The sequence below is a fragment of the Microtus pennsylvanicus genome, chromosome 7, assembly GCF_037038515.1.
Source record: "Microtus pennsylvanicus isolate mMicPen1 chromosome 7, mMicPen1.hap1, whole genome shotgun sequence".
Taxonomy (NCBI): Eukaryota; Metazoa; Chordata; class Mammalia; order Rodentia; family Cricetidae; genus Microtus; species Microtus pennsylvanicus.
In genome coordinates, this window is record NC_134585.1 from 115,536,666 (window position 1) to 115,659,844 (window position 123,179).

Below are 123,179 nucleotides of genomic sequence, written 5' to 3' on the forward strand. Positions count from 1 at the left end.
GGCTCCATCATCATTTGGTCAATAGACATCCTGCAGAGGGGTACAGAGAGAGGGCTGGTGGGCCCATCGCTCAGATGGATGGCTCGAAACAGCTCTCTGCAACTAACATCTAAAACTTCTTGGGGCAGCGGTGGGGGGGACTAGTTACATAAATGTAAAGAAGTCAATCGTTATGTAGGACAATAAACACAAAATCTCAGCTTTATTTATGTATTTCCTAATCATTTATCTACTGGGCGTTTATAAACAAGTATGTCAGGCTATCAGAATTGTGCAAGCCACTGACGTTTAAACACCAGGACAAAGTGCTTGAGTCTTGGTTAAAACCGGCATCTGTTCTCTCTGAGCTGAATAACTTTGAACAAATTTCTTACATTTCCTGAGCCTCAGTTTCCTAGCTATAATGCTTATAACACCTACCAAAAATGCTGTGGAGACCACATGGCACCAAGCGTGTTGCATCTGCCTGAGTTGCTAAACTCTGTCTACACAGGCTTTCTTCCAGCGCACCTTGTAAATTGAAATTATTGGTATGATCCGATGGTTTTCTTATTCCATTTATAACTTCATTTAAAGAAGAAAAAGGAAATAAGTGAGAAACAGTAAATCAGTAGCTAACAAAAATTCCATCTGATGCCCAGACGTCAGTACTGCACATGCTCTGCCTCTCTTCTGGTCATCACACTGGGTGCCTGTCTGCTGCCGGTCCCAGCAATCTCCAGTCTCAGGCCGCCCTCCTGGCCTGCAGGCTGGCCCTGCCTCCTCTTCCTTGTCTGGAGCGATGCCTGGCTCTCTTACTCTGGGCTTGTTTCTCTTGTTTACTTTGAAACCTGTGGACCTAATGGAGGGTGATCTCCTTGGTGACTCCCATCTCCTCTCTTTGCTTAATGCCCTTCATTCCCTCTCTGTTTCTTACATCTTGATTCTGCTCCCTTTTATCTCTGTGTTGTAGGAAGCTCCTATTCCGAATGGCAGACTCATCTTACTCTTTGTGGTAAATTCTCGCCCCAGTATTACCTGTCCAATAACAACAGCTTCCAGCTCCAGGTCCCATTTCAGTATCTTTCTGCATCATCATATTTAAGTATGTATGTATGTATGTATGTATGTATGTATGTGTGTGTGTATGTGTGTATGTATAAATTAAATATATATCACATATGGAGATATATATGCACACAAATGAGCTATGCATCACTTACAACCCTTAACACAATGGAGCATTTACAATGTTATTTAAGTAGGTCATAGGTAATATAGTTTACCATTGGGGCAATAATGAGAAAAGAGAGTTTTATGTATTCAGTAAAGAATGTAACTTAAATTATATATTATATGTATATTATATATAATGTTTATATATGTAATATATAGTGTTTTATCACATTTATTTTAAGATTTTATTGTTTGGCAGTTTCATACCTTTATAAAATGAGTTCCAATAATTTTATATACTTCATTTCTCTCGCGTGCACCAGTCCCTTCTCAGTAAATCTCCCTTCGCTTCGATGTCTTCTTTTGCCTGTAGCAATACTGACTTTCATGTTTCTCACCCAAGTGTGATGGGAGGTTCTTTACTGGAGCTGGGACACCTTAACAGGTGACGACACCACTGATTTTGATTGTCAGTCGTCTCCTGGGGAAGAGCGGGACCTCACTGGGCAGTCATCCAGCTTTGATGTAACATTGAGTGACTCCATCTTGGGCCAGTCTCATGCAGAGGACCACAACTGCAGTTGGTCCTTGAGCACCATGGCTCTGCTGTTTCTAGAAGACGAAAGAAAGCAATTAAAATTATTATTTTCAGTGCACCCTTGATGGATGTTGAGCCCTGCCATTCAGAAATCAGCTGTGTTGATACACTACAGCACAGACTAGATACTTTGCAAGCCCCGTGTTGATGCTGTTGTCTCATACCCTGTATGTGTCTGTTCAGCACGGAGGTCACTTGCCACATATGGTTTATAAAACATAAATGAAAGATATTCAACACAATTTGAAGCTCGGTTCCTCACCCACACTAGTCACATGATCAGGTCTCAGCAGCCACGTGCTGCCGTGGTCTACAGGAGCATCACAGACGGTTGCCTGGACAGCCCTACACCATAGCACCTGCTGATGTCTGCGTTTCTTTCCGTACTATTACCAGATCCCCAGAAACGCAGAGGGGACGTGTGTTTATTTGCAAAAGGTACTCTTTCTTTTTTCATTCTGCTGAGCAAAAGCAAAGACAGAGTTGACTCAGTTTTCTCTCTGGCTGTGTGTGGGGCAGAACTGGGGAACACTGCTTCCCAGGAGTCAGAAAGAATCACAGGATCACAGTTCCCTGTCCCCGGGGCTCAGCCCCTGGCTTCTGTGCAACGCTTCTGGGAGTCTGCGTGAATGGCAGCGATGACACGTTTAATGAAAGGTAAATATATACGGTCAGTCTCTAGCAGATGTGGGCTGTAGGGAGAAGGGGAGAGTCAGCACAGGCACGAGAGCCCACAGTGGTGCTCCAGGCTCACCTGTGAGGTTGCCCTGCATAAGGTTAACCTTGCTGTTCAGAAACAGAGAAGACGGTGATCCGGAGACCTAGAGTTTATCAGCAGCCCTTCAGTTCCATTAAGATGTCGGTGTGCTTGAAACAGGAGCAGTATTTTGAGTTGTCATTAAAAATTACCAGAGAACATGTAGAGCCATCTGAGCAATGTCCCAGGCGCTGCTGGCATCTAGTGTAGAGACAGGGAATCAACTGGCAGGCAGATGCTCAGGGACTCACAAAGGGAGGATCCCAACCAGAGTCGTGTAACCTTGCTGTGTGCACACCAGATGCCTCTTCTCTAACAACAGCGACTGCCAGTGGATGGAGAGTCGTAAGAATGAAAAGAAGTTTCTCCGTGCATCTGGGCAACGCTTAGAGCAGTGGCTGTCAATCTTACCAAACACATTTTCTGCAGGGAACTCATAGTAAGTTATGACCACCCTGTGCATCCTCAAAAATAATCTATAGGCATTTAAAACCTGTTGTGTACATTACTATAAAATCAAATAATATGCTAACTAACAAAAGGAAGAAATTTGAAATTACAAAGCAATAATGTATTTTAATATGTATTTACTAAAACGTTCAACACGTAATTGGGCCACAAGCTTTTTACTTACATAGAATGAATAAGCTTGAATTTAACCATTATTAGTAAGAAGTAAGAGTATACAAGAGAGGCAGAAACAAGGACTCACAGATAAGGAAGGACATGGGACTTTTGTCTCTCTGGGTCTGAATTACCTCACTCACTATGATCTTTTCTAGTTCCGCCCATTACCTGCATATTTCGTGGTGTCCTTTTTCTTTACAGTCTATCCTGTAGTGTGTATAGACCACATTTTCACTATCTAGTCATCATTTAAAGGACATTTAGGATGTTTCCACTCCCATAATCGGTTAGCCAATACCAAGTAGCCAGCCTTGTAACATTATACAGACCGGCATATTTAGAAACTCAAACATATTTCTATATTAATTATCTATGAATGTGTGAATGAAGAAGACAGTGTTTGGGGGGTTGAGGGATGACAGAGGAAGGGAGAAATGATATAAATATAAATGCTTTTTTAAAGGATGGTCTTCTTTGCTTTTATTGAAAATAGATTTTTTTCATACCATATGTTCTAATTTCAGTTTCTTTTCCCTTTACTCCCCCCAGTTCCTCCCTGTATCCCCTTCCACATGAACCTACCTACCCCCTTTCTGTCTCTCCTTAGGAAAAAAAACAGCCATCTAAAAGATAATAATAAAATTAAAAAATATAATAAGACAAAACAAAAGCAAACAAAGTGGAATGGGGCAAAACTAGAGGAAGGAGAAGAGACCCCAAAAGGCACTAGAAACAGCTATAGATACGGAGGCCCACTCGTTTATGTATTCAGGAATCCCGTAAGAACACAAGACCAAAAGCATAATATATATGTAAAACCTGGAGTAGTAAATTAATTAATTAATTAATAAAATGTAAAATTAAAAATAAAACCTCTGACATGACCTTATGAAACAAGGATCCTCCAAAGATGCCTTTGAGTGAGTTTTGTGTTGGCCATCCACTGCTGGACATGTGGCTTGTTTCCCTTGGAGAAAACTGATTTTTTTATTTGTAAATGGTTATCAATTGGAGATTTCATCTGAGTTATGGGTCAGGAATCTGTGTCCCCTTCTCCTTTCAGCTCTAGGCCCCTGTCTGGTGCAGACCTGGGTAGGCACCGTGCATGCTGCCTCAGTCTCTGTGGACTCATAGGTGCATTAGTACTGCCATGTTTAGAAGGTCTCATTTTCTTAGTATCTCTTCTATCCCATCTGGCCTCCCTCACCCTTTCTGCTTCCTCCTCTGTGGGGTTCCCTGAGCCCTGGGTTGGGACGAGAGAGGAGCTGGAAGAGACATCCCACTTAGGACTGAGTGTTCCAAGGTGTCTCTGTTTCTGGCAGTTGTCTGTCGATTTTGTTCCCATTGCTGCAGGAGGGAGCTTCCCAGACGATGGGTAAGTGAGGCACGGATCCAGGAGCAGAGCGGAGCATCTTTAGGAATCATTTTATTGCTACTTCATTTTCTCTTTCAGAACAGCAGTGTTTGATTTTTATCTTAGATCTCTGGGTTAACTAGGCCTAGGTTCTCGGTCACCCAAGCAGCATATGGGTTTCATCTCACATGATTTAAGTGGGTCTTAAATCAAATCAGATATTGTTTGGTTACTCCCACACGCTTGGGGCCACCATTGCACTAATGTATTATAGACTGTTTGCAGCTGGGTTGGTGTTTACATTTCTCCTCTGGTAGCATGCATAGTACCTTCTGGTATCAGGAGCCTTAGCCAGTGTGGCTGAAGGCTCTAGGCAGGCACCGGCTCAACTTCTCCATGTTCAATAAGTTCTGTACATGTTATTTTTAGAAATAGGGCCTTGCTTTTAGTTTATGGAGAGCAGCAACCTGTAGCCTTCCATGGTAGCTTGTTTAGGGGTTCCCTTGGGACCCTTTGGGCCAACAACTAGATTAGGTGTAACCCATTTCAGGTACTGAAGTTTCTTTTGGGGATAAGAGATGTCCAGTTGGGGTTCCCTCATTATTTTGCAAGTTCATTTAGATCACCTTCATATATGTATATAGTTTAAGAAGCTTCTACTGTATTAGGTTTTCATATGACCCCTCAAATGGTCCTTAAGCTTTTAGCAGCTCCTCCCCAAATCTCCTCCCTTGTTCCTCTCGTCCCTTCCCCTCTCCAATTGATCTGTCTCACCCCCCTTATCCATCCATAATTATCTGTTCTACTCCCCTTTCCTCGGGATGTCTGTGCTTCCCTCAACACTGCCATTTGTTTTATTGATCTTAGCCATTCTGGCTGGTGTAAGAGAAAATCTCACAGCAGTTTTGACCAGCATTTCCCTGGTGACCAAGGATACTGAGCATTTTTTTAAGTGTTTCTCAGCCATTTGGTGTTGCCTTTTATTTGGGTTCATATCCCATCTTGTTTTTTAACTGGGTTGTTTTCTTGATGTCCATTTTCTTCCAGTTCTTTGAGTGCTTTGGATATTATCCCTCTACCAGGTGTGCAGCTGGCAAAAGTCTTTCCCACTCTGTAGGATGCCACCGTGGGCTGTGGGTGGTGTTCTTTGCTGTACAGAAGCTTTGCAGTTTCAGGAGGTTCCATGTACTGGTTGTTGATCTTAGTGCCTCTGCTAATAATGTTCTCTTCAGAGAGCTTTTTTCTGCACGGATGAGTTCAAGGCTGTTTCCCACTTTCACTTCTGTGAGGTTCAGTGTATCTGGTTTTAGGTTGAGGTCTTCGACCCACTTAGACTGGAGTTTTGCGCAGGATGCTAATTTTGTATCTCTTTGCATTCTTCTACACATAGCCATCCAGTTTGACCATCACTATTTGCTGAAGATGTTGGTTTTTTTCCAGTGTGTATTCATGGAAATTTTTTATCAAAAATCAGGTGTTCATGGGTGTGTGGATTTATGTCTAAGGCTTCAGTTCAGTTTGGTTTATCTATGCGCTTGATCTCGATTTCTCCCTTTTCCTCTAGTCCTATGGTTCAATTATTTTGGTCCTTTCACGGTCACAAATTTCCTGGGTGTTTTGTACCTGGAGATTTTTAGATTTAATATTTTGTTTGACTAGAGTATCTATCTTGTCTTCAATGTCTGAGATTTTCTCTTCCAATTCTTGTATTCTGGGGGTGGGGCTTGACTCTGAACTTCCTGTCCAAGTTTCTAGATTTTTCAGTTCCAGATTTCCTTCAGTTTGGGTTTCCTTTATTGATTCAATGATCACCTTCAGGATCTGAACTGTTTCATTCACCTCCTTCCACTGTTTGACTGTGTTTTCTTGCATTTCTTTAAGGGATGCACTCATTTCCTCTCTAAGCATCTCTATAATCAAAGCTATTTTTAGGGTCCTTGTCTTGTGTGTAAGCTATATTGCAGTTCTCAGAGCCTGCTGTGATAGGGCTGCTGGCCTCCAGTGGAGACATATCACCTGGTTGTTACTCACTGAATTTTTACACTGGCATCTGGTCATCTAGTTTGGGAATTATTGTAATTCCAAGTGCTTATATCTGTAGTAGGAATAATAAAGACCCAGAGTCAGATATAGGGGCAAAGCTGAAAATCAGAGAAGCAGAGCAGTAAACCAGTAGAGAGACCTTTTCCCTCTACCAATGTTCCGACGGGAGGAGCGATCCTCAGACTGCCTAGACTACACTGTCTCCATTAAACCTCAGACTCCACATTCCAGAGGGTTCCTGTCTCTTCCCCTTTATATTCCTCTCAGCACCCAGCCATATCTGATGGAGGAAGGTCATTGGCTAATAAAGGAACTGCCTTGACCCATTTCATGGTTAGAAGATAGGTGGGAGGAGTAAACAGAACAAAATGCTGGGAGGAAGAGGAAGTGAGCTCAGACTCGACAGCTCTCCTCTCGGGAGCAGACGCCTCAGAGAGACACCATGCCCCGCTCTCGGGCAGACACACGCAATGAAGCTCTGACCTAGAATCTTCCCGGTAAGACGGGTGCTCACAGATTATTAGAGATGGGTTGATCGGTATATCAGAATTAGCCAGTAAGGGCTAAAGCTAAAGGGCCAAGCAGTGGCTAAATGAATACAGTTTGTGTGTTGTTATTTCGGGCATAAGCTAGCAGGCGGCTGGGGTGTTGGGGATGCAGCCCCGCCGCTCTTATTTCTACACATATCACTCCTGTCTCCACCTCCATAGTCTGGGATTAAAGGTGTATGATTCCCAAACACTCTGATTAAAGGTGTGAGCCATCACCACCTAGATATGTTTCTAGCCCAGGGTAGCCTTGAACTCACGGAGATCCATCTGCTGCTATCTCCTACATCCTGGGATTGAAGGTGTATACCATCACTCCCTGGCCTCTAGTGGTCTAGCTTTGCACTCTGATCTTCAGGCAAGCTTTATTATTATTATGATTAAAATACAAATAAAATATCACGACAGTTCTTGTCTTTGGTTGGTTGGTATTCTATCCTTTGATTTCTGTTGCTCCTTCAGGCTCCTTAGAGAGTGTGGAGTCATCAGAGAGATGCAAATCAAAACAACTCTGAGATTCCATCTTACACCTGCAAGAACGGCCAAAATCAAAAACACTGATGACAACTTATGCTGGAGAGGTTGTGGGGAAAAAGAAACATTTCTGCATTGCTGGTGGGAATGCAAGCTGGTACAACTCCTTTGGATGTCAGTGTGGTGATTTCTCAGAAAATTAGGAAACAATCTTCCTCAAGACCCAGTAATACACTTTTGGGCATATATCCAAAGGATGCTCAATTGTGCCACAAGGACATGTGCTCAACTATGTTCATAGCAGCTTTGTTTGTCATAGACAGAAAATGTGAACAACCTAAATGCCCCTCGACCAAAGAATGGATAAGGAAAATGTGGTACATTTACACAATGGAGTACTATACAGCAGGAAAAAAAAGAACGACAGCTTGAATTTTGCAGGAAAATGGATGGTGCTAGAAAACATTATTTTGAGTGAGGTAACCCAGACACAGAAAGACAATTATCACATGTACTCACTCATAGGTGGTTTTTAAACATAAAACAAAGAAAACCAGCCTACAAACCACAATCCCAGAGAAGTTAGACAACAATGAAGATACTAAGAGAGACTTACATAGATATAATCTACATGGGAAGTAGAAAGTAGAAAAAGACAAGATCTCCTGAGTAAATCGGGAACATGGGAACCTTGTGGGAGGATTGAAGTGAGGAGGGGAGAGGCAGGGAGGGGAGCAGAGAAAAATGTAGAGCTCAATAAATATCAATAAAAAAGAATAAAAAAATTAAAATCATGATATTTTGACACTTTAGAGTTTTTCTCAAAAGGCATCTTAATGCAGTTTCCTTGGAGACTTTACATGTTGAATAACCAGCAGAGAGGATAGGGTGGGGGGAGAGAAAGAGAGACAGAGAGAGGGGGGGTAAGAGAGAGAGAGAGAATAAGGAAGCATTAGCTCCATCTATACCCAGCGCATCTATTTCACTTCTTTTCTTATTTTTATATACTTATTTATTATGTATACAATATTCTGTCTGTGTGTATGTCTGAAGGCCAGAAGAGGGCACCAGACCTCATTACAGATGGTTGTGAGCCACCATGTGGTTGCCGGAAATTGAACTCAGGACCTTTGGAAGAGCAGGCAACGCTCTTAACCACTGAGCCATCTCTCCAGCCCCTCTATTTCACTTCTTAGAGATCACTAAGATTCCCACCCTGCTGAGCAGAGGCCTGAATTTCTCCTTCCAGGACCTATTTCCATTCCCAGCAATGTCCTGGACGAGAGACTAAATGACATTTAGAAAAAGGTCAGAAGATGGAAGAGAATGAGACAAACAGAGCTGAGAGCTGAAGACCAAACACTTGGGAAAACCCTCTTTCTACCTGAGCACGTGTTGGAATTTCCATCCTAGAAGCCCAGGAGGGTATTTCACAAACTTCTTATTCTTCTTTCAGTGCAAACCCTCTCCAGAGCTACAAGTACTAAGCCTAGATCATCCTCCTTTCCAACTAAAGCCTCCCTGAGACCTTAGCAATAGGTTTTGCTTTCACAGTCCCTCCCAGGGAAGTTGATCAGCAGATTCTGTCGGTTTGCATTGTCCTTTCTCTCTGATCTGTAGCCAGTCTAGCTCAGAGCATGTTCCTTGTCTGCAGTTTACACAAATGTTCCTAACTCCGCTGCCTCCTCCTGCCATCGGTAGTTGTTGGTATTTCTGAGGACCCAGGTTTGTTCCTTTTGGGCTAACAATGGCAGGAATGGCTCAGTGGTAAAAGCATTTGCTGTTCTACAAGAGGACCTGCGTTTTATTCCCAGCATCCACATCAGTGGTTCACAACCCCTTGTAACTCCAGCTCTAGGAGACCCGTTATCCGCCACTGATGTCTGCTGGGATGGAGGCAGGGATACTGATGTGAGTGATGGTGAGAGAGAGTGGGGGAGAAGTCTGCATCATCTGCTGGAGATGAGGGAGAGCAGGGGAGGCCACAGCAGGTGTTCTGCTACAGAGCTGGGGGTGAGTCGGAGGAGAGCTTTAATTTCAAACGTTAAAAAAGAACTATTATATAAAAAGAAAGGCAGGAAAGTAAAAGAGAAGTGATACAAACTAGCTTTGTGTGTGTATCTGTGTGTGTTGTGTGTGTATCTGTGTGTATACGAGTGTGTGTATGTCTATATGTGTGTTTGTGTGTGTATGTGTGTCTATGTGTGTCTCTGTCTGTGTGTCTCTCACTGTGTGTCTATGTTCTGTGTGTGTCTGCATGTGTCTGTGTGTCCCTATAGATAAGGGTATCTGAGGCTATGCCACAGGAGTTACAGACAGTGGGAGCACGGCAGTATGAGTGCTGGAAACTAAATTCTGGTCCTCTGCAGGAACACTCTCAACCCCTGAACCATTTTTTCCAGGCCTGGCTTGGTTATTTGTATATGACTGGAAATCGAAGGAAATAATTTTAATTAGATAGATAGATAGATAGATAGATAGATAGATAGATAGATAGAGCAAAATAAGTCTTACATATAGATGGATATAGAATGGAGAAAAGAAAATAGATACAGGAGGCAAGACACAAACAGAATATTTTTTATGTAGGAAATTGCCTAAAACAATGAATGTCCTCTGATAATCCATGGGAACAGGAACAAGAGTTGATGGCAACTTCCCACTCAATGTGAGTTGGGAGTTAGCACTGGTTTATTTTCTGTTTAATATAAAAAGTGCATGACCCCACATGACTAGGAGCAGGGGAATGGACAGCCCAGGAAGTGTTGCTGTTAGTGTGTGACCTTTATCAGTAGGAAAAGTCATGAAACTGCTTCACAAGGTTGATTATCAACCAGGCGAATCTGTCATCTAGTCAATGGTGTCCCTGTAAATCCTAGATAGTTGGCCTACTCAGTATCGGGGCTCTTGTTGGTCAGGCAGCTACTGTGACAAGGTGACACAGAACAACGCCAAATGTAACTGTAGCAGTTCTGTAAGACAGGCATTTTCTCTTCATTTCATAGGAAAATGGAAATGCAGATCTGGAAAGTTAAACTCATCTATCTCCTGATGGAATGTGGACAGAGCCCAGATCAGAGCACGGCTGTGGCCAGCACGCTTGAACCTCACATCTACCCTAGAAAGTGGATGGTTACAGTTAGGAACTCTGGGTACCCCTTTCGTTTTGAAAAGCCACAGTTCAATTTCAATGATGCGAAGCTGATGCTGGTCTGGTGTGCAACATCTTCCTTTTTAAGAATTTTTAATTGATCTGTAATAACCATACATATTCATGAAGTATGCTGTGGTGCTTTAATATATGCATACAATGTGTAGTAATCAAATTAGAGTAACTTGCATATCCATTACTTCAAACATTTATGTCCTATCTCTACGCACTTCAGGTCCCGGTCTGCTCAGCATTCACGTCATATCTTCATATCTTGTGATAGTTACATCATATTTTGTTCTAAGGACTCTCAGAAATCAGTTGTAGCATCCAGAAAATTAAATCAAACTATGCTGACAGGATATAAGCATTGCAATTTATCAACTGCTTCATAATAGAGACCAGAAATCTCACTATCGCGAAGGGTATTTTGTGAAGATCTGGCTCAGTATGGGAGCAATTAGCCAACAGAGTGTAAATAAATCCTCTGATTACTCTCAGGGATAGATGGTGACTCGTTACAAAGGCGCTCATGGAGAAGCTGGTGGCTGCATTTGATCCTGCACAGGGAGCCTGCTGTACTGCCTTCTACATGCGCTCTGCCCTGAACAGTATTTCAAACTTTGCACAGTGGGCTGTGGGTCTCAGGAACAGGAATCCATGTCATGTCAATGGTGTCCAAGGGAGGAAGATGTCCTAAGAGGACACCTTCAAAAGATCAGTTTGTAGGTTTACCATGGTGTGAGCTGTTCTTAATAACTAGAGACTGTGAGCTATTAAAATGAAGTCAGATGACCTCTGAGAGTGGAAATATACCCAACTTTGGTTAATTTTTTTCTTATAAAGTTAAAAATCCACCTACCCAACTGCCCAGCAATCTCACTCTTTCGTTCATTTATCCTTGAGAAACAAAAACATGTTTACCAAAAGTTGGGCAAAAGGTCCATAGAGACTTTATTCTGAATGGCCATCCAAACTGGAAAGCATTCAAATTCCCAAGACCAGCTGCAAGGATAAACAAATTTGAATCACAGTTTTATAATAGGACAATATTAAAAATGAAAGCGCACTCATGCTAACCACATGAAAGAATCTCAAATGCATTGTGTTGAATGAATGTATGTAAAAATAAACAAAGAAATATGTAATGAAATAAATATTTAAACAATTTGAAGTCATAGCATAGGTGTCTATTCTGGCAATAGAAATTCAAACAGCGATTCTCTGTGGAAATGAGAAAACAGCTGGGAAGAGGCCAGGAAGCTTTCCCAGGTGACGTAAATGTCAAAATTGTACACTGAAAATGTATAAATTATTCTCCAGTCAAACCTGTTTTATTCAGGTAACAGAAGACCAAACTCTGCCCTCCTCCTCCCCTTCTTCTTCTTGTTCTCAGGTTCAGACCACCAGTGATGGTGAATCATGCAGTCAGTCTTCACTGGGAGAACACCACTAGAATGGGGACCAGGGCCAATGGGTGACCTTTGATGTCTTATACAAACACACGGTCAATCCCTGATTCTGATGTGGCTCAACAATATATGAAGCACTACTAATTAAGGAAGTAATTCCCTACCCCAGGCCCTCGTATTAAATTGATACTGAATATAGGTTTGAAAGTTCATCCCTTAGAAATCCAAACCTAAGACACAAACACTACAGGAAGAATGCAAGGTTTGGCTGGGAGTGCTAACAACTCAGCAGGAGACAGACTGGTGTCTCACCCTTCCCCTTCAGATGTTTAGGGAGGAGGGGGAATTATGTAAGGACCAGAGAAAGAAATAGAAAGTGTGAAGTTTTTCTCGGCCTGATAAGCCTCTCTGCCAACACAATAACCCAAATCAGACCAAATTAAACCAAATTAGAAAAAGCCCAGGTTTAATGAATGTCAGCACTCCAGGGTGGCTCTTCAGCTCCCCCCCACACACACACACACATGGGAGGAAGATAAGAAAACCACGGAAAGGAGGAAAGAGAACCAGAGAGATCTGGGGGGGGGGGAGTTTAAATAGCCTGTGGGAGTGGTCTTGACCCTCTCTGGGGAGTGGTCAAAGGTTGGCAGGCTTTCTTGGAGGTGGAGTTTGGATCAGGGGAGGGGCTTGGGATGGAGCTTTCCACTCAAACATTCAGGGGCTGGGGTGACTCTTCCAACCAAACATTCCAGACTTGATGTGGGAGTGTCATATCAATCTGTTGATTTCATTGGCTAAGCAATAAAAAAACTGCTAGGCCCATTGGATAGGCCCACCCTTAGGTGGGTGGAGTAAACAGAACAGAATGCTGGGAGGAAGAGGAAGTGAGGTCAGACCCGACAGCTCTCCTCTCGGGAGCAGACGCCATGCTACCTGCTCCACGGAAGACGCACGCTATGAAGCTCCGACCCAGGATGGACTTAGGCTAGAATCTTCCCGGTAAGACCGGTGCTATACAGACGATAAGAAATGGGCTAGTCCAGGTGCGAGAGTTAGCCTAGAAGAGGCTAGATAGGAATGGGCCAAAGCAGTGTTTAAATGAATACAGTGTCTGTGTAATTATTTCGGGGCATAAGCTAGCCGAGCCGGAGCAGGCGGCTGGGGTATTGGGGACGCAGCCCCGCCGCCGCTCATATTACTACACAGACTCCTTGCATAAAGGGGTGTCAGAGAGCTGAGGTGACGTTTCCAACCAAACAGAAAGGAGTGTTGCCCAGGGCTTAAGAGAGATAATCTGTGGACAAATGGAGATGGTAAATGGCACACTCTGGTGACAACCCTTTATTGTGTGCATAGGACATTCTAGTTTCACATTGTATATGATTATTAGACAGAGTTCCTAAAATCAATCCAGAAAAACAAGCAAGATCATCTTGGCTGGCAAAGACATTTTCTAAGAAAGAAAATGAGAAAAATAGGAAATAGACTACAATGGAGTTACTGGCAGCAGCCTCTTACAGAGGAGCCAGGAAGTGTGTGTCTTATGAGTCCAGGGAACAGCCCTGTGGTGGTTTGAAAGAAAATGGCACCTAAAGGGAATGGCACTATTAGGAAGTGTGGTTTCGTTGGAGGAAGTATATCATTGTGGGGGCAAGCTTGGAGGTCTCTTTTGCTCAAGCTTCCCTCACTTTGACAGTCAGTTAACTTCCTGTTGTCTGCAAGCCAAAATGCATCTACCACATCTGCCTGCATGCCACCATGCTCCCCATCATGATGATAATGGACTAAACCTCTGAAACTGTAAGCAATCCACCCCAATTAAATGTTTTCTTGTCTCTTCTGAGCAACAGAAATCCTGGGACAGAAGTAAGTGCCAGGAGTGGGGTATTGTTGCGATAGGCCTGACCATGTGTTTGTTTAGAAGAATTTGGACTTTGGTACTTTGGGTTTGGAAAGCAGTGGAATGCTATAAGCACTGCTGTTGAAGGAGATCTGGGGCCCTTGTTTGTCCCGGCCACCCGGCTAGCTCACACCCAAAATAATCACACAGAAATTGTATTAATTAAATCACTGCCTGGCCCATTATCTCTAGCCTCTTATTGGCTAACTCTCACATCTTGATTTAACCCATTTCTAATAATCTGTGTATCACCACAAGGTCGTGGCTTACTGTAAAAGATTCAGCATGTCTGACCAGGCAACTCCATGGCAACTCTCTGGTTCTGCTTTCTTCTTCCCAGCCTTCTCCACCTATTTAAGTTCTGCCCTATCAGCAGGCCCAAAGCAGTTTCTTTATTAATCAATGAAAGCAACACAAATACAGAAGGACCTTCTACACCACACTGCTTAATGAGTCATACAAGTAGGAACATGGAAGACAGGGGTTATTTAAACTGTCAGGAGCTCACTCAAGAGGTTTCAGAGGAGAAAAATTCTACTATGTTGCTTAGAGATCATTCTTGTGACATTTTGGTGAAGAAAGTGACTGCCTTTGCCCTTGTCTGGCAAGTCTGCCTGAAGCTAAAGTGAAAAGTTTGGATTAATTCCATTGGCAGAAGAAATCTCAAAACATGTATAGACTCTGTCATGTGGGTATTAGTGGTTAATTCTAAAGCAGATTTATAATGGAAAGGAGCAAGCTGAGCAGGGTAATTTATAAAGAATAAATTTTGAGGAGAAAAAGAGCACCAGGAAGTAGAATAGAGCTAAATCCCTTTTAAGAAGAACTGGAATAAAGGGAGTGGTGACCTCAGGGCAAGATCACACCCAGTTAAATTTCCAAACTTGTGGAAAGAAACTAAAGAAAATCTTGGTAGAGCCCAACTTTAATGCCAGCCAATATGTATCTATAGCCACATCTGCCTGCATGCCACCATGTCCCACCATGATAATGGACTAACCTCTGATACTGTAAATGAGCCACCCCAATGAAATGTTTTCTTTATAAGAGTTGCCATGGTCATGGTGTCTATTCACAGCAATGAAAACCCTAACTAAGACAAGTCCTGAGCATATTCAGAGACATTTGGGAGAAAAACTAGATGCAGTGTCAAGGGATAGATATGCACTTGGAGGCAGGCCCTTTACAGAGCCAACACAGGCTTTGAACATCAAATGGACCAATAGGCTTATGTTTGAACACTTGGTTCCAGTGGATGGCACTGTTTGGGAAAGTGGGGATGGATCATCTGGAATAAGGCACACAAAGTTACTGGGAGGGGCAACAGCTCTTCCACAGCTGCTTTGGTAAAGAGGCACACCACTGAGTCTCAGAAACGGGTAGGAGGAGCAAGAAGAGCAAATAGAAGGCACAGAAACATGAAATCAATATGCTTTGGTGCAGATAGAGGCCAAAGTTACCCAGTCAATCACTAGCTCTTTTTTTTTCCAAGAGAGAAGAAACTTTATTTACATGTAGTGCATGCAGCATGGGACAGCTTCAGGGAACAGGAACTGAAGCATTGGACCTTCAACAGAGGAGCAGCTGATTGTGGAGAAATGACACAAGGGAAAGCAGCCCCAGTTTTTCAGAGGTGGACATCTAGCGAGGCAATGTGGGAGAGAGCCCCTGGTATCATTGCAGGGTTGCACCAAGGATCAATAAGATTGTACATCATCCTCTAGGGTGAAGGGAGAACTCAGACCTTTTATGAATGTAATATATTACTGTCCTACCTTAGGCCAGGCCTTCTTAAACTCCCCCCTCCCCAGTTAACCTCTCCCTCTAGAGAACCAGTGAACCAGAGAACAACCTTGGGTATATAGGTAAAAAAAAAAAAAAAACAGAAATACAAACCAAACACTTAATAAACCATAAAGTAATCTATTTTAGAACAATTCTTTGGGATACATATGGTTTTATTATTAACAATATGCTTGTTTAGCATATTACAAATTAAATTAAACCTTGAATATGTATTTTATAATGTGGGATATAGAACATCATCAGTATTTTTCATGTTTGATAGCTATTTTGATTTTGTTATCATCAATGCTAAGATTAACATGGCATAAATACCTACTGTAACTTATTAGAAGTATGTTTAGGGCCATTTCAGAAGTGGTTGGAAGTTCTCTCCTAATTTCTGGGCAGAATTTATTTTATGATTTTTATATTAAGCAATACTCAAACAGGTTTTTTTGTTTGTTTTTGAGACAAAGTCTCTCTTCATAGCCCCAGCTGTCCTGGAACTCACTATATAGACCAGGATGTCCTCTAACCCACTGAGATCTGTCTCCCTGCCTCTGTGTTTTGGGATTAAAAGTGTGTGACATCACTCTGCCAATCAATAGTTTTACAATCAAGCATTCTAATCAAATGTGCTACTGAGTTGCCTTGTCCAGCCTGAATATGTGTTGATAGAGATTTCTGTCCCACCTGGTCTTATAGCCGGTCAGTTCCAAAGAAACACACAGAGCCTTACATTAATTATAAACTGGTTGGCCTATTAGCTCAGGCTTCTTATTAATTCTTATAACTTACATTAGCCCATAATTCTTGTCTGTGTTAGCCACGTACGTGGCTTGGTACCTTTTATCAGTGAGTCATTCTCATCTTGCTTCCTCTGTGTCTGGGTAATGACTGCAGACTGACCCTTTCCTCTTCCCAGAATTCTTCTGTTCTGGTGGCCATGCCTATACTTCCTGCCTGGCTACTGGCCAATCAGCATTTTATTAAAGTAATACAAGTGACAAATCTTTACAAGGTATAAGACTACTGTCCCATAGCAAATATGAGGGTCTTTCTGTGCCTAGCCTTTTTGCATGTTGTTACGTGTTGATATCTTGGGAGACTTACTCTTTTCTAAAGGGAAACAGAGGAGTCATAGATCTGTGGAAGAGGGGAATTGAGGGAGTACTGGGAGGAGGGGAAGGAAGGGAGGTTATAGTCAGGATGTATTGTATGAGAGAAGAATAAAGAAAAAACAAGGTGTGATAGTCTTTATGATCACCAACAATAACATGTGAAAGCATTTCTTCCACTCCCTCAGCGATTATTCTACAGAGCAATTCACAGCAGGTTAAATACGTCATACTTGGTCAAACGAACTTTCCTAAGGTAAGTGACACAGAAAATTTAGATTTAATGCCCTAGAGAATCCAGGATAATTATTCTGAAAAACCACTGTACTGTGGGTGTCTATTAAAGACAGGATGTCTGCTTTCAATGCTTCCAAGATGAGTTTGAACTTCATCAGCAGCATCAATGTAAAATAAATACAGCAGGGTGTGTGTGTGTGGGTGTGTGTGTGTGGTGCAGAATAGAACAAAACACTCCTTGTGCAACTAGGACAGCATCTACAGAAATGCAGACAGGGAGTACAACTTGAACTGAAAATCCCACTTCTGATGAGCAGAATTAGCCCAAGATGTTTCATTCTAAGCTCTCCAAGGTGCTAATTTTCTAATTATACACACATGGGCTCCCTAATTATACGCACTGAGACAAGAATATCCTGATGGAAAGAGAACCAAACCCATCTTCCTTAACCCATAAAATTTTACAATTATCTTGTAAAAATTAAACAGACCTTTCCTCTGGGGTACCATCATTTCGATGCAGGACCACAGTGTGGAAACAGACACTACCCAATTCCCCAGACCTTTGTCCACAGCCAAGATGAAGATTTTTCTCAGTTGCCCAGCTTTCATAGCCACGTGTGCCTCCAACCAACCCCTCCTTTAAAGATGTTCTTCAATCTTCCAGAATTTTAACTGAAGGCATCTGGCATGCACCAAGATTTCTTTTAACCTCCCAGATCTCCGTGCTGTAGCTTCGGATTTATGCTGACCCCTCTGTGCATCTCCAGCATAGATCTGTCTCTATGACCCCAGATCCCTGCCCACAGAGAGAAGGGTCCGGTACGACTCATAATCCAGAGAAACTCTGGAACCAAATTTCAGAGCAGTCACTAATTCAACCCAAGTTATTAGGAGTGCAGTCAGGCATCATGAAATGACTTCTCCCATCTCTTGGTGGCCTGCTTCTGTCAACAGAGTAAAGTCAAGCCAGGATAAAATACCACTGCCCACTGATTCTCCTGTTGGCAGGCAAAGTAGCCACAAGCCATCTGGGTGGCCAATTTTGTCACTGAAACAGGTTTGCCTCTTAGTAAGTACAAAGTCCGTAAGTTCAGCGAGGGCCACAGCATCCATAGGTGACTGAACCTCAGCCTATCCGTCTAGTTGCCAGCTGTACTAGCTCTCATTTAAGGCGTGTTTTCTGCTACCACACACAGGGCAGGCCCTTTACATATCCTCTCATTGCTGAGCTGTGAGGCAGTCTGCTGTCTCTGCACAGAATTCCCAGTACAAGGTGGCAGGGGTTGGGGGGAAGTACGCTGCTGCTTCTTAACGAAAGAACGTTCTTTCCTGCTCTAGGCATTGGCTCCTGACACTTGATTTGCATTTAGTTGAGTTTGATCCTGGATCCTCACAAACCTCTTGATAAACCCAAACTCACTCCAAAATGCCCGTGGCTTTCACATCAATGGATTTGAGGAAGGCTCAATACGAGGTCCAGATGCTTCATTTCTTTCCAGACTGATCTGGCCTATGTAGTGAACTCAGCAGCAAGAGGACAATTTTGACTCTCTAAGATAAGGAGACATAGTGCAATCTATAACAAAAGTCATTGTCTGTACCCAAGATCTCCAGCAGTCCCTCTCTAGCCTTTCTTCCCATATGTCCTTGTAGCTCATGCCATGCCTCTGGCCCTACCAATAACATAGCCACAGTTGAAGGTTCATAGCCCCTAATGGGATCAGAAATATGCAAACTTCTCTTGATGTGACTTAGCGCTATCCATGACTGGTTGCCTTCAAAGGTCAAGTGTCACTCTAAGCCTCATGGTCTTAAGGCATGCACAACCAAGTCCAGGGTTCATCCTGACTTGCAAATCTATCTCAAGCGAGACACACCACAGAACAGAAGCAGAAAGATCATGAGGACCAGACGGTCCCTCATCCATATTTATTGAACTGCCCAGGACTCCAGCATTTCATGATGGACAACTGCTTCCTGCCTGAGTCACAACTGCTTAGGATGCATCTTCTTCTCATCACTCAAACTACACAGGCACGTTGTTCAACAGGTAGTAATGGTTGCCTGGAAAAGAAAAATACCACTTCCCTGTTGCATTCTAAGCACACTCAAATCCTATTGACTCTGTCTGTAGAACCCAGATGGATCCAATTCTGGCTTGTTTTGCCATAGACCAATTCTCTAGAACTTAAGAGGTGTTGTCAAGCTGCCACCCCAAATGGCTCTATCTGTGATCTTATAGTTAGCCACTAAGATTAATTCCCTTAGGTGAGGGCAGGGGATACTGATATAAAATGTTCCATCTTGGAAGAAGGATGGTCCTTGGCTCAGTTCAATGATCTTATTCCTAAAGGATATAGGATGGTAAATAGTTCAAATTTGGGAGTCTCCCATGAGAACTCCCTCTTCTCTATCTGCTACCAGTACTTACATACATTGCTCATTTGCTTCTTATGCCAGTTAGATTTTTGTCAACTTGACACAAGCTAGAGTCATCTGAGAAGAGAGACTCAGTTGAGGAAACATCTCCATCAGATTGGCCTCTAGGCAAGGCTGTGTAGCATTTTCTTGATGAATGACTGAAGTAGGAGGGCCCAATCCCCTGAGGACAGATGGTTCTGTGCTGTATTCAAAAATCAGGGCAATCAGGGTTCCCTGTCCTGATTGCTTTTCGGGCTGAGGAGGGGGGGGAACTTAATTGGGGGAGGGGGACAGAATTGGGAGGCAGTGGCGGGGAAGAGACAGAAATCTTTAATAAATAAATAAATTTAAAAAAAATAAAGATGACACCTGAGGAAAAAAAATCAGGGCAAGCAGGCCACGAGGAGCAAGCCAGTAAGCAGCACTTCTTTGTGGCTACTCCTTCAGGTCCTGTCTCCAGGTTCCTGCCTTAGCATCCCTCAGCTATGGATTAGAACCTGTGAAGCCAGAATGAACACTTTCCTCCCCTCAGTAGACAGAAAACAAACTAGGACCCTTCTCATCACAGTGCAAAAAATGTCATGAAGAAATGAGACACAAAGAATTCAAGTGACGTGAAAAGGTCACTAAACATGTGATATAAATTGAAACTTAACAGTCATCTTCCCGGGCTGGAGAGAATGCTCCGAGGTTGAAAGGGCTGGCTGCTCTTCCAGAGGTCCTGAGTTCAAGTCTCAGCAACCACATATATGGTGGCTCACAGTCACCTAGAATGAGATCTGGTGCCCTCTTCTGGCATGTAGGCATGCATGCAGGCAAAACACTACATAATAAATAAACCTTTTTATTTTTTTTTTAAAAAAAAATCATCTTTCCATAAGCTGCTTTATGGAACAGAAGATTGGGTCCAAGATGTAACAGGAGATGTCAATCAAAACACTGCCTACAGTCCAGGTAATATCAGAACCAACCACCGCTATACTCCAGAGCTCTTTACAAAAGGCTGAAATTGCTGCGGAAAAGAAATTCCCAGATTAACAGCAGGCTGCTTTGAAAGCATTTTTAAGATAGGATTGCCATCTAGTGGTCAGAAAGTTACCATTTCCCCCTCCAAGCAGATAAAGGGGAAAACAGGTAAAGTAGGGAAAGTTTGGGAAAGCCAGCAGGAAATGTTTCTTTTTCTCTCACACTGCAGAGGCAGAAGAGGGTCCGGTCTCACTGCCACGACCATCAGAAGATCTTGAAGTTTTGCTATGACTGCGTGTGGGAGCAAGGTAGGTTTGGTGCCCAATTTTGTTTACTAGTGTCCGTATCCATCACTTTTTTCCCCCATTGCTATGATAAAATATCTGACAGAAACAATGTAAGGAGGGGAGGCTTTGTTTGAGATCACTCCCTAAACAGGGTTACATTCCATTACAGTGGCAGCAGAAGGTGGTTGGTCATGCTGTATCCACAACCAGGAAACAAAATGGTGAATGCTGGTGTGTTTCCTCTCTCTCTCCCTCTCCCCTCCCCTCTCTCTCCATCTCCCTCTCCCTTTCCCTTTCCTTCTCCCCCCCCTCTCTCCCTCTCCCTTTCCCTCTCCTTCCTTCTCCCTCTCCCTCTCCCTCTCCCTCTCCCTCTCCCTCTCCCTCTCCCTCTCCCTCTCCCTCTCCCTCTCTCTCTCCCTTCCCCCCCTCTCTCATTTGGTTTGGTTCTGTTCTGTTCTGCTCTCTTCTTTTTGAACAGGGCTTTACACTGTTGCTATACAAACCTTGACCTCACTATGCCGTCCAGGCTGGCCCTGAACTTCTGACAACCTACCTGCCTCGGCCACTGGATTACCTACATTGCAAGCAGGAGCCACTACATCCAACTTGTTTTCCCTGTTTGACTGAGTCTGGGGTCACAGATCTCCAGCCTTCTGGCCAGATCCATTCACGTCACTTAAGCTTCTGGGGAAGCACCCATATACACACACACACCCAGAATGGCATCGCCCAGGTGACTCTAAATCCCATCCAGTTGAGGGTCAAGATTAATCTCAACACTGATAGATGATTATGAGCAGGTTAATTAACTTCCTCTATTGTTCTGAGAAATGGGGAAAACAACCACGTACCCGGTGAGGCAATCAAATAGAACATTTCATAGAATGTGTCTGGTATATTGTAACCACTTAAAATGGTACAAGCGCCCATGATACAAAAACAGCTCATACAACTGGGGTGGAAGAAGCAAAGGAGGACATGGGCAATCGATAAGTTAATAAATCTTGAGCCCCCCCCCAGGACTGTTCTGAGGGAATCAGCCTTTCTTTTCTGAATACAGTGTCATTTCCTCCTCCAATCTGTCACCCCGCTTCACTGAGTCATGTTGTCCGCACATGAGTCTGCCCTGTCTGCTGCATTAATTTGATCGTCTGGTTCAGTATGTAGAGCTCAACACTGTTCTTCCGTTGCTCCGTCCTGGATCCTCACTATCTTCTTGCCCATAGGAAGCTATTATCTGCTCTCCTATCTGCCTACTACCTCCCAGGCAGAGGCCTCCTTTCTCCAGTGCAGGTTTTTTTTTTAAAGCCTCTCCCTGTAATCACCCTCATCTTTCCACTAACCATCTCTGAACAAGTGCTTGAAAGCAAACAAGCAAACTTTATCTCAAAGTTTAATCTTACAACGCATTTCAGGATCCTTGTAACACTAGTAAACAACTAGTTTGGGGAGCAAACATTACAAAACCACTCGAGATCACGTCAAAGTCAACTTTGATCTGGACTAGTTATTTAGTACTTCCCTGATAACTGTTTCACCAAAAGGTTAATATTTATCCTTGAATATCCTTTACCCCTGCACTGGGCAGTGAGCCACCATACCAGGCTCTGCATGGCTACCTCTCCATACCGCTATTCCTGGTTATTGGAAGACCTTAGGATCAGGTTTGTCTTGGGTTATTGTCTATGTGCTTGGAATCTGGGGAGAAGACAGCATAGCAGGTGAGATTCTACCGAGAGTTGGCGTTTGTGGGAGGCATATTGAGAACTTGGCAATGAGCGGAACATGGAGATAGGTGGTGGGGTCCCTTCAGGCATTGCCAGAGGAAGCTGTAGCATCAAAGAGTCTATGGGCAGAAAAGGTTCAGTCTGGTTAATTTAAACTTGGAGATGGTAGAATGTGTATGTACCCTAGGGACAAATCAATCAAAATATGTTCACGTAAAAGGGTTCTGATAACCCATAAGGTCCTTGTCCTTAGATGTGCTTAGGACATGGAACATTGGCCACACAGTGACAAGAATAGCTTGTTTGGATTGCACTTATCTCCCAAATAAATCTACAGATCAATCTTGGAAGAACTGGAAAGAACAGGAACCAAGACAGGATGCTATTGGCATATAGATAGCCAATAGTTGAATGGAATTGATGACTCGGGGAACAAATCAAAAGGAAAGGGGGTTTTTGTGTTCTTCTGTATTTCCCAGAATACAATCTCCCAAAGCCTTTACTGGGGACCAGTGTGTAATTCTGTATTTTACTAAATTCTTTTGCTCTCACGAGCACCCTGAGGTAGATATTGATGTCCCGATTTTATACCTCAGTAACTACCGGAACTTGTACAAATGATAGTGGCCATCACCCGAGGTCCCATTTGAGAAGCAATGGAGATTTCCCCCACATGTCCAGTAGCTTCCCCTCGGAAAGAACTCATATTAATCTCTAAACTGAGATGAAATACTGACTCCCATCTTCAACCTTGACTGTAAATGTCTTGAGAGCTGAGATAGAAAAACTACAGTTTTTCAATTTAATTCCCAGTACTTAGGACAGCTCTTAGATATCTAGTTTAAAGCTTGCTGCTATTATAAAATATGTTCTGAAACATCAGTGAAGTAACACGAAAATGTGTATGTACAAATAATACATATTTGTTTGTTTAAAATTATCTAACATACAAGGTTGCCCCTTTCCAAATAGAGATTTGGAAACCCAAATCTCTGCCTTTATCTCAAAGCTGTGGCTTTGGAAGATGGGGCCTCTTCTTGGCTGTCTAGCAGCAGAAAAGAAGTGTACTGAATCTTACCAGAGACCTAGCACAAGTCATGCCCACACCAAGCCTGTTTGGCAGAGCTAGCCATACAATCCCAACTATTCTTAAACAACTGGGAAATGTTACTAATCTAGGGAGCAATAAATGATACAGATACGCTAGTGGAATATTAGTGGATGCATTATAGGACACCCTGGGGGTGAATGTCAGATCTAAAAATAAAGTTCACTTGTACCTCGTTCATAGTCTGAAGGTCATTTCGTACATTGTGGTTTGACCTGCATGTCACTGTATGACATCGGGAATGGAACGGCATCGTGTTGACTGTCAGTTTTAGGTTTTGGAGCATTTGGGATTTCTAACTCCTCCATCTATGATGAAGAGAAACCATTTGTGTAACTTCTGTCTGTTTGCATGCCCTATCCTGAGCAAATAGAGGCCAGACAGTGATCTCATGGGGTCACTGAGGATACCTCTCCCAGTGGCTTGAGTTTGTAAGAATTGACCAAGTTCACCACGTGCTAAACAGCAGGTGCCCTGTTTCCTCCATTTGCTGGTCCACGTGGCTTCAAGGACAAGAGGAGAAAGTCAGTTTTTGAGATCTACAATTAAACTCTTACATCATGCTGTATCGTGAGCATCAAATGCTGTGACATGCGGAAGAAGGTTTTGTAAGGTGTTGAGATGGATCTGGATGAGTGTTTTTGTTTAGTTGGTATCTTGGCAACTTGTTTGCTTATCTAGTAGCTTCTACTTCCTGGTAGAGTTGTGATGTTGCCAGCCGAAGTGAGATGCTGTGTTTGACTATGACATTTCAAATATCTAATCAGTGAGTTACATAAAGTGTACATAAAGCATATGTGTACAAATAAGGTATTCGCCGACACCTTCACTATAAACCACTTTGGCAACAGACATTTTCTTCTTTTCATAGTGATCAGCAGCCAGGAACTGAAGTAAGAACAAGCTGCTAGATGTGTGGTTCTGTATGAAGTCTTTTGCTTTTTCTCTCACTTGCAAAATGGAGGATAATAATATTTTCTTTTGAGAATAGCAAAAAGTATTGAAACACCAGTGAATATTAGCTACTCACACAGTGTGCTGAGTGTCATGGAGCGCTAAGCAAACCACTGCAATGTATTGTCAACATCATCATCGTTGTTGTTGTTGTTGTAAGGAAACCATCATGATGTTCCAAACACGCACAATAAAATTCTCTCATTGCTTAACTGAATCAGGAAATCCCCTCAACATCCTAAACACGCTATCTGTGTCTCTAATACCTATAGGAAGCAAACAGTTAACAACATACCTGGACATCAACGCTCTACTTGGGAGATATTCCTTTGGAGCTAAGAACATATTTTCCCATAGAGAAAATGATATTAAAATAGTGATTGGATTCTAAGTGACAGAAAACACCCACTTGATTAGCAAAGTTTCTGAAAATGGGCATAGTCGCAATACAAAATGCTACAAAGCAAGGTCGTTATGTTGGCAATCATTATTCAACATGGGAAACTATAAAAATTATTTTATACATAATTTATTTTATTTCTCATGAACACCACAGAGGGAAGGAGAAGTTAACAGAAAGGTAAGTAAGGACTGCCAAGATGCTCCTGAGAGAGTGTTCTAGGGCTCTGGGTTGAGCGTGTCCCAGAGCTGTGATATGCAAGCCCCTAGAGCTGCACACAAGCATGAATCAGTGAGTTCGTTGCACCAGTGCAGAGAGAATTCAGAAACACCCAGCTAGCACACTCTCCGAGGCAGCACATGGTCACAGGACAAGAAAGGAAGTGACGTGACAGAGAAGGTGTACAAAACAATGAGCGTGGTTGAGGGTCACTGGGGCGAAGGGGAGAAAGTACCGTCTTATAAAACAAATGAGCATCATGGCCTGAGAGGGTCCTGTGCCTTTAACATGAGGGCCCGGAGATTCGACCAGAACTGCTTCTATGCTCTCTGAAACCGCTGACTTAATGGATACCTCTGTATCCTCATTCTCAAACAAATGTGACATTCTGTTTCTCAAAGCCCCCCTATGCTGGAACACCCCTTCGCTGTTACTACTCTGAGGGCAGACCTGTTATTTATCCAGTCCTTCTCCTGTTAGTTACTCTCCTGTTTTCTTGTCCTGAGGCTTCCCCTGCCTAGTCCCAGGACTATTATCCCTTATGATCTTGTGACCCACGCTGTTTCCCCAAGGGATCAAGCCCTCAGTCATAGGGCCCTTGTACTGAAGGCTTGCAGAGCTCCATTCTGCTATCTTCTTCCTAAATAACTCAGCCATGAATTTATTGCTGCTCTTTTATAAGATATCTGCTGTGGATAAAGGCTTTGAAGCTCACCCTGCCTTTTGCAACATCTATCCTTGAGGTTGGGACAGAGTTTTAGCCAACCTTGGACCCTATAATCTTCCAAACTGCAGCCTTGATTTTATCTTTGACATTCTAAATCTTGGCCTAAATTCTAAATTCCAAGAGACCAGGCCAAAGGACCTTGAAGGACAGTTCCTGAATTACCAAAGAAGCCTTCAGTGAGGTAAACTGTTCCCCCCCACTCTCTCACCCCATGCCTCTCAGTACCCCCATGATTCTAATCTTGTTCCCCACAGAGAACCCCAGAGTTTTCTATCCAAATGCAAAATCTGACACTCCGCAGTCTCTCAAGTAATAGCAACTCATAAAATCTTTATAAAATCTTCAGAGGCGTTGTCTAGGATGATTGACTCAGTTCTCAGAGGCAAAAGACGCATGGTCTAGGGTATGGAATCAGCTTCCATTATCACCCTAACAAAACAAGGTCTTCCTCCTCAGGAGAGTCAGCTCAGTTGGCATCTTGGGTCAGGGATCAGAGTTTGAACATCAAACCAAGCAGCAGGTACCCTGACCATCCTTGCTCCTGGATTCCCATGTCGTCACTCATTTCTGAACTGTTTCTCTCCAATTTTCAACCCTGAAAGAGCTTGAAGAAGCTCCAGGAGATAAAGTCCCTGAAACAACTCATGTGCTGTAAGAGCTGGGCGCGAAGGCTTTCCTTGTGCCCAGCCTGCTTCTCAGGACAAGAGAGTGGAAAAGAACAAAAGCGAAGCTTGCTAATGAGGTACAGGAAATGCACATGGAGGAATCACTAGGTGACTAGAACCCTCCCTTCAGCTTCTGGTTTCAGCTCGGGTGGGAAGCAGATTGCAACATGCAGAAACATCACACAAAGTGCCTTCTCAAGTTCGGGAAACGCTTTGGATGGCACAGTATGCCAGATCCCCTTCAACTGTAACCCTCTCATTGTTCTTTTAATAAGAATAATGAACTCGGCACTCTACCAGTCTTGACATATGTCATAAAACGGAAAATGAATAATTGTATCTTTATACCTCCAACATTTTCTTAAATGTAATTTAACATGTAATTTATTTTAGACTCAATTCATATTTTAAACTACTAAAACGACAATGTTGCTCTTTACTGTTGAATTGGAAGCGAGCATCTCTCTTTGGGGGACTAGCAGGAGATACAGTTCCCAAGTCATTCCCTGCACTACTTTACTGTCTAATCATCCACAAGTTTCCTATTTTCTGAGCCTCAGTCTGTCTGAATCCAAAAGAAAGAGATTAATAGCCCCTTAGCTTTGATGCTTCTGTCTCCTCAACAGAGATGCTGACAGCTCGTAGTAGACAGAAAGATCAGAAGGGTATGTGAAACAGACAGCTTTGCTGACACTGAAGGATGCTGAGACTAATGTGTCATTGTCAAACAGTTTTCAAGTTCCATAGTGACTGTACTATAAACAGGTAACAGAACTGCTTCTCTTGGATTATACTCCAGGTCTGTGCAGTTTCTATGCTAGATATGTTTACAAGAACACGGCCATGGGCATTTAATGTGTAAGATGCCAACCGTCAAAATCTGCTGAAATTTTACACCCCCATCAAAGCAGAGACATGGCTCACAGAGGGATTCTAAATTGAGGTAATTTTCAGTCTACACAGTAATTCGGTGCCGTACTTTCCTAAAGCCAAGAGGTACAGTACGTAGATGAGTGGATTCGCCAGGAGAATTCACAGAACTCAGCATAGAGTTGAGGATTTGGGTTGTTTTAGTGAAAAGAAGCAAAGGGAAGTTAGTTCAGGGAAAGGTCTGGAAAAAAAATAAAACAAGTATAAAGATCCAAAAGGTGCATTGAATCCTCTAATGCCAGGATGAGATGCACTCGGGATCAGCCTACAGGTTCATGTTGGGGGCTGGTCATATGATCACCTTCCGTTCCAAAGTCCTAGGTTCCTAGTAGGAAAGCAGGTGTTTAGCATAAATCATTGTAAAAACAGTTCAGACACACTAAATCTCTCTTATCAGGCCTTGCTGATATAGAAGCTTCTAGCTAGCCATAAACCAAGACCTAACCTTGAAAGCAGGTCTTCTGAGCAATAACATTCTAGGGGGCTGCTGTCTTCACTTTTCTATGCACGCAGAATTACGAACAAGAAAATGCAAGATAGTTGGGTGTTAATGAGTAATTCATCGGCCTAGGGTTTCTGGACTGTTTTTGTATGTTCGTTTGATACATCAGTGAGTGAGGTAGGTAGGGCTGAGTTAACTGTGGCTACTGAATTTTGTCGGATTAACTCGTACTAAGTAGCTTCCCACCCATCCACTGACAAGGTCAGCTATGCAAAGCTCTCTGAAGGCCAGTGCCTCTTCCTAACCTCCATCTAACGCTTCCACTTCCCTGAGACCCTGGTCTTTGTCACAAAACTTCTCTTCAGCCCCTTAGGTAGGAATTAGGCAGTACTTTACCAGGCTTTTTCCTGACTCCAATTGCCCTCAGGCCAGTTCTGCCTCATTTCAACCCAAGCCAAGGTATTCAGCACCCCACATTTTCATCTGCCTTTTTGGTCCTTTGCCATTCTGGTTGAAGAGTGAGTTTCTGAGAAGTATACCTTTCCCCTCAGCCTATAACTTAAAAGTCCTTTGGTTTCTTCTTTTAGGCTTGGGGTAATTTTTACACTGTTGTGTCCCACACTAGGGTTGGCTAGAGCTTTAAAGTTTGCCTTTCCCCTCCTTTCCTTCTAGAATCTTCTCACATGAGAGCCCTGGACCAACCCCAGAGTCTCAGCATCTATGCAGCTATTGATCTCACTGTCCTTGCTCCTATTGGAGAAGTTACTGGAGCCCCTTAAACTCTGTACTCTCCGCCCCTCCTGTGTGTTTGTATCAGAAGTACCATGTACTGTTTGCAGGGTTCAGATCATGGATGGCAATAAATGGGAGCAAAATGTCTCCTTGGCAAAGAGGTAGAAGGTGGAGACACTTTGGCAACTTCCTAATCACCCAGGCAAGAAGTAACCGGAGTCAACTGCTTTCATTACGGTTGTCCACACCTTGGGTAATTCAGATATCCTGGGATTCCTGGAAGTTCTCACTTGATATCAGCTCAGACGGGAGTTTTCAAACAGTGTTGTGAATGCCAAACAAAAGCAAGGCCACTGAGATGTGAAGCTAATCAGGCTGTTAGGAGGCAGTTCCTGGTCAGGGCAAGTGAGGTGAAATCGGCACCTGGAGACACCAGGAATGCGAAGAAACTTCCATTTCAGGAAGACCCCAGCCACCTGGAAGGAGATGAGGAGGCATGAGACTCTTGGAGGAGGGTGGTAATCTCTTAAGACGTGGGACAATCTCAATACAATCTCTGTGTCAGCCATGGTAGACATTTAGAAAAAGGAATAACCCGGTGTTGGGAGTGGCCCTGAAAGCATGGAGGTCTTCCGGTTGGGGGGTCAACAGTAAAGACATGCAGTTAGAGAAGACCAAAATACAGATGTTACATCTAGACAGCTTCACACTCTGATCCCCCTTTAGCCTCCCTTTTATGACCAAAGTGTTCTCACTGGCTTTGTTCGGGTTCTGTCTTTTGAAGGTCCGGAAATGTCTTTTGTGTGCTTGGCAGACTTTAAGGCACACGCACGTGAGCAGCTAGCGAAGTCATCGTGGGACTTTATTGAAGGAGCAGCTGATGAGGGCATCACATGCAAGGACAACATCGCCGCATTTAGAAGGTCTTCCCTTTGCCCTTTCTGTTGTCACCCTAATGTGCTTTGCTGGAGAGCTCCTTAGATGGTGACCACTCTAGTGTCTGCCTTTAGCAACACAGCGTATTCAGGAACTCGGCTGGCTTCTGTGCTGGTTTATTGTAGCGTGGGGATGAGGCATAGGGAGCAGGGGGGAGATGTTTTTTGGAGACAATCTGTCTTACAGCTAGGGGAAGTGAGTTATCAGTTTTCTGCATGCCAGCAGCTTTGTGACATGTCAAAATGGAGCAAGACCTGCCAGCGTGCCCAGCAGGGAAACCTACATATAGTTCCAGCACTCTCGAGCTCCTAAAACCTCCCCGCCTTGGAGGATGAAAATGAGAAAGATGGAAAAGGTCTCAAGTTTGGAGAAAATAAGATGAAGGGGTGTCTAGGGATGATGAAAGATTGCTTCCGGTGAGAACTGGACTTGCAAACCAAGAGCAGGAACGTATGTCAATGGACAATAGCTAAAGCCAAGTTTCCATTTGCCCTAAAACAATGTTTTAGGTGTCATTTGTGAATTAGTCTACCTTCCCTAAAGCAGTATATAAGTCAAATGAATTAGTTGTGGGGCGGCAGGGTGGGGGGATGATAACATGATTGTTTTCTAGGATTTGGATGCTTTTAATTGCCTTGTGATGCCTAAAATTCCTCCCCTCCTTTTCTTTCCCTGTCTAGTCTTTGCTGATAAAGACTAAATTAAGTATCTAAGCACTGAGTGGCAACCCAGCCACAGAAACAGGACTCTTAACAGAGCAAGACAGGCTAAGGGGGACTCTGGTTCAATGGCAGCTCAGGAGTTACCGAGTCAATGTGGGGGAAATGGTTGCTTGGCAACTAGTCTCCTCCTGAGCCTATACTGGCTTATTCAAAACCAGCCCACTGATCCCACCAAGATCTAAGCTCCAAGTCTGCTTAGGCCTGCATTGGGAATCAGGGTCCCAGCTGCAGAAAGCATCACCATGCTAGAGAATAATCCACCACATTGTCTGGTGCAGAATCCGCCTCCGCCCCCGATACCTGAGAGATGTGTCAATGGTGGACACCAGGACCACAATCCAAGGGCAGGAGATCCAGGCTCCCATCTGCATCTCTCCCACAGCTTTTCACTCCATTGCCTGGCCAGATGGAGAGAGGAGCACAGCCAGAGGTAGGAATCATCCCATAGGAAGGCTTCCTTTCCAGGAGGCCACAGGAGGCCACAAGAGACTGGGGGATGGGAGGACTCACCCAGAAGAAGTGTCAGGGAGCATCAAAACTTCTTACAAAAAGGCCTTAGGGGCATCAATCTTGTTGGAATTAAGTGAGAAATGTCTTTGATCCCAGCTCTTGGGAGTAAGAAACAGGAGAATCTCTGTGAGTTCAAGGCCAGCCTAGTCTACAGAGTGAGCCAAAGCTACACAAAGAAACCCTGTCTTCAAAAAAAAGGGGGGTAGCAAAGGGATTGCTTAAGCCATTATATAACATTGCATATAGATTGTAAAAATACATGCATTGGCATTAATTTTTGATTAGACCAAATTCTCTAGCCAGTGATATAACTTCATAGTAAGATTACCCTACTGGAGAGACACCTGGAAATGAAGACAGTGGGAAGTGAGAAAGAATAATTCAGTAGCCATGATGTGTATTAATACCTTTCCATTTGACAAATAAAGCCACATAGAAGAGGAGGAGTGGGGCTGAGTCTTCTTCCTCTCAGATAGGCGTGTCTTCCACTACAAAGCATGGGATTTCACAATTGAGCATCTTCCAGGTCTAAATCGCCTCCCTTCCACAAAGGGATTCCTAGGAGGTTTGCTTTCCTGCTTGAAGGGTATAACACACCAAGGGCAGCTCTGGGGGATTCATTGACTTCTCCTGCTAGAAAATTCTCATTCTTATAAACAAGATTTACAGAGCAGCCTATGCAGAAGAGAACACAACACCAGGCCTCTCCATTGACCCAAACCCTGTGGGGAAGTAGAATGAACGGGGCAGTCTCTCCACTCACAGGGAAATCTGGCCAGAGGCTAGTTCAGACAACTCTGCTTTCCAAACTGGGTCCCACCCCCTGCTTTGCAGCTGCTCAGGAAGCCAACATCTGCTACGTGACCAGCACTTATGCCAGCTGTCCCCTGGAAGACATTGTTGCAGCTGCCCCTAGAGGCCTCCGATGGTTCCAACTCTACGTACAGTCAGATTGGGAGCTCAACAAACAGCTGATTCGGAGAGCAGAAGCCCTGGGTTTCAAAGCTTTGGTGATCACTGTAGATGTACCAGTAGGTGCCAAAAGGAGACAGGACATAAGAAACCAACTCAATTTAGTGGCAAACTTAATGCGGATGGACCTCCGATCACCTGAAGAGGTGAGAAAGCCATCAGACCCAGAGGGTATTACTTCTAAGCAGTGTTTACAATAAGAAGAACCCCTTATTGTCCCTCCCTTTTCTTCCTCCTCCTTCCCTTGCTCCTTCCTTCCCTCACCCATTTCTTCCTTTCTCCCTCCTGCTTTCTTTTCCATGAATATTTTCCCCTACCTGCCTTGTTGTGGGGAAGCAAGAGGGGAGCAGTTAGAGACTTGGTACTTGGTTTTAGCTGCCCACAGCTTCCAGGCAGAATTGAAGACCAAATGCGCATCTCTGAAGCTGTTCAGGCTGCGATCAGAGACTTCAACTAGGCCTGATGTTGGGAGATTGGTGTGTGTGTGGGGGGGGGGGGGAGTCTTAGAGAGTTGTGCAGGAACTGGAGAGCTCACTAAAGTAGTCATCTAAGATTTTCTATTTCGTGTCAGAAAGTGTTTGTTTGGCACGGAATAGACAGACAAACCGACTCTCGGGAGAGGACCCCCACGGCACAGGTTCACACCTAGCTTAGTCCAGACAGCTGGGACCCCAATCTGCTGCCTTGAAAACTTCCAACTCCTCCAGAAGCATTAGGGCACTGCAGCACGTGTTTTGGAAGCCTCTCAGTTAAGGACGACAAGGGACACTTCCTTCGTTACGTCCTAACTATCGAAAAGGATGTCATGCCCTTGAGAGTGAAAATCAGGGCCACAGCGATAAGGGCCTTTTCAGCCTGTGGGCAGCTCTGATTCCTCTGGGTGTCCTTGGATCAAGAGACACGTCAAAACTTAAGGAAATCTGCTGCACGCCGAGAACCAAGGCCAGATAAAAGGCAATGCCTAGTTTAAGGTTCTTATTGCTTTGGTTTTATTAGTTTTCTTAGCTCAACCATAAAATGTCAAAGTCTCTCGGCAGTGGTGGTGCACACCTTTAACCCCAGCACTCAGGAGGAGAGATGGGCAGATCTATGTAATTTTGAGGCCGGCCTGGTCTACAAAGCAAGTTCCAGGATAGCCAGAGTTGTTACGTGAGAAACCTGTCTCAAAAAAAAAAAAAAGAAAGAAAGAAAGAAAGAAAGAAAAGAAAGAAAGAAAATCTCAAAATGACCCATACTGTTTTTCTTTCTTATCCATCTCACATACTAAACTCCACACCCTTTTAAAGTATAGATTTGTCTTATCTGTCATTGTGTCTCCAAATCCTAGAATAATCATCAAGCAAAGACATTGATTAACGGTCAGTGAACACGTCATTGAAGCAGAATTTCTTCATACAACTTTTGTGAGAAGAAGGAGCTAGAACCAGAGCTGGGTAGCTTTGCTCAGGTCTCACAGCTTACAAATAATATTGCTCCAAGGGCACTCATCTTCTGAGTGGCTCTGGTGGTGTGATCATTTGGGACTAATATTCACCTTCCTGTTCCCTACAGAGAAGTTCCACGCTTCCTGCCCCCACGTCTTTGCCAAGTACATCTTTCTGCTGGAATGACCTCTCCTCCATTCAGAGTATAACTCGATTGCCCATTATCCTCAAGGGGATTTTAACGAAAGAGGATGCAGAGTTAGCAGTGAAACACAACGTCCAAGGCATCATTGTTTCCAACCACGGTGGCAGGCAGCTTGACGAGGTTCCTGCTTCAGTAAGTAGGGTGATTTCCGAGGGGTGTGTCTGAATGCTCTATGCATGCCTACACCAAAGCCCCCTACTAAATCTGCTGCACATTGTCCCCCTTATCAGGGCTAGTGCCTATACATTTGAAGGATGGTGAATAACTAATAACAGCCTAAGATACACATGACTATTTTTGTAAATTGTATGTGTCACATACCTAAATTCTGTGACACAGCTGCAAAATAGATATATCCTAATTTTACAGTTAGGATACAGGAATTTACAGACATCAGCTAACGTGTAAAGTTCACAGTAGCGAATGAGATGTTCCAAAGGCATTGAGGCCCCTGTCATCGGCCAGCAGTGATCCGATTAAAACGGATGTTTCTTCATGGATTTTTAGAAATCTCAAGACATCCTATCTGACACAGTGTAGGAAGGAGCAGCACCTCACGTGGACACAAAAGTGTTTTCCAACATGGATCTGAAATGTACTGATTCACTAGTGCATAGCACAGGGACGAATCCTTTATGCAAATCTCTAGCAGCTTACACTGGCCCGCAAATGTGCTCGAGAGAGAGAAAATGAGAAAAGGGAAATAGGGAAGGAGTCTTTAAATGGAGAGCAGCTGTTAATTTGTCTTGGAAGAGCTATTTACACTCTTTTCCCCAAAGGCACTTCTCATTCAACAGAAGGAAAACTTTTTCCTCCCCAATTCCTTTTATCTCTTATAAAACATCCATGAACAAAAAGAAATAATTTTTTTAAAAAAACACCCCTATCAAGATATCTTTCATTGCTCTCCCACTCCATCCCTCCCCCAACCAACCATCCCATTCCACATCTTCTTATCTCCTGTCCTTTCCCTTTGCCCCCACCCAGTCCCCAGTGTACCCAGGAGATCTCATCTCTTTCCCCCTCCCAGGACGATCAGTGTGTCCCTCTTAGGTTTACCTTCTCTGGAGCTGTGGATTGTGGTCTGGTTATCTTTTGATTTACATCTAGTATCCACTTATGAGTGGGTACATACCATATTTGTTTTACTGGGCCTAGGTTACCTCAATCACGGTGATTTTTTTTTCTAGTTCTATCCATTGCCTGAAAATTTCATATTGTCATTGTTTTTAGCAACTGAATAATACTCCTTTGTGTAAATGTATCACATTTTGTTTATCCATTCTCTGGCTGAGGGGCATCTAGGTTGTTTTCAGGTTCTGGTTATTAGGAATAATGCTGCTATGAACATAGTTGAGCAAGTGTCATTGTAGTATGATTGAGCATCCTTTGGCTATATGCCCAAGTAAGGAATTTCTGGGTCTTGAGGTAGATTGATTCCCAATTTTCTGAGAAACTGCCACACTGATTTCCAAAGTGGCTGTACAAGTTTGGACTCCCACCAGCAGAGGAGGAATGATACCCTGACCCCACATCCTCACCAGCATAAACTGTCATCGGTGTTTTTGATCTTAGCCATTCTGACAAGTGTAAGACAGTATCTCAGAGTCATTTTGATTTGCATTTCCCTGGTAAAAATGCTGAACAGTTTCTTAAATGTCTTTCAGCCATTTGAGATCCTTCTATGTTGGGAGCCACCTTTTTGGGGTAACTTCTGCCGTGATCCTAGCCGCAGCTGGTTGGTATGTTCCAGGGTAGGAGCTTGAGGATTAGAAATGTTATGTGAGAGGAAGGGAGATAAGAAAAAACACAAAGGCCAGCGTCAGGAGGGTCACTCGGTGAACACTGAACTCGGGGAATACTCGCCTCATTTACCCACATGCTTGTAATCCGTCACTCCAAAATGGGAGTGGGGGAGGCAACAGGCTTCGTGACCGTGAAGCAAGGAAAAGCCTTGAATTCGCCAACCTTTGGTCCAGGTGGAGCAGATCTACTTCAACACTCAAAGTACTAATTAGCGATTCACACCCTCGGCCAGAATCGCTCGTCTGTAACCACACCTGTTGTTAACAGCGTTGAGAGAGCAAAAATCAGCTCCAGCTCTTTCACTTTCAGACAAGGTGGAATCGGCTCACGGTTTGGGGTCTCCACACTTCTGCTGAGATTTCTCTGTTTCGATCTGTACTCTGCTTTTAAATAGGATTATTTAGTATTTTGATGTCTAGTTTCTTGAGTTCTTTATGTATTTTGGAGATCAACCCTCTGTCAGGTTGAGGAGTGGATGGGGGTGGGCTGGGGGAGGTGAGAAGTGGGGGAATTGTGGTTGGTATATAAAATTGATAAAAAAAATTAAGAAAAATAAATAGATGCATGACCATTGATGCAGTGTGAGGAAGGATAGACTGGAATTTGATTTCTTAAATTGTTGCCAGTCTGGTTTTCTCTCTGGAAAAGCAAAATTGAATCAAAATTAAAATGGCTCTAAATTTATATGCAGAAAATAAATAAAACTAAAGAAATGTTAGTTAAAACTGTTGTAAATCTACATGAGCGTAAGGAATAGAATTTCAAATTCTACTTCAAATGGAATTCATAGAAGTTTCTTCAAGTGACTTTCACTTTCTTCTCTTCATAGGCTTTGTTTCCAGTAAAACAAAAATATAAACACACAAAAAATAGAAATAATAAAATATCTAATAAAAATAGATCTTTTGCTTTAAAATATGTATACATATTAATATGTTTCATAATTTCCTTCTATTCAGTTGCCCGTTGTATTAGGCATGTCTCTCTTCTTTTTAATGTTGTGTCATGAGCGGACAATTTATATAATCAACCCCTTATAGTTGAACATCTGCATTGATTCCAGTATTTCCTACTTTGTTTCTTTTGGTTTGGTTTGTTTGTTCTTTGATTGAGATAAGGTTGCACCATGTAGCCCATATTAGCTTTGGATTCTCTGTCTTCCCACCTCTGTTTCCTGAGTGTGGGAATTACAGGCATGCACCACTATATCTGGCATCATTTTTAAAAATATTCTAAACAATACATCAAACACACTTAAAACCTGAAGTGTGTCCTTGATTAATTCTTTGGAAGATATATTCTAAGACTGGGGATCCCAAAGCTGCTCTAGCTGGACTCTGGGACTTGTGGAGCCGAGTGACTTTAGCTGCCCATCACTCCTTCCCTAGCAGGCTCTGCCTATTGAGAACAGTGGAATGCCAGGCCTGTGTGGAGAAAGGCTCACTCTGCTGGGCCTCTCAGTGAAGCTGATTGAGAGGTGTAGCTGTACCTTTCAAGTCAGGAGAAGATGAAGGGAGCAGGGGACTGGAAATGGGCCCTTCACTTCCAGGATCTGGCCTGCAAATCTGGCCCACTGGCTGAGTGAATAGAGCTTCATTGTTAATAATGGGTGGGTTTGGTGTCTGCTTTTTCCGATTTCTCCTCATATATTGACATTCAATGAGCAAAGTGTTTGACGCAAGTAAGCAAGCCAAAACCTCAGTGGAGATTGCCTTGAGATAACACTCCTCTCTCTGAGCAGTGACTCAAGCCAAGAGTGCTGAGCCAACAAGGAGATCAGGTTAAGGACCAGAATGTAGCTTTGGATTTTAACCTTATCAACACTTCTGTCTCATCAATAATCCTGAGCAAGGCCCCTCACAATTGCATCTTCAAAAGAAAATACTTCAAAGAGATGAGTAAGCCTGTTCTGTGAGTCTCCGTAGAACACACCGTCCTTGTCCCAAACATTTGAGACAAATCTCAAATGGCTGGAAGACACATAAGGAAATGTTCAACATCCTTAGCCATCAGAGAAGTGCAAATCAAAACAACTCTGAGGTTCCATCTTACGTCTGTCAGAATGGCCAAGATCAAAAGCATAGATGACAGCTTATGCTTGAGAAGATATGGGGTAAAGGGAACACTTCTGCATTGCTGGTGGGAGTGCAAACTGGTACGGCTGCTTTGGAAATCAGTATGGCAATTTCTCAGAAAATTAGGAAATAATCTACCTCAAATCCAGCAATACTACTGTTGGATATATACCCAAAAGATGTTCAATCATACCACAAGGACATGTGCTCAACTAAGTTCATAACAGCATTATTTGTAATACCCAGAACATGAAAACAACCTAGATGCCCCTCAACCAAAGAATGAATAAAGAAATTGTGGTACATTTACACAATGGAGTACTACATAGCAGTAAAAAATAATGGCATCTTGAGATTTTCAGGCAAATGGATGGATCTAGAAAAAACCATATTGAGTGTGGTAACCCAGACCCAGAAAGACAAATGTAATATGTATTCACTAATAAGTGACTTTTAGACATAAAGCAAAGAAAAACCAGCCTACAATTCACAACCCCAGAGAACCTAGACAACAAAGAGGACCCTAAGAGAGACATACATGGATCTAATCTACATGGGAAGTAGAAAAAGACAAGATCTCCTGAGTAAATTGGGAGCCTGGCAGTCACAGGAGAGAGTAGAAGGGGAGAGGAGAGGAAGGGAGGGGAGTGGAGGAAAATGTATAGCTCAATAAAAACAATAAAGAAAAATAAACCCTTTCCTCCCCCCCATCAAAAAAAATAGAAAAGAAAACACAGTCTTTGTGCTTCCTCTTGGAATCAAGACACAGCGTTTTCAGAGGAATTCAGTAAATGGCCTATTCTAACATTAAAAATGGACTATTCTAAACCCTAGGCTAAAACCAATTTCTACTGTTATTATTTCATGTATTTGCTTTTTAATTTAGTTTTTACATTTATTTATTTGTTTAGTGTGTATTTGCTCATCTGTGTATATGTGTGTGTATGTGTGTATGTTCACCTGTGTCTGTGTGTGCATGCTCACCTGTGTGTATGTGCGTTTATGTGTGTATGCTCACCTGTGTGTATATGTGTATGTGTGTGGGGGCTCACCTGTGTGTATATATGTATGTGTGTGCGTGCTCACCTGTGTGTATATATGTATGTGTGTGTGTGCTCACCTGTGTCTCTGTGTGTGCACTCATGCTCACCTGTGTCTGTGTGTGTGCACGCATGCTCATCTGTGTCTCTCTGTGTGTGTATGTGTGTGCATGCTCACCTGTGTGTATGTGTGGGTGTGTGCATGCTCACCTGTGTGTGTATGTGTCTGTGTGTGCATGCTCACCTGTGTCTATGTATATTATGTAGCCCAGGCTGACCCTAAATTCCTGGTTCTCTTCGCCTCTGCTTCCTGAGTTCTGGGCTTCCAGGCACTATCTCTCTTGGCTTGCGCTCTACTTCTCAATTACTATCAGCTGCTCTGCTGCGGAGGTCTAGAGGGGATTTTATAAATACACTTACTTCCTTTTCTACAGCATCATAAAAATATTCCAGATCATACTTGGACATGAGTTTTCTCAAGTTATTACATAGGTCTAACATACATCCTGTGTTCCCTCCATACCAACATCAAAGTACAAAATTCTTTCATTCATTTTTTTAATTATGTCTCTGCTCAGACTTGGGCAGTTTTTGATGGCTTCCTTTCATAGTGTCAGGGTCTGGTCATATTTATTCTTCTAAAAAAAAATAAAAAGACTTGGTATCAAAGCAGCAGAGGACATCTCTGACTTTGACATCTTAGAAACAAAGATGAGAGAAGGAATCTGAAGGACAACAGGTTCCCTAGGGCCAAGTGAATCCCATGACTGGGAAGATGACCCCCGAATATATAATCAGGAACCAAGCAAACTGTCCAACCTGGAGAGGATTGCCAGAAGTCAGAAGCTAGACTGGAGGGGAGATGAAAACGGCTGCAGGGACAGTGAGCGGAACTCTCGTCTGGTCCTCAGGAGGCTCCAGGCCTCAGGAGACTGCAAGGACAGTTGGAGAAAACAGTGAAGGACTTAGAGTTTGCTCGGATGGCCTGGTCCTCTTCTACTTTGGGAGGACATTCATCTCACGATGCCACGAGAAGCTAAGCAGAATCACCTGAACCCGTGTGTCTTTCTTTCTCAGATCGATGCCCTGACAGAAGTGGTGGCTGCTGTCAAAGGGAGAGTTGAAGTATACATGGATGGTGGGGTTCGAACCGGCAATGATGTGCTGAAGGCGTTGGCCCTTGGGGCTAAGTGCATTTTTCTCGGAAGACCAATCCTTTGGGGCCTTACCTACAAGGTAGGATTGCTAGCAAGAGATTCTGTACTTGGCATTCATTCCCACGGGTTTCTGCAACCCAACTTCCAGTGAAGACGCTTGCAAAAAAGTTTCCGGTGGCCTCCCCTTCAGGCCTCTGCAGTATTGCACAGACTTCACCATCCCTCACCCTTCCTTTCCTGCTTTGTTTTCTTTTAGTCTCTACATAATTCTGCATTCATTGATTCTATCCTCTCTGCAACAGTACTGACCATACACACAGTTTGCCACCAACAGGCGGTCAGAATGTTCTATCAAAGCTCTGTCTTTCCCCTCCTACTTTTTAGGGTGAACATGGTGTTCGGGAAGTCTTAAATATTTTAAAAGCAGAGTTCCACACTTCCATGGCCCTTTCAGGTATGTATTCTGTTCGTTGCCCCTTGCTCTCCATTCAGAGCTTTGGGTGGCTGGCTTACAGACGGAAGCTGAAATCCTTCACTCTGCTTAACCCTGCTTTGGTTCTGTAGTTGTCTTGAAGGAAGAACAGGGTAGAAATTGGTAAAAATTGGAGAGTGCTCTCTGGGAGTGGAAACACTGTGCTGGTCTGTAGGTCATGGTCAGTTGCTAAATTAGTTCCCTCTGTGGCTGTCTAAGGCTCTCACCCCTGGTGTGAAAGTCAACCGTTTCCTGACATCTTTTAGGAAAAGTATCTCTCGGTGGGTACATTTTTGTGGCACATATGGATGGAGGTGAAGGTGGCTACATCAAGTTCAGTACCACACAGCCTCTTCCTGAATTCTCTCAGGCTTGCCATCACCAAGGACTGCTTGATGCCCTTTCTCGCAGCTCCCCAAACCACCATGCTGGCCCTGCTGTCTAGATTTTTTCTCAATCCCCACGTGGAAGCCAGCTCTAGTCTTCATGGTACATACTAATTAAGGTCTTCCAATAAAGAACGCTCTTTCTTTGGCAGAAACTTCCCTAGGAGGCAATTGGTATATAGGGTACTCACCCGAACTGCTACAATACCCTTGAGTCTATTCTTCCTCCCAGAGGAGTACATACTGCCTAAGTATACCCACCTTCAGAACTGAGCTAAAGACCAAAGACGGCTAGTGCATGCTGTTAGGTTTTTGGTGCTAAAATAGAGATTGTGTGTGTGTGTGTGTGTGTGTGTGTGTGTGTGTGTGTGTGTGTAGTCGTCTTATGTTTTGATCTGGTTATGTGTAAACTGTGAGCAACTTGAGATCATTGATTCCCACTGCAACCATACAAAGAGAATTCCAGTATTTATTCAATATGAATAACACTTTAGCAAGGTAAGCACAGAGATTAAAGTCTTGTAGCTGCTGCATATCTCATTCCTATGGAGAAAGAGAAATGAGGTGTGACAGAGAGAGGAACACAGACACACATGCAGGCACACAGACACATGTGGGGGAGACAGAGACAGTGAGAGAGATCGGAGACACACACACACACACACACACACACACACAGGGGAGAGAGGATGTGCAGGAGCAGGTGTGAAGGCAGCTGCTTCTCTCCAGCTCCTCTGTGGAACGTACATCCAGGCCATCAGATCTGCATCCAGGGACCTCTCCCCGCTAAGCCCGCTCTGCTGCCTGGCAGCAGGCTCACTACGTGATTCTTTCAGGCTGCCGGTCAGTCGCCGAGATCAGTCCAGACCTGATTCGCTTTTCCAGATTATAAAGAACTACTGAGTTGCCTACAAGGGGAAGACAAGACCTTGACGTGATATGCAAGGCTTTTCTTCTTCGGCCCCATCCAATCTAGGAATTTGAGCCCCGTATCCTCAAAAATATAGAGGAATGGAGAAAAGAAAACTAACAGCTCTCACCATAGTGTATGTGGATGAAGGAATAACATTAAATGTTCTATAGGATGCCTACAGTTGACAACAATTAATTGACTGTGTAAAATAGCCATGTAACAGCAAGAAAGGAGATAGTTAAGTCTAATGTGGCATACCAGTTATCTTCATCTGATTATTATGTACATTATACATTATTAAAATGCTATGTTGTACCATAATTGTGTGCAATTACTACGTATCAATTAAAATAACAATATATGTTCAAAAAGATATGGGACAGGGTTATCATGATGTCATTTTATTCATTTCATCCTGCAAGATATATTGGGAATTTTTAAACTTTAATTCATATAGTCAAGTCTGAAACATAAAACAGCAGAGACCAAATGAATGTTTGAATTATTCAAGGTTCTGACACAGGATATTATGGAAATTTTATGAACTATTTCCTAATGTCCATTCTAGTTAGTAACTGGCCTCCAAAAAAAAATAGCAAAAGGAAGATTTTGAAACTCATTTTCAAGACTCTGTGACTAAATTAAAATGAACTATTCCAGTCTTTCACCAATATCTTTATTCTGGCCATATTAGTTTTGTCAAATGAATGTACACCTTTTCAATAAAGTTTATAGACATAAGATAATTGCAAACATTAAAGTCTGCTACCCAAACTCATGCATAAGAAACCAGCCTCACTTATTTCCTGGAGGATATGGTCAGTAGTTTTGATTATTTTAAGCATTAATTATTTTGATTCATGCATCTGGACCATGGTTATATGTTGCTAAGTCAAACATGACTGTTCTAGGGTAGAGGGCTAAGAAGATACACAATGAAGTCACGACAAGATGGTGTTACTTTTGTCACTTAAAAAAATACATATTATATCTCAGAAAGGGACGTTTTAAAATGTAGAAGTACTCTGCATCACAATATGACCTGATATAAAGTAGACAAAAGACATGATCAGATATTTCACTAAGGGAAGTATGGAGATAGAAAATAGACACATAGAAAGATGCTCAATGCCACGCGTATTTAAGGAACTACAGATTAAAGCAACAACAGGATACCACAGTATACCTACTGGAATATGGAAAAGTCAAACTGCTGCGGGACAATGGTTTCACCCTGTAAAGATTTGTTTCTTGTACTTGTTTAATAAAATGCTGATTGGCTAGTAGCCAGGCAGGAAGTATAGGCAGAGCAACCAGGCAGGAAGTATAGGCAGAGCAACCAGGCAGGAAGTAGAGGCAGAGCAACCAGGCAGGAAGTAGAGGCAGAGCGACCAGGCAGGAAGTAGAGGCAGAACAATGAGAACAGGAGAATTCTGGGAAGGGGAAAGACGCAGTCTGAAGCCATCACCCAGAAACAGAAGAGACAAGATGAGACTGCCTTGCCAAAAAAGGCACCAAGCCATGTGGCTAACAGAGACAACAATTATGGGCTAATATAAGTTATAAGAGTTAATAAGAAGGCTGAGCTAATAGGAAAACCAGTTTATGTAATGTAGACCTCTGTGTGTTTCTTTGGGACTGAACAGCTGTGGGATCAGGCAGGACAGAAAACCTCTGTCAACAGTCAAACCACCACAGACGCCAAATGTTAGCAAGGATGTGTACTGCTGGTGAATATATAAACCAGCACAGCCACTCTGTAAAACAGTTCACCCGTTTGCACAAAACTAAACATCTGAACGAACTGACAACTACAAGCTATGGTGTTTACCCAAAGACATTTAAATATACATCCATATTCATAGAAAACAATTGCATGAGTCTTCACAACAAGGAACTCCATTGGCAACTGCCTACACTTGGTAACTGCCATGATGTTCTTTAATAAATTCTCTGATAAATGTTGGTACCCCTGGACATTATTCAGTTCCCAGGAAGAAAAAAAGCTACCAAACCAGGAAATGACTGGGAGAACCTTAAAGGTATGTCAGTAAGTGAAAAAAGCTGGTTATAAAAAGCTCAATATTGTAAAATTCCAAATGTGTGACACCGTGGAAAAAGCAAAACCTTGGAGACAGAGGGCTAATGCAGACTCACTGATGTAACAAATGCATTCTTTGAGTTCAGGATATTGACACAAGGAGGCTGGACATTTATAGGCTGTGCAGCTACAGGAACCCCGGACCTCCTGCCCAATTTTTCTCTGAAACTCAAATTGTTACTTAAAATAATCTACGTAAATATTAATCCCCACTGGAGGAACATAGCTCAGTGGCAGAGCATTTGATTGTTGTGCCTGAGGTTCTGGGTTCAATCCCAGCTGACAGTGGATACATGGGTAACATACTTGATGCACAGTGACAATACATACTAGATGTATTACGGTTCTCATGTCAAGATTTTTATGGGCAAGATGACTCTTGATCTTCTTAGAAATATTTGATTTTGTGTGTGTGTATGTGTGTGTGTGTTGTCTCCAGATGACAGGAAGGGTGTTGGACCCCCTAGAACTGAAGTTCCAGACAGTTGTGAGCTACCATGTGGGTATTAGGGACTGAACACAAATCTTCTGCAAGAACAATAAATGGTCTCAAACACAGAGCTACCTCTTCAGTCCTTCTTGGCTTGATCTGAACAATCTACACCTTACATTTTTGAGTGGACTCCTTGGGTCAAGTAGGTGATTATTTGAATTATTTTTGTCAGACACAGACTTGCTTCAATTACAGTTCCCACAAATCGAAAACTTGTCTTCCCATAGCTTCACCAACCCCTAATGGCTACAACTGTTTATTTGCAAAACTAGCTATAGTTCTCGAGAACCTCGTTTGAACTAGGTTTAGTAGAGGCTTAATGTGCTTTATAACTCAAAAGAAATCCACAAGAAGGGAAGGGAAGTGACTGGGAGACATGACAGTTTACTGTCTTCTTTTCAAAAGAGTAGAATCAGAAGAATCAGAATATTGGCATATAGTGATCATATCTGTGTGTGTGTGTGTGTGTGTGTGTTTAAACTTCTCATAAAGTCAATTCAATATTATTTACAATTACTTAATAGTAAGAATATGAAAAAAATGAGCTAAACTTTCAACAATAAATAAAAAGTTTTTACTTGTAGTATATCAACGTGAGGGACTATCACAAGACCATGCTATCAAAGAATATCAATAATATGTGAAGGCACTTTTTTGCTTTTGTTTATCTTTTCTGAGAAAGGGTTGCTCTGTGTAGCCCTGGCTGTCCTAGAGCTCACTTTATAGACCAGGCTGGCCTGGGACTCCCAGAGCTCCACCTGCCTTTGTCTCTAGAGGGTTGGGATTAAAGGCGTTCACCACCACCACCCAGCAAGAAACCACTTTTAAGTATATCCAGGAGCCACAAGCAAGATATAACACTCTATCTGCCATTATCTCAGTGCAACACACCCACACAAATACAAATGCACGTGTACAAGTCCACAAACTCACCCAAGAGGTGAGAAAGAGGCACACCCATGTGCGAGCAATGCTATCTTGCAATAAGACTTTGCTTTTTTACTTTTCTTCTTTGTGTTTTTTTCTCATCTCTAAAGTATTCTCAAAAAAAAAAAAAAAGAAAAGAAAAACGTACTGAAATATGCTACAACCTGGGTAAATCTTAAAAATTACACTAAACAAAAGAAGTTGGCAAAATAAACAAATACTGTATAAATCCCTTTAATATGAAATGTCCAAACAGACAAAACCACGGAGACAACATTTGCCCGGTAGGGATGGAAATGGGGAGCAAGTAACAGCTACTAATGGGTGTTTGCCATTTCTATGGGTGAGAAGCATCCTAATTTATGGAGCGCTGATAGTTACAACCATAGATATTAAAAGAAATAGAATTTTGTATTTTTAATTATGAGCCATTTGGTTCATAAATTATGTCAATAAAGTTGCCTAAAGAAAAACACGATATAAGCTTTGTAAATAATATTCTGCTAAAAATATTCTTTCTTTCTTTATTTTTTTAATTTATTTATTTATTAAAGATTTCTGCCTCCTCCCCACCACCGCCTCCCATTTCCCTCCCCCTCCCCCGACCAAGTCCCCCTCCCTCATCAGCCCGAAGAGCAATCAGGGTTCCCTGCCCTGTGGGAAGTCCAATGGGACCTGCACTCATGTACATGGGCACACATAGATATGCACAATTAAAAATTTAATAATGAAACAAAATCTTTCAAGGCCAGAGGAGGAGTTGGAGTCTTTAGACCTGGAGTATTACTCATCTGGAGATTACTCATCTGGCTGTGAGTCTCCAGACATAGGGGCTGAGAAGCAAGCTGTAGTGTTTGCAAGAGCGGTAAACAGTACTCCCTTAACCCGCGAGCCATAGCTCCAGTCTCTGAAAATATTTTTAACTTTCTTTTGTATTTATTCTTTGTGCCTTTCACATCATGCATCTCCATCCCATTCATTTCTCCATCCCTTCGAATCTGCCCTCTGCCCTTGCAACCTCCCCTCAAAATAAAATGAAATAAAATTTAAGAGAAAAAAAAAAGGGAAAAAAAGAGAAGGAAAATCAATCTCTCCACGAAAGCTGCAGTGTGACACAGAGAGTCACACAGTTTACCCTTTCAGCCATAAATCTTTACTTGCAAATTCTCATTGCAAAGAGTCATTGGTCTGGTTCAAGACCTCTGATTTCTGTCACATTATCCATACCGGAACCTCATTGGAATTCCTCTTGGTTATTCTGTTGTGGCCCTGTGTTGTGGAAATCCTGCAGTTTTGGGTCTACAGGACCAGTCCCTTCATGTGCTGTAGCAGATCCCTGATGGTGTGAATGTTGGGGTGGGCCAACTCTCAATCCTGGTCAGCCCACGAGCCTGCCAGCTTTCCCCTATCCTCACCACCACGGTGAGCTCTCCTGCCTTCCCCTGGCTAGTTCACCCCTTGTAGTGATGAACAAGGGGCTGGGTCAGGTCTCTGGCTTTCAAGTCTTCAGGGTTGGTTCTCCCCAACCTACACCTTCAAGGCCAGCTCTACTGAGCTGCCCAGGCATAGTGTCGGGGCTACTTTCCCTAGTGCTGCAGTCAATGAGGGGTGGGAACAGCTTTTCAGCTGTTGACCTCAGGGCCAGCTCTCCACTTGCCTTAGGCTTTGACGGCGAGCATCTTCCCTGCCACATGTCCAATGAGTGATAGGGACAGCTCTCTCATGCTCACAACTTCAGGGCTGGCTCACCCACACCTCTGCCAACATGGCTCCCTATGTTGCCCAGGCGTGGTACAGGGCCTGCTCTCCCAGGTGTTGCAGCTGGTGGGGAACAGAGGCAGCTCTCCCACCCCACCCGCCTGAGGCATTGATGGATGGATGGTAGGGTGGAGGTGGGGGAAGGTATCTCTCCCCTGCCCATGCTGCCACTTGATGGATGATCAATGTGGAGGTGTGGCTGAGCCAACCCCAAACTCATCTGTCCTGTTGTAACAGGGACAGGAAAGAGATGCCCTCCCCCACCCCACCCCAACCCCACCCATCAGTACCTGAGGCAGGTAAAAGGACTGACCCCCAAGGCCATATGCGATGGAGTGCTGCCCCAGTCCCTTACCAGCTGCAAAAACTCTGGCAGGCAGGTCCTGCACCCCCCCTGGGCAGCACAATAGAGACAACCCCATTGGTAGAGGTGTGGCTGAGCCAGCCCCAAGGTTGTGAGCACGGGAGAGCTGTCCCTGTTACTCATCTGTCACATGTCAGGGGAGATTCTTCCCATCAATCTTATCTGTCATGTGATGGCTAGGGAGAAATCACCCTCATCAATACTTATCTGTCATGTGATGGCAAGGGAGAAATCACCCTCGTCAATGCCAGAGGCAGGTGGGAGAGCTGGCCCTGAGGTCGTCCGAGCAGGAGAGTTGTCCTTGTGCCTTTTCAACTGCCACACTCAGGCTCTGCACCTCCCACCCGGAAAGCACAGTGGAGTCAATCAATCCTGAAAACATGTTTTAAGAAAGGAGGAGTAAAACCAAAGATGGAAACAAGAGCCAGGGGGACAATGTGACTACACAGCTACTCCGTTCAAAATATTAGCCTAGCCTTGACCCAGGACCAGAGGAGGCAGCCCTGTTGTTTCTTTAGGGAGCAAAATTTAGACGTGTTCTCCGAGAGCCCCTCTACCCTGATATGTGGGCGGTTACCCATGAAAAGGAGCAGAAGTAACCAAGCCCTGAAGACACCTAAGACACCCTGTCTGCTTAAGCAATGCACACGTCCTCAGACTACCCTGTAGAACTGGAGCTAGGATAATCGTGGGCAGGACCACGTCCTGACCAGGACTGTTTGTTAATTATGCATTGGTATCATCCCCTATCCCAGTCCTTTCTCTACTTAAACACAAATTCCATGTCAGTATCCCAAAGATAAACAGAATCACTGGATCCCATTGTGAACTGAAGTTCCAGGAAAGGAGAAGAGGGGCAGGGGAGGTTGGAAAGGGAACAGGGAGAGAAGCTAACCTTGTGTTAAGGATTCTGAGATCAAATGGCTAAATCTCAAGAGTTACAGAGAGTTAAAACATTACAGACCAGAGTCAAAGTATCATTGGCTATTTTTGGTTCCTCTGAAAATCTGACATTTCTCAAATATGTATGAACTGACATCCTTGTGATTCTATACAAAGAAGAATTTTTGAAAAAGTCATGGGGAAACTTACCACTGTATGACGCTTGATCAACTATGTTCATAGCAGCCTTATTCATAATAGCCAGAACCTGGAAACAACCTAGATGTCCCTCAGCCAAAGAATGGATAAAGAAAACGTGATACATTTACACAATGGAGCCTTACTCTCTTGTTAAATGACATTATGAAATTTGTAGCAGATGGATGGAACTAGAAAATATCATCTTAAGTGAGGTAACCCAGACCCAGAAAGACAAACGTGGTGTGTACTCACTTATAAGTAGACATTAGCCATAAAGTAAAGGAAAGTCATGCTATCATTCACAGACCCAGAGAGGCTAAGTAACAAGGAAGGCTCAAGGGGGGACATATGAATCTCTCTGGAAAGGGGAAACAGAATAGATTTTGTGGGTAGACTTGGAAGGTGGAGATGGGAACAGGAGGGATCAGGTGGGGGTGTGAGCAGTGGGGTGAGTGAGTACTGGGAGAGATGACTGGAACTGGAGGGCATGTGGAGGCAATGGAATCCAAAAGAGTGACCCTAGTGAAGGCTCCTAGGAGTGGGAAATATGGAACTGGTCATCTTCTGTATAACCAAGCAAGCAAGGCTCCTCGCAAGGGACTGAGACAACAACCCAACCACAAAACCTTTGTCCTACAATTTGTCCAACCTGCAAGGTGAGCTGGGGTAATGGTGGTACAGAATGTGTGGGAGTGGCCAACCAATGACTGGTCCAACTTAAGGCCCACCCTGACACTGCCTGAATGGCCAGGAACCAGGAGTAGGACAGTCCGGAGACCCAGGATAGAACCAAGCACAACTAATAAAAAAATCAGTCAATGAAATTGTTCCTAATGATATTCTGCTATACTCATAGATCATCTGTCAGCAGAGGGCTGTCACCCATTGACCCACAGCCAAATACTAGGTGGAGCCATGGGAACCCCACAAAAGAGGGTGAGGAAAGATTGTAAAAGTCAGAGGGGTTGAGAACATAGCCCAAATAATCAACTAACCTGGGTTCATAGGGGCTCACAGAGACTGAAGCAACAAGCCCAGACCCTGTGTGGATCTGAGCTAGGCCCTCTGCATACTCCTCATGGTTGTGTAGCTTGGTCTTCTTGTGAGAATCCCAAAAGCAGAAGTGAGGGGATGTCTCTCTCTTTTGCCTGCACTTAGGACCCTTTGTCTCCTTCTGAGTTGCCTCAGCCAGCCCTGATATGAGGGTTTGTGCCCAGTCTTGTATCTTGTTAGGCCATGTTCAGAGGGCATCTCTGGAAGTGCTACCTTTTGATTTTTTCAAAGGAAAACAGGAATAGATCTGGAGAGAGGGGAGGTGTGGGGAGAGACTGGGAAGAATAGGGGCAAGAGAAACTGTGGTCAGGATGTAATGTATGACAGAAGAATAAAAGTTTAGGAGAGAGAGGGGGAGGGAGGGAGAGAGAGGAGGGAGGAGTCATGTAGAAACCTATCACATTAGAATCTTTCTGAAGCACACACTCAAAGAGGAAGGAGAGAGAAAACTGGTTGAGGTGCAAAGAATAAAGGATTGCAGAATATCCAGCTCTAAATAAAACAAACGTAATGCACTCCCTCCTAAGTTCCAGCGTCTACTGCAGAAGAGGGGTGGAGAGAGTGGGAAAGCCAGATGCTTTGATGACAAGGAAAGAGTCCTTTGCACACAGACGGGCAGCTGCGTGTTTGAAGTCAGTGGTTGTAGCAGCATGCTCATGACCTGCACAAGACCAAATCCCAGGCTGGAAATGGGATGTGGACACAAAAATCACCTCTAGCTGAAGAGCTATTGGCCTCTGTTAATGTTTGAAGATGGAGGAACAATTTTCTCTAAGAGTATAGCTCCCGGTAAGTCTACCATGCTCCAGTGGAAGGCCACACTTTCAAGAATATTTGGGCAGCACATTGGTCTTGATGGATTAAGAAGAAAAGAAAAAAGGAAGAGGAAGAAGGATGAAGGAAAAAGGGAAGAGGAGGGAAGAGGAGGAAGAAAAAAGTTGTTTTTGCTGCTGTTGCTGTTGTTATTGCTGCTGCTGCTGTTGTTGCTCCTGCTCCTGTTGTTGTTGTTGTTGCTGCTGCTATTGTTGTTGCTGTTGCTGTTGTTTTTGTTGTTGTTGTTGCTGCTGCTGCTGCTGCTGTTTGGTGGGATAGAAAGGACGGTAGATCTGAGAAAAATTGTCTAGGGAGCGGGAGCTGACTATGACGACAACATGTCTTGTGAAACTCTCAAAGAACTAATAAAAAACATTTTAAACTATTTAACTCAAACTTTATTTGGGTTATACATGGATATTAAATGCACTCTTTAATAAAAAGTTACCTTACAACTCACACTTAGCAGACTACGAGCTTTCACCAGCCCGAAAGCTAAGAACGCCTTAATTTCTTTGTTCTACAGCTAATAAAATCCCATGTAAATACTTCCATGGCAGAGTATTGGTATTCAGGAAAACTTGAATCTTTATTCCTTGGCCATGATCACTGGTTTATGGTTCTGAAGTCAACTATCTCTTCAAGCTTGCTTTCTATTGCTGGGATGAAACATTATAACAAAAGCAGCTTGAAGAAGGAATGAGTTTATTTGGCTTAGACTTCTATGTCACAGTCACATTGTAGAAGTCAGCGAAGGAACTCCAAGCATGAACCTGGAGGCAGGAACTGAAGGAAGGACCATGGAGGATACTGTTTACTGGCTTACTTTCCATGTCTTACTCAGCTCGCTTTTCGTATGCAACCCAAGACCACCTGTTCAGGTCTGATACTGCCCACAGTGAGCTGGAACCTCTTATTTCAATCATTAAGCAAAATTCCTCATAGGCTTGCCTACAAAGCAATCTGATGGAAGCCTTTTTCAACTGAGGCTTCCCAGATGATTCTAGCATGTGTCAAGTTGACAAAATTAACTATCATGGTATCTTTTATTCCTTTGAGGGTTAAAAAAAACTGTCTTTACAATGACTCTTCATTTTACTTTAAAAGAAAACCATATAGTTCTTGACCCCCTCTTGTAAATGGAGACTGCTCGTTTGTTTCTTGGCAGCTCAAACCCAAATATTCACAGAGAAACTATAGTAATTACATACTGTTTGGTCAATGGCTCAGGCATATTCCTGGCTAACTCTTATATCTTAAATTAACCTATCGCTATTAATCTATGTATTGCCACGAGGTTGTGGCCTACCAATAAAGTTCTGTCCAGTGTCTGCCTCCTTCGGCAGCTATATGGCATCTCCCCAACTTTGCCTATACTCTTTCTATACCCCTCCTCGGATTTCCCACCTGACTTTACTCTGCTAAGTCATTGGCCAAAAGAGCTTTATTAATTAACCAATAAAAACAACACACATAAAGAAAGCCTTCCCAAATCATTGTCTGATCAAAACTGAGCTGTGGCTAGATGATGGGGAAGCTCAGCCAATCACATTTGGCTAGGGTGTGGCTGCCTGGGGACAAGGAAGAAGGACCTGGGGATCCAGGTGCCCTCCCCTTGTTTTTCTCTCTTTCTCATCTGTGCGTGGTGCTCGCAGGACCCCGGTCGTGTGAGTTTCTCCTTTTCCCAATTATTAAATTATATTCCTTGTTTTTGAGCTGGTCTGGTTAATTCTAACTACCGGTCTACCACGCCCGTCAGCTAGAGCCTTAAAGTCTGCTCTTAGCCTGCATCTAAGAGAAGCATGAGAGCTGGACTGGGGGATGATAAGAGTCACAGCCATGGCCCTCTGAACTCTTTTCAGTCACTTCCCCTCTCCCACAGCAAAAGGAAAATTATTTTTTCAGTCAGGGCTAATGATAAAACTCTGACCTTATCAGTGGTGACCAAGTACTCTGCCGCTTTCCCATACTCCAACCTCAGCAGGAACATTTTTGATGGTTTTATAGAGAGAACAGAAATGGGGAGACGTAGCCCCATCAGAAATAAAGAAATATGGTGGTGACTGTACAGCGTAGAAGTTTCCATTATGAGAAAACTTCAGGCCACAGATGAGATAGTTTATCTTGGATACTCAGAATGCTTGAAGACTGGGATCAAATAAGCTCAGTGTTCGCTATAAGTGTAACCACAGACAATTGTTCCCAATAGCTAAAATGAATTCTCAGGTCTCTCAGAGCTATGAATCCAAGCTTTGAAGTCAACAGAAGAGTAAACACTACAAGAGGAGGGGACACACAGAGAGATCAGTTACAACCATCAGCTCAGCATGCCATCTTCATCAATGATTCCTCCAGTTCCTCCCATCCCATTCCCCCAATGCTGACATCAGCAGATGCTCCTCTCTCAGTCCCAGAGGACTGCATGTTCTCATCACCCCTTAGTCCCACATCAACCCAGCCACAGCAACGCCATGCAGAGCCCCAGGGTTATTAAAGGGAAAGAAGTTGATTTATATTCAACTTGTAGAAATTTTAGACCTGGCCTTTTGCTATTACTTCTTGTGTCTCCCCTACCCAAAGCAAAAATGTGCTAGAAGCTAAACTCCAAGCACAACAGTGTTGGGAGATGAGGCCTAATTAAAAGTGATTAGGCTATGAGGTCTCTTCCCCCATAGATGAATTAGTGTCACTATTTTTGGAGTGGGTCCCTTACCAAGGCAGTAGTTTCTTTACGCAAGGTCGAGTCTAGCCTCCTCTTGCTCTCTTCCCACCCTTTTTTGTTATTTCTACTATGCAATGATGCAGTAAGCTAGACCATGCCAAATGCAGCCACTCAATCCTGGGCAGTCAATCAGGCTGCGACACGTTTATATTCATTCTAAATTACCCCATCTCTCATATCCATGTTATAACAGTACACATCATGCTAGGACACCTACAAAGGCACAGACAGAAGCATCTACCATCCACACGTTTACCACTCATTCATTAACATGTGCAACACATACCCATTAAGCTTCTCTATACCATATATTCGGGGTTGCAAAGTTAATGAAGCATGACCATATCCCTGGGGAAGCTTAAGGACGATGTTTGCCAAGTAAACCCAAGGATTCTGAGTAACATCATGAATTAAAGATCAGATGGGTAGCTGAAATTGGTATGTAACTCTCAACCCTGGTCCACAGAACAATTCTCATTAAAACCTCTAGAAATTTTATTTCTTTTTTTTACTAGATTTTCTGGGATTTTCAGACTTCCAAATTAATTAGTTCATATTTTAGATGAAACCTAGGTAAGGTCTCACTCTAAAAGATGTCACTGAACATGACATACCCAAGACCACATCTAGAATAGAATCAATAATTCAACCCAGATCTTTCCTGACTTAATACTCTTAGGATTTTACTCTGAATCCCTCATAGAGAAAAAAGATGAGTGTGATTCTACAGTGATCTCTTTATAATGATAGCTTCTGCTTGTGCTCAACCACCAGATCAATAGTCCATCTTCCCCAAAGACTCCACCTGCATTGGTTTTCTACTGTTGTGTGACAAGCTGTGTCAAGCTCAGCACACAGTTGCTACTACACATCTCTTCGCATCAGACACTGTTGTAAAACTTTTCCAGTGCCTTTGCTCTAGGGCTTCAGACCACAATCAACAGGATACCGTGGGTTGAGACCTTATCTGAAGACTCAAGTGGAGAGAGATCTGTTTCCATGCTCACTTATGTGGTCACTGGAAGACTTAGTTCCTTGAATGTTATTGAATAGGAACCCCCATTCAGTTCCTCATTGGCTGCCAGCTAGAGGCTAACCTCAGTAGCACCCTCCCTGTAGCACCCTCCACAATACAGCATCCCACTTCATCGTAACTAATGCAAGAAAGGTATCCAGCACGCTAGAGGAAAGTGACAATCCTTTCTACCCTCATCATGGAAGTAGCTTTTTTTTCATGTTCACCTCACTATATTCATTAGAAGCAAGTGGCTGAAGTCCAGTCCATGCTCAAATGGAAGGGATTACATAGGGTGTGAATATTAAGAGGTAGAGATACGGGAGCCACTCTAGCAGCTGGCTACCACACAATCACGCTGAAGCACACACTTAAGAACATCCATGTCTTCCCCAGGGAACTAGCAGGCAGAGTCATAGATGGGAGACAGGAACTAGACCCACAGCCTTCCCTTCCCTCATGCCCAATTCCTTCCTAGCAAAGGCAACCAAGCTATACACAGGGAAGTTTAAGAGACATGCCCCTAAGCCTCCCTTTTCACTGACAGGCACAATGCATCCTCCTCTATGCTAACTCCTCTATGCTATCTTCAGACAGAGTTCAAATGTTGATGCTCTACTGACGACCGTCTTAGAGGTAGGAATGAAAATGCTTTTCTTCCACAAATTATTTTTCCCTCAGACAGTAGTTCCAGTCAGCAATTAGAATGGAAGTCTTGAAGTCTTGGAGTATTTTTCTTTTAAAACTCCAAGCTGACTAAATTTGGTCACTGTCAATGTCATGCATGTGTATAGTGCATTCTGTTCACACTAATCTCTCTGCTCTTCCCTCCCTCCTTCCCACCTTTAGTACCCCTCTCTTCCCTGTAAGTCCTTTCCATGGCCAAACCTTTTGTATTTGTTTTGTGAGTCTGGTTTAACCAGTGCTGTCTGTGTGGCAATGGGTTTGGAGCTATACCCATGGGAGCCTGGTGAAGTCACCATTTGGTCCACAATTAAAGGCCATGACTGCCTACTCCACAGAATCTATCAAGTGACAAACAGCTAATTATGAAGCCAGTACTTTTTATTATTTTTGTTGCACTTCTTTCTTCTCTTTACTCATAATTGTTAGTGCACAGATTTAAAAAAAATACACTATTATGGGGGCTGGAGAGATGGTTCAGCTGCTAAGAGCATGCATTCCTCTTTCAGAGGGCCCAAATTTTGTTCCCAGCACCCATATGTCTGATGACTCTCAACTCCCTGTAACACAAGCTCCAGGGAATCAGACTTCGTCTTCTGGGTTCTTCAAATGCCTGAACTCACATACACATAGCCAAGTACAGATGCTCCTAATAAAAAATAGAATAAAATCTTCTCATAAGAGAAGGAAGACATTCTAGAGTTCTTGATTATTCACCCACCTTCCTATTGACACAAGTTGGAAAAACTTTCATTGAAAAAAAAATGCCTTTATAAGATTTGGCTTTAAGCAAGCCTGTTGAGCATTTTCTTAACTAGTAATTGACATGGGAGGACCCAGATCATCAGACCGCTTTCTTATAAAACCCAGAACTACCAGCCCTTCAATCAGTACCTTCTCCTGGGCTCTCTTCAGGGACTCCCGTCCTGCCACATGGTGTCATACATCACCTGTTCTCCATAAATCCTTCATGCCTTTAAAACCAGTACCATCTAAGTGACTCTTAACACTTAGCTGCCAGCAAAAGATACTCTAGGCCACCCTTAGGACACAGCTTCTGTGTGCTCCTACAAGTGTTTACCTCAACCATGCATGTCTCTTCTTAACCACTGATAATTTCTCAGTTCCAGATGCCCATTGTCAATTAGCCAAGCAAAGCAAAGGTTTCACTTTTGTGGTTCTGGTCTCTTGCTAATCTCAGACAATTCTTCAGCCCCAGCTAACCAGAGCCACAGATTATCAAATTTCCCACTGGGATTTCGTAAGCCAGCCTTCCCTATCTGTGTTTCTCTCAACACTCTTATCTTTCAGGCTCCAACAGAACGACTCATCACACTTGGAACACGCAATAGCTTTTGCAGCCCAAAGTTTCAAAGTCCTTCCACCATCCTCCCCAAAACATGGTCAAGTCTGTCACAGCAATATTCCACTATACTGATACCAATTTCTGTCTTACTCAGGGTTTCTATTGCAGTGATAAAACACCATGGCTAGAAGCAAACTGGGGAGGAAAGGGTCAATTTGGCTTATACTTCTTCAGCATTGTTCATAATCTGAAGGACGTTAGAGAAGGAATTAAATAGGGCAGGAACCTGGAGGCAAGAGCTGACGCAGAGGCCACGGAGGAGTGCTGCTCACAGGCTTGTTCCTCATGATTTGTTCAAACTGCTTTCTTATAAAACCCAGAACTACCAGCCCAGGGGTGACCCACTCACAATGAACTGGGTCCTCTCAGGTCAATTACTAATTAAGAAAATGCCCAACAGGCTTGCTTAAAGCCAAATCTTATAAAGGCATTATTATTCAATCAAAGTTTCTTCCTGTCAGATGACTATAACTTATGTCAAGTTGTCTTATAAACTAGCCAGCACAACATCCCAAACATCCAAGACTTGCAGAACAACCTTTCATGGAAGTTGTTGCTGTCAAATTACTAATGAACATGCTGTTCCCAAAGCCAACATTCCCTTTGTGTTGAATTCATTTTGGCCACCTACAATACTAGGAGCTAGGTACTGGTTAAAAGAATAGCTCAGATTTAAAAGCTTCATGATAAGAACAAAACTTTGACACTTTGGCCTTCAAAAGTTTTTTTTTTAAACCGAGATCTTCAACATACAAATTGTTAAATCAGATTTTTGTGCATTTGTTCATTTCCTTCATTTTTTTTATCTGCTCCTCCTACCCAGATAAATTTGTTGTTGGTTTCCAAGTGGATTTCACCCCAACTTCTTGAGGACATTGCTCTAATAATGAGCTTGACATTACCTAAACCAACAGCCAATTCTGTCTTCTTGAATTAGACACCTTAATGACACCCAGCACACTCCTCTTAGAGACACTCTTCCTTTCCCTAAAATTTACTTTATTTTATGTATGTATATTATGTGCATGTGCTGCTACATGTATGCAGATATACATGGAGGCTAGAATAGAGAACAGAAAACCCTAGAACGGGGTCACAGGACACAGTGACCCACCTAACATGGGTGTTACAAACCAAACTCAAGTCCTCCAGAAGATCACTGTACACACAGAAACACTGAGCCATCTCTCTGGCTGAAAGCACTCTTTTTTGTCTTGACTTCCATGGTGTTGTGTCATCTTCATTGTCCCCCACCTCCCACCTCCTATTCAGTCTCCTTGACTGGCTCTTGTGCCTCTGATCAGGCTCTGAATCTTGTTATGTCTGTCCAGGATTCTATCTTGAGATTTAACACTTTTATCAATGCCTATTTTTAGACTATTCCATTTAGTCCTATAGCTTAAAAACCTGTCCTAGATTGCTCCTTTCCAAATTTGCCTCTCTAGAGCATTAGAAGACAGGGACACAATCATTCAAAACCGATGGAGAAGAGGGAAAATTTTTCCACAAGTCTCAAGAACTCCAGATACTGAGTGCTACTTTTCCCCATATCTTCCCTGTGGACACCTAATACATGCAGCCCGGACTACCTAGCAGTACCAGCCGAAGTGTTCCTCTGTTAGTAAAACTTCTCTGGTTGTGCTTTCTTCATACAAAATGTAACAAAGAAGGGTAGTGCTCCAACCCTGGAATGCAGTAGGAGCTCAGAAGGCAGTACTGCTGAGAGTAACAGGTACCGTATGTAGAAGACCAGCTCAAGAGGTTTCCGAGGGGAGAAGTAGCTTAGATCTCCCAGCCTCTGACTCTGCTACAGAAATAATTAAAACTACAGAATTATTTCCCTAGTCTTAGGGCAACGGAGGAGTCTTTAAGGTACGCTATGACGTTAGCTATAGCTGGCAAAGGTGCAATTCACCTAGAGGGGTGCTAAGAAAGCCTGAAGAGGTCATCAGAAGAAAGTCCCTTAACTAACAGCTGCATGATACACAGGATCATCCTTCCCTGAGCAAGTGTGTCTGAAGCTCAGGGATTCAGGACCCAGGACAGAAGAGAAAAATATCGACAAAATGGCAAGAAGGTGGGTCCAAAGTAGAACGTGAAACTCTTCAAATAAAAGTTATCTCCAACCATTTCAGAAAATACATCCTTTAAAAAAAAACCTCAATAAGCATCAAAGAGTCAAAAAACACTCAGCAATCATGTTATGGTTACATGACTACTGAATTAAGAACCAATAGCATAAAGCTAAGAAAGCTCCTCACTTCCACAGCATAAGAAACACACTTGTAAACAATATCTGAGTGAAAGAAAGGACTACTTGGGACAGTAGGAAACAGATTCACTGAGTGCGGATTACAGTTGAAGAAGGTTTTAATCAGCTAAGGTATTACCGTAAGATGTCAGAAAAAAAGAAGAGAGAAAGTCCAAATTAAATCACCAGATGCAAATAATAAAAACAAAAGAAACAAATGAAACAAGGAAATAGACAAACTGGAGAAAAATCAAGTTTTCTTTTTTGCACTCTACGAACAAAGCTTCATTTTAGTTTTGTTTGTATATTTCAACATATATCAAAAATCAAAAGTAGCTTAGAAAAAAACTGTCAGGATATGGGAATATAATGAGAAGTTCATGGTCAAAATCAGATGGTCATCATCTCTGCAGTAGACTGGGTAGAGACAGTCTGCTCTGTAAAAAGGCAGGGAGGAGTTTTCTGGGGTAGTGGACATGTTCTCTCTCTCTCTCTCTCTCTCTCTCTCTCTCTCTCTCTCTCTCTCTCTCTCTCTGTGTGTGTGTGTGTGTGTGTGTGTGTGTGTGTGTGTGTGTGTGTATGTATGTGCATGTGTGTGGGGGAGGCGTATCCATGTGAAGACTGACCGACCTGAACAGCCTACTCTCTGGCCATTTTGCCGTGAGTTCACACCCACCAGTTCCAAAGGTAGAGAAAAAAGCCATGTCCTAAGTAGCACATGCAGGGTGCTGGAGTACTCTGAGCTGCGGGCTTCAGAAGTACCCCCACTACCTTCACTTCAAACTAGTACAAGCCCCCATGAGGAGAGCCACTGTGGCATAAGCGTACAATCTCTCTTGTGATCACAGCCACTTAAGAAAGTGGCTGCTGTTAACTCACCTCCTTCAATGAGAGCCCAAAGGTCTTGAGACGGAGATTTTGGAATCTATGTGCGTTACTTAATGAGTAAAAGTGCTACCATTGCAAGTTTCTAACGTTTGCAAGCAAGGATGGGCATTCCTTGTTGTACTCAAAGCTAGAGACAAAAGAATCTGCCACGGTTGGCATTCTTTTCAGACGTGCTTACTTCACGGAACAAACTCCACCATTCCATCTGGAGGTTTATCTATTTATTCTAGTTTAAGTTCACACCCTGAACTCCAGTCCATTGTGTGAACCATTGGCTTTTTTGTTGACGGAAAACCCATTATCTGTACTGGGAATTGGTCTACAAGTTAAAAAGTAATCCCCTTGATTCCCAGAATTCTTGAAACACAGGCACAGAACATTCCCACTGCTTTAAGTGAACTTATTATCTGTATTTTCTTGGATTTTTTCCCTCACTGTTTAAAGATTCCAAGATCCAACTCCAAGTTTACACAACCCTTGAAGCTGTCCTACCATGGTTCTGACCTACCGCGGTCATACTCAGACACTCCTTCGGGGCTGTCCGCAATTACCATTTCCTACAGTCTGAAGTGAGAAGTCTCTGTGTTTGTCCTTTCTAATAAAGTTTGTTAACTTGTAGCTATTTGTATGACTTAATAAAGTCATACAAATTATTCTAAGAAATAAATACTCTTAATAAAGAATATTAAAATAGTCTCAATAAATGCTTACTGGGATACCTTGTAGGTATTCATGAAACAAATTCAAATTCTGGTTTAAAAAACTTTCATATAATGATCCTGAGATGCCACCTAGTAATTGGTTGTATCTAGTCTAATTATTTTTGTTTGGTTCTTTTTGGTTTTGTTAGAGACAGGGTTATCCAGCAGGAACTCCTTCTGTGAATTAGCCTGGCCATGAATTCACAGAGATCCACCTGACTCTACCTCCAAAGTGCTGGAATTAAAGACATGCACCACCGTTCACCTCATTTTTTCTAAAATTCTTTAGTATTTTATGTCTATTGGTCCTTTGTATGTCGTCAATATTCCTGTAAGACGTGCGCGCATATCCAAGCAAAATAAAGTCTTTATCACAATATAGCCTTGAAGCAGGCTTTTCTTCCAGGGTCAAGCATAAAGGCCATAACATTTATCAGTCTCCAGCGGAGGAGGAAACCACAGAGAAAGACAGATAATGATCTCAAAGTGGGCAAGAGTCAAGGTAAGATGAATCAAGAGATCAGAGCATAAAACGCGGGTCCTGTGGGCTGAGACAACCAGCAGCCTAATTTTCCGCTCACTTATTAGCAGTATAGAAGGTTGGGGCACCACATTTACCGTAGTCCCTCAGTGCTGGTGAGGACATTGAGTGTCTGCAAAAATCGGATAGAGTGAATCTGAGGAACTACTGGAAAATGGGTTTCATCGCACCTCTCTTTCCAGCCCTTTCTAGGGTCTCCTACATCGCGCCTGCTCCCTCTGCGGTCTGCTTCCTGTGCTGACCATGCCCGGGTGGAGCTGCCTGGTGACGGGAGCAGGAGGGTTTCTGGGCCAGAGGGTCGTCCGCATGTTGACTCAGGAGGAGGAGCTGCAGGAGATCAGGGCCCTGGACAAAGTCTTCAGACCAGAAACCAGGGAGGAATTCGCCAGTAAGTAAACCAGAGGCTCTGTTTGTGTGACAGCAGTGAATGCTGACTGGGCATTGAGAGGGCTTGGTGTTTAGCAAATATGGAGCACTTGGAGCCCAATGCTTCTCCCGTGCTCACGCTCATCAGGAAGACTCACAACGACACAGCATAAAATACACCATGCAACAAGGCCGACATCTGGCTTGTCCCAGATCTACACAAGGTGGTTATGGGGGCAACTGATGGACCTCCAGGCCTCTGGCCTTCTTCTCGTTTGGAAATCTCACATCTGTTCTCTCTTTTTTAAAGTGCATTATAGCTTTGTAGATTTGTGCTACCGCAGATTTGCCTACGGCTCCACAGCATAAGCAATGTCATGAGGTTGGAGACCTTATAAATAGATTACTGCCTTCCTACTGGTCTTGGCTGTTCCTTTTCTCATTTTGTTTTACAGAGAAAAGCCATTTAGCTTTCTCCCATTGAATTGGAAGTGTGTGTGTGTGTGTGTGTGTGTGTGTGTGTGTGTGTGTGTGTGGAATCTGCGAGTGAAGGAGAGACAGAGACAGCAGAGAGTGAGAGACTACGGCAGAGAAAACACACACAGAGCAGTACAAAGGACAGAATCAGAACCTGGGTAGGGCCACCAAGGTCATAGGTGCCCCCCTGAATTCCTCTGCTCCTCTCCGCCCTTCATCTTGACAAAGAAAATGCCTGCAGACTTTGCCAGAGGAGCAGCTCTTAATTCTTTGCTGTTATCACGGTCCCTGGCGCAAGGCCAAGGTCTGGTTTGGAAGTGTAGCAAGATAACCCTGCAGGGAAGTAGAGGCTCAGTGTCAGGGATGGGTGTAGGTTGCCCACGTCCCGTTGCTCATAATTCAGCTGATGGCATGATGGCCAGTGTCATCCTGTGGGTGTTAGAGAAGCTGGCAGATACTGCCTGACCCGCTGCCCTGGCTTCCTGTCTGCAATGCAGGTCTCTTAGGGGGTGACTTGTGTGCAGTGCACACGTCTGACATCTGCCATATGCTGACAGTCATTCAATCACACCCATCATTGGAGCCCATTCTGAGTTCTGTCTTTGCCCCTCAAGTTTCCCCTTGTAATTGAGCTGAATCTCCTTTTGGACTCAGCACAGACTCAGAAAGCATTGAGTCCTATCAGGGTGGGCCTGAATTTTCCATCTTTGTGCCTCCCTCTTCTGGGTCCTCCTCACTGGAGCTCTGGAGGACACAGTCTGAGTAACCTATTCCGGGTCCGGGTCTTCATGCCTGGATATTCACAACCTGAGACCGCTGTTACAGCTTCCCACACAGGACTCTGCCTCTGCGTCTTCCTCAGTCCAAATCTACAAGTGATTCCCCTTCTCTGTCAATCAAATCCTACTTCTCCCTTTTTACGTTTGACTACCACCACTTCTCCTATCGGTTTAATGAGTTTATGAGTTTCCATAACTCTGTTTTCATGTGCAAAGCACAAATGACATCTTCCTGCTCGGATTCATTTCCACAAAAGGATGGGGGTGGAAACGATGCTCCCTCCTTCCCTCCAAATGCTGCATTCTGACTGCTGTGCATCTATTGTTCCTTCAGTAGAAAGGCCTCCTCCCCAGGATCCCCTCACTCTGGCTGCCCTTGAAGGCCTGGGCAACTGACACTGTGTCAGGAAACTTCCATTCAGGAGCAGGAGGGTTTCCCAATGAGCTGCTTTGTGTTTCTCAGAGCTGCAGACAGAAGCCAAGGTGACCATGTTGGAGGGAGACATTCTGGATGTCCAGTGCCTGCGGAGAGCCTGCCAGGGCATCTCTGTTGTCATCCATACTGCGGCCGTCATTGACGTCTCGGGTGCCATTCCCAGACAGACCATCATGGATATCAATCTGAAAGGTACAGTACCTCAGGAAGATGCGGAGTGAGTGGGAAAATGAAAACAGAAAAACAAGTTTGCCCGGGGGGGGGGGGGGGGGGGGAAGCGGGACCCTTACTTTGCTATCCTTGCTCACTTCTTTCAGAGAGCAGAGCCCATAGCTGCTAGTCTCGGTATTTTTTCCACTTTTTGTTTTATTTTTATTTTGTGTTTGCATGCAGGTCTGAGCACCATTTGCATGGGTGGGCTGCCCATGGGGTAAGAAAAGAGCATCAGATACCCTAGAATTGGTGTTATGGAGGTTGTGAGTGGCCATGTGGGTACGAGGAATTGAACTCAGATCCCCTGAAAGAGCAATCAGTGCTCTTAAGTGATTTGCCATCCAGCTGAACCCTAGTCCCTACAGTTTCGGTGAGGAAAACAGGCTGAAAGGAGCACAGTCAAGACCCCAGAGACAGTAAGAGACTGAAGATTTAAAGTCACACTTCTGTCCTTTCAACTGCCAGAAAAGCAGCTCTCCTCCTCCAAGCCAGCACACTGGACTCCAAGTCCAAATTCTTTTCCATCTGGCCCCCTTGTAGGTCAGATCCAGACCTAACAGGTGTTAGACAGCCCAGCATGTGTTATTTTAGTTCTGGGAGAGCCGCCCTGTCCACCTGAAGGAAGGTGTTCCCTGCACAGACTATAGGAAAGCTTCTCCACAGATGTTGGCAAGGAAGAATGACCCAGCACGCCCCTGGCCACTTTGTTTACTTAGGAGCCATTATTTTCTGTGTCTTTAGCACTAGTTTCTCAGGCCACTGTGGATCTCCTCTGGAGGACATGGGTAATTCTGCCTACTCGGTGGGCCTTTCTACATCATGGCTTTAAAATTTAAGTTAGGGTGAAACAGGAAAGTTTGCATAAGATTTCTCTGAACTGTTCTCACTCTGAGCTCCGAGGACCAATTTCTCTATGACCATTACACCCTCTGCAAAGTCCCCCTGTGTGTTCCTTATGCTGATTTTTCATTTGGTCGCTCCAATACTCCTTTACAAAAGAAAATAATGGATTTAGAATTTCCAGGAACATCTAAAAAAAAGCGTTTCCAGTTTAGAATCGACCTCCATGTCCCTGACATGACACACACATATGTGTAAGAAGGTGTCAAAAGCCTCTAGTGTTCCTCAACCATCTCTCACCTATAACAATTACCTTTTGCGTTTCCCAGCAGGAATGTGAAATAACGGGGCTAGTGATTAAAGCATTATTTTACTAAATCATTGTCACAGATGGGAAAAATATTTCACAATGAATGCTATCTACCACCCCTTCAAAAATTTAATCATCAAAGTCCAAATTTAATTAGGAAATATATTTAACTTAAGATAATGAAGTGATTTCTCCAGGAAGTCAAGTTGCAGAGGGACTTATTAATAAATGGGTAAATGGTAATAGTAATAATATCTCCTTGCCCAGGACATTCCTTCCTCACGGGATGGTGTCCTTGTCTCTCCTCCAGGATCTGCAGGTCTGCACTATGTCTATAGTATTCTGCCATTACAGGAACGACCAGCAGTAGATACACATTCTTTTTCAGTTCTCCAGCAGGCTCAAGAGAAAACAATGAAATGATACAAGCAACAAATTCTCATTCTTAAAGCTATGTTGCCAAAGTACAGAGTAGAAAGCCTTTCTTCTTCACCAGAATCAAAGTTGGCAGGCAGAGAAAGACAGAGATCTGTAAAGGCTGGAAGGCTAGAAACCAGGATGAGCAGATAGCACATGTCACCATTTTCCTTTTTTTATTGCTCGTGAGCCCAGGCCCCTGCTATCCAGGAACAGCAAGGAATGCAGCAGGGAGCTGGGATTAGGGTGGAAAGGAACAGGAATCATGTGGACTCCTTGGTTGATTTTGTGACCCTGACAATGTGTTGTCTGTGCTTAGGTACCCAGAACCTGTTGGAGGCCTGTGTTCGGGCTAGTGTGCCAGCCTTCATCTACACCAGCTCGGTTGATGTTGCAGGGCCCAACTCCTACAAGGAGATCGTCCTGAATGGCCATGAGCAAGAACAACGTGAAAATAAATGGTCTGATCCATACCCATACAGCAAAAAGATGGCTGAGAAGGCAGTGCTGGCAGCCAATGGGCGCACCCTGAAAGATGGTGGCACTTTGCATACTTGTGCCTTAAGGCCTATGTACATCTATGGGGAGAAAAGTCCATTTCTTTCTATCCCAATGATCAGGGCTCTCAAAAATAGTGGTACTCTGGATGTTTGGGGCAAATTCTCCATAGCCAACCCAGTATACGTAGGCAATGTGGCCTGGGCACACGTTCTGGCTGCCAGGGGCCTACGAGACCCCAAGAAGTCACCAAACATCCAAGGACAGTTCTACTATATCTCAGATGACACTCCTCACCAAAGCTATGATGATTTAAATTACAATCTGAGCAAGAAATGGGGTTTCCACCATGATTCTAGCTGGAGCCCTCCCCTGCCCCTGCTGTACTGGCTTGCCTTCCTGCTGGAAGTGGTGAGCTTCCTGCTGCATCCAATCTACAACTACCAGCCTCCCTTAAATCGTCACAAAATCACACTGTCAAATAGTGTGTTCACCTTCTCCTACAAGAAAGCTCAGCGAGATCTGGGCTATGAGCCGCCTGTCAGCTGGGAGGAAGCCAGGGAGAAAACTTCAGAGTGGATCGGGTCACTAGTGGAACAGCACAAGGGGACACTGAACACAAAGACTCAGTGATGTGACAATGGCAGGGACATGGCCCTGGGTGCCTTCAGGAAATATTTGTCAGGTCCTCCAGAAGGGACAAAGGTACAACACAGGTCCTATTGCCTCCTTTGACATAGAGATCAACATAGTGTCTTTCTCAAGTCACCAGAAGCTTTGCCAGTCACTGTCCCAGCCCCAGACTTTCTCCCTTTAGCACCTACCCTGTGACATGGGAGCTGCTGTGCCTCAGCTGTTGTGACTAAAGGCTTTGACACTTGCAATTTCCTGTCATCTAGATCTCAGTATTGGTTTCTTTCCACTCTTAAGTTTTGTGTCACATCCTGCCTTTGAGAAAACCCCATGAAGCTCAACTGAAATAGCAATAAATATTGCAATGTCTTACATGAAGACAGCATCTTTCTGTTATTGGACATTGTTATGATTTCCCTTCCATAGCCAGGCTCGGCCCATCCAGATCACAAATGGAACCTAGAACTGGCGTTTACTCACAGGAAGTACAAGTTTGAGATTGGGCTACATGACTGGCACATATTACCTCAATTCACACTTCCCAGACAGGAAGCATGTATTCCCATTCCCACGTCATATATGAGGGATCTTTCTCTCCATCCCCCTGATGGGATGATGGAAAGTTCACTTCACCAGAGAGACTGACGTGAAATGTCTCATCTTCCCACTAAACCTTGCAGCCCGTACTTGCTTTCTATAGGGACAGCATCCCTGAGGAGTGGGATGACTCCTCTTTGGAAGAGCTCCAACTCTCTAGGCCTCCTTTCTGCCTACCTAGACTGATACACAAGACTCCCCAGAACCTTGAAGTACCTTAAAAACTGTGTACTCCTTAATAAATGGCCCCGGAGAGAGAGGGGCAGGAGAGGGAGAAGCCCTCTCAGCCACTGCCTCCAATGTCAAGGTCCTGGAAGCTTGTAGAACACACCTGGATATATTTGTGACAGCTATTTTAATCATTAATTACGCCATATTCTACCTTCAAACTTACACACTAAAGACAAACCTAGTTCCTGGAAGGTTAAAAGGAACAGAACAGATTCAATCAAACATGCGTTCCTTCTCAACTTAGAATCTCAAAGATATTATCCCAACTCCAGATTTGATTCACTCCTGTCATCTTGCATGTCTCCATCACCCCATCCACAGGAACTCCTCTGACATTATGCCTTTGTCTTTACTTCCATTTCTCCCCTTAACCCTTCCCATATTCTCCGAGGAGAGGAAGCCAGTCAGGAAATGAGTAGTAACCTAAATGCGAACACAACTATTAACTAATAGTTAACCAACAGTTGTCAGCTACTTTAGGTAGAGGTAAATACTCCTGAACATAAGCCTTTGAAACACAAGTAAAACACAAGAAGGGGCAGCAAAGATACAGGAAAATGGCAGCTGTCCCAGCCTGTGAGCTCCCTTCCTTTTTCTCCTGGATTATGCAGTCTGTGGTCATGGAATAAGAGAAACACAGGGCAGAGCTCCCCCACAGGTTTAAGTGTGGTGTGCATATGACTGAAGGAACGGAACTGAGTAGAAGGTGTCTGGGAAAGCTTCGGGAAATAGGTAGGACTTGGAAAGGTGAATCAGGTGGATCCTTGCGGGGTGGACAGCCCAAGAGATGGTGCAGAAGAGGAATGGGGCGAGTGTAGAACCCCAAAGTGAGTAAAGACACTGGACTCCACTTAAGCAGGGTTTGTTGAGAGATAGTGGATGTCATGGGTGCTGGTCAGAGTCGGGCACTAAATAAGGATGGCTTCTGGGGACCCAGCAGAGTGTCCAGTAGATGGTCTGTTTAAGAGATCATCTCCAGGAGTGTGGTAGAATATCAAAGGTTTGATTTTGATCTCCAAATACTGGAGTGTGAGCTTTGGGAAGCTCAAGGAAGAGGGTGGGTGTGGAACCATCTTTCTTGGCAAGATAGTGACGTATCTGTTCTTTTGTGTTGCTTTGACACAAGAATACATTTTATCACATTTTAACCTACTACGTGTTTTCAGTTAACTGAAGATCCTTTTTAAAAAGTCAGTTGGGGGGCAATGTGAAGTATATAAACTAAGAAAGCCCGTCTGTGGGCTGATCACTTAGCTCTGGCCTCCAGTTGCATCTCTGCTCCTAATTCATGGTATAGTTTGGAGACAAAACATGAGATCTGGTCTTGGCTGTAGACAGGAAGGTGTATAATGCTTGAGAAAGATCATGTCTGAGGGCAATACCCTGTCGGGACAAAGACTTAAAAACCCTTGTAGATGGGTGGGATTTCACCATTGTAAAATAAAAAATAATCCAGGTATGCTGTGGGATGGCCTTTTTGTATGCTGTGAATATGTGTTGCTCTCATCAGTTGATAAATAAAGCTGTTTTGGCCCGTGGTAAGGCAGGATAGAGCCAGTTGGAAAATCCAAGCAGAGATACAAGAGAAGGGCAGAGCCTGGGAGATGCCAATCATCCACCAAGGAAGCAAGACAGGTAGAAAATGAGGCAACAAGCCACAAACCAGGTGACAAAGCATAGATAAAAAAATATGGATTAATTCAAATGTAAGAGCCAGCTAATAATAAGCCTAAGCCATCAGTCAAGCATTTATAAATAATGGTAAGTCTCTGACTGATTATTCAGGAACTGGGGCAGGAGAGAAACCTCACATTACACAGTTAGATGCATTGGAGCCTACAAAGGCTCATGTGAGAAGTGCTGAGGCAGCAATGAAAACAAGTCTGAAGCTGGGTGGTGGTGTCGCATGCCTTTAATCCTAGCACTTAGGAGGCAGAGGCAGGTGGATCTTTGTGAGTTTAAGTCCAGTGTGGTCTACAAGAGCTAGTTCCAGGACAGGCTCCAAAGCCACAGAAAAACTCTGTCTCGAAAAACCAAGAAAGAAAGACAGAAAGGAAGAGAGGGAGGGAGGGAGGGAGGGTGGGTGGGAAGGAGGGAGGGAGGAAGGAAGGAAGATTTCAGCTACAGAATTGGATGAGAACCCTGTAATGGCATAAGGAACACAGATGTTTGATCAAATTGGTGCTCCAAAATGTACCAGTTAAATCCATGTAAATCCTGAGAAAGCTTAAAAAGTAAATTCAATCACAAAAGAACAGAGCTAGGCAGGGAAACTAAACTGAATGCTGGGAGAAAGGAGTCAGGAGAAGCCCTGGAGCCTCCACCAGAGACAGACACACTGGAACCTTGCAGGTAGGCCACGAGCCTCATGGCAAAAATATAAAATAATAGAAATGGGTTAATTTAATATGTAAGAGTTTGCTAGGAATATGCTATAGTGATTGGCCAAGCAGTGATTTAATTAATGTAGTTTCTGTGTGGTTACTTAAGGAGTCTGGGTGGCCAGGAAATGAACAGGTGCCCTCCAACTACAGATGTTAATATAAAAATGCTAAGAAGAAAGAAAAAGGTCACTATGTAACAATTAATGTAAAGTTGTAAACTGATAATCACATGATGCCAAAGCACACAGACTTACAAAACAAAAGCAGTGAGCAGACCTAAATGGATTTGCTCATTTCTTTGAAGTGTTGCAGTCTGTTGCTAAGTCATCTGTAATTGTATACTGTATTTCTATAGAGTTATTTATAGTATCTCCTTTGGCATATTCAAGCACAGCATAATTTGGTGGAAAACGTCCTGATAATAAATAACCCAACCCGTGTGTACAATAAAGCTTGAGACATGACTGCACCAAAACTCTTTGTGAAGTGCATATGACATCCACCATAAAGATGGGTTCTATAGATTGACTACATGTGACATCTTCCATAAAGGTGAGTTCTGTAGATTGAGAAGCTCTTGATAAGGGTCTGGGGGAGGATTTGGTGTGGTCTCAGCCACAAAGAGAGTGCAAAGGTCACCAGGTTATTAACCATATCTTTTCCCAACCTTCAGGTAGAAAACAGATCATATATCTTTTCCTTTGAAGAGGCAAGCTTGTGTGTTTGACATTCATAGTTACCCTAGTGCTCATTTGTGAGCACAAGGACCTCCGTGTCTCCCCCATTTGTGAGCCGCCATGTGTATTCTGGGAGTCTAACCTGGGTCCTACATCAGAGCAATAAGTGCTCTTAACTGCTGAGTCATTATTCCAGCAGTTTTAATTTCCCTTGTTTTAATGTACTGGGACAATAACTAAGGTAACCCTAAAGTCAAAGAGATAAAAGCAGTTCTGAGATAGAATGTTGCCTTTCAGTGCCTCATGAATCCAAATCGGAAGAAATGCTTAATCAAAAACAATTTCTAAGCTTTGGCCACATAACATCTCCCAGCTCAGCCTGTTCAGGTGCTGGGACGGAATCCGAAGAGGGAGGGCAACCAGGAGGGCAGTAGTTCCTTTGTCTCAATAGCCTGCCTGAGCAAGCAAGGTAGGCCCTTTATGTATGAGCTACCCAAGCAGCACGGAGATCAGATCTAGGCACCAGGAGAGCCATCATTGGGGTGAGTGAGTTTCTGACCCACAGCAGCAGCCTGGGACAGGGAACTCAGACGTTCCTCATCCCTCCTACACTTCCCGGTCTTTCTGCAGAGGCTATACTGCCCTATACCTCCTCTTTCTTCCTATCCCACCCAGTTTGCATCCAGAATCCTCCCCCCTTCTGCGTCCCTCCCCTCTTTGGCCACATAACATCTCCCAGCTCAGCCTGTTCAGGTGCTGGGACCGAATCTGAAGCGGGAGGGCAACCAGGAGGGCAGTAGTTCCTTTGTCTTAATAGCCTGCCTGCAGCAAGCAAGGTAAGCCCTTTATGTATGAGCTACCCAAGCAGCACGGAGATCCGATCTAGGCACCAGGAGAGCCATCACTGGGGAGTGATATCACTGGGAAGGTACATCAGTGGGCAAGAAGACCTGATCCTGTAAAAGAAGATCGATAGGGGACCATTCAGAGGAAGAGATGGGCAGGTGCCAATGCAAGAATTCACCCAACATTCTGAAAAACAACATGAAACCACCAGAACCCAGCGACCTCACAACAGGAGGACATGAACATCTTAATCAAGAAGAAGTAGAAAAAATTGACTTTATGAAAGTGATAGAGGCCCTTAAACACCATGTAAAAAAACGCCCTTATAGAAATGGATGAGAAGTATAACAGAAAGTTTGAAGAATTGAGTAAATCAGTGAATGATACCCTAGGAAACCAAGGAAAAACAATCAAGCAGATAATGGAAATAGTTCAAGACTTAAAAACTGAAATGGAGGAAAGGAAGAAAACATAAACAGAGGGCCGGCTGGACATGGAAAATCTAGGTAAATGAATAGAGACTACAGAAACAAGCATAATCAACTGAATACAAGAGATACAAGAAAGAGTCTCAGATTCTGAAGATACCATAGAGAAAATAAACAAACTGATCAAAGAAAACAGCAAATCCAACAAACTCTCATCACAAAACATTCAGGAAATCTGGGACACAATAAAAAGACCTAAGAATAATGGAAGTAGAAGAAGGAGAAGAAGTGCAGCTCAAAGGTCAAGAAAATATATTTAATAAAATTATAGAAGAAAACTTTCCCAACCTAAAGAAAGATGTACCTATGAAGGTTCAAGAAGCATACAGAACACCTAATAGAATGGATCAAAAGAAAAAACATCCCCTCGCCATATAATAATCAAAACACAAAGCATACAGAATAAAGAAAGAGTATCAAGAGCTGCAAAGGAAAAAGGCCAAGTTACTTATAAAGGCAAATCTATCAGACTTACACCTGACTTCTCTGTGGAAACCATAAAAGCCAGAAGGTCCTGGATAGAGGCTCTCCAAAAAATAAGAGACCATGGATGCAAACCCATACTACTATACCCAGCCAAGCTTTCATTCACTATAAATGGAGAAAACAAATTTTCCAGGAAAAAAAAAACAAGTTTAAACAATATGTAGCCACAAATCCAGCCTTACAGAAAGTAATAGAAGGAAAATCATTAACCAAGGAGTCCAACAATGACCACAATAACTCAGACATCTAGAGACCCTTCACCAACACAACCCGAAGAAGGGAAACACACAATCTCTACTACCAAAAAAGTGACCAGAGTTAACAACCACTGGTCATCAATATCACTTAACGTCAATGGCGCAACTCACCTATAAAAAGGCACAGGCTAAGAGATTGGATACGAAAACAGGATCCAACATTCTGCTCTTTACAAGAAACACACCTCAACCACAAAGACAGGCACCTACTCAGAGTAAAGGGCTGGGAAAAGGCTTATCAAGCAAATGGACCTAAGAAACAAGCAGGTGTGGCCATACTAATTTCTAACAATGTTGACTTCAAACTTAAATCAATCAGAAGAGATGGAGAGGGACATTTTATACTCATATCAGGAACAATTCATCAGGATGAAGTCTCAATCCTGAATATCTATGCCCCTAATATAAAAGCACCCACTTATGTAAAAGAAACCTTGCTAAAACTCAAGCCAGTAATCAAACTGCACACACTAATAGTAGTAGATTTCAACACTCCTCTCTCAGCAATGGACAGGACAATCAGACAGAAACCTAACAGAGAAATAAAAGAATTAATAGAGGTAATGGATCAATTGGACTTAACAGACATATATAGAACATTCCACCCAAATAGGAAAGAATATACCTTCTTCTCTGCAGCTCATGGAACCTTCTCGAAAATTGACCACATACTCGGTAACAAAGCAAACTTCCAGAGTTACAAAAAAAATATTAGTAACCACCTGTGTCTTATCAGATCACCATGGATTAAAGTTAGAATTCAACAACAATGCTACCCCCAGAAAGCCGACAAACTCATGGAAACTGAACAGTCAACTGCTGAACCACACTTGGATCAAGGAAGAAATTAAAGTCTTCCTTGAATTTAATGAAAATAAAGAAACAACATACTCAAACTTATGGGACACTATGAAATCAGTCCTAAGAGGAAAGTTCATAGCACTAAGTGCCCACTTAAAGAAAACAGAGAAAGCACACGTTGGAGACTTAACAGCCCAATTGAAAGCTCTAGAAAAAAAAGAAGCAGGCTCACCTAGGAGGAGTAGAAGACTGGAAATAATCAAACTGAGGGCTGAAATCAACAAAATATAATCACAGAAAACAATCCAAAGAATCAATGAAACAAAAAGTTGGTTCCTGGATAAAATAAACAAGATTGATAAACCCCTATCCAAACTAATCAAATGGCAGAGAGAGAATATGCAAATTAATAAGATCAGAAATGAAAAGGGGGACATAACCACAGACACAGAGGAAATTCAGAGAATCATTAGATATTACTACAAAAGCCTGTATGCCACAAAACTGGAAAATGTAAAAGAAATGGACACTTTTTTAGATAAATACCATATACCAAAGTTAAACCAGGACCAGGTAAATAATCTAAATAGACCTGTTATTCGCGAAGAATTAGAAGCTGTTATCAAAAAAACTCCCTACCAAAAAAAGCCCAGGACCAGATGGTTTCAATGCGAAATTCTAACAGAACTTCCAAAAAAACCTAATACCTATACCCCGTAATGTATTTCACAATATAGAAACAGAAGAGTCATTGCCAAATTCCTTTCATGAAACTACAGTTACTCTGATACCAAAACCACACAAAGATTCAACCAAGAAAGAGAATTACAGGCCAATCTCACTCATGAATATCGACGCAAAAATCCTCAATAAAATACTGGCAAACCGAATCCAAGAACACATTAGAAAAATTATCCATTTTGATCAAGTAGCCTTCATCCCAGAGATGCAGGGCTGGTTCAACATATGAAAATCTATCAATCTAATCCATCATATAAATAAACTGAAAGAAATAAACTATATGATCATTTCATTAGATGCTGAAAAAGCATTTTACAAAATTCAACATCCCTTTATGATAAAGGTCTTGGAGAGATTAGGGATACAAGGGACATACCTAAATATTATAAAAGCTATATACAGCAAGCCGACAACTAACATCAAATTAAATGGAGTGAAACTCAAAGCCATCCCACTAAAATCAGGAACACGACAAGGCTATCCACTCTCTCCATACCTCTTCAATATAGTACTTGAAGTTCTAGCAATAGCAATAAGACAACATTAGGGGATCAAGGGGATTCAAATTGGAAAGGAAGAAGTTAAACTTTCGTTATTTGCAGATGATAAGCGACCCCAAAAACTCCACCAAAGAAATCTTAAAGCTGATAAACACCTTTAGTAATGTGGCAGGATACAAAATCAACTCCAAAAAATCAGTTGCCCTTCTATACACAAAGGATATGGAAGCAGCGAGGAAAATCAGAGAAGCATCACCTTTCATGATAGCCACAAACAGCATAAAATATCTTGAGGTAACTCTAACCGAGGTAGTGAAAGATCTGTTTGACAAGAACTTTAAGTCTTTGAAGAAAGAAATTGAAGAGGATACCATAAAAGGGAAGGATCTTTCTTGCTCTTGGATTGGGAGGATCAACATAGTAAAAATGGCAATTCTACCAAAGGCAATTTATAGATTCAATGCAATCCCCATCAAGGTCCCATCAAAATTCTTCACAGATCTTGAGAGGACAATAATCAACTTTATATGGAAAAAGAAAAACCCAGGATAGCCAAAACAATCTTATACAATAAAGGAATGTCTGGAGGCATTAACATCCCTGATTTCAAACTCTATTACAGAGATACAGTAATGAAAACAGCATGGTATTGGCATAATAACAAAGAAGTTGACCAATGGAATCATATAGAAGACCCAGATTTTAACCCACAAACCTATGAACACCTGATTTTCGATAAAGGAGCTGAAAGTATACAATGGAAGAAAGAAAGCGTCTTCAACAAATGGTGCTGGCACAATTGGATGTCAACCTGTAGAAGAATGAAAATAGACCCATATCTTTCACCAAGCACAAAACTCAAGTCCAAATGGATCAAAGACCTCAATATCAGTCTGAACACACTGAACCTAATAGAAGATAAAGTGGGAAGTACCCTACAACATATGGGCACAGGAGATCACTTCCTATGTATAACCCCAGCAACACAGGCATTAAGGGCAACATTGAATAAATGGGACCTATTGAAACTGAGAAGCTTCTGTAAAGCAAAGGACACTGTCACTAAGACAAAAAGGCAACCCACTGACTGCGAGAAGATCTTCACCAACCCGGCAATAGACAAAGGTCTGATCTCCAAATTATATAAAGAACTCAAGAAACTAGACTTTAAAATGCTAATTAACCCAATTAAAAAATGGGGCACTGAACTGAACAGAAAATTCTCAACAGAAGAAGTTCAAATGGCCAAAAGACACTTAAGGTCAGGCTCAACCTCCTTAGCGATCAAGGAAATGCAAATCAAAACAACTTTGAGATATCATCTTACACCTGTCAGAATGGCTAAAATAAAAAACACCAATGATAGCCTTTGCTGGAGACGTTGTGGAGTAAGGGGCACACTCATCCATTGCTGGTGGGAATGCAAACTTGTCCAACCACTATGGAAATCAGTGTTTCAGTTTCTCAGGAAATTCGGGATCAACCTGCCCCAGGACCCAGCAATACCACTCTTGGGAATATACCCAAGAGATGCCCTATCATATGACAAAACATTTGTTCAACTATGTCCATAGCAGCATTATTTGTAATAGCCAGAACCTGGAAACAACCTAGATGTCCTTCAATGGAAGAATGGTTGAAGAAAGTGTGGAATATATACACATTAGAGTACTACTCAGTGGTAAAAAACAATGACTTCTCGAATTTTGCATGCAAATGGATGGAAATAGAAAACACTATCCTGAGTGAGGTGTCCCAGACCCAAAAAGATAAACATGGGATGTACTGACTTATAATTGGTTTCTAACCATTAATAAAGACATTGAGTCTATAATTTGTGATCCTAGAAAAGCTAAATAAGAAGGTGAACCCAAAGAAAACCATATAGTTATCCTCCTGGATATGGGAAGTAGACAAGATTGCCGAGCAAAAATTGGGATCTTGGGGGTGGGGTGGGATAGGGGTAAGGGGAGATGGGGAAAGAAATGTGAGAAGGGGAGGATGGGGGGAACTTGGGGAATTGGGATGGTTGGGATAAAGGAAGGATGGATATGGGAGCAGGGAAGCATATATCTTATATAAGGGATCCATCTTAGGGTGGGCAAGAGACCTGAACCTAGAGGGGCTCCCAGGTGCCCAGGGGGATGTCCCCAGTTAGTGCTTGGGCATCTGAGTATAAGGAACCTGAAATGGCCCTATCCTATAACCACACTGATGAATATCTTGCATATCACCATAGAACCTTCATCGGGAGGTGGATGGAGATAGAGACAGAGACCCATATTGGAGCACTGGAATGAGCTCCCAAGGTCCCAATGAGGAGCAGACGGAGAAAGAACATGAGCAAGGAAGTCGGGATCGTGAGAGGTGCACCCACACACTGAGACAGAGGGACTGATCTATTGGGAGCTCACCAAGGCCAGCTGGACTGGAAGTGAAAAAGCATGGGATAAAACCGGACTCTCTGAACAATGAGGACTGATGAGAAGCCAAAGGACAATGGCACTGGGGTTTGATCCTACTTCATGTTCTGGCTTTTTGGGAGCCTAGCCAGTTTGGATGCTCACCTTCCTAGACCTAGATGGAGGGGGGAGGACCTTGGACTTTCCACAGTGCAGGGAACCCTGACTGCTCTTTGGACTGGAGAGGGATTGGGAAAGGAGGGGGGAGGGGGAGTGGTGTGGGAGAAAGGGGAGGGAAATGGTAGGCTGGGAGGAGGCAGAATTTTTTTTTTATTTTTCAATAAAAAAAAGAAAGAAAAAGATATGCTACTTAGAGCCCTCCGAGCCATCTTGAATCCATAAGAGAGCAAGACTCAGGATAAACACCTATGTAATGAAGAGGTCTAGTCAGGGAGAAAGATCAATTGAATAGTCTAAATAATATCTTCTAATATCACCTCAAATAAACTCTTGACGGAGGAACATTACACTCCCCTTATGGATGTATTTGTATACAAACCTTTTTGTTCGAAATCTTTCACTTTGGCATTTCTTCCATATCACTAAGTGTAAATTATCCTCAGCAAAGAAATTTTTTCCTGTCACCTCATCATTTTGTGTGTGTATCCAGTCACCTGTTTTTTGATTTCTACTCCCTTTACTGTACTTCAGATTGCTTTTCCTTCACAAGGTTTTCAGACCCACAGGTAGACACTCGGTGGTTTTTGATGGTCTATCCCCAGCCTCTGGACAGTAGACATGCTTGACACACCATAACTTCCTCATTGCTTAACATTTAGAGTTCTCCCTTTTCCTTGACTTTGTTTACTCATTGCTTCTCTTATATGTGAAAATGTGTGTAAATAAGTGGGGCTGGAGAGGGGACAAAGTGGTCCAAGTACTCCCTGCTTTACAGAACTGCACTTTTTTTTACTAGTATTTGTTGGTATATGGGGTCAAGAAAAAAAGATGGAAACAGGAACACTGAGCAGAGGCAGCTGCTATAGTCTGGGAAGAGTTTTTACCCTGATGTCAATACTGGTGGAACCCAGCCGAACCTAGAGAGAGTTGTCACAGATGACCAACTGTTGTCATGGTACTTGAGGAGAAATAAATATAGTTTATATGCCATTGCTAAATCGCAAGATTTTGAGACAAGAGACCTCTGGAATAAAGTTTATTGAGCCATGATAGCTGTCAACCAGAAAGAAAGGGGAAAATGATGTTCGTGGGATCAGTAGGCTCTGCCTCCAGCAGCAAGGCTCAATTTCAGATGGAGAAAATACCCTCCTGACCTCCCTCATCTAAAAACCAGGAACCTGTATTATGACATTTGGAGGAAAGAAGGCACAGTTTACTTACACTGAATGCATACTGGCTGCGGATACACGGGGTGAAATTATTTCAACTGAGCATAGTTTTGGGTTCAGCATGTAGACCACAAGGAGAAGCAACCACAGCTCCGGATTAGAGTTTACAAGCAGATGTGGCGCCACCTAGAGGATTGATACAGAATTTTGGTTAAAGGTTTAACACAAAATCAATGTATTAATTAAAGCAATTTTAAAAGCTAATTTCTTTTATCCTGTAATTTGCTACTAATTGAATCTTCTTTTTTACATCTTTGGATGTTCTGTGGATAAATTTATGAGATCTCAGAAACTTTCTCTTTCTACCACTGAATTTTGGAGATATTTGTTGATACAACAAAAGGGAGTATAATCTTCTAATGTTTGAACTTCCCAGTCAAATTTATATAATCTATGCTTCATTGAAATCCATTGCTTCCTAAATGTTATAGCATCATATCATGTAATATATACATGCAAACAAGTATATGTGTACATGTAGAAGAAGAGAAACATTTAGAAGGGAGAACCAGGAAGGGCAGAAATGCCTGGTAAGGACAAAATTCACATTAAGCACACATGAGTCATGCAAGAGGCTATACAGCTAATTTTACGAGTTTTAACTTCATTGTTTTTTTTTCACTTTCTATGGCAGATTTGTTTATAGATATGCAGCTAGCAGTGAAGGTGGAAAACCCTGCATGAAACGCTATGGCTTCAGAACCTCAGAGCAGGTCCCTGGCATGTTGAGTTTGGGATGAGAGGTGTTTGGGTGTTAACGCTGCTGCATAGTGCCTTGTTTGTGAACTCGTTACAAGGAAGTGATTTTAAAGCATATTTTTACACATAATTTGAATGAGCACAATTCTTGGCAAGTGGTCCAATGCTGACCTCCCTCCCTCTACCCCTTCCCTCACCCCATTTCTTGCTTTTAACAGCATGGTGTCCACGGGGATAAATGTCATGTCAGAGTCTTTCAGACAATGTTAAGTTGCAGGCCTCTAAGATTTTAAGATGTCTAACTAAACTTAGACAAAACAATCCAAAAGTGAACTTTTCCGATGTGTGCATTTTACTAATTTCCTGCAAGTTCCACTCCTAGCACCTTCTGGGGCCCTTAATCCTTGAAACTGGCTGTACTCCTCAAATCTTGACATCAGTTGTTGTTATTCTTTTGGTCTCTGGTCCCTTTAAGGGACAAGCCACGCCCACTCCCAGTGACCCCCCCCCAACCCCGGCCTTCGCCATCTTGAATCTCTCTCACTGTCCCCTCTTGACGTGTGTGCACATGTGTCTCTCTCTCTCTGTCTCTCTCTCTTTTTCTCCATTTCTCTTCTCTCTCTCTCTCTCTCTCTCTCTCTCTCCTCTAAGTAATAAATATTCAGTTTTATGCCTAGAAAAAAAGAGACAAAAAAACCAATTTCTAAGTATCTGTTAATACAAGGTAAATATTTTACAACTAGCTTAGTTAATGATGTCAAGAAAACTGGAAAAATTATTTTGAGTGAGCTAACCCAGACCCAGAGAGACAAATGCTGCATATGTAGGGTTCAGAACTAAATCTTTAGACTTGTATGTTTAACTTGGAGAAACACTTTGGGCCACTAAGAGGGAGGAAGAAAGATAGTATGTAGAATATGGGTCGTAGAAGGCAGGTAATATGAAAGGGAAAGGATATAATGACGAGGAAGAATTAAAGTGAGAAGGCAATTAGGAGGATAGAACAGAAGAGCTTGGGAAGGTATAATTAATACTAAGATACTTGAAAAAGCCATATGGAAACCTGCTAATTTGTGTATATACAAGTTTGTTGCTCTACTCAGGATAATGCTGTTCCTCTCAGAAAACACAGATTGCCAAATTATGCTGTCACTCCTGGTTGCCCATCAAAACTTATGCTGAGATCTATTGCTGAACCTTTGGTCATAGGATATAGAAAAATTAAGCTACTACTATCCAAGAAGCTTTCTGCCTGCTGGCTAGCTTTCATAAGTTGTCATGAAGTCTACAGGGAGAAAGAAAGCATCACCATTCTTATACAACTGTGAATGCTGTTAGCTACAATAATAACCAGTCTGGAAACATACATATGTCTTTGATGCAATGCTGTCCCAAATGGTATAGGAGTAGCCAACAACATTCTTGTGAGGTATAAGGACCACACACAAGTGGAAATGCATACCTTGTTCTGTAGATCTGATGAAGAATCCTTGGTTCTGGAGCACATGGGATTGGGGGGAAGCTGCTATTATTACTTTGCTAGACAGACATAGTATCAAACTCTTCTCTAAATACATATCTCTGTACTCGAGGACGAGTGCAGCCCTTAGTCCTCATCAGAGAAGTTTTGTTGTGCAGTGGACAACAAAACAGAAATTCACAACTGGTCAAAGTACAGAAAACAGGTATCCATGGCACCCTCACCTCTAAGTGGGACATCCATGTCACACGCTATCTTAGGGTTTCTGTTGCTGTGATCAAACACAACAGCCAAAAGCTAGGTGGGGAGGAAAGGTTTTACTTGACTTGTACTTCCAAACTGCTATTCATCATCAAAGGAAGCTAGGACAGAAACTCTTAACAGGGAAGGAATGCAGAGGCAGAAGCTGATGCAGAGGCCATCTCTCAAAGCCTCAGAGGACACCAGGGAAGAGGCCACAGAAAGAGTGTAAGAGCCAAGGTCAGTAAGAAACCAAGCCAAACTGTTTCCTGGATGTGACAGGGCTATTGTACTTATAATATCATATCAGCTGTGGTTGCTTCTACAAACCTACACGAGATTAAGTCAGTTAACATCACATCTTGGAATGGGGAAGGGCTCAGAGCCCTCACCTCTAGCTGAGAAGCTTTTGACAGCTGATGACTGCTAGGAAAGACAAAGTCAGCTTTCTTTGGGGATGTGATTCCCAGTAGCTTGACCGAACTTTGGTGGGTGGTGTACCACCCATAATTAGGTGGGAAGCACAAATTGAGTGCGTAGGGTTTTTTCTAAGAATATGACATTGGAAAGGGGTGGGGGATAGGGACTTAGAGCCTGGAGAAGTTGGGTGGAAGAGTGGGGGTGAACATGATCAAAATACATTGCATACATGCATATAGTCCCCAAATGATTTATTTAAAATAGTATGTTTTTCAAAGGATGATTTTAAAAGTCCAAAACTATTGACATACTTTCCTGCATTTTTCAGTATTTATTATTTAGGATACAGTGTACATGTGTTCTGTTTTTTGCTACAGATTCCTGGATGTCCTTTGATATATAATTCATTAGGAAGGAAAGTTGGGAGCACTTGGAAACCTGCAGCTGGCACAGCTGGAAAAGCTGGGAGCCACAAAAGCAGAAGTGACAAGACGAAGCTGGCAGCCAGAGAGAAGCATGCAGCTCTCCTGGCAGGAAGGAGCCCCTGCTCACTCACTTAAACCCAGCTGCCCAGCCAGGCAGCTGCGCATTCTCTCAAATGCCAGAATGGAATTCAGGGCAAGATGTTTTTCTCCTCAATTCTAATGATATTTAGGGCATAAGGTCATGGTGGTTTTCTGGTGTTTTCCTCCCGCATATCTCCTTCTGTTCAACTGGTCATAGCAAGGACATGTTATATAAACACAGATGTTTGGGCTGCAAAGTTTTTTTACTTTTTTGCAACAGGGAACAGACATTATGCGGGCATGGTAGAATGCCCACCACATCACAAGGAGCACACCTGTTGGACTTGACAAGGGAGTTATCAAAACCAACCCGGTGCTGTCTATGTTGGCTATTTTGCTTAGAAACCTAGCTATGGCCATTTTTTTCTTCACATTAACAGATAAAAGATTTAAGTCTAAATCTCTATTCCAAATTGTGTGATTAAATTACTCTAAAATCAAATTTAAATGATTTCCTTCTGATAAAACTCTCCTGATTATTTTTTTAAAAAGCAGATATTCAAGGTGATGATAAAGCAAGAGAAATTTGTCTCTCTGTTGACTTCTTCCCCACTTGCAATATTACATTCTATTAAATATGTAGACATTCCTGAAATATTCATTGGCACAGAAGACACGAATAGTCTCTGTCTCGAATTTTCTTTATCCTACAAAATTAGTATAGTTGAACTTTCAAATGAACTAAAACTCAAGAGTTTAGAAACAGTGAACTATCCACATGGCTCTGTGGGCTTAGATGATATGTCTTCTTATGCATTTGAAAGTATCAAAACAGAACATTTAGCTCATAACCCAAATACTGGAATGATTACACTCATAATCTAACGTTCTACCCGGTGTGTGATGAACATCTGTCACAGGTTTCGAGTCAGGGAGAGCCCTACGGCTTGCTGGTCAACAAGCCTGATGTAGTCAGAGAGTTCCAGAGCAAAAGAGAGATCCTATTTCATAAACAGGATGGACAACATTTGGGGTATACCAGAGGCTAAACGGCACAAGCACATACGCATGCAAGCACATTCACATACACATACCACACATAAGCACATACACACACACGTGTAGTCACATGAACACAAACATATTAAAAGTTTCTTCTAAATTTTGAAAGGACAGAAAGGACCCATCAAGTAAGAAAAAGAGAAACTGGGTTCATCGTTTGCAGGTGGTGTGTTTGCCCAGGCCCTGGCCCTGCCTCATCATCTGAGGCTGTCCTTCCTCCTTAGGCTTCACCACAGCCTTAGTTCCCCCACTTGAGGTCGGAGAGCCACCTCGACTCTGGCCTGAGCTCTTCTTCACCATTTAAGGTTGGAGACTTTACTCATGCTCTGGACCTTACCCCATGTTTCCCTTCTAGCCCAGGAAGTTAGATGGTAACCCCCTAGTCAGTCCCCCTCAGTTCCTCTTTATTTGTAGTACACACATGGTCAATGTAACAGGCCACCTAGGTCCCAGTGGTTCACACCTTTGTTTTGTTTTGTTTTGTTTTGTTTTTGTCCACACACTATAGTCTATAAGTTTCCTCTCCCAAAGAACACAGACTACTTTACACTGTAGAACCTTTGCGTGTAGACCTCCTTAGTCAGAGATGAGCGTGTCCAGCATCGCTTTAGTGCATATCAGGACCCCTTTCTCTTTAGTCTACTTCTAAGCAGAACCTCTACATCTCACCTCTTGCTTTTGTTTTTGTGTTTGCCATTCCTTCCTGTGCACATTCCATTCTTTACCTCTAGTAAAACAGCCTAATGCCAACCACTACCCCACTGTTTCTCTCTCTTCACTTTCTCTCACAATAATCCATGTACACCATACGACAGGGCCGTCTTCTATTTCCTATAACATTTTGTATTTACAGAATGATTGTTTTGTCGTCAACTCACACTCCGTGTGGTGTGTTTATTGCTGGACCATGACTATAGTTACAGACAGTACTCAACTTCGGTAGGTGTCTGGGGATACAACCTGGTGCCTGAACAACAGACTAACAGAAGAAAGTGTCACCTCAAGCCCACCACAACCTAGTCTTTCCTGAACACCATTCCACTAAAAGCAGAAAAACAACCTGAGTTGAAAAACAACAAAAATTTTTTATCAACAATCTGATCCCAGATAGGCAGGTCCCAAGGTAAAACCCTTCAAAGGACATGAAAAACCAAGACAACTTGTTGAATTATGGCTATGGTTCTTTGTAGCTATGAGAAATAGTAAGTATGCTATCTTTGAGGCCCCTCCATGTTGCACGGAGGCTGCTTGTTTGTTTCCTGACTGCTCAGCCCAAAAATAATAAAGTTTCAACGTTTGTCTCCAGCAGGGCTACATGGCTTCTCTCTCCTTTGCCTCCTTTCTCCCAGCATTCAGTTTAGTTTTCCCCATCTAGCTAGCTTCTGCCCTGCTATAAGTCCAAAACTTTCCTTTATTAACCAATGGTATTCACAGAAAACAGAAGGGAATTCCACATCACCTAGAGAAAACTGGTTGCTGGCTAGTCCTATAGTGTACTATAAATGTAACTTTTATGTATTATCTTAAATATTAATTTATTAGTCTGCATCTCTGATGGAAGCTGAAAACTTGATGCCTATAGCAATGAATTTATTACAGATTGATCCACATGAGTTCCCCGGAATCCAAAGATAAGAGACAAACTTTTATGCTAGCCTGTTCTGGGTGATTCTAGGTGACTAGCATCTTAATTGGTATTAGGACGTGCTTGACCCCCATGACGAGCAGAGGCCTCATAGCAAATCAAAAGAAAGTACCAAGCTCCTAGGCTGATGGTCAAAATGTAGTCACTTTGCTTTGTGTGGGGAACTTACCTCTACATTTCTACCTGTATATCACCAACATCAAGGTATTGACTGTGAAACCGCTTCAGAGCTGAGCATGGGTCTTGGTGTCATAGCTGCTGTGGCTGATCTACCATAAGGCTGTAGGGCTCTCAGGCCTAGAAGGCACTGGGGTATTTTAGAGAAGAGAGGAGTGACCATCACAAGAGACCAACGGCTTAGCCTGTCACAGCCTTTGGAATTCAAGACAGTCTCAAAGGTGTGAAACAGGCTTCATGGTTGATGGTAATAGTTGATATCCCAAAGATAGTAGCTTAATGTTTCACTATATAGAATATTCCAATTACATCAGAAGATTAAGCAAACAAGAGGTCAAGACATAAAAGCGCAAAGCCATGTGGGCTGGGTAGTTTTTATGTCAGCTTGACACAAAGCTAGGACCATGTAGGTAAAGGAAATCTAAATTGAGAAAATGCCTCCATAGCAATTGGTCTGTGGCATGCATGACTGGAGAGCATTTCATTGATTGAGAATTGATGTAAGAGGGCCCAGCTCACTGTGGGCAATGCAACTCTTAGGCAGGTAGCCTGGATGGTGTAAGAAAGCAGATTGAGCAAGCCATGAAGAGTAAGTCAATAAGCAACTCTCTCTTCCATGACCTCTGCACCAACTCCTGCCTCCAGGCTCCTCTGTTTGAGTTCTTATCCTGACTTCCCTCAGTGATGGACTCTGATGTGGAGCTGTAAACTGAAATAAACGCTTTCCTCACCATCTCGTTTTCAGTCACGGTGTTTTATCACACCAATAGAAACTCTAAGACCCCAAGTGCGTCCAAACCCATCTGGACAACGTACCTCAGAATTGTTCTAGCCAGAAGGCCTTTGGAGTTCTTAAAGGAACTCAGCCACTGTAGGTGTCAGGGAGGGAAAATGTCCAGTTGAATAAGAACAGTAAGAAATGCTACATCCGTGGGCACGCAGCCTAACAAGGACCTGTGAAAACTGGGCATGAGAAGAGGCACGGCAGAATGCCTGGCATTAAAAATAAATGAGTAAATAAATTCTGCCCCTTCAGAAGAGAAGAGGTTAACAAGAGCCTGCTGTATTACAACAAGAATTCGCTGACTTGCTTGCCATAAGGGTCTCTGAGGTAACAGACAGCAAATAGGACAGACCTAGGGATGATCAATTGGTGTGTCCCAGGAGCCCACTGGTTCCCTGTGCATTGCCTGGGGTCTGAGCCATGCAGGAGTTAAGGGGAACATTGTGAAGTCTGTCTGAAGGGTAGGAAGAGTATGCTGAGCCTGTGGATGAATGACAGAGCCGTGATGGAGGATTTGGGGGAATATCGGACAGAGTTAGACTCTTATGTAGTCAGAGCCAGACAAAATTAGTTTTGACAGAATATCCTGGGAAGAATTTTATAGCAGTTAAGAAAGAATTTGCCTGGAGTGATGGGGAGCATGCATGTCACCGAGACACTTTCTGTAGTAATATTCCATTTGAATTTTGTCTGCTCACACTTCCTGCATACTCAGTTAATACTATTTCCTTCTTAGGTCTCTGAGAAAGCTGAAGATTAGATAGAGTTGTAGTTTACCAGACTCAGAAAGCAAGTTATGATAGAAAGTAAATTAGGTACAAGACTTTGGACTCACCAAGATATGATAGATATGGAATATTTTCTCTGAATTTGTCAAATGCAAATGGACTAGACATTGTTGATGTAGTTATTACCTGTATATATTGTTTATAGTCATTATACTTATTGTATATAGTTTTTCTTACATTAATTACAACTTTCCCTCTTAATATTAGACAAAAAGTGGAAATGTAGTGATATTTCATTTGTATTTTAATAAATAAAGCTTGCCTGAAGTTCAGAGAGTAAAACAGCTGCTCTGATCAGCCTTACAGACCAGGCAGTGGTGACACACACCTTTAATCCCAGTAGCCACACTAGTTTGCCATAGAAACCTGGTGGTAGTGGTGCACTCATTTAATCCCAGCACTGGAGAGGAACATAAGATGGGGGAGAGACAGCTCTCAGTCACAGTCTCATTCTGAGATGCAGGATCGCCATTTCGGACTGAGATAAGAACCAGTGGCTGGCTGTTTTGTTTTCCTGGCCTTCGGTTTGAACCCCAACTTTTGTCTCGTGCTACAATTTTCCACCAGGACAGTTTTAAAAGTGGAAGTTCTGTGTCGTGGACTTTTATACTTAGTTATTGCAACCGACCTTTAGGGTTCCCTTTAAAGGGAAAGTATCGGTGCTTACTTAGTTGGTTTAATGCTCTCGTAGGGGCTCTCTTTCTGCTTATTTCAGCCATTTTCTGGAAAGGAATGCTGACCCTGCCCAGGTGCAGCTCATTAGTAACCCATGGAGTTTAACAGCCACTGGATTAGTTAGTAATACCTAGTAAAATCCCTTTGAGAATGACTAAAACCAGTCACTTACTGACTCTGCTGTAGGTAGATAGGGCCCCTAACTGAAGGATGTCAGTCCGGGAGCCTTAGTACGGGCCTGGTAGTATGTGTTTCAAAATATCATAACTGCTTGGTGTTGTTATTATTCTTTCCTATTGGTGTTCAAGACAGAGTTGGTGGCCAATAATTAACCTTGAAACCTTGAATTGCTAATTTAACCATAGCTAGGTGATGCAGGTAATCTATCGTCACCATCTTCAGGGATGGGTCAAAGTCTTATTGACCATTCAAGCATGAGAGACCTTTTTTTCGATGGTTCCCCTCTTCCAAGAAAATTCTGGTTAATGTTCACCCTTTAGTGCTTCCATGGTATCTGTTCACGCTGGAATTTTTAGAGGCACCTGCCCACCCCTGGGTTCTCACTGACCTTCCAGGACTAAGATCCAAGTCTTTTTTGTCCTTATCATTTAGACATCCATACTTGGACTATAGAAGGACTTCGACAAATCTTTAAGTGGGGCTGAGAGGTTTTTGTTATAACGTCCGTGTAAATTTACATAAACATAGATAGAAATTAGATTTTAAAACAGTGATTTTGGTTGCATATAGTGGGTTCTTGTGCTAATTTTTCTTTATTCTTAAGAATTTCATATGCATATACAGTGAAACATGATCATATTCATCCCCAACCACTCTCCTCAAACACTGCCCAAGCATCCCTGCCCCAACACTTGCCTCTTGCCCCTCCCAACTCTGTGTCGTTTTAAGGATAATATCCACAGGATTGAATATGGAACTATACATCGAAGCAGGAGACATAGACCGGTGGTCATGGTCATATATTAAATCTCAGTCTGCAAACCTTCTCCAGCCTCTAAAATATACCCAAAATGTGAAAGGGGACAGTGCAAAGATAGCCACCAGCCCTCTTAAGATCTTAAGATCTCTTGAAGCCTAGTGACCCCCCCACCACGCTGTCTTCCAATCAACAGAAACACATCCAGCTGTAGCCCTCTGCTGGGCCTTCATGTGGCCTTCACAGCACTCCGCCTGATTCCACCCTTAACCTTGACAACAAAGAAAGAGCTGACCATCACTATTCAAAACCTTTTAAAGTTAGATTTATCTATAGTTAAAGATATAAAATTAGACGTCATAAGACAAATAAAGGGACTCCCCGCAGATTTATGGAAAACCCTTTCTGTAAGATGTTTTGGTTTCCTTTTAAAGTTAAACAAATCTATTTTCTTTTGTACCTTTTAATCTTAGGCAGGTCTTTGGACTGTAGAACAAGATGTTCTCTTTAGCTCAAGAGTAGCCTTCCGCCAAAAGAAGCCCTCCTCAGCTGGTTCCGACCTCGGTTTTAGTGTCAGTTTGTCACAAAGGAGAATCACTCAACGAAGTGCCCTGATTACCTTGACTGATGTGGGAAGCCCTACCCTGATTGTGGGCGGCACCCTCTGGTAGCAGCCCAAATAAAAAAACGCCCTGTCCAGGAGGAACATCTGGCCCAGTGCTGGCTTTGGTTCCTTCTTGCATCGGAGTTGACAGGCAGTGCTGCTGCTGGCTCCCTTGTAGAGAGCAGAAACCATCTTTTCCCAGCCTGCTTCGTGAACCGGAGACCAGCTGGGTCTCAGAAACCTTCCACACTTCCAGCTCCAGGTTAGGACTACTGACACACCGGCCTTGAGGCTACGTAAGTACAGTTTGTCTCCCCACAGCTCTTATGGGACCATTCAAACTGCTGAGGCATTTAGCCTCAAGAAGCAGGTAGCCACTAGTTCCTGAGGTGTGACTTAACTGTTCTTACTCTTTTTAATGCTGATTTAATAAATTCTGGGAGATAGATAGATAGACAGGCATCCTCTTGGTTCTGTTGCCCTCTAGAACCCCGACCCAAACACACAAGCTATCTATTTACTAACTACCAAGCATGCTCTTTGTGGATGGTACCATCCACCATCAGTCACAGCATTTTGTCACCAGAACTTCTAAGTTAAAAACCTGGACTGGAGCAGCCATCCTAACATACCGATTAATGAAACAAGTATTTGCTAAAAAAAACAAAGGGGAGAAAAATCTCTTCTACGTGGCTCTGGGGGACGGGGGAAGGAAAACAGATAACAGCGCTCACTGAGCCCCAAGTTCATGTTCATGGTACTGCTATGAGCTCACAATCAGCAGAGGAAGAGCTGCTATAGGAGCCATAGGTAAACAGAGTTATGGCAATGCTTGTCAAGATGTGAGCTAACTGATCATTGTCCCAGGCCAGCTTCTGCAGTGTTGCCCAAGAAAGATCACCTTGCTTAAGGTGACAAGGTGATTCTCAGAAACAGGTTGCTCATTGTCGTGGGTAACTGCCCTTCTCTTTGGTTTATATATAATATCAACATATCAGAGAAAAGTCAATATATGAGAGGAAATAAATATATTGATATGTCCTGAAAGGTGCCTGGTAAGCACATGGCTGTAGACAGCCCTTTTTCCATCCCCTGTTTTCTTCCTGTAGGACCCATTTCACAATCATTTATTTAAAGTTATCACTGAAACTTAGAGACGGCTACAACAGCTGGGGAATTGTGTCCCTGTGTGCACAGAAACACACAGACTAGTAAGAAAGGGGTGAAACTTTGGCCATTTTTGGCAGAGAATGCTGGGTCAGGCTGATGCAGACAGAGGGTGCCTGACGTGAGAGGAAAGGACCCAGAACAGTGGGGCAGACTGATGCTTGACGGAGCTCAGAACAGCAACTTGGGTTTGACCTCAGACCTCCACTGTCAGCAGTGCCTCCAAGAAAAACCACACAAACACAACAAGGGTTCTCTTTCTGTCTCCTGGTCACCAAAAGCACAATCCATTAACGGGAAAGGTGATAGCAAGAGACGGTGGAAGCAGGAAGGTGTAACGTGAAGAAATTCTTTCATGGGTGTTGTCCAAATGGATTGGGAGAGCAGCTGATCGAGCAGAGTGATTTGGTTCTAAAAACTGCACAGAGACGAACACACTAGGGTTAGGACAGGACGCAAGGCTGTAGAAGGCAGGCTCTACCTGGTCAAAATGGACACAGGGTTATCCTCCAAGTGGGTGAGCAGCTTAGTGGACTGGATTGAAAAACACACTCAGGAAATTAACTTGGCACTAAAACATTTAAATATAAGAGATGAGAAGGTGACAAACTTGAAGTGTTTAAACTGGAATTATATGATAAACTGAACCACTTTTTCTTGATGTTGGTCTCTTGGTGTTGGTTGAGGAGGGAGGGATTTCTAGCTGAGCCGTGCTCCCTGATGAAGTCCTCCTAGAGCAAAATGTGCTGCTGAATTCTTAATAAAGGCCAACTGGAAACAGTGGTGGGATGAAGACAAGGCTCACAGAAGAGGTATCTTTTCCAGCCTTTCCCGAGCTCCTTGTCACTTTTACCTGCTTCTATGGGAGCAGAGGGTGACTCTAACAGAGAAATCTTTCTCCAGCCTGGTGTACAAAACGATCGCCATGCAAATCAGAGGTTAGGAAAATGGCGTGTGTGTTTGTGTGTGTGTGTGTGTACACGCATGCACACAAGTGAGTACACACACAAATGTGTGCAATTGTGTAACATTCTTGCTTCGCATATCTCTTCAAAGATCAGCTCCCAATGCACCAAGGCTACTATCTGAGGACCAGGATTCAAGCGACTGAAAGTGTTGTGCTAGGGACAGTGTCCATGGAAACTTCTATCACACTTCCTGGAGTTCTGAAGGTGTGGGTGATGCTGGGATTAACAGTGAGTGCTGCTATCTTGGCTAGTGGTTCAGATAGCCCACCAGTTCTACAAGATGTAGTTAACCCTACTACTATGTGGGAGAGAGGCTATTTATTAGGCTACCATTGCTGCATGCAATCTAGATGAGCAAGTGGCCTCACCTAATGTCCCTTCCAAGCTTGAAAATGTTTGGCTGTTGGTGAATTGGGAGAAAAGGAGGAGCCCCTGAGAGAAGAGAAAGGAATAACTGGGCTCTACCTGGAAGGGGATCTTTCCTTACATCTACACCTCCAGCGAATCTAGAGTAAGACACAGTACTATGTCATAACCCAATTACACAAGATTCCTGGAAAGATGAAAGTGTAAGTTTGCAAAAAACCTTGCTTTGTAACCTGATGGCGAGGAAAAAGGAAGTGTGCTGGCTGATTCTGGCCTTCGAAATGTATTCACATAGCATAAAGCATGGAACTTACTAATAAAGGTTAAATAAAATTCCATCGATATGGCAGATTCTTGAGGACATTTCTATTTGACATGAGGGATTTAGGGATTAGGGATATATATATATATATCCCTATATATATATATATATATATATATATATATATATATATATATATATATATCAGACTGTGGATTTGCTATTATCCCCTAAATGTGTTTTTTTCTCTATGGTATGTGATTCAAACCTCACTCCAAAATGGGTTGTACCTTATGGGCAGAGCCTTCCTAGTCCAAACATCGTCTGTCCCACACCCTCAAGGAAGAAATGCTGAGGGATTTCAAAAGACAGATCTTACGAGGTCACCCATCCAATCAGATAACACTTGGATCCTCTGAATCCTATCTTGTTTCAGCAAAATTGTACATGATTCCAGTATGCCCATAAATGAAGTCGTCAAAACAGATGCCCAATGACAGGCTTCCTGTGTGTCCAGGTCACCGGACCCGTTCAGGTCCCTGGAGGATATTCCCCAAGGACATAAAAACTCTGGATCTCTTTCTTTGTGCCTCACCTTTTGTAGCCAACAAAGTAAACATTTCTCCGAGTTCTGCGAACTGCTTATGTAACTTGATTGTGTGCAGTGAGTTTGGGGCCCTGTCCGAAGCACACCCTGGGCTTGCAACAGGCATCTGGGAAAGCAGAAATCTTGGGACACAACCACACCCTGAAGGCCTTACAGTTTCTGGGTATACATTGAAACGCGTTGCTTAGTGCTGTGGAGAAACCTTCCTGCGTCTTGCCATCTGAGTTAGGAGACGTTGGTGGGAGAAACTGGGCTTGAGTCATCCCTGGCTCTCTCTTTTCAGTCATCTCTCACTGGACCTGCTTCCTGTGTTGACCATGCCCGGGTGGAGCTGCCTGGTGACAGGGGCAGGAGGGTTTTTGGGCCAGAGGGTCGTCCACTTGCTGGTGCAGGAGAAGGATCTGGAAGAGGTCAGAGTCCTGGACAAGGTCTTCAGGCCGGAAACCAAGGAGGAATTTTTCAGTAAGTCAACTTGAGGATCTGGTGTTGTTGGGTCCACAAGGTTGTACAATGATGGGGGACACACCCATCAAAGTCTATTAAACCAGAAGCAAACTTTATTCCAGTAAAAGAAAAAAAATATCCGTGGGGTACACAAAGCTTCTCATCTAGCTGAGAGACCACAGTTGGAGATGAATCTGCATGGCTGTGGTGATGGGCTACTTTTGAACTCCCCCTTTTTATAGCAAGAAGCAAGCACTAGGCATGAACAGAAGAATTTCTACAATCTTGAGGTAAAACTCAGACACAAATTGCCTTCTTTATAACTTCCATTAACAGGGTTTTTCAGTTAAACTAATGTTTGTACTTTGCCCATTGTTTCTCTTTGGCGCTTTCTGATGGTGTTTACCTAAGCTCTGCCCCTCCCCTGATAATGCCAGTTGCGTATAGCAGGGAAGGGTAAGGGATAATGCACAGCCAAGAAGTCGTGTATATCCCATTAAAGGTTAACTTAGCTCACATCAGTTGTTAGTCAAGAGTAGTTGGGGGGTTATCTAAAAGCCGGCCCTGCGTTTGCACAGGGCCGCTTCAGCCTTGCAGACAGAGCTATGGGTTGTAAAGCAAAGTAACCCACTCTTAACTGTCAATCCTTAAGCTGCTAAGAAAGCTGCTGACATCCTGGTCATATTCTCCTGGGCTTACAACTTTATGTTTCTCCATTTCCCCGTTCTTATGTCTGGAACCTTCATTTCTATATTCTTCGTCTTGGACTCTTTAGGCACGTGACTGCATAACCATAGCTGATTGGATGACTGGATGCCTGGAGGGCTCCTCCCTTGTCAAGTAAATGAAAAACGCTAGCAGTCATAACACTTCCCAGTCCACATTAATCGGGAAGAAACAGACCACACAGCATAAAAAACACTGTACACTTGGGGAAGACTACGGGTTATCTCTCCCGTCTGCTCTTCAATGCAGACTTGCCAATCGCCAGGTAATATCCATAAAGATTATTAAGCTGGAGGTTTTGGTGCTAGCTCCCTGTCTCTCCTAATTGCTACCCATCTAGTTGTTTGTTTTGTTGTGGTTTTCTCTGTTGCAGTGGGGGCGTGGGTGGAGGGTGGGGGGGTGTCGTTCTTTTAGTGTCTTGGGTAGAGGTCAAATAAAAGGAGTAAAATGATATAAAAGGGAGAAGAATAGACAGAGGCAGAGATAAGAAAGGAGGAGGGGCAGCCAGGCAGCCAGGAAAACACAGAGACGGAGACTGAGCTCTGAGGTAGTGAGTTTTCTGAGCAATTGCTCGAGGTCACACCAAGGGACCAACGCAAAGCCAGTGTGAGCAGCACAGCCCATGCCTCACCTGGGCTGTTCTTACATTCGCTTCATCGTTCCTCACTGCTGTTTGTCATCACTGAGAAAAAGACGGCAGAATTCACTGGGCCAGGCCTTTATTCCTTTGCCAATTTGTTATCTCGGGTACAACTGGACGAGCTGATTTCATGGGATATTTTAACCACCTCTTCAACCCCTGTCATTAAACAAGCCTTGCAGGGAAAGTAGGAAAGGAGGCTCACTCTCACCTGGACAGCAAGGACTTTGAGCTGGAAAAATAAAGATGATTATAGCAACGTCATCTGATTAATGAGGATCGCAGATCAAGCCCGAGGTTCTCTCAATTAATTTTGCCTTGGCCCCAGAATCTTCAGTGTTTCCCATTGTCTATATTTGCCTCAAGCTAGTTCTTTGACCTCCTCCACAGCATCAAGGGTAAACGTCAAATACTTAGGGATCTGCCCTACACACAGGACCGCCCCACCCCAACCCTTTGAGAGAACCCTTAATCCTCTACATTACTTCCTTATCTCCGACCTCTTCCAAGGTCAATTTGCTCCTCTATTGGCTTGAATGCTGCTTCCAGAAATCACGTACGAACACACAGCCAATTCTATTAGCTAGAATCCCAATATCTCAGCAATATTTGTAAGTAGCCAGGCCTTGGTCTGGAGGAAGAGCGCCCCATGAGTACCGTTAGGGGGAATGGATAGAGGCCCTGCAGAACGGTAAGAGCTGAGACTCCTGTCCGTGTGTGTGCTTTCTGTGCCAGCCTCTCTGGTGCCTTCTGGGGCAATAGCTCATTAGCTCTGTACAACCTTCCTGGAATGTAGTTACTGTGTTCCCCCCGCCCCCGCCACTATCTCTGAGGACAAATAGATACAGAAGTTAACTGTCTTGCCCAAATAGCACAGCTAAAATCAACCAATCGAATGGGAGCCCAGGAAATTTAGCTGCAACCTTTATGCGCTTCACACTCTCTGTGAGTAGAAGTTTCCTGGGGTCTCTCTCTCTGACACAATTCTCATGAGAGCAACACTCCACCAGGTGGCTGCGCAATATTTGCCACACCCTGGTCTCCTAGATAAGGTTGCAGCTGTGGCTCCAACAGGAAACACTCTTAGAGGCTTCTCCTGGGATCTCGGGGTCTCCAAATAGCTCATGGATAAGAATATATGTTAATAGAGATCTGGATTCCTCCTGTCCTGTCAAGGCGACATCCCTGAACCAGTCTGTCTAAATCAGTAGTGAAAGAGAAGATGGATGACATGGGCAGATAGGATCATAATCTGGGAATTTAACCCTCTGCTAGGTACCGGCTTTCTCCTGAGAAGTCCCCTGCTTGCCCCTCTGTCCTTCAGGGATGTCCTGCAGTTGCTGGAGGAGAGGAGGGGTTGCAGAGAGGACACACTCATTCGAGACTTAGCAAACCTTGGTATTTGTGTCTCTGGAGATGTTTCCTCAGCTCCGAATTTCTCCTGCCCTCCTAGCTGCTATCTGGCTCCCTTGGCAATTTCAGTTCAGTGACTTTAATCCGCCTCTGAAAACCTGATTCCAAGCAACCCCAGAGAATGGGGCTAGAGGTGCCAGTGGAGATAGGTCAAGTGAGGTCCCTCAGTTGGTGCCCCCATACCTGTGCCCCCACTTTCCTCATCAGAGGGCCAGGCTCTAGGAAGTGTGGAGAGGAAATAAGGAAGCTCCGAAAGTTGGGTGCAAATTAAGAAGCCAAAGCAAACACAGGGCACTGGTGAAGACAGCGTGTGTCACACTGGCACACAGTTCATTTTGAGAGTTGAGTGGCAAAATGACAGGCAGTGCTCTCTGTGGGTGGCAGAGGAACCCAAAGGTACTGGCATTGTACCTACTGCCTTGGCATAGACGGCTGTAAGGGAGTCCCTGGAGAGCCTGTTGCAACATAGACTTCTGGGTTTTTGGTAATATCTCGTAGGAGATACTCCATTGTACCTATACCTGAACCCATCCTATGTCTTGAAACTTACTCTATAGACCAGTCTGGCCTTGAACTTACAGAGATCTGCCTGCCTCTGCCCTTACCCCCCCCCCCACGTGCTGGGATTAAAGGTGTGCGCCACTCCCTGCCAGGGAGCCTATCCTATTTCTCTTGCCGGCACCTCTACTCTCGTGGGTCTTTTAAGACAAGCAATTGGTGCTCCATTCCCTCTTCCTTTTGTGCTCAGCACAAGCCCGGAAAATATCAGGCTTTGACAAGGGGAGTATGGGGGGAGACACATCCCTAAGATTCATATCTGTGTGACTTCCTTCTCTACTCCTCTCCGCTAGGAACAGGGTCTTCCTCATCATAACCCTGGGACAGACATTCTGATTGCTAATCTCACTTCTACCCAGTCCGCTCCTATCCCAACCCCGTCACACTCCCAGTCCCCCACCCCCATTAACTCCTGACTCTCCTTGATGAATGGATCAACTTCCCCCCACTTTCTTGAACCAATTTCACACCCTGGGCACATTTGATTGCTTGCTAATCTGGTTTGTTTCCTGCAGTGGGAAAGAATGCTTTTTTTTTTTACTTCCTTCCATATATCAGGCCTCTTCTCTGACTTTGCTACTGTAGCAATTCTCGATAACCTAGATAACTGATTGACATCTGTGCACAGGGAACATCCCAGCCCACAGAAAAGCCTCCCAATGACCTGTCGTGTGTTCCACAGACCTACAGACAAAGACCAAGGTGACCGTGCTGGAAGGAGACATCCTGGATGCCCAGTACTTGAGGAGAGCCTGCCAAGGCATCTCTGTTGTCATTCACACTGCGGCCATCATTGATGTCATGGGTGACATTTCCAGAGAGACCGTCATGGATGTTAATCTGAAAGGTACAGTATTTGGAAGTTGAAACTTGGGAAGCTGAAAGTGTCAACACAGATCAGGAAGGGGATCTCTCATCAGGGAACATGACTGAGTTGAATGTCTCTGCTCAGCAGACCCAGCTGGAAGAGCTCAGGGCTGTTACAAGGCTATGGCTCAGCACATAGAAAGTGGGTGAAAAAAAAAAAAGAAAGAAAGTGGGTGACCTAGGATGTAAATCACATCTATGCCACTTCAACTTCAAGCTAACCGTTGTCCTTCATGTCCATGAGACTGGACTCCAACCCCAGGCATTTGATAGCCATCCACCCAGTGCCTCCCTAGGGTCAGACCTAGCCTAGACCCTGCAGGCAAGCTGTTAGTTCTGAGAGTGCTTCAGGCCTCACAAGGGTCTGCCCTTATGGGAATTCCCAGCAGGGAACACTCAGCTCCTCTTAGTTTTCTACCCAGAGAAACAGATGAGGTCAGTCAGTGCTGGCTTCCAGAATGAAAATTAGAAGGAATATTCATCACCTCTTCTTTGTATAACTGAGTAAAGTCACAGACAAAAGCAAGAATCTTTAACACTGTATATACAATCTGGAACACCAGCTGTATCTCTACTTCCCCCCAAAACCCAGCAATTATTATTCTAAACCTCAGACTAGTTGTCCTTGTGACAGTTTAGATTATCATCAAATGACAAAAAAGCTGTGACTAGGAAATGTCTATGTAACATGCTCATCACCTGTACACAATTGGATTTGACCTTGGACCATTTTAATTCTCGAACAGTTCTTAGTTAAAAAGAACTATTCTTGTTCATAATCTAAGAATATGATCTTCTGCTTCTGTACATTTAAAAGAAAAGCATGAATTTATATGAATGAACGTATAATTATTTCATGGACTCATTAGGCATGGACAAGCAAGAAGCCTAGGTGCCTTTGAAAATAAAAGAAACACACACTCATGCATGCAAACACTCACAGGGCAGTGAGCATAAAACCCTAAAGATTCTTGCTCTTTGTAATCCACTGTTGTCCCTAAGTTATAGCATGGTAGCTGGGAGACCAGGGCACAGAAAATGCATGTGATGTGATGTGTAATAGCTGCTCTGTTACACTAAAGATGAAAAGAATTATGAAGGTGTGGACATGGTGAACCCCCTGGATTATCTATGTCATGACCCTGACAATGTGTTGTCTGTGCTTAGGTACCCAGAACCTGTTGGAGGCCTGTGTCCAGGCAAGTGTGCCAGCCTTCGTCTACACCAGTTCAGTTGAGGTTGCAGGGCCCAGCTCCTACAAGGAGATTATCATGAACGGCAATGAAGAGGAACAACGTGAAAACACAAGCTCTCATCCATACCCATACAGCAAGAAGATGGGTGAGAAGGCAGTGCTGGCAGCCAATGGGCGCACCCTGAAAGATGGCGGCACTTTGCATACTTGTGCCTTAAGGCCTATGTACATCTATGGGGAGGGAAGCCGATTCCTTTCTGATATAATAATTAATGCCCTCAAGAATAATGCTATTCTGAGCTCTACTGGCAAATTCTCCAAAGCCAACCCAGTGTATGTGAGCAATGGGGCCTGGGCACACGTTCTGGCTGCCAGGGGCCTACGAGACCCCAAGAAGTCACCAAACATCCAAGGACAGTTCTACTATATTTCAGATGACACTCCTCACCAAAGCTATGATGATTTAAATTACAACCTGAGCAAGAAATGGGGCTTATGCCCTGATTCCAGTTGGAGCCCTCCCCTGCCCCTGCTGTACTGGCTTGCCTTCCTGTTGGAAGTGGTGAGCTTCCTGCTGCGTCCAATCTACAACTACCAGCCTCCCTTCAATCGCCACTTGATCACAGTGTCAAATACTGTGTTCACCTTCTCCTACAAGAAAGCTCAGCGAGATCTGGGCTATGAGCCTCTTGTCAGCTGGGAGGAAGCCAGGGAGAAAACTTCAGAGTGGATCGGGTCACTAGTGGAGCAGCACAAGGGGACACTGAACACAAAGACTCAGTGACGATGGCAGGGACATGGCCCTGGGTGCCCTCAAGAAATATTTGTCAGGTCCTCCAGAAGGGACAGAGGCACAACCCAGGTCCTGCGGCCTCCCTTTCACACAGAGACCAACTCAGTCTCTTCCTCATTCACCCCAGCTTTGCCGGTCACTGCCCCAGCCACAGGCTTTCCTCAGCACCAGCCCAGAGCACACGGCTCCTAATTCCAAACTATTCAGACCCCATGGATCTGAGAGGTCTCGTTGCTTAACCTCCCCATAACATATGTCTCATTTTGAGAAATTTCCCACTGCTTTATAAAAATCAAGTAAAGGAACAATAAATATTTGCTAATACTTTATCTGCAATCGGTGCTTTTCTGTTCTATTCCTCTACCCTGTCCAGACAAGGATCAGAAAAAGATTGGAGATCTTAGGCAGACAGAGGAAAATCAGGGCAGGGTGAGGGATATGAGACTAATCCCTGCCCCTTGTCTCAGGGGTGTCCTAGATGACTAGATGACTGTATTTAATGGAATAGGGAACAACCCTGAGAGAAGCAAGGCTAAAGTCACAATGGCTCCAGGAGATTCTCCAGCGGGGACAGGAGGAGATTCCCTCCAATGGACATTGTCAGAGTCACAGCTTCCCTCACAGCTAAATCTACACGTGTCTGTCTGATGGTTTGTGTTGCAGTTTTCCTGTAAAATTGTTAGGAGGAGAACAGTGGGCAGAGGCTAAGAATGTTTCTCTCCCTAGCTCTGGACAGAACTGTAAAGAAACCCACTTCCCCTGGCAACCTAATGTCTCAGAGTTTTCTGTTTCTAAAGCACAGAGAATTGTATCTCAAATCCCAGACTCCTGGGACCAGTTGTGTGTAAGCTTAGACAGCAGAGGGTAGCTGTAGGTTGATACACTGGGATTGGCAGAAGTTGCTGGAGGTGAGAGAGATATCCCCTTTTCCAAGCATGGTGGCACCAACTGCCTATAAGGGGATATTGAGAATGGGCAATGGGCTCCATCATGGCCTAATTTGGAAGGAAGCTGTGCTATTGGGTTTGTGGTTGGAAAGTTCTCGGAAGCTGTTCTTAGGAATTCTAAATCTTCTCACTTACCTTTGTTGGTTTCAAAAAAAATGTGAAAGTGTAGTTGCTTTTGTTGTTGTTGTTGTTGTTTTACTCTTTATATTTGAGGATCACCATCCAGCTCCCAAATTAACACAGGGACTTATTCTGACTTACGAATTCCTGGCCTTAGCCTGCTTTGTTTTTAGCTAGCATTTCTTAACTGATATTATCCCATCTACCTTTTGCCTCTGGGCTTTTATCTTGCTCTATTCTGTATACCTCTCTTTATGCCTTACTCTGAGGCTTGCTGTGTAGCTGGGTGATTGGTATCCTTTCCCTTTCTCCATTCCTCACTCCTCCATCCCTCTTCCCTGATTTCTCCTCCTACTTATTCTCTCTGCCTGCCAGTCCAGCTCATCCATTCTCCTGCCTAGCTATTGGCCACTCAGCTCTTTATTAGACCATCAGGTGTCTTAGACAGACACAGTAACACCATTTTAAAGAGTTTAACAAATGGAACATTAAAGAAAGCAACACATCTTTGCATCATTAAACAAATATAGAGCAGCATAAAGGACTGTAACACATCTTTAACTAATATTTCACAGTGAAGAGTGCCTGCTTCTTAGACCCTCTGCTTAAGGCAGTGGCCCCAGGGCATGGGAACACATTGCATACAGTTCTGGGTAAGAAACATGTGCATCAGGATTGCTGTCCCATGGGAGTCTCTTCTCCTCATGCCTGAACTGCACAGGACCCAGACTCCAGAATCCATGCAGACACTCTCCCCTACCATGGGTTTAAGATTCCACACCTGGGGCTGAACGCAGCACTGGCCCTCTCTCCCTTGGGTGTGCAAGGAAGCTGAATGGGGCTTTGGAAGTTTGTGTTCTACAAATCCGTTTGTAATTCCCCGAGGTGGCTTATGACAAACAGAAATCAGGGGTTTGGGTTGATCAAGTGTGAGCTTTAGCCAGAGCCTGCCGCTCTGCCCCTAGAGGCCCTGGGAATGGACAGCCTTCACTAACATTCTATATAACATGGCATTTCTGAGCCTGATAAGTTTGTGTCTGGGTCTGTGAAGACTGGCCTAATGAAGGAAAGAACAATGTAGTTACAATAGTTCTCTCTACGAATGTCCCCTCCAGCCCACTCTTGTAAGGAGGAACAAAACCCTTAATTGAAGTGTCAGATATCTGACCCCATGACCTACACAGGCCTCACAGGGAACCATAGCAGAAGAATATATCCCATTTCTGGTATGGAAGAAACTACAGGACTTTGTCACCCCATATCCTGAGCTTTGTCACATATACTTTAGGATCTGGCCCTCCTCACACATGAAAAGACAATGCCTAGCCCTTCGTGGCACTCTGGGGAGGAACCCTCACTAAGCACTGCACCTCAATGATTCCACAACACCCATCCAGCATTCAGTCTCACTTCACCTTCTGAGAAGATCCTCTAATAAAATAAACTAAAACAAGGCATTCAGCACACTTCATCTACCCTTGGAGTTCTGAAAAGTAAATGATTTGGGTATCTGTTATGGCTATATATCTGTGTCAATTGAACTTTTCATTCTGCCTAGTATAAGTTACAGTTCTTGTTGTATCTAACCTAAAGTCAGTTTTGTAAATGTGTATGTATAAGTATATGAACATTATTGTTAAATTATGCATTTCTTATTTATTTTGTATGTGCGTGCATGTGTGTGTGTGTGTGTGTGTGTGCCTATGAACCACAGCAGTGTGTATAAAAGACAAAGGCCAACATATTGGAGTTAATCCCAGGGATTGAACTCAGATTAATAGTCTTTCGTGAAGGAGGCTTTTCCTGCTAAACAATCTCACCAGCCCTTAAGCTGAAGTTGTCAATGGATGCAGAGACTGTGTCTCTGTCTGATAGGCCCCAGTCCATTTCTCTTTTCTCTGTTGCTTCTCAAAAAATAAATATATTAGGGAAGGTTCTTAATCAACTCACTCGGGCTAAAATGTTAGCATTTAGGAGTTAATTCTTAGCACAGGCAATTACTTCTCAGATGTATCTCTGAGTTCAAGATCAACCTCATTCACAAAGAAGCCAGATCGAGGACAGATAGAAATACATAGAGAAACCCTGGAGAGAGAGAGAGAGAGAGAGAATTAATTGTCAAAGGAGACAAAGGGGGAAATTATATTAACTCTATCTGTTGTTCCTAGATTAGATATTTGCAAAAAGTAGAAGATACCACTTTCAAAGGAAGTAACAGGCTTGCAGGGTGATCCCCTCTACCCTTCCCCCTTCTTTTTCCTGGGGACTCCTGGAACCTTGCAGCAGATCCAGCTTTCCCCTCCTCCAACACCTCTGTGTTAGCAACCTATACCTACAAAAGCTCTCTAACTGGGACCCTAGTGGACTTGGGTAGGTGACTTCCACTCTCCCACTCCCTGAGCACCCCATCTCTTGATGTAGTCAGGTACCTTTGGCTCTTTCCTGGAGCCCCTCTTGGGCATTTTACATAACCCACCTCTATTACCCTTTGCCACCCACCAACCTGCAGAAGCACTGTCTACCAGGAAACCCACAGCCTCCACCCTCTCCTAATGTCAAAAGAGGCCAACAGAAACCAAACAACAAAGTACCCCTACAACAAAGACCAGAAATCAACATCTAAAATCACGTCAGTCATCACAAACCCAGAGGCCTAGGCACCAGTGTGAAAACACAAGGACTTCAAAGCAGCAATTATGAATATGTTCAAGGACCTTAAAGAGGACATGAAAAAATTCTCATCAAAGTCTATGAAAACACAAAGGTAAAGTCAAGGATGTGATGAAAACAGCTCAAGACATGAAAGTGGAGATGGAGTTGCTAAAGCAAAGCCAAACAGAGAGGAAACTGGAAAAGAAAACCTTGGGAAGTGAAACAAAAATCTCAGAGCACAAAACATAGAAGAGGGGGTCTCCAGTGCTGAAGACAAGGTAGCCTAAGTCATAGAAAGTATAATATCTCCACACAGCTCAGCAACCTTTGCTGGGTCACTAGGCATGGTGCTTGTGACAATTTCTGTCATCCCCACAGTTCCAGCATTCTAATGTCCATCTAATGTGCAATTACCTCTGTAAAACTGTGTGTGGCACTGTAGCGTTAGCATTCTCGCCTGTCCTTGCCAGAGACTACATTTTTTTGGTAATTTAAAAATTGTTACCTGGTTGTTTTGGTGCACACTTTTAATCCCAGCACTCGGTAGGCAGAGGCAGGCAGATCTCTGTGAGTTCTAGGCTAGCATGGTCTACCCAGTGAGTTTCAGACAGGCTCCTACAAATAGAAACTCTGTCTCAGAAAAGGAAGGAAGGAAGGAAGGAAGGAAGGAAGGAAGGAAGGAAGGAAGGAAGGAAAAAGGGGAAATGGAAAGAGGGAAGGAGGGAGGGAAGGAGAAAGAAAGAAAAGGAAAAAAATTGCTTCCCAATAACAAAATGACATATTGTCATTTTTAAAACTGTATTGACAAAGCAAAGACTAGAAATACTTTGTTCTTTTCTGAATCAAAGTACTTTGTCAGAAGTGTGTGTGTGTGTGTGTGTGTGTGTGTGTGTGTGTGTGTGTGTTCACAATCAGAGAGAGGGGGAGGGAGAGAAAGAGAGAGACAGAAAGACAGACAGAGAAAGACCTGTAAAGGCTGGAAGGCTAGAAACCATGATGAGCAGATAGCACATGTCACCATTTTCCTTTTTTATTGCTAATGAGCCCAAGCCCCTTCTGATCCAGAAACAGCAAAGAATGCAGCAGGGAGCTGGGATTAGTGTGGAAAGGAACAGGAATCATGTGGACTCCTTGGGTCATTTCTTGACCCAGACAGAGTGTTGTCTGTGCTTAGATACCCAGAAGCTGTCGGAGGCCTGTGTTTGGGCTAGTGTACCAGCCTTCATCTACACCAGCTCGGTTGAGGTTGCAGGGCCCAGCTCCTACGAGGAGATCATACTGAATGGCCATGAGCAAGAACAACATGAAAATAAATGGTCTGATCCATAGCCATACAGCAAAAAGATGGCTGAGAAGGTAGTGTTGGCAGCCAATGGGCACACCCTGAAAGATGGTGGCACTTTGCATACTTGTGCCTTAAGATCCACATACATTTTTGGGGAGGGAATCTCATTCCTTTCTGAGTCAATGATCAGGACCCTCAAAAATAATGCTATTATGGACATTACTGTCAAATTCTCCACAGTCAACCCAGAATATGTGGGCTTTGCAGCCTGAGCACACATTTGCCAGGGACCACCAAGAAGTCATCAAACATTCAAGGACAGTTCTACTACATCTCAGATGAAACTCCTCACCAAGGATGTGATGATTTAAATTACACTCTGAGCAAGGGCTGGGGCCTCTGCCTTGATTCCAGTTGGAGCCCTCCTCTATCCCTGCTGTACCAGCTTGTAATGAGGAGCAGCGGGCTGCTTCCTGCCACCCAGCTCCAGGCCACCTGGCTAGCTTATGCCCCAAAATAACAACACACAAATTGTATTCATTTAAACACTGCTTGGCCCATTAGTTTTAGCCTCTTATTGGCTAGTTCTCACATCTTGATTAACCCATTTCTAATAATCTGTGTAGCACCACGAGGTGGTGTCTTACCGGGAAAGACTCTGCATGTCTGACCTGGCGACTGGCTCCATTGCATATGACTGGGGAGAAGAGGCATGGCGTCTGTCTTACGTGCCTTACTTCACTGCCTTCTTCCTCCCAACATTCTGTTCTGTCTTCCCAGCATACCTATGTTCTGACCTATCAGGCCAAGCAGTTTTATTTATTAATCAACCAATGAAACAACAGATAGATAAAGACCCTTCTGCATCACCAGCTCCTGTTCTTAGCTGACTTTCCTTGGAAAGGAGTCAACATAGTTCATCAGGGAAACAGTTTTGAAAGCCTTCGTGTTCCCTCTGAATCCTGTTGCCAGTTAGTCAGAGGAACAACAGAGCTCCGGATTATGGGTTGCTGCTTCCTGATAGAACCCACTTAGGTTTCCTGGCTTCTATCCCCTACCCAGTCCCACATGTGATACTCTGCAGAATCAAGAGAAATCTTGAGGAACACCTGGGATGCCACATTTGCCTTAACAAATGATCCTAGTCAGAAGATGTTCTCAGTCTCTATTTCAGCTGTACAGGGCTATCCTCTGAGCCAAACAACAGCCATCTTACCAAGTTTCACTGTTCCTAAATGCAGATCAGTCCACCTGGAATAGTCAACCACTGACATGGATTTGCAGAAGAATGGGCAGGAAGATTCATGGGCCCCATCTCTGAGTGTCCAGTCACTCTATATGATCTACTTTATGCAATTCTACTCTAATTGCATGTGGCCTCGAGGAAGGGCTAGAGTAGATAGGACTAGAGAGTGGAGAGATCGTGTGTTTGGTTATGAGAAAAGTTCTCACATGACGCCAGGTATGTACAGACTTTCTAGTGTAGCCTTCTGCAGGAAGCATCCACACTCCTGTAAGTAGTCACCTCTTTGTCCTGTTCATTAGCACATTTTACACAGACAGAGCACAGATGAAAACAAAATTGGAAGTCATAGCATGTGAACAAAAGATCTGTAAAGTTTTAAATAAACAACTCCAAAAGTACCACTGAGTTTGTTTTGTGTTGGTTAACTACTGGTGGACATGAGCACCGATGCTCAGTCAGGCTTAGACCGGTGTAGCCCTGTGGCTACTGCATAGTGTCTATGACTTCGCATGAGTGTGAGCCCTGCTGTGTCTAGAAGGCCTTGTTTCCCTATGTCTTCCATTCTCTCTGGCTCTTAACATCTTTCAACCTCTTCTTCTGCACAGTTCCCTGAGTCCTGAAGGGAGGGACTTGTTGAAAACAGCCCATTTAGGATTGAGTGTTCCAAGGTCTCTCACTCTCTCTGCTTCTCATCCAGCTGTTAATCTCTGTATTCATTTTCATCCACTGCAGGATGTAGCTTCCCTGATGATGGCTGAGCAAGGCACTGATCTATGAGCATAGCAGAAGTCATTAGGACTCATTTTATTGCCACATTTCATTAACAGAAGAATATTTGGTTTCTCCTAGGTCCCTGGTCTATCTAGCCTCAGGTTCTTGGGCATTTGTGTGGTATCAGGCATGGGTTCTATCTCACAGAGCAGGCCTCCACTGTTGAGTACAGGGTGCTGTGAAACCATCTTTGTACAATGCAAATACACATCGCTCTCATTGTAAGTGAAAAGCTGGTTGGTCCGTAGCTGGACAGGAAGAGATTGATGAAACTACCTAACACAGAGAGGAAGATGAGAAGAGGAAGGATCGAGTCTGGAGTTGTGAGCAGATGCAGAGAGAAGCAAGATGGACATGCTGTACTAAGAAAAGTTACCAAGTCATGTGGAAAAGCATACTGTAGTGTGAATCCACTAGAGTCTCATAAAAGTTCTCAAGAATGGATTTAGGGAGTCTGTTTTGGTGCTAGGAAGGGTGCTGGTGGCAAAGGGCAGTAGGGGTTCCTTTGTTTTGGTAGCCTGCCTGCACAAAGGTAGGCCCTTTGTCAGTGAGGTCCCTGATGAACCGGGAACCTGGTTCCAGAAGACCCATCTGAGTGGTGAGTGTGTTCCGGACCTGCGGCAAGAGCCAGGAAATGGAATAGGGACATTCTCAGACCCCCTTGACTCCCTGATCATTCTGTAGGGGCTGCTCCCCTCTGCAGGGGCTGCTCCCCTCTGCTGAGGCTGCTCCGCTCTTCTAGGACCTCTCTCCTCCTAGTCCATCCCAGCTTGCATCCATGAACATCCTCCCTTCTTCCTCCCTTCTGTGGGGCCGCAGGATCAGCCAGCTCAACCCGTTTGGGCACTGGGACGGGTGCTGGGGACAAAGGGTGGCAGGAGTTCCTTTCCTATAACAATAACCGGAGTCAGCAACCACTGGTCATTAATATCACTTAATATCAATGGACTCAATTCACCTATAAAAAGGCACAGGCTAAGAGACTGGATACAAAAACAAGATCCAACATTCTGCTGTTTACAAGAAACACATCTCAACCACAAAGACAGACGACTACTCAACATAAAGGGTTGGGAAAAGGTTTTTTTCAAGCAAATGGACCTAAGAAACCATCGGGAGTGGTCATACTAATTTCTAACAAAACTGACTTCAAACTAATATCAATCAGAAGAGATCAAGATAGACATTTTATACTCATAACAGGAACAATTCATCAGGATGAAGTCTCAATCCTGAATATCTATGCCCCTAATATATAAGAACCCACTTATGTAAAAGAAACATTACTAGAACTAAAGGCAGACATCAAACCACACACACCAACAGTAGGAGACTTCAACACACCTCTCTCACCAAAGACAGGTCAATCAGACAGAAACATATTAGAGAATTAAGACAATTATTAAAGGTAATGAAGCAAATAGACTTAACAGACATCTATAGAACATTCCACCCAAATAGGAAATAATATACATTCTTCTCTACAGCTCGAGGAAACTTCTCGAAAATTGACCACATACTCGGTAACAAAGGAAACCTCCACAAATTCAAGAAAATATTAGTGACCACCTGTGTCTTATCAGATCACCATGGATTAAAGTTAGAATGATACAACAATGCTATCCCCAGAAAGCCGACAAACTCATGGAAACTGAACAGTCAACTACTGAACCACACCTGGGTAAAGGAAGAAATTAAGAAAGAAATTAAAGTCTGCCTTGAATTTAATGAAAATAAAGAGACAAGATACTCAAACCTATGGGACATGATGAAAGCAGTGCTAAGAGGAAAGTTCATAGCACTAAGTGCCCACTTAAAGAAAACAGGAAAAACCCCGTGCCATTCCTATGCAATGTGCTGGCTTTGTGGGAGCCTATCCAGTTTGGATGTTCACCTTCCTAGATATGGACAGAGGGGGGAGGACCTAGGACTTACCACAGGGCAGGGAACCCTGACTGCTCTTTGGACTGGAGAGGGAGGGGGAGAGGAGTGGGAGGAGGGGGAGAAGGGTGGGAGGAGGGGGAGAAGGATGGGAGGAGGGGGAGAGAAATGGGAGGTTGGGAGGAGGTGGAAACTTGGTTTTTTTTCTTCCTTTTCTCAATAAAAAAAAAAGAAAACAGAGAAAGCACACATTGGAGACTTAACAGCCCACCTGAAAGCTCTAGAAAAAAAAGAAGCAGACTCACCCAGGAGGAGTAGAAGACTGGAAATAATTAAACTGAGGGCTGAGACCAACAAAATAGGAACATAGAAAACAATCCAAAGAATCAATGAAACAAAAGTTGGAACTTGGAGAAAATCAACAAGATCAACAAACCCCTATCCAAAAAAATCAAACGACAGAGAGAGAACACGCAAATAAATAAGATCAAAATTGAAAAGGGGGACATAACCACAGACACAGAGGAAATTCAGAGACTCATTAGATCTTACTACAAAAGCCTGTATGCCACAAAACTGGAAAATGTAAAAGAAATGGACATTTTTTTAGATAAGTACCATATATCAAAGTTAAACCAAGACCAGGTGAACAATCTAAATAGACCTGTTAGTAGTGAAGAATTAGAAGCTCTTAGCAAAAACCTCCCTTCCAAAAAAATCCCAGGACCAGATGGTTTCAATGCAGAATTCTACCAGAACTTCCATGAAAACCTAATACCTATACTCCTTAATGTATTTCACAATATAGAAATAGAACAGTAATTGCCAAATTCCTTTCATGAAGCTACAGTTACTCTGATAACAAAACCTCACAAAGACTCAACCAAGAAAGAAAAGTATAGGCCAATCTCACTCATGGACCTCGATGCAAAATTCTCAATAAAATACTGGCAAACAGAATCCAAGAACACATTAGAAAAATTATCCATTATGATCAAGTAGGCTTCATCCCAGAGATGCAGGGCTGGTTCAACATACAAAAATCTATCAATGTAATCCATCATATAAATAAACTGAAAGAAAAAACCATATGATCATTTCAAAAGATGCTGAAAAAGCATTCGACAAAATTCAACACCCCTTAAGGATAAAGGTCTTGGAGAGATTAGGGATACAAGGATCATACCTAAATATAATAAAAGCTATTTACAGCAAGCCGACAGCTAACATCAAATTAAACAGAGAGAAACTCAAAGCCATCTCACTAAAATCAGGAACACGACAAGGCTGTCCACTCTCTCCATACCTCTTCAGTATAGTGCTTGAAGTTCTAGCAATAGTAATAAAACAACATAAGGGGATCAAGGGAATTCGTATTGGAAAGGAAGAAGTTAAACTTTCGTTATTTGCAGATGATATGATAGTATACATAAGCGACCCCAAAAACTCTACCAAAGAACTCCTACAGCTGATAAACACCTTTAGTAATGTGGCAGGATACAAGATCTACTCCAAAAAGTCAGTTGCCCTCCTATACAATAAGGATAAAAAAGCAGAGAGTGAAATCAGAGAAGCATCACCTTTCATGATAGCCACAAATACATAAAATATCTTGGGGTAACTCTACCAAGGAAGTGAAAGATCTATTTGACAAGAATTGTAAGTCTTTGAATAAAGAAATTGAAGAGAACACCAGAAAAGGGAAAGATCTCCCTTGCTCTTGGCTTGGGAGGATCAACATAGCAAAAATAGCAATTCTACTAAAAGCAATCTATAGATTCAATGCAATGCCCATCAAAATCCCATCAAAATTCTTCACAGACCTTGAGAGGATAATAATCAACTTCATCTGGAAAAACAAAAAACCCAGGATAGTCAAAACAATCTTATACAATAAAGGAATGTCTGGAGGCATTACCATCCCTGGCTTCAAACTCTATTACAGAGCTACAATATTGAAAACAGCTTGGTATTGGCATAAAAACAGAGAAGTCGACCAATGTCATTGATTAGAAGACCTGGATTTTAACCCACAAACCTATGAACACCTGATTTTTCGATAAAGGAGCTAAAAGTATACAATGGAAGAAAGAAAGCATCTTCAACAAATGGTGCTGGCATAACTGGATGTCAATCTGTAGAAGAATGAAAATAGATCCATATCTATCACCATGCACAAAACTCAAGTCCAAATGGATTAAAGACCTCAATATCATTCTGAACACACTGAACATGATAGAAGAGAAAATGGGAAGTACTCTACAACACATGGGCACAGGAGACCTCTTCCTACATATAACTTCAGCAGCACAGATATTAAGGGCAACATTGAATAATTGGGACCTCCTGAAACTGAGAAGTTTCTGAAAGCAAAGGACACTGTCACTAAGGCAAAAAAGCAACCCACTGATTGGTAGAAGATCTTCACCAACCCCGCAACAGACAAAGGTGTGATCTCCAAAATATATAAAGAACTCAAGAATCTAGACTTTAAAATGCTAATCAACCCAATTAAAAAAATTGGCACTGAACTGAACAGAGAATTCTCAACAGAAGAAGTTCAAATGACCAAAAGAAACTTAAGGTCATGCTCAACTTCCTTAGCAATCAGGGAAATGCAAATCAAAACAACTTCGAGATACCATCTTACACCTGTCAGAATGGCTAAAATCAAAAACACCAATGATAGCATTTGTTGGGGAGGGTAAGAGTAAGGGGTACACTCACCCATTGCTGGTGGGAATGCAACCTTGTGAAAACACTTTGGAAAGCAGTGTGGTGGTTTCTCAGGAAATTTGGGATCAACCTTCCCCTGGATCCAGGAATACCACTCTTGGGAATATACCCAAAAGGTGCCCTATCATATTACAAAAGTATATGCTCAACTATGTTCATAGCAGCATTGTTTGTAATAGCCAGAACCTGGAAACAACCTAGATGCCCTTCAATGGAAGAATGGATGAAGAAAGTGTGGAATATATACATATTAGAGTAGTACTCAGCGGTAAAAAACAATGACATCTTGAATTTTGCATTCAAATGGATGGAAATAAAAAAACACTATCCTGAGTGAGGTAAGCCAGACCCAAAAAGATGAACATGGGATGAACTCACTCATATTTGGTTTCTAGCCATAAATAAAGGACATTGAGCCTATAATTCGTGATCCTAGAGAAGCTAAATAAGAAGGTGAACCCAAAGAAAAACATATAGTTATCCTCCTGGATATTGAAAGTAGACAAGATTGCTGGGGAAAAACTGGGTACTGGGGGTAGGGTGGGATGGGGGAAAGGGGAGATGGGGAGAGAAAAGTAAGAAGTAGAGGATGGGAAGAACTTGGGGGAATGGGATGGTTGGGATAAAGGAAAGGTAGATATGGGAGAAGGGAAGTATATATCTTAATTAAGGGAGCCAATTTTAGAGTTGGCAAGAGACTTGACCCTAGAGGGGTTCCCAGGTTTCTAGGGAGATGTCCCCAGCTAGTTCCTTGGGCAGTTGAGGACAGGGAGCCTGAAATGGCCCTGTCCTATAGTCATACTGATGAATATCTTGCATATCATCATAGAACCTTCATCTGGCGATGGAAGGAGATAGAGATAGAGACAGAGACCCACATTGGAGCACCGAACTGAGCTTTGTGGGAGCCTAGGCTGTTTGGATGCTCACCTTCCTAGACCTGGATGGTGGAGGGAGGACCTTGGACTTCCAACAGACAGGGAACTCTGACTGCTCTTTGTGCTGGAGAAGGAGGGGGAGGGGCGTGGGGAAGGGGGAGGGAAATGGGAGGTGGAGGCAGGGAGGAGGAAGAAATTTTTAATAAAATATAAAAAAAAGAATGGATTGAGGTATATAATAGGGGTAAACACTCACTGATACTCAATGAGTTAGATGCCACCACGGATCCAGCTACTTAAGTATAGTCGTTCTGCCCAGGGGTGAAGAGTACCAACAACAAGTTGCCTGCTCTGTTCCAACCACCCAAGAGAGTGTAAGGACAAGAAAGACAGATACCCTTTCCCTCCACCTATAAATTATCACATAGGCAGACAAGACCACGCCCTAGGGCTTGTTGCCCCAAATGTTATTGGCTAAATGGATCAAACTCCCACAATAGGTAGAAATATGGGTTAATTTAAATGTAAGAGTCAGCTAGTAAGAAGCCTGATCTTTTGACCAAGCATTTATAATTAATATTAAACCTCTGAGTGGTTACTTGGGAGCAGCATGCAGGACAGAAACTTCTGCTGGCAGCAGGGTTTGTACATGGGTTGATATTTAACTTTTTCCTCTGGCAGTGTACAGAGTGTTCTCCAGTATTAACGCAGTATTCAATAAGGGCCAAGACTCTATGCAGGTACCAGCTCAACTTCTCCATGCTTAGTGAGCTATGAAAGTGCTGTCTTCAGCAATAAGACCTTACCAACAGTTTGTGGAGAGCAACCAACAGCCTTGCCAATAGCCAGGGTTATTTATAGATTGCCATGGGGCTCCAGTGGCCAACAACCAAACTAGATTAAAGGTAAACCATTTCCAGTACTGGTGGTTTCATTTGGTGGTGTGAGATGTCTAGTTGGGGTTTTGACTCCCCTGCTAGTGGTGATTCCAAATTAGAATTATTTTATGTATGTTATATTTTAAGAAGTTTCAATACAACCCCTCAAATGGCACTCTAGTTTTAGCTATGCTGCCCAGTATTCCTTCCCTTGTCTCTTTCCTCCCCTCCCCACTTGATTATGCCTTTCTCTACCCCTCCCCACTCATCCATAACTATCTATTCTATTTCCCCTTCCCAGGGAACTCCTTCCCTCATCCCAATTCCTGGTCTATACCTAACCTCTGTGGTTATAGTGATCATAGCCTGCTTACCAAATATTTAACAGCTAATGTATAAACAAGTACCATATTTATCTTTTGGGGTCTGGGTTACCTCACTCAGAACAACTTTGTTTCTAGTTCTATCCATTTACCAGCAAACATTTTTATTTACATTGAGTAGAATTGAATCTGGGAAAAGCTAAGGGGAGGGAGTTGCAGGTGGATAGCCCTGTATGAAATTTCAAAGAGTCAATAAAATAGTTTTAAAAAGAGTTCAATCCATATGAATTGCATGTGTAACAATAGCATAACAAATTAAGATTATCTGCCAATGAAACTGTTGAACTGTGGTAAGCCCATATTTCTATATGGTGTGGCAGCCAGGCTCTAAAGCCATAGGTCCCACCTGAGGATGGTCACTAGTTTACCAGACAGGTAGTTGTAACCTAACACAAGGTCAGGACGTTGTTGCTCTGATGATGGCAATAGTGTGGCCCTTTGTTCCCAGCCACCCAGCTATTTTACACCCGAGATAATCACACAGAAACTGTATTCATTAAAATCACTGCCTGACCCATTATCTCTAACCCCTTATTGGCTAACTCTCACATATTGATTTAAATTATTTCTAATAATCTGTATATATTACCACAAGGTCTTGGCTTACCAGGAAAGATTCAGCATGTCTGACCTGGTGGCTCCATAGTGGCTCTCTCTGACTCTCTCCTTTCTTCCTCTTAAAATTCAGTTCTGGATTCTCTGCCTACATAAGTTCTGCCCTATAAGGTCAAGCAGTTTCTTTATTGATTAACCAATGAAACTGACACATAAACAGAAGGACCTCCTACAACATTTCCCCTCTTCTGTTTAAAAAGGAAAGGAAGGCTTTAACTTTAACATAGTAAAATTACATATAACAAAACAGTTATCAAGCAAGAATTACAGTTACAGTATTTATATCTATATTATCTTTTATAATAACAAAGGAAAACTATAGCTATAACTATCTATCTGTTCTTCAATTCCATCAAAGATTCCAGAAGAATATAATATTACCTAAGTAAACAGGAAGTGCAATGTAAGCATCTTCAAAAACTCTAGAAATGACAGAGATATCTCACTGCCTGGATAGTTACCCATAATTCTTTTTCACCATCCATCTTCAGCCTACAGGCCCAAAGTTTTCAGCAGACTTTTCCAGGAAGCAGTAAATTTCAAAGACAGTTCAGTTACTTTCTTCTGTGTCCTGCAGGATGTCTTTTATGAATCAAGAACCCCAAAGGATCATCCTACATTTTGACAAGTTCAGCAGTCATCTCTCTGTGGGTCTTTCATGTCCAGTTTATGCAACAGTCCAGGCAAGAACAGTTTATTGCCCAAATGGCTAACCACCTCCATAAAAAGTCTCTTTGATGCCCATCATCCTCAGGAAGTAGCTTGGTGCTGCCAAGAGCAGATGTGTCTCATTGTCATGAAAAGTCCTACTTTATTAAAACATTTTAAATGTCATATTCTGTAGTCTTTGAAAGATATGAAGCATGCCTATCTGAAATATATGTATGCACATCTAGAAAAATCTAACTAATGTGACTACAAACTTGACTATTATAGATGATTACCTATTAACCTATATTTCTTAATTATATATTACATTATTAAATAAGCTACACAATGCCTTAATCAAAATCAGAAATATATATACATATAAAAAATGACCTTAAATTTATATTAATAAAGCAAGATTCATACCAATGTAAATTATTCATATCTATATACTATCTCCCTTTAAATGTAAAAGAACATTTATAAATAATATATGGGAATATGGGCATAGATTTATCCATACTGCTTTGTGCTAATTGGGGGCACTGTTAATCAGGTCTTTCATGGTGTATCCAATGTGCTAGGTTCATCTCAGTCACCAGTAGGGAAAAGTAATTTCTTGAGGGTCTTCACAGCAACCTTTCAGGAGGGCGTGGTCTATCAAACCATATTTGCTGAGAGGCAATTCACAGGTTCTCATCTTCTGTGAAAACAAAAGAAGAACCTGTCTTCCAATTCATCATATCCTTAGACCCAAATTCTGAAGACGTAATAACTTTATAATATTCATGCTGGTTTAACTTAGCAGCCCACACAATGAAACATCTCTCTGTACTTAGCTCCTTCACAGTCACAAAATTTAAAGAAAACACAATAATATACAGAATCCAGACTCTCTGTGCCTTTTCCATTTTTACATATCTCTTTTTTATTTTCTTTAATATATGATTATCTGTACTCTGTCTCTTTAAAGACTTTACCCTTTTTTAAAGCACTAACTTTATTTTATGACTCTCTATATTCTTTTTCTTCTCTCTCCTAAGCCTCCGTATGTAGTACTAAGAGTGGCGGGGCTGTGTCCCCAACACCCCAGCCACCTGCCCAGCTAGCTTTACCCGAAATAATTACACAGACACTGTATTCTTTTAATCACTGCTTGGCCCTTAGCTCTAGCCCTTACTGGCTAATTCTGATATCCCAATCAACCCATCTCTAATAATCTGTGAGCACCGGTCTTACCGGGAAGATTCTAGTTCAGAGCTTCATCGCGTGTGTCTGCCCAGGAGCCGGGAGCATGGCGTCTCTCCTGAGGCGGCTGCTCCCAAGAGAAAAGCTGTCGGGTCTGAGCTCACTTCCTCTTCCTCCCAGCTTTTTGTTCTGTCTACTCCTCCCACCTATCTTCTAACCAATGAAATGGGCCAAGGCAGTTCCTTTATTAGCCAATGACCTTCCTCCATCATCCGTATGTTTATCCAACATTATGACCCAATTAGAGATTTTTTATTTCTGAATCTGTCCTTATTTTATTGTCTTTAATTCTCTACTGCCTTAAAGAATTTTTAAAATACTAAGCAGCTTGGTTGTGCTTACCTGGATGTTGACTCCACCTCTCTCCAATTTCAAAATGGTGGACATACCATTTCTGCTAGTTCTGGGGCTGCCAGGTAGGAGCCACACTCAGCACTTTAACTCTGACAGAATGAGCATGCAGCACATAAACCCTTTTTATCTTAGTTACAACCAAATTTGCCATGCAGAGCACTGCACATCCAAAATAATCACACAGAAAATGTACTAATTAAAATACTGCTTGGCCATTATCTCTAACCGCATATTGACTAACTCCTACAACTTGATTTAACCCATATCTAATAATCTGTGTATATTACCACAAGGTAGTAGCTTACTGGAAAGATTCAGCATGTCTGACCTGGTGGCACCATAGTGGCTCTCTCTGACTCTCTGCTTTCTTCCTCCCAGAATTCAGTTCTGTCTTCTGCCCTATCAAGCCAAGCAGTTTTTTTATTGATTAACCAATGATAGTGACACATAAACAGAAGGACCTCCTACAGCTGGTGCTCTTACAGAACACAATTTTATCTGGTCCTGGGAGGTGGAGCACGAGCACACATGTTAGGACCTGAAAGATGGTGAACTATGCCTGGGCAGAGGAAGCCAGAGGAAACTCTGGTGGAGGTCTGTAGCGGTCCTAACATGCAAATGTGTAATCCAACCTCGGTATAGGGGCGAAAAGCTTATCAAACCAATGGTGCAGGACAATTCTGTATCCTGTCAATTATATTTTAAATAAATGCTGATTGGCCAGTAGCTAGGCAGGAAGTAGAGGCAGGACAACCAGACAGGAAGTAGAGGCAGGGCAACAAGAACAGGACTATTCTGGGAAGAAGGAAGATCTCTCTGCAATCCTGGCCCGACACCAAAGATGCAGAATGTGACCTGCCCTGTTGAAAAACATACCAAGCCACGTGGCTAACATAGATAAGAATAGTGGGTTAATATAAGTTTTAAGAGCTAATACAAAGCCTGAGCTAACGGGCTAATGAGTTTTATAACTTATCTAGACCTTCTTTTATAACTTATGGGACCTAACGACTGTGGGAACCTGACAAGACAGAAACCCCAACAAGCAGGCCCTCGTGTTACATTGCTCCTTCTTTGTTATTTGGAGGATGCCTGATCGAAATGCTAATTCAAACCTATGTGACAGCTAGCATACACAGCAGACAGGTAGTTGTGGATGTGACCGAAAGCCACTCACCTGGTTACCTAGGAGACAGAACGCAAATATATTTCCCCTAAGTTAAGTTTTGGTATAAAGACTGTTTGGAGAATAAAGTGAGAGGAATTCTTCAGGATGTGAACTCAGGACTTCATGAGGGACCACTGAGAATCTCCCTCCCGATAAACCATGTGAGAGGGAAAGCAAATGTAGTCTCAAATAAAACCCCGGTATTACTGATTAGAGAGACCCAGTTGAAACAGTCGTGCTGAAGCCTGACAGCTTTGGTGACTTTGGATGAGAACAGTCCCACATGCTCACATGCTGCAGGAGGACCTTTTCGCTCCTTCAGCCAATAGCAGCTGAAGTACCAGCCCACTGTGCTGTGGGAACTCATTCTGCTCCTTTAGCCAATAGCTGTTAAAGTACCAGCCCACTGGGGCGTGGTCTATTTATCTTTAAAAAGAGCAGCAAGCCAATGCCTGCTCTCTTGGTTCTGGCTCTTGGTTCCAGCTCCTGCTCCTGCTCCAGCTACTAGGCCCCTTTCCTGATGGTTAGTGTATTATGAGTTTTACCCCCCAAAATAAATACCCCTTTAAATACTAACTGGTGTGAGACTGATTCTTGCATTACTCACATGCTTGAATCCTTGGTCCCCATTGGTTTCGAAATGTTGGAAAGGGCGTAGGATATGTGGCTTCTTTGAGGAGGGTCTCTGAGGGTAGACTTTGAGCAGCTGCTGCTCCTAGAGCAACCTCTATTTCCTCTTTCAGATCTAGAAGGGAGCTCTCTCTGCTGTGCCTGCTGTCATCCAGATCTCCAACACCTGGAAACAAAACGTAAGTCCAGTTAAATGTTTTCTTTTGTAAATTGCTTTGGCAGTGAAGTCTCCTGACAGCAATACAAAGTAACTAATTCTGTGCCTTGTAGGAAAGTTTCTGGTTCCATGAGTGGGCTTCCTGTTTGTTGCTCCCACAGTAGGTATCTTTATACTATGAGACAAGCAATAACCTCTTTTGGCAATGATTCTCTAGCTCTTCTGAGCCTCTGTTCTGGGGGGCTCAATGACTTAAATACAATTGAAACAATTAAAGAATTGTTTTCTGTTGTATTTTCTCTTCATCACAGGGGGGAGAGAAAGGGAGTCTGTCTAGGGAAGGGCTCTTGGCGGACATTTGAGATAAGTGATTGTGTTTGAAATTGAAGGAGTCATGCTCTCAGATTTGGCTCCCAATATTTATAAACAGTGCATATCAATTTACCCAGGACAAGGAGCAGGCATATCTTCTGCTAACATTGCTCAGCTCACTACTCACTCACTATACAAATCTTCTCAGTTCACCACCTCCATGTGTGCTCCATAGTTGAGGGCCCATTGCTAGCCCAAAAGGAGCAAACCTAGGTCCTCAGAAATACCCCCAACTACCGATGGCAGGAGGAGGCAGCAGAGTTAGGAACATTTGTGTAAACTGCAGACAAGGAACATGCTCTGAGGTAGACTAGCTACAGAGCAGAGGAAAAGGATAAGGCAAACAGACAGAATCTGCTGATAAACTACCTGTGAGGGACTGTGAAAGCAAAACCTGTCTCTAAGGTCTCAGTGAAGCTTTAGTTGGAAAGGAGGATGATCTAGGCTCAGTACTTGTAGCTTTGGGGTGGGTTTGCACTGAAGGAAGAATAAGAAGTTTGTGAAATATCCTCCTGGGCTTCTAGGATGGAAATTTCAACACATGCTCAGGTAGAGAGAGGGTTTTCCCAAGTGTTTGGTCTTCAACTCTCAGCTCTGTTTCTCTCATTTTCTTCCATCTTCTGACTTTTTTCTAACTGTATAAAATCCCTTCATTTTAGTCTCTCGTCAAGGACATTGCTGTGAATGGAAATAGGTCCAGAAAGGAGAAACACAGGCCTCTTTTCAGCGTCGTGATCTCTAAGAAGTGGAATGAATTACTAGGTGTAGATGGAACTAGTGCTTCATTATTATTTTCTCTCTCTCTCTCTCTCTCTCTCTCTCTCTCTCTCTCTCTCTCTCTCTCCTTCTCTCTCTCTCTCTCTCTCCTGGTTATTCAGCATGTAAAGTCTCTAAACAAAGTACATTATTTCATTTGAAATGAACTCTTAAGGATCAAAATGCCATGATTTTAATGAAAGATCTGATGTATGAAATTTCCTGGGGCAACAGTCAGGCTGAAGAATCAAAATTCAGATTGAATGCAGCTCAATGGGCCTTGCCTGTGATCCTCTGGGTGAGTGAAGATATGTTCCTCAAACAAACAAGCAAACTGATGAAAGTCCAAGGCCATTGGCTCAAATGCCAACAGGAGCACAATGTTTTGTACACAAGTCTCTAAAGGAGGAGAGAAATCCCTGGCATTGACACACGTGAAAAAGAAACTCAGGCAAGGGAAGCAGGTGGGCTTATTGCACCTCTTCCTCCAAACTTCTTTCTACACTCACTGCTTTGTCCCAACTCCAGCTCCAGCAGGAACTCCCTGGGAACCTGAGCTTGCTCCAGCCAGGCAAGCAGGTACACTGAGGATCTTTACCTCTCCCTCCTTCCTACAAATCTATTCCCCCAGGCTCATCCCCTTCTCTGTAGCAGACAACCTGCGCAGCCTCCTCATCCTCTCTGACCCCATCACCAGTCCAGCATACAGATCTTCCCCTCCAAAATTGGTCCCCCAAACTCATTGCTTTATCCTAGTCCCCAGCTCTATAGGCATTTCCCGAGTACCAGCCAGCCAAGCCCGCCAGAGAAGCGTTAGGACATCAAAGCAGGTAGACCAAATTCAGATCTCCATTTTCCATCCTCTCTTCCTTTGCCAATCCCCCAATTTCATCCCCAGCTCTGCATCAGGCTATCCGTGTTGGCCTTTCCTCATGCTATGACCCCATCCTCAGGCAACTAAGCAGATCCTGTTGGAGGATCCTGATTTCCTACATCCCATGGACCACCTCAGCACCCTATTCCTACGTGCCTGTTCCTCAGTTCATACCCATTGCTAAGTGTCTGTTCTCAGTACCTAGGAACACATATTACGAGGAATCCCCAGTGGCCACACCTACCAGGATCCCAGAAGAACAGGGTGACACACACCTACCATGCTCTCCTAAAAACCAGAGAGGGCAACAGAAACCAAAGAAAAAACACACCCAACAAGGACAAGACCAGATATCAGCACCTAGAATTACAATTGTCCCAAACCCAGATACCTAGAAGCCGGTGTAAAAGCACAATCAACAACAGCCAGGACAAAATATCTCCACTAGAGTCCATCAACCCTGAGAATTGTGGCATCACTGAAACATAAGACCTTAAATACCCTTTATGAATATGATGGGGTCTTTAACGAGGAAATGAATAAATCCCTTAAAAAAATCAGTGAAAACATAAACAGCTCAAGAACTGAAAATGGAAGTAGAATCAACTTTTAAGAAAAAAGGATGGGGGAATCCAAACAGAAATATGAAAATGCTAAATTTAGTAACTCAAACAGGAACCACAAAGGCAAGCCTCACTGACAGAATACAAGAGATAGAAGAGACAATGTCAAATTGAAGTCAAAATAGGAAAGAAAATGTTAAATCTAAAAATCTCCCAACAGAAAATATTTATGAAATCTGGGATACTAAGAAAAGACCAAATCTAAGAATAATAGGAATAGATGAAGGAGAAGAATCCAGGTCAAGACATGGAAAATATTTTCAACAAAATCATAGAAGAAAATTTCCATAACCTAAAGAATGAGATGCCTATGAAAGTACAAGCTCACAAAACACTAAATAGACTGGACCAGAAAAGAAAGTCCCCTTGGCACATAATAATCAAAACACCAAACATGTAGAGCAAAGAAGTATTAAAAGGTATGAGGAAAATGTACAAGTAATATATTAAAGAAGACGTATTAGAAATTACACCTTGAAGCACAACTAATAGAAACTTAGAGAAATTTGTATTTAACCTGATGATCTGAAAAGTAAACAGTCAACCACTGGCTCTTACCTTGACCTCAGTTCAAAAATTATCCTGCCTCTAGGACTCTCAGAAGACCGTTTTACGCTCTGATCTTCAGGTAAACTTTATTTATTAAAATACAAATGATATGCCATTAAATTTCCCCTTTTTGCCTAAGATAAAAAGAAGGCTATATCTAACATAAAAAACTATATACAATAAGTACAATATATACTATATATACACACAAGAAGTACATCAACAATGTCTAGTCCATTTGTATTTGAAAAATTCAGAGAAAATTCTCCATATCTATCCTATCTTGATGAGTCCAAAGTCTTGTGCCTAATTTTCTTTCTATCCAGAACATGCTTTTGTGTAAGGAACTATCTAGTCTTCAACTATCTCAGAGGACAAAAAGGAAATAATATTAACAGAGAAAGCAGGAAGTACAAGCAAGCAACTTCCAAAAAATGTGAGTATGACAGAAACAGCTGACTGCCTGGATAGTCACCCAAAGATTTTTGGTAATGTTGGGACATCCTTCTTCAGCCTATATACGCTTAAATCTATCAGACTTTTCAGCAAAGCAGGAAATTTGAAGATCCATTCTGGCTATATTGGCAGTCTGTCAACTTTACTCTATGACCTGCAGAATGTCTGAGAGTTTTTTTTGGTGATGCAGGAACCCTGAAGTACCATCTCACCTTCTTTTGGCAAGTTCAGCAGTCATTTTTCTGTAGATCTTAAATGTCCAGTTTATACAGCATACCAATAGTCAAGCAATCCAGAAAAGAGCAGTTTCTTGCCAAAATGGCTAGCCTTGTCACTTGTGACTCTCTTTCTCCCTAAAGGCAGGGAAAATAAGGTAGAATCAGGAGATGCAATGTAGCTGTCGAAAGAGAAAATAGCCAGCCTTACCAGTAAACCAGAGCCTCGTGGCGATACACAGATTAATAGAAATTTAATTTAAGATGTAAGAGCTATCTAGGAATACACCTGAGCCATTGGCCAAACAGTATTGTAATTAGTATAGTTTTGTGTGATTATTCGGGACTGTTCTTTCTTTTTTGTTTACAACACCTTATGTCTCAATGGGACTCTAAAAGCCAGATGAGCCCAGACAGATGTTCTAGAGTTTCTGAAAGACCAGAGATGTTAGCCCATCCATCATACCCAGAAAACTTTCAATTGCCATAAATGAAGAAAACAAGATATTTCATGATAATATTTAAGCAATATCTACTATAAATTGAGCCCTGCAGAATGTGATAGAAGAAAAACCACCAACCCAAGGAGTTTAACTACACCCAAGAAAATACAAGGAATAAATAATTCCAGAACAGCAAAACAAAAGAGGGGAAGCACACACACTACCAACAACAACAACAACATAACAGAAATAAACAAACACTGCTTATTGATATCTCTCAAGAAAGAGACACAGACTAGGAGAATGGATATGAAAATCTATTGTTCTTTTTCTGCTGATTCAAGAAACACGTCTTTGTATCAAAGCCAGACATCACTTCACGATAAAAGGATAGAACAGGATATTCCAAGAAAATGACCCTAAGAGGCAAACTGGTATACTCATTTTAATAGATAACAAAATGGACCTGAAACCACAACTAACCATAAGATAGAATGAAATACATGGCATACTCATCAAAGGAAAATCCACCAAGAGGAGATTACAGTTCTTAACATCTAAGCGCATAGGCACCCAAGTTCAAAATGAACATTACTACAGCTTGAGTCACATACTGACCCTTACACTGTGATACTGGGAGACTTCAATAACCTAACCTCACCCACAGACAAATTGTCCAGACAAAAATTAAACAGTGAAATGCTCAGTCAACTGACCTTAGAAACCAAATAGAAACCAAAGAGATATTTCAGAACATTTCATCCAAACACAAAAGAATGTACCTTCTTCTCAGCACCACCTGGAACTTTCTCCAAAATTGACCTCATATGTGGACAAAAAACAAGTCTCAACAGATACAAAATTTTTTTAAACACCACCCTGTATCCTTTCTGACCACCACATAGTAAAACTGGCTATCAACAACAACAGAAAGCTTACAAACTCAAGGAAGCGAACAACTCTCTACTCTATGAAAAATAGGACAGAAATAAGAAAGAAATTTAAAACATTTTAGAATTGAATGCAATAAAATCCCCACATACCTAAATGTAAGGAACACAATGAAACCATTCTAGAAAGCAAGTGCATAGCACTAACTGCATACATTAAAAAAAAATCCCTCACTAGTAACTTAAGGCACACATGAGAGCTCTAGAGAAAAAGAAAAAATACAACTAAAAGGAATAGTAATAAATAAGCAAACAAACAGGGTTGAAATAAATAAAGTAGAAACAAAAAATACAGGAACCAACAAAACATAGAGTTGGTTCTTTGAGAAAAGCTACAATATTAATAAATCCTTACACATATTAAACAAAAGGCAGAGAGAATATCCAAATTAACAAAATTATAGCTGAAAAATTATAACAACAGACAGTTGGGAAATCCTGAGAATTATAAGGATTCTTTAAATTCCTGTACTCCAACAAATTGGAAAAAATAAAGAAAAAGAATTTTCTCAGTACATAAGATAACATAAACAATTTAAACAGACCCATAACCTCTAATGAAATAGAAGCTATCATCAAAAGTCTCCCAACCAAATAAGAGCCCAGAGTCAGATAGTTTTAACACAGAATACCCAAACCCTATAAAGTCCCACAAAGAAACAGAATTACACAACAATTTCTTCATGAACATTGATGCAAAAATTCTGAATAAACTACTTGCAAACTGAATCAAAGATCACATCAAAAAGATCATTCACCATGATCAAGTAGGCTTCATCTCAGAGATGCAGAAATGGTTCAACATATATAAGTCAATAAAAGTAACCCACGATATACACAAACTAAAAGCCAAAAACCACAGAACCATTTCATTAGATGTAAAAAAAAAAAAAAGACCTTTGACAGAAAACAACAGCCCTTTGTGATAAAGATTAGGGACACAAGGGACATAGCTCAACATAAAAGGGCAATTTATAGCAAACCCAGAGCCAACATCAACTTAAATGGCGAGGAACTCAAAGCATTTCCACTAATGTCAGGAACAAGACAACTTTGCAAACTCTCTCCATACCTACTCAATGCAGCACCTGAACTCTTGACTAGAGCAACAGCACAACTGAAGGAGATCAACGGGTACATCTTGAAAAGGAAGAAGCCAAAACATCTTTATTTGCAGATAGTATGATAGACTACTTAAGTGATCAAAAAATTCTACCAGAAAACTCCTAAAGCTATGAAACACTTTCAGCACAGTAGCAAGATAGATAACTCACATAAATCAGGAGCCCTCCTATATACAAAGGACAAATGGACTGAGGGAGAGATTAGGAAATCAACACCCTTCACAATAGCCTCAATTAATCACCCATCTAGTTCTATAATCTAAGTGTATACTTAGGTGTATCTACACCACTTTAAGGTAATATGAAGGAAGTGTTCAAAGTGTGAGTGGGTGAAATGTATGTGCTCTCTGTGGAGAGAGCTCGCGCTTCTGTGCTTGAGGGCTCCGCAAAGTCACCCCATGTGGGACCTACACTGGGGTCTTTTTGCACCTTGACCATCAGAAGGGTTGCAAGCCCCTTCCATGCTGGTATGTCCAATCTTTTGAAACTACAACCAGGCTTGCTCACCTACAAAGTTCATGGTTAAGAACCTCACAATGGAATCAAAAACTGAATGAACTTTTCATAATGTTCTAAGTAAATTCTCAACTTTGTATTGGGCCGCATTCATAGATATCCTTGGCCACAGGGGCCTATGGGCTAGAATGGACAAGCCTTAGAGAGTTTCTACTCTTGTCAATCTAAACAAATCAACCAACAAGTAATCAGAGGTCATTTACTCTAATAAATAATGAGATGTCTTTTAGACGTGTGTTTGCATGCTTTGAGTTGCCTGTGAGCTTCTCAAAAAAGTTGGGACAAAGAGAAGTTTATAAAAAAACAATAATAAAGGAATATTACATCTAACATGCTGAGAGACTACTCTTTGGCCATGTTTGATTAGCCTTGGTTGTATACAACATAACCTAGAGTCATCAGAAATGAGGAAATCTCAAATTGCCTACATCATATTAACCTGTAGGGCATTGTCTTGATTAGTAATTGCCCCAGGAGGATTCACCCTCCTAAGCTTCTGGGTAGCCAAAAAGTTAGATATTCTTGCTGTAAATAGAGGTTTCTCTCCTGTCCGCCAGTTCTTAAATAACCATTCAGAGGCTAAATATCAATTATAAGTGTTTTACCAATGGCTCAGACATATAGCTAGCTAGCTCTTCCATTTAAATGAACCCACTTCTATTCATCTAAGTATTGCCACATGGCCGTGACATTTATTATTCTCCTGGCATGTTGCTCCTTGAATGGCTATTTGGCATCTCCCAGACTCCACCCTTCTTCTCCTGTAGCTCTGCTT

The 123,179-nt window shown here is 42.9% G+C and overlaps 3 protein-coding genes, 1 long non-coding RNA gene and 1 pseudogene across 10 annotated transcripts; 4 read left to right on the forward strand and 1 right to left on the reverse strand.

Annotated features, from left to right (window-relative positions):
- Positions 1-22,386: 22,386 nt before the first annotated feature.
- Positions 22,387-42,087, forward strand: Hao2 (hydroxyacid oxidase 2). 5 transcript variants are annotated; one of them, XM_075979053.1, is made up of 10 exons: positions 22,422-22,557; positions 26,574-26,713; positions 28,681-28,901; positions 29,525-29,663; positions 30,677-30,828; positions 31,743-32,026; positions 33,432-33,641; positions 39,508-39,666; positions 39,972-40,041; positions 41,282-42,087. In XM_075979053.1, the coding sequence occupies exons 3-10, from the start codon at positions 28,862-28,864 to the stop codon at positions 41,335-41,337; spliced, it is 1,110 nt and encodes a 369-aa protein (XP_075835168.1). In that variant the 5' UTR covers positions 22,422-22,557; positions 26,574-26,713; positions 28,681-28,861; the 3' UTR covers positions 41,338-42,087. The 5 variants fall into 5 exon arrangements, with proteins under 5 accessions (XP_075835170.1, XP_075835168.1, XP_075835167.1 ...); XM_075979052.1 differs by having other exon boundaries at positions 22,439-22,500; positions 26,574-26,744; XM_075979051.1 differs by having other exon boundaries at positions 22,439-22,500.
- LOC142853900 (uncharacterized) lies at positions 27,706-86,907 on the reverse strand. Of its 2 annotated transcripts, XR_012911284.1 has the most exons (4): positions 86,780-86,907; positions 83,952-84,098; positions 76,899-77,032; positions 27,706-27,891 (listed from the first exon to the last, which is right to left on the reverse strand). It is a non-coding gene; the product is annotated as an uncharacterized LOC142853900 (long non-coding RNA). The 2 variants fall into 2 exon arrangements; XR_012911283.1 differs by lacking the exon at positions 27,706-27,891 and having other exon boundaries at positions 76,805-77,032.
- On the forward strand, positions 60,362-65,087 carry LOC142853898 (3 beta-hydroxysteroid dehydrogenase/Delta 5-->4-isomerase type 1). Of its 2 annotated transcripts, XM_075979048.1 has the most exons (3): positions 60,362-60,506; positions 62,204-62,368; positions 64,276-65,087. In XM_075979048.1, exons 1-3 carry the CDS (start codon positions 60,362-60,364, stop codon positions 65,085-65,087), a joined length of 1,122 nt encoding a protein of 373 aa, XP_075835163.1. The 2 variants fall into 2 exon arrangements, with proteins under 2 accessions (XP_075835163.1, XP_075835165.1); XM_075979050.1 differs by lacking the exon at positions 62,204-62,368.
- Positions 86,908-90,589: 3,682 nt separating the features above from the next.
- On the forward strand, positions 90,590-97,265 carry LOC142853901 (3 beta-hydroxysteroid dehydrogenase/Delta 5-->4-isomerase type 2-like). Its single transcript, XM_075979056.1, has 3 exons — positions 90,590-90,755; positions 94,757-94,921; positions 96,109-97,265. Exons 1-3 carry the CDS (start codon positions 90,611-90,613, stop codon positions 96,918-96,920), a joined length of 1,122 nt encoding a protein of 373 aa, XP_075835171.1. The 5' UTR covers positions 90,590-90,610; the 3' UTR covers positions 96,921-97,265.
- A 4,394-nt stretch (positions 97,266-101,659) lies between these two features.
- Positions 101,660-103,007, forward strand: LOC142854061 (3 beta-hydroxysteroid dehydrogenase/Delta 5-->4-isomerase type 1-like; annotated as a pseudogene).
- The last annotated feature ends 20,172 nt before the right edge of the window (positions 103,008-123,179 follow it).

Excerpts from the sequence above, each read along its gene's own strand:
- Hao2 (XM_075979053.1), top strand. The coding sequence starts at position 28,862 with ATGGCAATAAATGGGAGCAAAATGTCTCCTTGGCAAAGAG. Across the intron at positions 32,027-33,431 it reads ACCTCCGATCACCTGAAGAG|AGAAGTTCCACGCTTCCTGC; the intron begins GTGAGAAAGCCA and ends TGTTCCCTACAG. Across the intron at positions 39,667-39,971 it reads TTTGGGGCCTTACCTACAAG|GGTGAACATGGTGTTCGGGA; the intron begins GTAGGATTGCTA and ends CCTACTTTTTAG.
- LOC142853901 (XM_075979056.1), top strand. The coding sequence starts at position 90,611 with ATGCCCGGGTGGAGCTGCCTGGTGACAGGGGCAGGAGGGTTTTTGGGC. Across the intron at positions 90,756-94,756 it reads AACCAAGGAGGAATTTTTCA|ACCTACAGACAAAGACCAAG; the intron begins GTAAGTCAACTT and ends TGTGTTCCACAG. Across the intron at positions 94,922-96,108 it reads CATGGATGTTAATCTGAAAG|GTACCCAGAACCTGTTGGAG; the intron begins GTACAGTATTTG and ends GTCTGTGCTTAG.
- LOC142853898 (XM_075979048.1), top strand. The coding sequence starts at position 60,362 with ATGCCCGGGTGGAGCTGCCTGGTGACGGGAGCAGGAGGGTTTCTGGGC. Across the intron at positions 60,507-62,203 it reads AACCAGGGAGGAATTCGCCA|AGCTGCAGACAGAAGCCAAG; the intron begins GTAAGTAAACCA and ends TGTGTTTCTCAG. Across the intron at positions 62,369-64,275 it reads CATGGATATCAATCTGAAAG|GTACCCAGAACCTGTTGGAG; the intron begins GTACAGTACCTC and ends GTCTGTGCTTAG.